Below are 144,179 nucleotides of genomic sequence, written 5' to 3' on the forward strand. Positions count from 1 at the left end.
ATGGAGATTATATTGAATTTATTTATTAATTCAGGTATAACTGATATAATGTTGAGTCTTCTAAGAATATTATCTAAATTTTCATTTGGTTCAGTCTAGTTTTTCTGAATCTTTCAGGAGTAGTTTTAGTTGTTTTCACTTAGATTTTGCACATTTCAGGCGAAGATCATACCTAAGAATTGCATTGTTTGTTTTTGACAATTGGCAAGGGGTCTTCTTTTCCAGTATAACTTCTAACTGCTTTTTTATTAATTATAAGGACTAGTGATTATTGGATATTAAGATTAACAACTGCTTCTTTAGTAAATTTTGTTTCAGAGATTTTCCAGATAAATACTTGCATTATCTGCAAATGGAAATTGTTTAACTTTTTAAATTCTTATAGGTATAATTGATTTGTTGCTCAATTGAATGACTATCAGCAATGACACAGTGCTCAACAACTGGAGGTTTTAGTCACTCCTGTCTTATTTCTGACTTTCTTATTTAAGAATCAAATGATTGATTCTCCATTAAGTAAAGAGATCTATATATCTATAAATCTATACTTCTGTGATATATATGGAAATATATATAAATATAATATAAATTACATAATGTAAAATATATAATTTTACATATGTGTGTATATATGTGTGTACATATGTGTGTATACATATACATATATATGTGTATATATTTATATATAAAATTCCTATTCTATTAGGTAATTTTTAACGTGAATGATATTGATTGAGTGTTGAGTGTTGCTAAATGCTTTTTCTGCACCAGTGGAGATGATCATATTATTTTTCTCCTTAGTTTTATTATACTGATAGAGCATATTAATGGATTTCCTAAACTTTCATTTCTGAATAACCCCATTTAGTCAAAGTGTATTGTTTAAATGGACAACTGGATGTTATTTACTACTACTTTAAGATTTCTTTACACCAATTTTCACAAGGAGATTCATCTGTTATCTCTCTCTCTCCTCCCAACTCTCCGTTATATAACTTGTTACTGCATATAGCCATTATATAATACTGTCTCTCTCTGAAGACCATCATGTGGTCTGAATTTCATAGGTAATTGCATATTTAGTACCAGTCCTTATTTCAATGTCCCCCTAATCATTGGAGTCGTCTAAATCTTATTTTCCAGTAATTTTCTAAGGGAGAGCTTATGTAATAATATGCTCTGACTTTTGGGATTCACAAAATATTTTGTCTGGAAACTTTGTACATGAAGATTAATTCATCTGGATTCAACATCCTTGGTTCAGATTTCTTTCTTTGACTATCTTAAATATTTTACCTAATTGTATCTTCAAATAAATCAGCATTGTTGAAATTGACATGAACTTTTTTTTTAAAATTTTTTATTTTTTATAAACATATATTTTTATCCCCAGGGGTACAGATCTGTGAATCACCAGGTTTACACACTTCACAGCACTCACCAAATCACATACCCTCCCCAATGTCCATAATCCCACCCCCTTCTCCCAAACCCCCTCCCCCCAGCAATCCTCAGTTTGTTTTGTGAGATTAAGAGTCACTTATGGTTTGTCTCCCTCCCAATCCCATCTTGTTTCATTGATTCTTCTTCTACCCACTTAAGCCCCCATGTTGCATCACCACTTCCTCATATCAGGGAGATCATATGATAGTTGTCTTTCTCTGCTTGACTTATTTCGCTAAGCATGATACGCTCTAGTTCCATCCATGTTGTTGCAAATGGCAAGATTTCATTTCTTTTGATGGCTGCATAGTATTCCATTGTGTATATATACCACACCTTCTTTATCCATTCATCTGTTGATGGACATCTAGGTTCTTTCCATAGTTTGGCTATTGTGGACATTGCTGCTATAAACATTCGGGTGCATGTGCCTCTTTGGATCACTACATTTGTATCTTTAGGGTAAATACCCAATAGTGCAATTGCTGGGTCATAGGGCAGTTCTATTTTCAACATTTTGAGGAACCTCCATGCTGTTTTCCAGAGTGGCTGCACCAGCTTGCATTCCCACCAACAGTGTAGGAGGGTTCCCCTTTCTCCGCATCCTCGCCAGCATCTGTCATTTCCTGACTTGTTGATTTTAGCCATTCTGACTGGTGTGAGGTGATATCTCATTGTGACATGAACTTTTTCCTCCTGTCAAAGGATATTTTTTTTTCAAGTTCAGTGATTTAGAACATGTTATTGTGTTATCCATTCTGGGTTGATTTTCTTCTGTGTAATTTTATGACCTATATTTTAAAATCTTCTTGTTTTTGCTCATTTTATTTTAGAACATTTTATTAAGTTATTTTAATTAGAAGATTTGTTGTTTTTGTTTTTGTTCCATTGCTTGGGGTTCTTATTTCAGGAAAGCTGTTATAAGCTTGTTGGATCTTCTTTTCCTATCTTCTATATTTATCATTTTTCTTGAATTCTTTTTATCCATTTCCCTTTTTATTAATTTATTGACTGTCTCTCTTTTTCATTTGCTATTTCTCCAAAAGCATTAAATGTTGCTCTTTTGTTCTTTCCAATTCAATGTTGTTTCTGAAATAATTTTTCTTGTTACAATTTTTTTCAGATCTTTATTTTCTTGAAACATATATTAGAGTTTTTATTATTCTGATATAAGATGTTCTTTCATAGATTCAATTTTTAAAATTTCCTTTAACATGTTTTAGAAGATTAGGTTACTGTTTTATGTGTTCATTGGAAATTGTTTTTTGGTTTGCTTATAGTGATGCTATTCTAGTCCTTATTCTCTTCTTTTCATATATTAAATTTACTTAGGACTGGACACAGTCTTTTTTTTATTGCCCATTTTTAAGTCAAATAAGTTTTCTTTGCTGTTCAAGAGAGGAATGAGCCAGAATAACTTTTCCAGCTGCATTGGTCTAGCACTCCCCTTCTATTGTGTTTTTAAAGAAGTTTTAAAAATATCTTCATATCTACTACTTCCTTTTGCTCATTTTAATCTAGACTTTCTCTTTTTGTCCAATTGTTACTGGCCTTCTCAATTTGGATTTTATTTCCCTAAATTTGTTTGTTTTGTTTTGTTTTTCCCCACTAAGGAACTTCGTTTTTTTTTATTTCAAGCCTGCAGAACCCTTTCCCTCCTGGTTACATCTACTGTTCTCAGATTGGCTGCGTTCTTTCCAATGAGGACCTGATAGAGACTTCGGGATTCTCTGTTTTTAGAGCCCCATTTCTTTCCTCAATTTCATTTTTCATGGATATCGATATTATGTGGACCATGTAACAACGAGTGATTTTGCTCACTCACATAATTGCCTGATTTTATTCTAGATGTCATCTGTGGGATTTGTTGTTCTTGTGGTTTTGGTGGTCATTGTGTTTGTTTGTTTGTTTGTTTGTTTGATTTTGTTATCCTAAATGCCTTTTCTTTTTTTCCTGGTTTTATATAGCAGGAGTTTGAAAAACACACCACAATGTACTCCTAGACTCTACCTTCAAATTTTTACCTATAGGCTTTTTGAATAACACTAACCCTTGTGTGGGGGCCCCTTTATTTGATGTTTATTGCAAGCAGTAGAACATGGGACAAAGTGAGGACAGAGTGAATGAGGAGGGAGGCAGCTTGTTGAAGTAGCATTGTAAAGAGCCAGGGAAAAAAAGATGCAAATATTGTGTTGGTGGTGGGCAGTCACAAAAGCTAAAAGAAGGGTAAGAACTGAGGTCTTGGGGTTTTGTTGCATTTTTTTTTTTTCAAGTAGCCAAAGACAGTTTGAAAATAAAGTGGTAGTAAGATTAAATTGTGTGGTTCATTTCTAACGCATTCTGCACAGTCCTTAGACCATTTTCAACATTGTTTATCTGCTTTTGTTTGAGTTGTTAGGAAGAATTTTTACAGGAGACTTTAGTGCCACATGGCAACCACTGCACTGACCTTGCTAAAGAAAGATGGCTCCTTGTGTGTAAGCTGGGTAAGGAAAATCTTTCTTTAAAAAAAAAAAAAAAAAATCTTTTTAAATCTAGGATTCAGAAGTATTAAAACATCTTCAAGAGAAAAACAGATGAATTATTTCATCAGGACTCTCCCTTCCATTAACCCTGGCATAGGAAAGGTCTAAATACTTTTCTCCAAAAAAGTTACTTTGTAATGATCTCCAATTCTTCATCTTTCTTACTACGGATAATTGTGCATTACTGCCCTCTGCTGCATTAACTTGGACCTCTCCTCGTCTTTGTAGACTGATAATAACTGTGTAGGATCATTATTTTATTTTATTTTTTTTTGTTAAGTCCATTTCTAACAGTTGATAGGAATTCATCTCTTGTCAGAGAATATGCATCCCTGATATGTATAGATTTACCTAGAGGCATTACTTAGAGTGGTTTCCTTAGAGGCATTTTCATATTAAATGACCATGGAAAAAGAAAAGCAGATGACCACGTCTACTATATTCAGAAACTGCTTTGCAAATGAGTGGCAGATAGTATACAAATTAACTTATAATTAACAGTCTTAGACTGTATCTACTCTTGACTAAAGAGAATGAAATATGGCAGATTTTAATAGGCATAACTTCTGATCAGAACTTACAAGTGTGGGCTTTTTAAATGAACCACCTTGTGGAATTATGCAAACATGTAGAGGGAAAATCAGACCATTCTTTGAATTTGAAATAGTACTTAGGAGGTTAGAATTTTATCTTGGCTTTTCATGTTAGAAAGGGCCCCAGTGCCAGCTCTGGTGTTAAGTGGAGGAAAGAAATATATTCAGTATTGTAGAACAAAAGGATAGTTTTCAAAATTTGAATAATTGTATTAAATGTTAAGATCATATAGATATAGAATACATTTTGATACCTAAAAGGCCCATTGATAAGAGACTTGAGAATTTCATTTTCTTATTAATTGCAATAGAACACTGGCATTGGAGAACAAGGCTAACCCAATTTTAGAACATAGAAACAGTTGTTATGTTCTCCATCTTATTTGATCTTAGATATATACAAATCTGCACATATATTCTTGACACTGACAACAAAAATAGCATTTTATGGATTTCAGAAAGAACAACAACAAAACCGGAACTAAATCTGAGCTTATTCTCAGATTTCTTGATAATTTAAAAACTAAGTGGTCAAAGTGCACATATATTAAAATATGATTTCAAGAGCAGTTTCAATGAAATTAGATATTCCCTTTGCTTCCACATATTTAGCACTGCCTTGAATTAATTAAAGGTACTGTGATTCCAACTGGCTATTAATTTACTGAGTAAATGGAACAAATCAAATTAAATAAATGGACAAATTAAGTTAGTAACAGAACAACTTGCTGATTGCTAGATCATTCTATTTTTGATTGCCACTTCCTTTTTCTTTGATCTACAATGATTTCATTTTCGTATCATATACTCCTGTATTTTATTGTTTCCATCTTTCATTAACAAAGTGCTGTTTTTAAATGTAACAATGACCTTATCTTCTTGGCAAATAGCTTGTATTCTTTGTTTTCTTTATCAGGGCCCCAGTGGGATCTTTGACAATCATATTCAAACCCAGTCAGCTGGGTTCATATTCAGCCATAATTCACACACAGAAGCACGGTGAGGAACTCAATATCATTAACACAGGCCAGAGGTAAAATGTAATAGGACAAATTTAAATAACATTTTTAAATGGACGTATGACACATCTCCCACATTAAGTTTAGGAACTTTGGTAGAGTTCCAGAAATTTTACTCCTTCCCCAAATGTCCAAATGTTTTAATATGCACTATGTTTATAAATCCATCTGTTAGGGGCTGAATTATGTTCTGCCCACAAATTCGTATGTTGAAACCCTAACCCCCAGTACCTCAGAATGTGATTGCATTTGGAGATAAGGTCTTTAAAAAGGTGATTAGGTTAAAATGAGGTTTTTAGGGTAGGCCCTAATGCAATATGACTTGTGTCCTTTTAAGAAGAGAAAATTTGGCCAAATACAGAAAGGGACAACCATGTGAGGACACAGGGCAATGGTGGTCATCTGCAAGCCCAGAAGAGTGGCCTGAGAAGAAACCAAACCTACCAAAACTTTGATCTTGGACTTCATGCTTCCAGAACGATGAGAAAATAAATTTCTGTTGTTTTAGCCACCCAGTTTGTGGTATTTTGTTATAGTAGCAGACTAAGAACAAATTAAGACACCATCTTTAGAGCAGAGAGCCTTTTCTGGTTCTTGTTAAATGAACACCCAGTTTCCATGAGGCTTTACTACATTGGACAAAGATGTAATATACGTACCCATCTACTTCTATTCTTGATGTTATTTGTAGTCATGTACCAAGTTAAGCTCCTACAGAGGAATCAGTGTTAAGTTCTGTTGCAGTGATGGAATTTTTTCCTTTTTCAGGTGTGCTCCACATTGTTGCCATAACTGGGCATTACATCTAAAATGAGAGCCAGTTACTCTTTGTTCAGTATTGTTTTAATATTGGACACTGTTTTAAAGGCATGAACTAAAGGACCCAAATAAGAGATAACACATGTAGGGTGCCTGGGTGGCTTAGTGGGTTAAACCTCTGCCTTTGGTTCAGGTCCTGATCTCAGGGTCCTGGGATTGAGCTCTACATTGGGCTCAATCCCGGGACCCTGGAGGGGGGAGCCTGCTTCCCTTCCTCTCTCTCTGCCTGCCTCTCTGACTACTTTTGATCTCTGTCAAATAAATAAATAAAAATCTTTATTTTTTAAAAAAAAGAGCTAATACATGCAATGCATGTAGAGTACTTCACAAGCTGGCACATAGTAAGCATTTAATATATTGTGCTTATTATTGTTGTTTTATTACTTCTATATATTCCAAGCCAGATACCTATAAAATTCCTTAAGGTAGCTGTAGTTTAATATCTTAACTTTTCATACCTTGGATTGTTTGTGGGCATTGCAGCCTATTCCTACAGTATAAAAAAGTAGGATCTACTGGAAATTGATCATCAAAAATAAACTAAACACAATTTACATTCCCTGTTATCAAGCCCTAGTTATGCTTCAAACACAGATTTTTAAATTACCACTTGGGAACCTATTTTCTTATTTTTTGCAAATAGTTATCACATTATTTTTTAATCTATACCATAATTTATTTTCTAATCGAAGTTTTTCCTTGGTCATTAGTCATAGGTTCAGAAAACTGACAGGAAAAAACACACTGTACCATGACTGGATTAGCTACCCTGCCTTTCTATTTTTTAAGACTCTCTACTTCAAGTGACCAAATCATTTCTGACTGGATAAATTGCCAGATTTTCAATAGTTTCTCCATTTGAATAATGTTTGTTTTAGAAATAATCTGTAATAATAACAGGGTAGAAATCAATCCATCGTGTTGTTGGCAGGTTGAGGGCTCATAGAACATTTTGCCTAACTCACTGTGGCTTCTAAATCTTAGTAGTTAACAGTTGATTAAAACCAACCAATCAACCAATACATTCCTCCCCCAAATAGATACAACAATAGAAACAGATATTTAAAAAGTCACGCTTCTGGAGCCCTTTCTATTAAAAAAAAAAAATACAGCAGCTTTAACTTCTCTAGAACTCTTGAGACCTAAGAAGCAGAGTTTGGAAGCCCCTGGTCCAGATTATTGAGAAGTTGTTTGTTTTCTTGCTCACCAAGATGATATTTCTACAATGAACCTCTCTTAAGAGTTAAACATGTTTTCCTTTCACAGCCAAGTGTAGTAGTTTCCAAAGATGAATCTTGAAACAGCCTGCCAGAGTTCAGCAGTGGGAGTAAATGGACCACCAGGAAGGATTCGCAGTATCTAGAACAAGCAGAAATTTGCACACTGCAAAAGGAAAGGCTTCGTGTTCAACATTTGGAGAATGTTTCTAATTTCCATTTCACCAAAGGCCTCTCACATGCACAAGAACCAGTAGAGTTTAATCCACTTGAGTTTTTGACTATGATATTTGCTCACTTTTTATTAGCTGGGCTCAGCTGCTAGGGGGAATCTGTTCAATAATTCTCATTGGAGTGGCAGATAACATATTGAGAAGATGATTAATATGTTGAGGATCAAAACCCAAGCCATTAACTAAGGAATTATGTTTCTGGTTCACTGTGAAATCCCTTAAACCATCTCACTTGTATGTGTTTGTGTCAAGTATAGCTAGCACCTAAACTGTGAGTGATGCATTTTTTTTCTCATTAGCTGGTCTTGTTGTCCATGAAATCAAGGAAGAAAAGAGTTAGTAGCTGAAAATATGGCAGGGATCAAATAGGAAATGCAAATTTTCTATCTGGTATGGAAATGAGTCCTATCAAGAAACCCAAAAAATGTTCACAATACCAGTGCTAACTTACATTTACTGAAGGTTAATTAAAATGTAATTGACAGCAACATATGGTACTATTATTTTATAGGCAGAGTGAGAAATATGAAATTCTCATGTGATAAGATCCAAAGAGTTGAGCATTACTAGAATAGAGAACCAGGTGGCCTTGTTTACTACAGAGAGAGGAAACCCACATAATCATATTTTTCAAAATCTTGTAACATCCAACAAGAAGAAGGTCTGTCATGTCTATTCTGTGTGGACAAGATGATTTGGTGTTCTAAAGGAGCTACTAAAATATACTCTCCCTTCCCAAATTTGCCATAATACCATATTTCCGTTCTTATCAACCTAAAATGACCACACTAGTGTCATTTCTTTGGGTTCAACCACAAATGTAAGAATATTGTCTCTTTGTACATTCTAAAAGTGTACATGCAACTTATAAGGAAAGGAAAAACTCTGGGGGACATCTCTAATTTCTTTTATTTCCACAGTCACATGAATTCAATCTAATGCAGAAGTTCCTGATACCCTGTGAGAGACTGAGGTTGGCAGAATTCAGTAGCAGATGAGAACAGAGGAAGGCTCCTGAGAAGGGCAAGAGGCAGATTTCAGTGAGGCAAGGCCTTGAGAGTGGACCACAAGCCTCTCCATAGCCAAGGCCCTGACTTAGCACCTTTGCATCTTCAGGACCATAAACTTAATACATATGAAGTGAACGGATGAACAACTGCTAAACAGACTTATGTAGGAAGTGGTTACCAATTAAGGGAGAGAGAGAATGGCGTAGAAAACAAGAATAAAGGAATTATGTGTATGCCCTTAGCTCACCTTGAGGCTAAGTAGTCAGAAGGGAACCAGGACCCAGAAACAACTACTAAGATACTTGTGTTTTTTTTGATGGAACCAAGCTGACTGGAGGAGCAAAGAAGGAAAATATGGCCAAAGGAAAAAGTGTTCATAGAGGTACTTTCTTCTGAATAAGAAAACCCTATCCTTACTTCTGTACAGTGTTGCTTTTATATGTTTACTCCCTAATGATGTTATTGCAAAATGCATAAAAGTATGTTTTTCCAAGTACAATATAAAGTTTGTATCTTCATACTTATAAAAACATACATGAGAAAACACATGTGTGGTTATGACAATAATCCAAAGTATTATGTTTATTTACAGTTAGTTGATTTTGTGTATGCATATTTATCTACATGTAGGTTATGTGTGTCTGTTTCTGTTATACAGTTTTACAGAGAACATTTGGATCATGACTGCAATTAGTTTTTACCTCTTTTTCTGGTATAATCATGTATGTGGTAGCATTTGATTCCATAGTGTGATTTAATTTTACATATGGGGGAAAATATGTGCACATAAAAGTGAACTTTAATTTTCAACTCTGGTTTGTAAAAAATTGCTTTTGGAGCTTGTAAGGTGTTGGGTAAGCCTCTGAGATAATCTCTATCATGATACTCAGAGCTGAAGGCTTTTGTGAGAGTAAAGAAGCTGAGCTTGATATCATTTTTCTTTTCAGCAGAGCATTGACAAGAGTTAGGTATGACTATATGGGATCCTGCTTTGGTTGGAAGTAAGGAAAGAGGGAACTGATGGAAATAGGCAAAGTATTTTCAGATTTTATCTTGGTTCATTTGTTCCTTCTTTAGCTGATGGTGGATATTTACAACCTTCAAATGGGTGTAGAGTTGTCTTTTGAATTTTCCTTTTGCTCTAAAATACTCTTGAAAAGTTCCTAACCAATAGTCTTCTAACTTAATTTTCTCCTTTACTCAAATGTTTTCCAACTGGAATATCCCAGGAAAAGAAAATACCCTCTTTAAGGTGTAAACAGTGAATCACGAGTACTTATTAATAGAGTTTCCTTGCCTTCCACTAGTGCCTGGAATGGTTCCTTTGTCCTTACAAATCCACTCCTAGGGATATTTTTAAAAAGTGGGGGAAAAAATCAATGTGGAAATCTCTAACCTAAGAAAGCACAAAAGCAAGTCAAAGATAAGAAAAGATTCCAGAGGGTTCATTAAATTTTAATGCCCTTTTGCTTGTGGTGTTTAACATAAATAAATAAATAAATAAATTTGAAACTGAAGCATTCCAGGCCAGACAGACTTACAGATCAGGGCAGGGAATATGCAAAGTGGGTGCTGTCTGGGAGAACCCAGCCATAAATTCACACTTTAGAACTCAGCCCTTTTTTGGGGAAAAGAGTCACTATCGTTCTCACTTAGAGACAATATGTCCAATGTATTCTCCTGTACATGCTCATGTGCAACTGCGTCAGGTATGAAAACTGAGGAACCCGGCTCTGAAGATCAGGTCCATCAATAAGGCGGTTCAGGAGATCAGCTTCGTTCTCTAGCTGTTAGCTGCCAACTTGTGGCACTGTCTCAATTTCTCTGCGCACAGGCGTTAGATCATGAAAAGGATAAATGCAACAATTCCCCAACAACCCTTCCCGTTGCAGTAGAAACATTGGCGCTTAACCACCAAACCGCTCCAAACCCGAGCCCTGTGCTTGCCTGGGACAGCTTGTCTCCTGCCAGTGCTTCCACACCCCGGCGGGCCGCTGCCACTGGCGCCCCCAAGCGCTGCGCGCCAGCGCGTCCCAGTCCCTCTCTGCACCTCTTTCCACCTTCTCAGAGGCAAATCGGACCTGAGGAGCCTAGGGGGCTGGCAGGGAAGGCTTCCCGGGGAATTCTCAGAGGCTAAGAGGCAGGGAGCTGAGGAAGGCAGGACCTCCAAGGCTTCCTTGCCTCCCATCATTCCCGTTTGGGATTTCCTCTAGCGCAGTAAAGATGCCCGGTAAAGCTTTGAGACTGAAATCCTCCGACACTACTCAAGGCACCCCATTTCTCCCAACCCCGCGGAGACGTAAACGTACGCTGCGTCTGTGTGGTGGGGTCGTGAATTTGCGGGGTACAAAAGGTGGAGACTAGAAAATTCCAAACGTCTCCCGGGTGAGCGTAAGTACATCGTTCCCTTTTTTTCTAGTCCTCTTCTCCCCGGTGCCAAAGTCCCCGTCCACGTCAGTTGGGCACCCCCTGGCACAACATAGCGCAGCCTCACATACACACTGGGAGGCACAGACTAAAACCCAGCTTGGGCCCTTGCGCGTACAGACCGCATGCTCTGTACGCCCAGATGCTCACTTCTCCAAACCTTCCATGGGGCTTTTCTAGTGCTCCTCTAGGAGTCAAGTACCGGAGATGGGTTGGGAAACCTAAAGAAAGGCGCTGGCGGTTCCCAAGGGCGGTGGCAACCTGCCCCTCTCCACTTCCACTTTTGCCCTCCGTCTGTTTCCAAAGGTCTTTCCACCCGCCAGAGCTGTTGTCAGGAATTAGGAGGCCTCACGTTCCCCTGGGAATGAATCCCATTTTCTCAGTTGTTGTGGAGAGCAGAGGAGTGTGGGAGGGGGGCAAAAAGGAGAGGCAGGAGGGGGAGCCGCAGGGGGAAGCAGAGGAGTGGGGCGGGAACGTGGGGGGGGGGGTGGGTGGGTGAGAGAAACGTTTTCACTCTTTGTCACTCTTGAATTGGGGGCGGAGAAAAAAAAAAAACCCACTGTGGGAAGCTATAAAAAGCAAAGGGGGCGGCGGTGAGAGAGCAAACGGAGAGAGCGAGACCGCGCGGCGCGCACGACCGCTCCCAGGGCACTGCCGCGCCTCTGCCTGCGGTAGGCGGCCGGGTGTGAATCCGGGAGCGACACTTCGTCGAGACTGTGCCAGCGCGCGTGGGAGACCTCGGCTCTCCTCAGACCTCGACAGTCCGGTCTGGGGCGTTCTTGCCCCCCCCCCCCCCAATAGCGCCCGCTATTATTGTGTTCTGCAAAGGTTGAGACTAAAGGGTCGGGAAGGAAAAGAGGAGAGAAAAGCAACTGAGGCCGAAGGAACTGGTGTGGCCCTCCAGAGCCAATTAAGAGAACCGGACGGCGGAGATCCGGCGGGAACACCGTGGTGCGGGGCAAGGAGCGGCTGAAGCAGTGCGGTCTGTGGGGCTGGGTCTTCTTGCACCTCGGGTCACGCCTCCTTGGCGAGAAGGCGCCTCGCCTTTGATTGCTTCCAGTTCCTGCAGAACTTCCTGCCCTGGTGGAGAAGCGGGTCTTGCTTGGGTCGCTCTCGCTCCTGGTCAGAGGCGTGAGACTGAATTCACACAGTGCTGGGCCCCCGAAGCCGAGTGGGGTCGGGGGAACAGAGCCTGCGAGCCCCCGCACCCCGAGTGAGGGGCCCCGGTGTTGGGGTCCTCTTTTCCCTTGCACCCGCACCACTCCGGGCTCTGTGCCTCCCCGGGGACCCCTCGCCGGGAAATGGCCGCGCTGATGCGGGGCAAGGACTCGTCCCGCTGTCTGCTCCTACTGGCCGCGGTGCTGATGGTGGAGAGCTCACAGCTCGGCAGCTCGCGGGCCAAACTCAACTCCATCAAGTCCTCTCTGGGCGGGGAGACGCCTGCCCAGGCCGCCAATCGATCAGCGGGCACATACCAAGGACTGGCTTTCGGCGGCAGTAAGAAGGGCAAAAACCTGGGGCAGGTAGGAAAACACTCCAAATACACTCTACAGCCAACAGCGGTAGGCACCAGCGCTCTGGAGCGTGTAGTTTGCCTTTGCACCCCTCAACCTTTCGAGTGCGCCCCCCACGTGTGGGCGCGCACCACAGCTGGGGAGGGGTTCCCAGAAGCAGATCTTCGTGGGTGCGGGTGGCTAGTGACTGCTGGTGCTGGGGGGGGGGGGCGTGGAGCGGGCGGGTTGGGGTTCTCCCACCTCTGTTTGGGGACTTGGGCAGGTACAAGATCCAGATCCAGTGTGTACCGGTGGGGAATGGTCCTTCTCCAAATGATCACGGCAATGCTGACGATAATGTTAATAGCAAGTTAACACACAGCAAAGATTCTGTGTCAGGCACCATTCTAAGCGCTTACCTTTATTTAATTTTCCCGACCCTATGAGCTAGTCGCTGTTACTTTCCCCCTTCTGCCAATGAAAAAAAAAAATTGAGTTAAGGAGTGATTAAGAGATTTACCCAAAGCGCACAAGCTAATGCTAAGTCGCAGAATGGGCTTCCAATCCGAACAGTCAGGGGCCAAATCTTGGTCTCTCAACCGTTACATTTCACAATCTAGAGGGGGAATTTACCCCCTTTCAGGTTCTGTTCCCCTCCCAACCACTTTCTTCCTTCAAAGAAGTGAGGTCACAGGCAGAAAACTTGAATAGACTCTCCATCTCTCACTTCTTTCTCTAGCCTCATAAATCATTCAGGTGGGAGCTATCTGACGAAGGGACAGTGATAGCATCTTAACGCGGGCGACCCGGGTGCCTGCGATATAGCAAGGTGGACCCCGGATGCATTTTTGCAAAAGGGAGTCTCTCTGTCACACAGACAGATACATTGACAGTCGCTTGCAAAATGTTACACAAACATATACACACCGTATAACGAGCGTGCACCCTCCGCACTGCTGTGGTCGGAGCGCAATGGCCAAGAGTGGAGGGCCTTGTGGGCACTGGGAACCAGGACAGCTCCCCCTTTCTGCTCCTTTTGTAGGAAGCCAAAAGTGAAAGCTCCTTTGCCAAACAGCATTCACCCCTCTCAGCACAACTGTCAACCCTTGAAGTGGCTCATTGCCCCAGGGAGCCCCGGTTTCTCTGTTTTATCAGAGGAGCTTGCTGCAGCCCCCATACGAGCTCTCGGTGTCCGCCATTGCCCCTGCCTCTATCGCAGACGGCAGGTGAGGGATGAGAGCAAGGGCCAGTTCTGGATGGACAGGGAGGGAAAAGTTGCCCAGCGCTTGGTCCCCTACTGCCCTCTCACGGGGACAATTTTGCTAGTTTTGCAGTTCCAGAATGCTTTGAAATGGTTTTGAAATTCTTTGGCTTAGGCTTTGAAATGGCAACCATTTCAGCTATCTTTTCAAAGAAATACAAAGTCTACAATCACAAGATTTTTTTTTAAGACCTTAAGGGAAATAAACTATATATACACATACTTACTACAAGCATACATATCCTTTGCACATTTTCACACATGTGCACCTACCTCCACATTCATGTGACCATTTTCATTCCCTTTTACTCTTCCCTCCTAAACACCCTGATACTTTCGATAGTGATGGACATAACGTTCTCTTAGATATCTATTGTCATGAGATGAGGCAAAGGTTGGAAAGAAAGGATGCTGTCAATCCAAATCATAAGCCTTTTCTCCAATGCTACTACTGACTTCAAATTTCATCTTATCAGTTGTTGAAGAGAGCTAGGTGTTTATTTAGTTCAGCCAAGGACAGAGGGATGGACCTATTGAGGTTCCTTTCGATTCTCATCCATGTACATTTGTGAGATTCTACAAAAGGCTTTCTGCTTCTGTCACCACTGGGCCCCAACACTTGATGTTCCTGAATCAAATTATCAGTTATGTCAAAACTGTCATTATCCGTGGGGTTACATGGACTAAACTGAAGATTGCCGCCCACAATCTAGCTTATGCCTTATGTTTTGATATGTCTCTTTTGCTCTCTCCAAATATCTGCTCCTTAAAGAGGTTGCAACTCTATTTGCATGTCTTCAGATGGAAAAATTTATTTGTTTTACAAATGAGTTTAGTCTTCTCTTCCTTCCTTCCTTCCTTTCTTTCTCTTTCTCTCTTTCTTTCCATCTTTCAAGTTAAAATTCTTGTATACTCTCCATAACCTAGCAGTTCCGTGGAATATATATCATTATATTTCCTTAATTATATATCCTTGAGATTTGATGGCGGGTTTGTGAGAAAATGGTAATTTATGAGAGATAGTGGTAACATAAAACACTGAATTGAATCGAAGTAAAATAGATGGAAAATAGGATTATCTTTTGTTATTTTCTGGCTTCTGGAGTGCTTAGTGGGTGATCTATAATATATATTATTATGAAAAAACAAACAGAAAAAAAAATCTATCTTCTTTGAAGTAGAAAGAGGAATTTTTTGAATATTTATGTGTCTCTTTACTTTCTTTATTCTACTAGCTATGTGGTTTCTGAGATTCTTAGGACTCTAATTTTCAAGTAATGGAATGGAAGTTAGTCTATTCAAACAGGAAGATGCCACATCCTTTTTTGGAGAAAAAACAAAACAAAACAAAACCTAGAATTGAATTGTAGCTGAGCTGAATTTTTATCCATCAGAAATAGAAAAATATGATAGATTGAGAAGATCGGAAATAAAGTATCAGCTGATCAAACTAGCTAATTATGTAGTGTCATCCTGAGGCCTGATCATTTAATTTTTCTCCTCCTCTCCATCCTTGATTACTGATGCTGAAATATATGTGTTTCAGAGATACAGGATACAGGAACAGGAAACTGTAGGATGCAAATTCAAGGAGGCACTTTAGAAACTTAGTCTTTGGTTTTCTTTTCCTTAAGTGAAAATTGAATAATTATCTATTTTTTCTGACTTACTTTCAGAATAGATCATTAAAATAAAGATTTTATTGTGATTGCAGAATAAATTATTGAAGGGATTTAATAATTCATTAATCTACAAAAGTGAAAATGAGACAAAATGGGCCCCAATGTTTTCTTGATTCAGTGTAGTCTGTTTTCATATGAAGTAAACATTCTAAGGAATATAGGATATAGGCATTAGGAATTAGGAATATTGAATATAGAATATATAGAATATATTCCTATATAGAATATAGGAATTCAATTTGTTCAGGAGGCAAGGTGGATTATTTGTAAGTCACTCCTGGAAAAGATGGCTTTGAATTTCAAGAAAGATTTAGAGAGCCTAGAAAGGCAATGGATTGCTCTCCAGAGGTGTTACAGTTCTCATTTTTAGGTTTGCTTTCAAAGACAGTTTTAAGTTATAATGGAAAATGACATAGAAAATTGAATATGACAGTATTCAGGTGATTGATACAGAAAGAGCAAAAATGATTTTGCTGAATTATTCACACATATGTTTTAATTTGACTTTCTTTTTCAGCTATTGCTTACAGGTTTTAAAGGATAGTGTATATATGTATAGGTATATGGGATAAATTAAGTTGTGGACTGTAACTAATGTATATACACGTCAATATATTTCAGTTTTTAAAGAGATTATTGAAAATGATCTAAATTAAAAAGAATTTTAAATAAAACCTTCAATATATGGATACATGAATTCTGAATAAGTACACTGTTGCTCAACATCACCCCTGGAGTTTGAGGTAATCAAATTTTATCGGCCACCGTTAAGAACAAATTAAAAAGCAAGCCATTTAAAAACTCAGTTTATCTTTGCAGTTCACTTTCTTATTTTTTGGTAAGTGGAAATACCTTTTGGATTTGTGTTTGAAAGTACTTTTTTAGTCTTCTTTACTTCTTGCTTTGCCTTTTTCAGATAAGCATATTACTTTGAATGTAATGCTATAGGATTTTAAAATATTTTTAAAAGTTTTGAATAGAACAGTGGAAAATAATTGTTTTAAATGTAAATAAAGCTTTCTGGCATGTGTCTCTAAAAAGAAACTGAAAACTGCTTTGAAAAAAATTTAGATTCCATGATTTTCTCATATAACTTGGACATTTGGATAGGTTTGGATGAAGTTGTGTTGTGAAAAAAGAATGCTTGAAATGCATCGGAACAGAAGCTTGAGAGAGTCTGTTACAAAGCACTAATATTTGTGTATTGCCTTTTCTTTAATAAAAGTGCCACATCTACTTGTATGCGTAAACACTTATGAAATCAACTGTATGTAAACTAGATAGTCTATTTTCTGTAGGTGATCACTTCGCTTTTGAAATTATCCGTGACTTTTTTTTTTTAAACCCCAGCCCAACTTTCTCCTGTTAGAGAGTAAATATACACGATTTCCTCTGGACATCAACTGACGCTAAGTATAATCGGGAATGCAAATCATTTTCAAAATTTAAAGTTTCCAAAATAGAAAGATTTTGAAACAATCCACAGCAAGATTCCTCTTCCTTCACTGTGAATAATAGAGAAATATTGATCGTTGGTATAAGTGGAAGGTGACCCCGTGAATAGCAAGAAAAGTATTTTAACGATAGTCTTTGAGCATCCATCATTTTATTTTTGTGCTAGAGGAGAGAGAGCAAGGGACCAGTTTACTTAAACTCACTCCAGCTGTGACTTTGACCCTACCAGAATCTTCTTTAGTACTCCCCGCTAAAGCAAACTCCTCCCAAGATGTTTCAGATCTTATAGTTTTTAAAGTAGATAAAACAATGTAATAGAAAGGGAATTGATATATTCTGTTCTAAGGGAATATTGCCACTTCCTCTTCTTTTCCCTGCACAACCAATTTGAGTAGATATTAAAATAACCTGTTAAATTACAGAGGTCTTTTATAATACTCAATGTATTTACATTTTAGACTCACTCTTTTCTGGCTATTCATACTTTGATATTGATGTAACATCAAAATGAATTATAATCTTATTTCTACCTGTGATTCCCTGGTAGTCTAGTTACTTGTACTCATCCGTAAAGGAGATAAAACTGCTCCTAGTTTTTTGGCAGGATGCAAAAGGAAACAAAATTAATAATAGCTAATGGATTGATTTTTGCATTGTGTAGGATTGCTTTAAGATAGCACAGAAAGATTAAATAGGAAATGAATAATGAAAATTTAGTATTATCATGTAAGGTAAGCAGAGGTTAATTTTCTCTTCTTCCTCTGTCCAGTCTTGCCAGGAACTAGAGAACAGCAACATATTTTTCTCTAATTATTGTCTTTTTTTTTTTTTTTTTTTCAGGACAAATAAGTCATTCTCCCAAATGAAGAGGTCAACTAATATAAAATACGGGAGATTTTTTTGATAGGAACATCTGTCCACAGGAAGAAAAGTCACCACCCAAATATTTTAAGTAGTAGTTTCCCAACGAGTCTCTCATGCTAGCGACTTTGGGTCACTGCCCACTTCTTTGGGTTCAAACCAATGACTTGAATGGTACCAGCCTCTAATCAAATGTCCTTAGGGAGAGCTCATCTCATAAATCCTTATAAACTGAATCAGAGAAAACTTTAAGGCAGAGGGATTTCAATAGCATATCTAATATGATGTATTTTTTTAAAATTTTTTATTTTTTATAAACATATGTTTTTATCCCCAGGGGTACAGGTCTGTGAATCACCAGGTTTAAATGATATATTTTAACTCAATTAATTAGCTTATGTAGGCACTAAAAAATAGAATTATTATTTTGATACTGATTCCACAACCACTGAATCTGTATAACAGATTATATTTATGAGATCTTAATACTAGTCTAGATTTATCTATGTGCTCCAAATAATAAATGTAGAAATGAAATCAGAAAAAAAACATAAAAGTAGTAAGTTTTTAAAAGCCCATTACTTCTCTCACCTCCACAAATAAAAGGGACAAATGTGCATCAGATATCCTTTTAAATATATTACAGTGCTAAATTAATTGATTCCATATATATATTATAATTTGGTATAGAGAATAGTTACATATTTCATAATCAAAATGAATTTTAACTATCCCACCCTGTCTAAAACAAACAAATATATAAAATCAATGTTTGGTGAGTGCTGTGAAGTGTGTAAACCTGGTGATTCACAGACCTGTACCCCTGGGGATAAAAATATATGTTTATAAAAAATAAAAAATTAAAATTTAAAAAAAAATCAATGAGTGAATAAGTACAGTAAGTGGCAAAACAAGCCAAAGCATCACAATTAGTAGGACTGATTTCTTAAAATGGTAGATCTATCCAAACATTTCCTAAAAGATGTTAATTCTCCATGTTATGCTTTATCATTCCAAATAAGAAGGTTCTTTTTTCTAGGAACTGAAGGAAGTGAGTGAGCATTGCTCCAGATGTTTCATTTTAATTAACTCTTTTGAACCTCTTAACAGCCCTTCAAAGAGCAAGTCCTATTATCATCCTTATTTTAAAAATAATGAAATATTTTATAAAGGATAAAACAATGATTTTCCTGAGGCACAGAGAGGTTAAGCAGTTTGTTTAAGCCACACAGCATTAAAAAGAGAAAGACAAAACACACTCCCCAGTATCCATCTTCCTGCATCTGAGTGCCACCTGGTACCCACTGACAACAGGTAGAGGCCCTCTCAGGGACTTCTCTGAGTTGGTTTGGCTGGCATCACTCATAGTCTGCTCAGATAGGGAAAAATTATCTAGGTTGAGAGCCTACTATTGCTGTGGCATCTTTCTTACTTTTGACTCCTCCTAGCTGCCTTTCAGAGAGTGAGAGGACCTGTAGCAGCACCACAGCACTGTTGTTTCCAAATAGGTTCTAACTTTTGACCCACTGACCAATTTAATGTGTTTGAAAAAGGCACTTCGCAATGAATTTTGGAACACTGAAAAGAAATAAAATGGAAAAAAAAAAGAAAAAGAAAAAGGCACTTCAATCTCTGGTTCTTTTTTTAATATGTAAAGTAGGATCCAATAACAATAGCAACCATAAAAGTAATAAAACTTATGTGACTGAGCCAGAGGGAGAGGAAAGTACACTTATTTACTGTGCTAATGTCATTATTACTACTACCATTACAGAAATAGGTAAGCCAAGGGCTCAGGCACGAAAGAGAAAGTGGCTGTACAGTCTTCCCTGCCCTCCCAACAAATTGGGCAGGGCTAGCTAAATAAATGCATGTGATGTCATAAGGGAAACAAATGAACTCAATTACACCAAGGCCTGGAATTTAAAATAAAACAAGACAAAATAAATAAACACAAAAGTATGTTATCACGTTTCGTGTATCAAATGTGAACATAGGGATGGCGAGTCAGTGCTGTCTATTACGAAGTAAGCAAAATAGCATGTAATTGAGTAATTGGTGAAATTACACAGAAGCCAGGGTACAGCAGACATTAAAATACAATCGCAGTAAGTGAAGGTCCTAACCGGCATGGCAATATTTAACCACAGGAACCAAAATAATTGAACAACATGTTAGAGTCTGCTGCCAACAGCATTAATTTGATATTCTCCGAAGTAAGATAGCCTCTGCAAAGGCAGGTTTCTTGACACTTTCTGCACAGTCTGGAGCCCAGAGAGCTTGCTGAGAATTTGGAAGGTTTACAAGCCTCTTTGAGTGTCGGCTGTCCTACCAGGAGGATTCAGAAATTTGGAGCTCATTATTCCCATTCCATTCCTTTCACTTTCTTTGTTTTATTTGAGCTATTTCTTTCATGATGCACGTCATTTGGAAATAACTTCACAATGTTAAATGAAGAGTGAAAGTCATCTCATTGAAGTATGTGATCAATTTCTTTTAATGTATCTGGAATGAGCTGTTTGCCAGTAGGTGTTTCTATTTGATAATGAGCTAGAAGACTACATTCAAATGGGAGGATGGGTGGGGGAATTGTCATTTAAAACTAACTGAAATGACAGCTCACATTCAAATAATGCTCATTCTAGCTTCACTTCATCTTAACCCTTTGAAACTTGGCTCAGCAGGCATTGGGTTAATTCATGTCTGGAAATCCAAGGTCTTCTTTCCAAAAATCATCCTCTGTACTCTGTAGTCTTTCCTTCATACTTTATTTATCCCCTTACTTCTGTGGCTACATAGTTCCATGTTCCTTTTTGGGTTGTTCCTCTTTCTCTCTCTTTCTTTTTCCTTCCTTCTTTTCTTTCTCTCTCCTTCCTTTCTTTCTCCTTCCTTCCTTCCTTCTTTCACTGATCCCTCCTCAAACTTCTGCCCATAAATGTGGACATTTCCTCAAGTCCCTTCCTTAGTTCTCTTCTTTTTCTGCTCCACTCTCTGTCGTTGGCTGATACGATTTCCTTCTTTGGAGCCATCTGTCACATAGGCAGAAATCTACCCTTCGTTGGAACTCCTGAGCCCCCTTACCTGCTCACCAGTTTGGGAAGTCTTTCCAGAAAGAAACAAAAATATTAAAAAAAAATACATTTTATGTCTAACTTTGAATTGTCAGGAGTCAGACAACCAAGTCTTCATGATTTCTCAGACTATCAATAAAACCTGGTAAAAAGTACCCTAGGTTAGTCTAATGAAGGCCATAAGAATCAAGTCTCATTGCCCAAATTCTTCTCATGCCCTGGTAGGTTCATCACTCACTGGTGATGAATGAAAGCTGTGTAGATTCCCATGAACCCCCTACATATTTGAGTGCTTGGGATTTAAATAGCCTCCACACTTTTTCTCTATGATAGACCTGTTTGTTAAAACAACTCATGTCTGATTAGAATGTGCACAAATCTAGAATTTATACTTATTAAACATTACATATTATACTATGTACATGCACATTTTAAACAATATATAATGTTTATTTTTGTAGCTTGAACTACTGACCACAGAGTATTTTTATGCTATTTGCTATTTTAGAAATAATTGTTAATTTTCAGTGTGGGAAAACCTCCTTAACATTTACTTTCAATCTGACTGACTTAAACGTGTTTCGATAACCATGTAAGAGGATTCTTCAAATGTACTTATTCATTATTATTGAAGATGGAGAACTTTTTATGGAAAGAACCAAGAGAAGCTTTATCATAAAGTATATCAAGACTTTGTACCACAGACTAAAGTGGGCATAGTTGAAGCTGACAGATACAGTAGAAATCACCTAGTTTAACTCATTTTGTGTATGCGGGAACCACACCAGAAGATGTTTCTTGATCTACCCCAATGTACTACAGTCAGTGCCTGTGACAAAAGAATTTCTCCTGGAACTTTGATTATTTGACTTCTAACACAAGTCTTCCAAATAATCAAAAACAATGTTCTCTGTTAAATCTGTAATAGCAAAGCTCTACAGAAGAATTAAATTCAGTTGTTTCAAAGCTAATGGGAGATAAATTATATAGAGAGCTCTTTTTCAGCTCTGAATTTTATATGTCAAAATGTATTGTCAAAGAATACAATGTCACGATGACAACTATGTCAGTAGGATTTAAACAAAATTAATGAAGGAGAGTGGCTTTGCATGTATTGTCCTTGCTCATTTTTTCAGTCATGATACTTAGTGACATGATTAGCAAAAAACCTGGCTGGAGAGAGTCTGTGCAGGAACAGCAGGAACACACAAAAGAAGGGGAGAAAATAATGGTGGGCTCTGGGAACACAGATTGCTTGACCTTTGTCCAAGCATCATCTAGGATAGAGGTCAATGGCTTTAAAATTTTTCTGACGGCAGTGCACAAAAAGAGACACACTTTATGTTGTGATCCAGCACACAAACACACACACACACACACACACACACACCTGAAACAAAAGCTTCGAACAAATATTCTTATGATGGATAATGCAGTGAGACATTTTTTAAATTTTAGCCCTTCTCTTCCGTTCTATGCTAGTCTTCTGTTCTCTTTTCTTCTCTCTCTCTTTCTCTCTAAAATGCTGGTCATGACTCATTGAAATGATTGATCAAAACCTGTGGTTTGAATACCTCTGCTTCATTTGATACTCACTCTGCAGAGAACTCAGGGTACTCTGCTTGGAGATCAGCAGTACTTTACCGTCAGCCCCAGTAAGGGGAGGTAGAAAGCAGAGCAGGTAGGTTTTCATGGACAGAAGTATGCAGTGTCTCAGACCTCTCCAACTTTCTCTTCTGCAACATTGTGTCAGCCTCTGTCACAATGGCCTATATGTGGGGGACCTCTCCACCTGAGACCTCCTTAACCTCTGCCTCTCTCTACTTCCAAGAATAGGTGACCAATAACAATGCTGCATGCTGTACTTGGATATTTCAGACATGTTTACTCAGAATCTGTTATCCTACATTAGTATTGTTCTTTTTGGGTGTTTGCCATGTGCACCATCATACTTTATTTCTGAGAAAATGCAGTTGAAGAAGCTTACAATGCCTCTGTGGGATAGAAGGTGCACCTCAAAGAGCATAGGATATAGATTCAGAAGACTTGCTTAGCTTATCTTTTTATATACTTGCCCTTGAAGAAATCATCTGATACTTTTAAACCTTAGTTATCTCATCAGTAAAATGTTAGTTCACAGTAATAATACTGTATTTTCCTTGGTTTTTGCAAAATATAAAATATTGCTTATTAATATCATTAGAGATTATTTTATAAAAAAACAAAATTAAAACCTTCCACTCTGAGTTTATGAAGGACAAACATGAATTAGTTAAAATCGACCCAAGAATGAGCTCATTGAATTGGATTTTGTGATTCTGGAGTCATAAATTCAGTTTGTGTCTTGATAGATTTTTTTTTTTGTAAGTAGGAAGTTAAAAGTGGAAGGGTTTTGTTTTTGTTGTTGTTGTTTCGTGTGTGTGTGTGTGTGTGTGTGTGTGTTTTCTATTTGTTTTCATTTTCTTGGATTTATTTAAAAACTTCAGTGCCAGCGGTAATACTTTCACCTTTCTGATTAAAACTTAGTTTTTGTTTCTGTTTTTGTTTTATTCTTGCATGCTATAAACTGCTCTCTTGTTTGCTGTTAGAATATCCTGTCCATGGGATACTTGGGTAGCTCAGTGGCTAAACCTCTGCTTTGGTTCAGGTCATGAACCAGGGTCCTAGAATCGAGCCCTGTATCCGGCTCTCTGCTCAAGGGGGAGCCTGGTTCCCCTCTCCCTCTGCCTGCCTCTCTGCCTACTTGTGATCTCTTTCTGTCTATCAAATAAATAAAATCTTAAAAAACAAACAAACAAACAAACAAAGAATATCCTGTCCATGATACTCAAGGAGAGCTCCATACCTTTATTTATTTTTTTTTCCCTATCATGTCAGAGATGTGTTACTAGTTATAGGTTCTACCTTGGAAAGGCTTGATAAGGGTCTTAAAAGTAGAAGTAAGAATATTTTTAAAGCTCTGAAATTAAACTTGAGGGTCATATTTTGGACACATTATAGGTTATGGGATTCAGAATGGATAAAGTTCAGGGAAATAGCCAACTGAGTCAAGTTGTATGGATGTGAATCACATGGACTGTGACAGAGGAAAGAACATTTTGTCAAAAATCTTCAAACAGGAAAGTGGGTATTTTCAGAACTGTTGGAAACATATTGTATTGCTAAGGAGGCATTTCCTAGTGAACAATGTAATAACTCTGATCATTCATAGTTACAAGTGTTGGAATCTCACCCAGCCATTTGTCTAAGCTAAAAATAGTCTAGGTTTCCGGATTTCTATCCCTGCTCTAAAGCAATTATTCTCTAATTTATAGGATTCTACTTCTTCCATAATATTGAACTCTTTTGCTGCTTTATTATCATCTAATATTCATTGTTTTGACTCAGACCATAACCATTTCCTGATGGACTATTACACTATTATAATAGTTTTGTACTTCTCTAAACTCTCCTCTATACTACTTCTAAGGTGAGCTTTTTTTTTTTTTTAAGATTTTATTTATTTATTTGACAGACAGAGATCACAAGTAGGCAGAGTGGCAGGCAGAGAGAGAGAGGTGGAAGGAGGCTCCCTGCTGAGCAGAGAGCCCCATGATGCGGGGCTCTCTTCCAGGACCCTGGGATCACGACCTGAGCCAAAGGCAGAGGCTTTAACCTACTGAGCCACCCAGGCGCCCCAGAAGTCCAAACTTCTTGACATCAATTACTTGTTTCTCTCTACTTTGTCCCTGAGGTCACATAATTGTTGAGTGGAAGAGCTGGGATTTATACTCAAGCAGTATTTCTTATGTCTGTCTGCGCAATCACTGTGTCATGCTGCCGCTTCATATAAATTGGAAGCCAAAGAAATCAGCTAGAGAATTTTTATTGGTACATTTCAGAATTCAGATGTGACTAAATTCTTTAGATCTGTCAACTTGCTAATTCCTTACTTACTTCTTAGGTGTATTAGAAGCTATAATTATAGTAAACAAACATTCATTTGACATAGATGCCATGTTGGGTCCTTGGAATAGGTAGCCATACAAACAAAAGCAGTCTTCTTGTGGAATCCAGTTGGAATTTTAAGATTGAAAGAGGTATCCAGAAATGATCGAGTTCATTCCTCTATTTCCAATACAGTGTGAAAGTTGGACAACTTGCTGTGTTTTCCTTTTTATAAAGATTTCTGAGAATGAACACTTACATTGCATTGCTTAGTTATCTGATTATCTTAACCTTAATCATGTTAAAAATGGGAACATCCTGAGTTCTGTTTTAAGTGAAGCATGAATAAAACAAACCTGGATATCAATTTCTATGTAAGATCCCTTCCTTACTAATGGAAAATGTAATCAAATAATTTTAGTCATTCTTCATAGATTATATTCTGTTTCCCTGATGAACAGTCAGGCTGACCTGGAAGAGTAAGACCATCTCTATAAACAGTGAAGAAAAAAGTCTGGTCATGCTGGACTTTATAGTGATAATGTAAAGAGGTGTGTCTGCTTTTTATTTTCTAAATATTTTGCAAGGAATTAAATTTAGATTTTTTATTCTTTGTAAATGCCTCACTATTCCCTGAGGAGGTCTGATCCTAATTTTATCACTTATAAAGTACTAAAGAAACATTAGTGGGAAGAGGCAGGCTTAGGAGGAATTAGAAGAATGGCAAGAAATAACAAAGTTGCACTAGTAGGAGGGTAGGAGTCTGGTGACCTAAAAATAGAATTGCAGAGAGGGTGAGTTCAGTAAAGTAGACAAGATATTACCTCAGGTAGGGAAGAGAGATGGAATGTGTGCTAAAATACATCATACGAAGAAACTTGTTAAAGATACAAGTTTATGATAGTTGTCTTTCTCTGCTTGACTTATTTCGCTAAAATGATGTCATAGATTTTTTTAAACAACCACACTGAAATATTATTTTTCCAAATTAGTCTCTGCAGAGAACTCATTCTTTTGATATTGCCACTTAGATTTTTCTGTTGGAACTAACTTCAGAAATAGTTTACATGTTTATTTTAAGTCATAACTTTATGACCACAAACAATGTTATTCATATTGATTAACATACCACATTTAAAATACTTGGCTCTGAGTGGCTTTATGTTATTTCCATAAACCAAAAACCCCACAGAAGGTAAGGATGTCAAAGAAATGTGGTGTAGTTTCTGAAAGCAATTCCAAAAAGTTTCAAAGACATTCTGAGTCATGGAATCAGTATTGTGGTTTCAATTGTAAACCCTTCAATGTTGATTGCTTTAAGGTGGAAAACCATCAATTGGGTTTATAGTCTTAAAATAAAATATATATATATATGTAATATTAACTTGTAATTTGGTCTTTTCTATTAGAAGAACCTGGTCAGAATTTATGTAATATGGTTACTATTTCTCATAGGATCATGGTGTTCAGGAAGCATTTAATGAGTGCAAGCTAGCAGTATGTTCCCCACCCAAAACCCACTCTTTTCCTGAAAGAAGAGGCAGAAACAAATCAAACCCAGGGCAATTCCCTAGAGTCTGTCTGGCGATACACATTACTTTATATGCCACTTAGTTAAATCATGTACACTGAAGTCAGAAAAACAAAGAGGTCTGTCAAAAGTTATTTTTTAATGCAAACATTCTATTAAAATTTCAGAGATAAACTGCTTAACTTCAGTGAAAATGTTCTTGCAACAATTCAAATTAATACAATGCTTCCAAAATGTTCTTTGGAAATCCTTATAAATTTCCTTGCTTGCTTATTTGCCCTGCTGCTATCTTCCCAACACTTTTCAGAGAAAAAATTTTCGTTTTAACAAGAAAAATCTTCTTGAACTTAGATTCCAGTGAGGTCCTGGACACACCGGCTGCAACACATTGTAACTGAATTTTAGTCTCTCTTGGTTCTTATTGTTAAAAGCACAAGTGACCGGCACTCAGGTCTTATGCCACTGACATCCCAGTGATTGATTACAAATTGAATTGGAGTGTGTGAAAAATAAAAGTTTTCAACACAAAATAGCAACTATATTTGATGTCTCGAGACTTAAAAAAATTAGGTTAGACTAAAACCCATAATTCTGGTTTTAATAAACGTCAGTAAAGAAGAATGTAGCCCAACCTCACTAGTAATTTTGTTGTTGTTGTTATTGTTGTTGTTTTTAACTCCACTTCTGGGAGAGTCGGAGACTAACTGGAGAGAATGTTCTGATTGTAAGGACCAAGATGTTCTGAATTTTCAAGGGCCATTTAAAATATCTTAGGGAATCAAGGCAGGGAGACCAAAGCAATGAACAAATTATTGGTTTTGGATGCATATTATCAGATTTAGAACTCTCGGGCTTAATGATGAGCTCATTGCAACCATCATAAGGGGATTTAGTATAAGGATTTGAAAGAGTGGTGATCTGCAGCTAAACAGCATAAAAGGAAGAGTATGATTCAGAGCTACTTATGACTCATTCACAAAATCAAGCAGGAAAAATAGGCTGACCTTTCAATCATCATCATTGCTTTTTCATGAATAATGCAGTCTGACATTAAGTGTAGTATCACTATACTTCTCCAGTGTACTCTCTTTTTTTTTAAATTTTTCTTTTCTTTTTTTTTTTTTTTAAACATATAACGTATTATTAGCCCCAGGGGTACAGGTCTGTGAATCACCACGTTACACACTTCACAGCACTCACCATATCTCTAGTGTACTCTTAACAAAATCCTCCAGCCAGCATTAGTGAAGTCAGATCGCTGAGCAATACATGATATCTTGCTTCTAGAAAATAGGGGCACTAATAGTTGTTGAGAACCTACTTCATGCCAAGAACTTCATATTATCTCACTTAATCTTCTCAATGCCTTATAAGCTTCTGTCATGAGCAGAGCTCTCAGTAAATGTTTGTGAAAGACAGGCAAGAAAAAGATGCCGGAAAAGTGAACAGTTACATTATGAGCAAGCTCAGCATATGCTGTCTGTGGTCCTGAGATGGTTTAGCTTAAAATTTAGAGTTATTTGGGGGCACCTGGGTGGCTCAGTGGGTTAAAGCCTTTACCTTCAGCTCAGGTAATGATTCCAGGGTCCTGGGATCAAGCCCCACATGAGGGTCCCTCATCAGCAGAGAGCCTGCTTCTCTCTCTCCCTCTGTCTTCCACTCTGCCTACTTGTGTTCTCTAAAAAAAAATTCAGAGTTATTTGATTACAGTTTTAATGTAGAATGGTTTTGCCTTGCTGAATTAGTAGGGAGAACACTAATTTTTTTTTTTTTTTTTGTAATGAATGACATTAAGATGGCTATCGGGTTATCAGGCCATTGTATACATGGTCAAAAAGTACATGAAAGATGCTCAACGTCATTAATCATCAGGGACGTGCAAATCCAAACCACAGGGAGATATCACCTTATACCTGTTAGGATAGTTATTATTTTTAAAAGGCAAGAAATAACAAGTATACATGAGAATGTAGAGAAAAGGGAACACTTATGCACTTTTGGTGGGAATGTAAATTGATGCAACCATTATGGAAAACAGTGTGGAGGTTCCTCAAAAAATTAAAAATTGAACTATCATATAATTCAGCAATTTCACTTCTGGTATTTATCCAAAGAAAACAAAAACACTAACTCAAGAAGGCATATGCACCTCTACGTTCGTGGCAGCATTATTTACAATAGCCAAGATATGGAAACAACCTAAGTGTCCACTGATGGATGAATGCATAAAGAAATTGTTTATAGAAATGGGTACTATATAAAATTCCACATAAAACAGAATATTATTCAGCCATAAATAGAACATTTGGACATAATGGAATATTATTCAGCCATAAAAAGAATAGAATCCTGTCATTTGTGACAACATGGATAGACCTCAAGGGCATTATGCTAAGTGAAATAAGTCAGAGAAATACAAATACTGTATGATGTCTCTTATACATGGAATCTAAAAAAGAAAGAAACCAGTAAACATACAAACAAACAAAAACCAAGCTTGTAGCTGTGGAGAACAGATTGGTGATTACTGGGAGGCAGGGTAGGAGAATTAAAAAAGAACTGGAGATACATAATCCAATCACTGAGGCTGGAAACTTTCACAACTCCATATGCAATTAGTTTAGCAAGTTTATCTGATTATTTTTTTATGTGCTTAATTTCTTATACAAGATATTTTTTAATTATGCAGAAACAGCTTAGCATGTTTTACTAAAACAGGCCTTACATGAACCAAGAAAGAAAAATGATCAGTGGCATGAAATCTAAATTGAAAATAATTTCTCAAGTCGGTCTAATTATTGGTTTAATTAAGATTATGAGTTGTTGATTCCTGTGCCTGAAAATTAAGGTGAATACTCTGATCTTGGTCAAATTAGAAGCTATCTAATGGGTTTTGTGAAATCTTTGTTATAGTTACTGCATTTTTAGGATGATACTGCAAATTTATTTGTCACTATGTTATATCTATTTTATATATTTTATAACTATATTTTGAAATCTAAGTTTCCTTTCCATTTTCCCACCAGTCTTAAGAAATAGTGAATGAGTTTATTTTCCCCATATTGAGATTTTATTTTGTTTTGTTTTTAGGAGCTTGACAACTTCATAGAACTGTGCCTGTAAACTCTAGAAACATTATCAAAGTGCTTATCTTCTCATCTCTGAAGAATAAACCCAAATTTCCATAATCTTTAAGAGGAGGAGATTATAAATATCTATTAAAGAAAAAAATAAACTTTTAAAATACCTGATCATTACTAATGGTTGGCAAATGGTAATAGATTGCTAAACAAGTATTTAATATAGATAGTTTGAGGGAAATCCAGTCCCCCAAATTGCAAAGAAGTGTTAATTTATACACTTTTAAATGTTAGATTTATTGGGATGGGGAAGCAAAGGCAATTAATACTAATTGTTTAATAGATTCTGGATTGTTCACACTGTTTTCTCTGTCCAGATATTCATTAACAATCAGAAAGTCAAGGTGTGGGCCAAATATCTTCTTATGTTTCAGAAAGACTCGGGAAGAGAGCTATTCCCTTGTTGGTCTGATTGTTGCAAACCCAGGGATAAGAACATAGAGCATTTTTGGAATGTGCACATGCTTAGCACCTGGAATTTTCTGAGATTTACAGTCATACTTCATCAGTCACCAGAATGAAAAGCCAAATGCCGATCTGAAGGAGAACTTCTGAGCAATTCTTCTGGAGCTAGCCATATACCTAACTTGTCATCCCTCAGACATAAGCCTTTAATCCCCTCTTCCTAAAATTGTTTATTTTAAAATGTGAGAAAGGCTAAGGATGTCATAGTCGAGCTGTGAGCTTCCTCTTTAAAGAATCCCATCCTTCAAACCCATCTTCGGCAAAGGAACTGGCATTTCATGTGCTGAGCAGATGGCGTCCTGCTGCACTGCCCAGCCCACATGTGCAGCTGGGCCTATCTGGCACACAGGTGTCGTGATTTGGACTTTCTTGAAATTCTGACACCACACTTTCCTCTAGGGAGCAGTACGACTTGGCTATGCTATTTTCTAGTGACAACAGATATACTGGCGTAACAGGACAAGCTCTGACTAAGATGATAACATAACCCTCTAACTCATATTTAGCTGGGGTCCAGGGCATGGGGTTTGTCCTAAGAGTTTGAGCCAACTTTTTGGTTTTGATTTCCTCTTTTATATTGTGTTTTGTCATTCATGCCTCCTCCCTTCACCTCTTCGAATTTTGGGTACTTCTCAGAAGGGTGGGAAAGTCCTGTGGAGGGGGCAATGCTGTTGTAATAAACAAACAAAGCTAAACATTCTACATCAAATGGGTGGCTTTCCTAATCACTGGCAAATATCAGGCAACCACATTCCAATGTTAAGTAATCTTCAGGGTTTAAAAATGAGAAAAGCCAGACAAATTCATTAAACTTTTCATAGCATTTGACAAAAACTACTGTGAAAGTAAAAGGCAATTTCAAAACTGTAAGCAACAAAGAAGAAATTTAGTTGATATTCCTTCTGCATAATCTCTTACATAGTTATTTCGGTCTCTCCAAAACTCTTTGTCAGTGCAGAGCCCAGATGTTTTGAAGTTTGTTTGCTTATTTGTTTTAAAGAAAGTATAATATTTAAGAACTTTCCCATTTCTTTCCATCTTAGTAACAGCTGCCCCTAACAACTGCTTATAATGAATATGGCTAGGTAGGAAAAACATTAGGGGAAATAACGAAGGAAGTTAGATGGTATCACATTTTCAAGCTTTAGATTGTGTTCTTGTGTTCTCTTTTACAAAATATAATTTTCAAAATTATTATGTCTTGTTTGTGAAAAGCTATTCATTTTTACTCAAGTGTGCCCTACATAATGAATTGGCTCTGCCTTTAGATAAGCAGACATAATTACTCACCTCAAGGAGGAACTACAATTTATTACACAGAAGTGATTTTATACCACTGTGTTAAGATAATTCAACCATTCCCATTGATAATATAATATGGAAGAAATATTCTGATTTCCAAGAAGTGAAGATTTATCCTATAAGAATGACTTGATATTGATTCTAGACTGCATTACAACGTAGATTATGAAATTCAGTATTTAGTGAAATAGATATACCAAAGAAATAACACAGTTTACTTAGGATAAATCATGACAAACTAGTTTTTTTATTTCTTGAACAAGGGAACTGGTTCGGTCTCAGTATGACATCTAATCCTTACCATTTACAGTCATTTCCTTCACAATTTTATGGCATTAAATACCAATATATGCCAATGACTCCCATATTTGTATCTCTAGGCAAAACCTCTCTTGAGCTTCAGAATAATATATCCAGATGCCAAGCTAATATTTCCATTAACACATATTTCATACTGACCATGTCAAAATCCCATATTTTCCTTTTTTTTTAATCTGTTGCACTTATGGATTCCTCATTTTAGTTGATGGTAAATTCATTTTTTTTTTTTTTCTAATGGCTCAACCAAAGGCCTGGATTCCTCTGTAATTTATCTCTTTCCCTCATTCATCAGGAAATCACCTTTGTATCTTCAAAATATATCCATAGATCAAACAGGCATCTCAACAAAGGTATGAGTTAATAGTAGCTCACAGGAAAGAGACTTAGGAATTTCAGTTTGGCTGAATAAGATACACATGGGGCAGAGCAGACCTTCCAAGAAAAATAACATCATACATACAAATGGGGGAAATATATTTAGTTTATATTCTAGGAGGTGTTTTATCTGTATAAATTCAAAACTTTAAAAAATTTGGAAATCAATTCAGTTATCAAGTCTGCTTTTGCCAGTACAGGAAAAATTACTGAAGTGGCATTCATTAGCCATACTCTATAAAAAACAACAACAACAACACTTTGTAAATCCTGTTCTTTGTTAGTAAGACAGGATTCTTCAATAATTTTTTTACAGTGACTAGATAACTAAAACCCATATATCATCTATATTTTCTTGACATTTTCCAAATTTTTTTGTTTGTTTGTTTTTCTCTACGTTATGATACTCATATAGTTAGCAGTAGACACTAAACACACAGGAGAATGATTTCTTGGATTGGCTATGATGTTCTCTAGCAGTCTTATACTGAGATGTGACTTAGTTTCTCAAACTCAGACTTTCAAATCACTTTGCTTTAATTTGACTCTCTGGGAGGACAAACCTTAAGTATTCTTTAGGGAAAGGAGAAATGATACCACACAAGAGGTGTTATGATATTGTTATCACACCATTTATCATAGTCCCAATTTTTATCATAAAAATCAAATTTTTCTCCTTTATTCTGTCATAATACCAATATGATTTATCTGTCATGTTGGTGCATAGACATTGGAGGGAAATTGTATTTCATTTCAGTAACTATAAGTATCCTCTTCTGTCTAAAATTTAGGTTATTCTGTAATCTCCTTTACAGGACTTAGTATCTGTGTCTCAAGAGAGATGAAAAATACAAAATTAACATTATGATATTGACAAATCAACCAATGAAACAGACACTAGAGGCTAGATATAGATTGGAACATCAACCACTAAGAGGTGGAGGGACCATTTAAAAACTATGCTGGGAAAATTGGGTATTTATATGGGAAAAACATGATATTGTAATACTATCTTACTTCATGTAAAAATCAATTCCAAATGGGTTAGTGTTTATAAATAAAAAGAAAAAATATATAAAATTTTTTAGAAGAAAATACAGTAAATATCTTCAAAGTAAGAAGAGATTTTTTTAAAAAAAGAAATGCACTAACCAAAAGGAATAAAAAAAAAAGAAAAATTTGACTGTATTAAAAGTAAGAACACTGGTCTACCCAGTAACACCATAAACAAAGTAGAAAACAGACCACTGGCTAGAAGGTGTCTAAGCATATGCAGCCAGCACAAATCTTATATGAGGAAGGAAGGAATGGTGTCTGGAATATTCAACAAATCCCTATAAATCAACAAAGGATTGAAAGAGAGGTAAACTATATTGGAAGTTAAATTAAAAAGAAAAGAAAAGAAAAGGAAGCTAAAAAATCAAATAAAAATAGGAAAAACACATGAACAGGCAATTGGCACAAGCGTAATAAAATGGCCAAGAAATATTTGACTAGACCTCAATCTTATTAATAACAAAGAGAATTCAAATTAAGATATTGACCTTCCATTTCATACATATTGGATGATCAAAAATTAAGACCTTAATAATACAAAATGTGCAGAAATACATACAGAACTTTATTACACGGTTCATGGGGAGTGTAATTACTACAACTACTTGGCAATATCTTGTAATTCTGAACATTCATACATGCTATGACTTAGCAACTCCACTCCTAAGAATATAACCCAGAAAAATGTTTTTTTTTTTTTAATGTGCACCGGAAGATACGTATAAAAAGGACGAAGCAGCATTGCTTATATTATTTAAAAAAAAGTCAATTATCCAGTTTTTCAACAAGAGAATGGATATATAAATCATGGTAGATTAATATTGTGGAGTGTTATAAAACTGTGAAAATAAATAAATGAACTATAGGTGAGAAGTGAGCATGAATGAAGCTTTGATATATAACAGTGACAGAAAAATCAATATAAATAATTTGAGAATAGTGCTCATTTTGGGGGGAGTCAGGTAATTGGTATATAGAAGCTATACTAAATAGAGGCGAGATATTGATATTGTTCTAGCTCTTGGGTTGAAAGATGGGTTCACAGTTGTGTTTGATAAATTACAAATACTTAAATATATTTTGCATGTGTCAAATATATTTTAAAATATTTAAAAATAAAAAAATAAAAAGTAATATAAAAGAAAAATGAGAATCTTAGTATAATTTAAGGATTTCTATTCTGGTGGGACATCTGCAGATGAAATTCAAGAGGGGGGTAGACATCTTTGAACATGTCCTCTGAAAAACATTGTCACTTTAAAAGTAACTTTTAGAGGTCATTTTTTGGCAACACTATGAAAAACAGTACTAGAGAAAGTTGTCTAAGAGTAGAACTTTGACCTTAGAGAATATAGATAAAGATTTTATGAATTTCTTTCTCAACTAATGATGAACCCCTTTCCCACTGTCATATCCCTACCTTCTGGAATATTCTCCTGATATATAAACCTGGATATCTCCCTGCTTACTCATTGTCTTTGAAAACATCAAGGTTTTGGATATTTTCCACCTAACCCAGAAAAGTAGAGACTTTTTTTTTTTAAAGAGAAGTACTTATCGCTTCAATAAACACCCCTTTCTGCTAAATGTATCTCTACCTTATTGCTTAACATCCTAGGATAGTGAATAGAGATGAAATTACTTATAATGAATGAGGAGAATAATGAATTTTAAAGTCTCAACACTGAAACTAACATAAATATTGGATGATGTTTATTTTAATCACCTTTACAAAAAGTTGTTGGTGAATGATTCTACTTGGAGTGTTATTAACTTACTTGTTCCTTGCGTACCTTGCTTGTAAAATAGGTTGTAATTCTTTTTTAAAAAATTTTATTATTTTTTCAATGTTCCAAGATTCATTGTTTATGCACCACACCAGTGTTCCATGCAATACGTGCCCTCCTTAATACCCATCACCGGGCTCACCCATTCCCCCACCCTCTCCCCTCCAAAACCCTCAGTTTGTTGCTCAGAGTCCAGTCTTGCATGTTTTATCTCTCCTTCCAATTTACCCCAATTCACTTTTCCTTTCCTTTACCTAATGTCCTCCATGTTACTCCTTATGTTCCATAAGTAAGTGAAATAATTGTTAAGCTGCAGTAAAACAGGTTAAAATCACTTTAAGGTCTGTGTAAACTTTCCCCTCAGCACTGTTATATGCATTGGTATGAGATCTTTCAGTGGTTTGGCTTTTGATGAATTCTGCATATTGGAAAGTGTAGTTTAAATAATTTTTGTTATTTATTTATTTATTTATTCATTCATTTTTTAAATATTTTATTTCTTTATTTGACAGACAGAAATCACAAATAGGCAGAGAGGCAGTCAGAGAGGAAGGGAAGCAGGCTCCCCGCTGAACAGAGAACTCAATTCGGGGCTCCCCTGGGATCATGACCTGAGCTGAAGACAGAGGCTTTAACCCACTAATCCACCCAGGTGCCCCAATTGTTGTTATTTAAATGGTAAGTTATATCTAGTTAGCAACTTTCTGTTTTAAAGATGATGGGGGTGCTATAACTGTTTTCTTTAAGAGCAAAATAGGAAGTAAAATAATTCTTCTATTTTATTGACATAAAAAAATTGCTTTATGCTAGTGGTTCTCCAAGTTTAGTCCATAAATTCCTGGGTATGTTCCAAGACCCTTCAAGAAATCTAGAGATCAAAACTTTTTTCATAATAACACTAAGATGTTATTTTCCTTTCTTCACTATGATGATAATTGTTATTGATGGTGCAAAAAAAAAAAATGGTGGGTAAAATTGCTGTTACTTTGGCATGAATCATGGTAGCAGCACCAAACTGTACTCGGTGCTATTATGTTCTGCATCAATAGGGTCATAATAAAATTATACACACATATGTATGTTTGTCCTTTCCCTTAAAAATGCCCTTGATGAAGCAGTGAAAATTAATTCGTTTTATTACATCTTGATCCTTGAAAAGCCATCTTTTAAATATTCTGTGTGATGAAATAGGAAGTATGCATAAAGTACTTTTGCTACTGAATGCCACAGTATGACTGTAATATATGAGTTGCAAGTTGAACTAGCTGCTTTTTTTTTTTTTGGAACGTCTTTTTTTTTACCTGAAAGAATGACTGAAAAATAAGCTGTGGTTATTCAGATTTAGCAAGTATTTGGCAAATACTTTCTTAAAAATGAGCAAAGTAAACCTGTTACTTCAAGAAAAATAGTTCATGACATTTGTTGCCATGATAACATTAGAGCTTTCAAGGTCTGCATAACTGTACTAACATTTTCTTTCTTTCTTTCTTTTCTTTTCTTTTTTTTTTTTTTTTTAAGATTTTACTTATTTATTTGACAGAGAGAGAGAGATCACAAGCAGGCAGAGAGGCAAGCAGAGAGGGGGAAGCAGGCTCCCTGCTGAGCAGAGAGCTCAATGTGGGGCTTTATCCCCGGACCCTGAGATCATTATCTGAGCTGAAGGGAGAGGGCTAACCCACTGAGCCACCCAGGCACCCTAACCAACATTTTCTAAGTGATCAATGGATAATGTTGCAAAAATCATAATGCAAAGTAGATCAAAGAGTTTTAATGTGTTAAAGTATGAAAGGTTCATTGACATAGCTTCAGATTCCATACTGCAACTAACCATTTTAGAAACTACCATCTGTCAAGTTCTGGTGTAGTAATCAAGGAAGAGTCACAATCATATGAAAAAGCTATTAAAATACTCCTCTTCTTTCAAACTACATATCTATGAGAAGCCAGGTCTTTTAAAATCTATTTCAACCAAAACAACATATCATAAGAAATTAGCTGCAGAAGCAGATAAGAGAATCCAGCTGTCTTCTACTCAGATGTTAGATTTTAAAAAATGTAAAATGATGCCATGCTTCTCACTATATTTTTCTTCTGTGTTTAAAAATAGTTATTTTTCATAAACTATATTATTTGTAAGTGAATTAATAAATATTTTAAAAAATTAACTTCTAATATGGTCATTATGGATAGATAGAACAAACATAAACAAAAGCTTTTTGAAAACCTCAATAGTTTTTAAGACACCAATAGGGTCCTGAAACTCAAAACTTTGAGAACAACTTCTGCAAATTCTCAGTCTTTCTTCTCCAGTGGTTAGCAGCAAAGTAAAGAGAAAATTTACAGGAGTATCAGAACTTAAAGGAGAACCAGGAAGGCAACTTGATCTATTCTCTTTAATTTAACATTCTAGTTTCTGAGACTTAATGCCTCTAGTTAGGTTGAATCCCACATTTATTCTCTTAAACAAAATTGATTTAAAAATTTCTATGGCATAAGTATTGTCCTAGAACTAGAGATACAGAAAAGAAAAACACAAACATCTGTGAACTCCTCTAAAAAGTATGTGTAAACTTCAATATCGGATTTAGCTTAAACTGATACAAGTGAAAGATTAAATTAAATATTTGATTTAGCTTAAATTAATAACACTGAAAGATTGTGTGAAAACATTGATGTATACTTGGTAGATTATTTCATGTTAAAAACTAGGAGTAGAAGTATTACTTATCATTTTTTTTTGCCCACCCACTCTTATGTTTTGCTATGTGTTAATAAAGAGTTAACCTATAGTTCTGAAGGAACTTCAGAACTTGTTAGACATTTTATAGTTTTAGGTTGATGGGGTTTTAACCAAGAATCATGGCTGTACTCTCTCAGAGCTCATACACACTGAGTATAGACATCATTTAGTTACCCCTTTCCTATCCTTGTAGGAAGACAGCCTACTTGTAGGGAAATCATTGAAATGGAAGGGAAAAACACACAGGTTTGTTTTGTTTTGTTTTGTTTGAGTGAAAAAAGCAGCTCATTTAAGTCTATAAAATGATGGTAAACTTCACAGATGGCAAAATGCTTTGGGATCCTTAGGGGAAAATAAATCCTTTTGAAGTATAAACTTGAGGAATTGAGGAACCATCACCTGGGGCCAAATTCTTATTCCCTGTAATTCGAGAAGAGTTCCCACAGAATTACAGAGATTTAGACTGGTTAGCAAGTACTCATTTAAAGAAAAATATCTGTTAGCCAAGGAGCCTACAACTGTTTTTTTGCATAACAAAATGCCTTATTCTACTTTGATACTGACTCAAGAATGTCCCTTCCAATACTATGTCAAAGTGAGGGCTTACATATTTTATTAAAATGACTTACTTAAAAAATATTGCTGTCTGTTTGCCCTCCCCCAGCTGCAAGTTCCCTGTTGAAGCATGATTTCATAAATTTATTCTGAAACAAAATTTTATTTTTCCTTTGCACTGTCCCTTCCAGCTGCAAACTGCTACCTGGCTTTTTGAGATAATTAATACATATGTTTAAAATAAAAAGAACTCTTCTTCACCCCTCTACTCTCCCAACTGCACATTTCTAGCCCTTTTGTGGTTGTTTTCAGCTTTTTATTTGTTGTAATATTTCATAAATACAGAACAAGTTCAGATTCTGCAGTACCTCTTTCTAAGCCCACATATTGTCCTGACTCTCTGTGGTTCTGAATCTTGCCAGTGAAGAGTAGAAGCCCAGGTTCTTCCTCAGCTGCAACATTACTTTTAAATTCCACTATTTTTTATTTAATTTTTTTGAGGTTTTCTGTCCTCAAAACATTACTAAATGAGCATTAGCCACGAAGGGCCCGTTATAATACCCTATTTTGAAATTATGGAGAAATTTTTGTTTGTGCTTGAAGACAATGGACATCCTAACTTTTGAACTAATCCTTTGGTACACAATTCATAATTCCTTCATATTAAAATGTAAATATATGAAAGCATTTCAGTTATTGAGAAGACACACTTGGTTCTACTTTGGTAACACTTGATGTGTATGTTTGTTTCACTTGTTAAATTTGCAAACAGATTCTTTATTGCTGGTCAGCTTATGAAAAGACATTATAAATAATCAGATGTTCTTGATCATAGAATAATGGATTGATATTTCTTTTATATAGTCTGGTTTTGATTGTATTTATTGGTCATCTTTTAAGTATCTTGAACATTTCTGCTTAGTAAAATATCTAGTCTAGGAAATCCTTCTATGTTATTATATAGTTGGCCATTGAAAAACACAGGTTTCAACTACATGGCTCCACTTATAGGTGGATTTTTTTTTTTTTCAGATATTATTTATTTGAGAGAGAGAGACAGTGAGAGAGAGCATGAGAGGGGAGAAGGTCTGAGGGAGAAGCAGACTCCCCATGGAGCCAGCGGCCCGATGCAGGACTCCAGGACCATGGTACCAGCTAAAGGCAGCCACCCAACCAACAGAGCCACCCAGGAGCCCTTATATGTGGATTTTTAATAATAAATACAGTAGGGGAACCTGGGTGGCTCAGTGAGTTAAGCCTCTGCCTTTGGCTCAGGTCATGATTCCAGAATTCTGGGCTCGAGCCCTGCATCGGGCTTCCTGCTTAGCGGAGAGGCTGTTTCTCCCTTTCCCTCTGCCTGCCTCTCTGCCTACTTGTGCTTTCATTCTCTCTCTCTCTCTAACTCTCTGTCAAATAAATAAATACAATCTTTAAAAAAATAAATGCAGTAAAGTACTGTAAATATATTTTCTATTCCTTATGCTTGTCTTACTAACATATTCTTTTCTGTAGCTTACTTTATCATAAGAGTACAGTTATAATACATATAATGTACAAAATATGTGTTAAATGACTATTATCTCAGTAAGGCTTCTGGTCAACAGTTAAGTTAGTTGTTAAGTAGTTATTAGCAGTTAAGTTTTGGAGGAGTCAAAAGTTATAGGTAGATTTCTGACTGTGCAGGTGTTGGCACCCCAACCTCCATGACGTTCAAGGGCCAATTGAACTATTATTTTTATTTGACTTATAATTTTCTCAGACTAGTAAGCCCTAAACACTTGGAAATAAATTGAAGCCTAATTAGACATTAAATAAATCATTCAAATACTGGAGAAGGTTCAGTCTGTGTGTGTGTGTGTGTGTGTGTGTGTGTGTGTATAAGGTATTGTGTGTATGAAACATTAAAGGAGCTTTGACTTTCTCCCTTTGTTTTTCCACTTTGTGGCTGGAGTGAGCTTTCCAAACTACAAATTTGATGGTGCCTCTCCCCTTTAAGATAAAGTTCTCATGGGACCCAGGTCTATGATTTACAGGAGCACTTATCTTTACCTAGTACATAGTGCTGCTTCTTTTTCCTATTCCATGTTTTAGTTGGATAATTAATTCAACCTGCCTGCCTTACTGAACTTCTTAAGACAAGACAATGTTGTTAAGTTCCAATAGCAGCCTGTATTTTTTCTTAACTATAACTGTTGCTCTTCTGAATATGTTGGGTCAATATTATTCTTAACTGCTCATTCCCATCTAGACCAAAAGATTCTATCTTTTCCACCCTTGTACATCCAGGGTCTAGCACAAGAACAGACACAAAGTGGATGTGTAGCAAATATTACTTGAATAATTGAGTACATGTTGAATTATAAATTCTTTGAAGTCCCTCTCAGTCATATGCAGCATGATTCTACATTGTTTTTTATGGAGTCCATTTCGTGTTTAATGGTGGTGATTAGAGAATAGTTATTTCCTTTTGACCCCGTTTTATCAGAGGCTGAAACATGGATAAGGACATAATTAGAGGAGTGCTTTGGAGTTGAATCAGAAAGGTGCAACCATAAAAGGAAAAGAACAAGAGATGATATGGGGGTCTAGTTTGGGAAGTTTCTCACTTTGAAACCTTCTGTTTCCAAGGAATTAACAAACCTGTATAGTGACATGCAGTTGCCTCCTGTTGTTTCCCTCAATTCTTAACAATACCAAGTATGCCCTTGTATGTCCACACTTGACACATGGCATGACTTCCATCCACTCACACACCAGTTCCTAAACTTCACTACATACTAGAATCAGCAGATGCCCAGGCTCCCCTTCAGACCAATTAAATCAAATCTGGTGTAAAATCCAAACATTCTTAGTTTTTAAACCTCTTCAATCAATTTCAATGTGCTGCCAATTTGAGATTCACTGCACTTGAAGATGACAATAGACGTGTTAATCTGGAATCATGGTAAACTCCATGAGCATGTTCAAGGAAAGGCATTGTTGGATTAGAAAACCACCTCTAGTGGTGAACTATAGCACCATCACATGAAGGTATTTGATTTCTTACAAAACATTTCTTTTTTGTTTTGGTATAATTTAAAATTATGTTTATTTTAAAATACTAATGGAACTGCAAATTAAATCAGTCTAAGTACATTTAGTAGTGCTGAAATAAATGACTACTTTGGCAAGGAAAGGCAATATATATGAAAAAATAATCTGCTTCCTTACTGCCACCTTCCTTAAATCCATGCTGAAAAAAACCCTCAAATTTTGGAGATTATATAAAGAGGAAATAGAATCTCCATTACTCTGGAGTCTGCTAACCCAGAGGGGATATTGAAGGTCCAATGCAGGAGCTTCAATTTAAGGACAAACTTAAAAATCCATGCAACTATCCTATTTTTAGAAATGAATTCAAGATTATTGCACTGGGGAAAAATCATTAACCTTAAAAAAGCAAAGTTATTCTGATAGTCATTGCTATAGGAAAGCACACCTATTTATTTTATCCATTAGCTCTGAACATATGAGTGAAGCTTTATTTTAAAGAATTTTTTTCACTTTACAACATTTAAAACACTGTCCCTTTGAAAAGTCTTTACAGTCTATCAATGTTTGATATATTTGTCCTGCTAACAGTCATTTCCCTTCAATTTCTCCTTTAAAATAATTACAATGAAGAAGGTTAAGATTTCATTTCAATTCACTCATAAAATACTGTACGTCTCAATCAAACTTCAGAACAATATTCTTGCCCAAAGGTTCTTATTTAACAGATACATGTTTCTTTGATTTTCATTTGGCTTTGCTTTGTACAAAAGCAGAGCACAAGGCAGAGATTGTCGTCTGCCCTTTCACTTCTCTCTCTGGGGTCAAACTGACAGGTACACAGTATGGGTGTGGGGGAGGGGATAAGCAGAGAGTAAAAAGAGAAGTGGAAACTACTTGTACCCAATTCAGCCATCAAATGAATTATATAGAATATAATACTTGACTAATACTGTACACTTAACATGATCTGGGAGTCACTAAAGATTTTAGCCAGATCCCGAAATTTGGCTCAGATAAACAAACCTTCTTGGTTACCAAGAAACTGTGGAAAGTATTCTTTTTCCCACAACCAGGTGCTGCTAAGCATGGAAAGAGGCTCTGAAACCAGGGATAACTTCCTGCTGGGGTTTAGTTAGGTATATTGAAAAATAGGCTGCTTTGAAATTACTGAGATGTTGAAATTTCTCCTTCTGAATCATGCAGTAACACACTACCCACATCACCGAAGTTATGTATTCAAAAATGATTATCACAGACCTGGGGATAAAAATATATGTATATAAAAAATATATGTTTATAAAAAATAAAAAATTAAAAAAAAATGATTATCATTAATAACAGAAGAAAACTGCTTGGTTTTTTTTTTCAAATCATTTTAATGGGAGCCCTTAAACCATTACCTTCTAGCCCTTTAATTTTTATTTCCGACATTTATCTTCTAGCTCAATAGGGACATTCTAGTTCTTTGATTACCGCCATAGCGATTTAGTTTTTATTTCCAACATTTTCTTAAGTGTTGGAATTGCTCTTTGAAGCCACACTGGGTTTTTTTGTTTGTTTGTTTGTTTGTTTGTTTTAAACACAGAGGAGTGCTATTTATTTTAAATTCCCATTGCCACTGTGACTCTAGTTTCTGTATCGTTGTGCTGTCTTAAAACAGCAGACTAAGGTCTGTGCTGAGGAGTTTCTTCAGGCATTCTAGTATGCTGCCAGATTTGGGAGTCACTGCTCTAGAAACAAAAGTGTTTCTTAAATGAGATGGAAAAAGTTCTTCTTGTAAGGAATCTACCTTAATCAGTGGAAGAAGACACTTCATAGAATTCCACCGATAATGTATGATCATTACTATAATTTGTTTAACAAGGAGCTATGCGTCCATTAGAAACTAAAACCAAAATTAAATAAAAACCTCTGCATTTTATCTCCCCACTTATAAAAATCTTTGAAAATACCCTCTGTCTATTTAATTGCAAGTTCAAAATAATAATGCAAATGGGATGCTTGGGGTGTACAGGCAAGTTAAGAGCAGATGCATACCAAATACTATATAAGGAAGAAAGAATGAAATGATAGAGCATCACCAAAATATCTAAACATATTTTGGGAGAACCATATTAGAGGCATTGAGATGGAAGAAACAGATTTTCTAGGTTTTTCTGCTGTTTCACATTTTTAAATTTTCTATTTATTATTTTTATTTTCTCCTACTGCCATAATAAATGACCACAAACTTAGTGGCTTAAATCAACGTATTAATTTTCTTACAGATCGGGAATTTTGGCATCGGTCTCGTTGGGCTAAAATCGAGGTGTCAATAGGGCTGAGTTCCTTTCTAAAGCTCTGGGGAGAATTCATTTCCTGGACTTTCCTGGTTTCTGTAGACTGCCCTTGTTCCTTGACTCCTGAGACCCCTTTCTTCCATCTTCAATGCCAGTAACAGAAGGTCTTCTTTTCATATTCCATCTCTCTGACCGTTCTTCCTTAGTAACAAACTTCTCCAAGTTTTATAGTCTTTCCAACTCTAGCCTGGAAAGCTCTTCCAGTTTTAAAGGCCTATGTGATTGGATTGGGCCTGCACAGATATTCTAGTATAATCTTCCCATCCCAGATTCCTTAATGTCTGCAAAGTTCCTTCTGTCATGTGAGGTAATGTATTCACAAATTCCAGGGATTAGGTTGTAGACACAGTTATGGGCCTTAATTCTGCTTACTACAGCAAGCATGATCTTTAGGCAGTAATTTGTATACCACATCTTCTATAATTTTGTTGAGTTATAAGAATTATAACAGGGATTTATATTACTTATAATATAATATAAATTAATTATGATGTATAATATAAATTATATTTATATTATATTATAATATTAAGAATTATAAGAATTACATAGGGAAGTAAATTTAAGAACTTTATTAGAAGTGTATTTTATCAACAGCAGATGACTTGTGGCTAGTGGTCAGATAGATGTTAATAGATTCTTAATTGGGGCTTTGGTCTAAATCACCCTTGAAAATTTCTTAGGATGACATTATTATGAATCCTAAGCTAGGTCTATCAATAATAATCTATATTAATAATCAATATCTAATCAGTAATAACCTATATAATAGATACTAATTATAACCTATTATATAGGTTATTACTTAACCTATATAATATATATTATATAGACCTAGCTTAGGATTCATAATATTAAAGATATATATGTTTTATATATATGTATATTTATACATTTTTATTTTACATATTTATTATATTTATTATATATTTATATTTATTATATAAAATATGTATAAATTATAAATATAAAATATGTATATACATATTTTATATTTATATACATATTTATATATGTATATTATATATACATATTTATATATGTATATATAATATATATACATATATTTATTAAATATATATATTTATTATATTTATATACATATTATATAATATACATATTTTATATTTATAATTTATATATATATGTGTGTGTGTGTGTGCTTTTCTTTCACTATTGGAATAGATCACCAGCACTGTGCTCTGCCTAAACACTAGGTAGTTAGTACATGAAAACTGTATGTTTCTAAACATTTGAATTACAGTGAAGTGAGACACTGTAATATTAAAACTCAGAGGCATGTTGGAACTGAGTGAGTAATTCAATAGCATATTCATATACCCAATCCTTTACTAACTCTGATCATAGGTCTGGAGTGCTGGACTTAATTTAAATTTTTCTCTCTCTTGCATTCTATTTTATAGATTCTTGCTCTCTCTCAATACACACAGTAATTATATAACTCATATATAAATATGAGTTATATTGAACCATGTTGCTTCATCAACTTGAATTTTGACCATTGCTAATAAGGAAAAAGATAAGTAAAACAAATAGGAAGTATGAATTCCATCCCCATGAGTTTTTCCCCCATCCCATAGTTCAGTTTGGAATGCAAGACTTTTACAACTTCTAGAGCTATGTTTCTCAAATTATTATGTGCATACAAATTACCTGGGGATCTTATTAGAATACAGATCCTTATTCAGCAGATCTGGGATAGAGCCTAAAATTTTTTATTTCAACAAGATCCCAGGTGATGTGTTGATGATGGACCCAGTTTGAGATATATTAGTTGTACCTTGCTAATGATGTGTTGTTGCTACAGTAACCCAACTCTGTAGTAAAGGAAGCTGCAGGTACAGGCACTTGGTGTTTGTGCTTGGCTGAGGAACGAGAGGAGCAAAACTACCACCTATGGAATTATGACTGAATGCCTCTAAGTCAGAACCCCACCGAGGCAAAACTGTAGGGCAGTGTCACCAAGCCTTGTATAGCCCTTGGCTCAATGATAATGAAGGCTGATGGGATTGCTCGCTGAGATAAGATCAATCCCAAAGCCTCTCCAGTTGGTCAAGGGCACATGGGTGGTTTGGTGTCAGGGTGAGGGACTGAAGCATGAGCACTTCTGTTCAGAGTGGAATGATGGCAAATGATGCTTGAGCAGAATGAAGCCAGAGGAAAGTCTGGTGGAGGTCTAGAGCAAGTCTTATGCAGATCCCTCACCTGACCAAGATAAAGGGGAGAAAGACTGAGTCATCAAGCAGCTGGTTTCATTCAAAGTTTTCCTCAGGATAGCAGGTACCGTGGAGAACTCCCTATGAAAAGGAAGGCAGAGATCTACAACCAAGGACTGCTAAAATTGCCAAAAACCATGAGAAGCTATGGGAGAGGCAAGAAGCAAATTCTCCATTATCACCTTTGGAAGGAACCGACTCTGCTACCACCTTTAAGTAACAAGATTTTGGTGGACTTAAGCTATGAGGGATCTTACCTTCAATTCATCCATAATCCTATAGTAGATGTGTGAATTATATACTACTAATCATTTGTGGAATATGATAACTTATCTGACCTATACTAAGCATTTAATAGATGCTATCTAATTTAATCCTTATAATGGTGCCCAGAGATTGACATTATCTCATTTTAAAGAAAATGAAACAAAAGGTGAGAAAATCCAATGATTTGTCCAAGATCACACAATTTCTAAGTGGCACAGCTGAATTCAAATACATCTGTGCTCTTCTAGGATCTGGAATTTTAATCACTGTGCTATAGAAAACATTTCAACAGAGAGTCAACCCAGAACCCCAACTCTTTTGAGTATATTTGATATTTGAGTATTAGAATGAGATTGATTTTTAATCTTTATACCATTTTTAGGACATACCAGCTTCGCTGTTGGCTCAACATTTGTTCAATGACTAGTGGTTTTCCCTTCCTTTTTCTTTCTTTCTTCTTTTCTTCTTTTTCTTTTTGGCAGTAGAAATCATTGAGCCAGCAAAGCAGAAGCATGTGAAGCCCTCCAGCAGATAAACATTTTCCATTCACAGTTTGAAGGGAATAAAAAAGCCAAATAAAAGAACCCAAATGGCAAACACTGTAAAGCCATTCCTTCATAAAAATAAATTTTTGGTGAAGAAGTCTTTCATTTGGAAATTAGATCCAGCTTCTGCTTATGGAAAAAGCAAGTAAAAGGCAGGGAGAACCAGTACGTCTGCTAACTATATAGCCACACAGTGATACTTAGAGTTTCAGAATGTAAAAATGTAGACTTAAGAGATTTGAACAATTTATTTGCATATCTATGCACTGTGAAATCAGCCATTGCAAAGAAACAGTGTCCTGTAGCTAGTTCAGAATGATATAATTCAGGACAGATTTTTTTTTTTCTCTCTCCAACACATGGTTTTGAAATCGAAGATTTATTTTCTTTGAAGGAAGATGGAAAAGTCATTATGGACCAAGTGCAAAAAATTAAGCTCCGAGTAAGATTTTCATGGCACGTAACATTTCACTTCCTGCTTATCTTTGATTGGATGGGCATATTTCTTGTTAGCAAAGACCAGTAGGTTTTCTGGATCTGAGGTCTGTGGTAGTACAGTGACAGTAATAGAACGATAAGACTTTCTTATTCCAAAGGACAATGATTTTTGTCTGTTGTGAATTAGAAATTTTATTTTTCCTAATTATTCTAGAAATTGTCTTTATGTATTGTTATATACTTTACCTTATGGAAGACAAGTAGATTTTCATCCTTTAAGTTAAAAAAAAAAAAACATAGTTCATTCTTTTGTACACATAGGAATGACAAGGCACTGAATGGTGGCAAGCCATGTTCTCTGCCCTCTAGGACCCTAAAACCTGCAAATAGTCAGGGTTAAGAGAAATGGAAAAGAAAACGAACGCACTATTCTTTACCAAGCATAATACACCTGCCAGATTTTTGGCTAAAAGCTTTAGATATATTATTTAATCCTCACAGCAATCAGTACTAATTGATTTAAACGCCAGTTCATTGCCTCAAAAGGCAATTTCCTTAATTTAGTCTCGCAAATATAAATATCATCATGTAAGAGTTAAAATGTTTATTTAGAAGATTCTTGGAAGATGAAAGCCTTTAGGATTACTAAGATCTATCTATTAGTTTCCTAGGACTGCTGAACCAAAGTACCACAAACTGGGTGGCTTGTAACAATACATATTCCCTAGTATGTCTGGAGGGAAGAAGTCTGAAATCAAGGTGTTGGCAGAACCATGTTCCCTGCAAAGGCTCTAAGGACCTCTTAGCTTCTGACAGTTGTTGGCAATTCTTGGCATTCTTTAGTTTTGTAAGTACCTTTGCATGTTGTTCAGGTTTGGGGATGGAGAGTTAAAATGACCACTGGTCTCACTGAGGCTTTATGTTTCTAAGCTGAGAGTACGTTTTTATTTTTACTTCTTTGTTTGTTTTGTTTTTAGCAGAGCAAAGGGTCCTATCTATATGATACAGGACAAGTAAAGAGAAATCAATCCACAGAGCAGTCATACCTGGTTTTTCCTCACAGGAAGCTTCAAGTCTACCATCTTAGAACAGGTTGCAGTTGCTACAGGTCAGGTAGTTGGGGGACTAAGAGTAACTACTTACATCAACTCACAGATTTTATAGGTGGTGAGATCTAACCTTCCTAGTTGTGTCACCATGGACAGGAGACTTAATTCAAATTTCAATTTCAATCCATTTAAAGGGCGTGGCATCACTCCTGGTACATAATAGGCCATAGAAGTTTGTTCTCTTTGTCCTTTGGCTTCCATAGGTATGTTGTATCTCAAAGGGGTCACAATGCAGGATATCTGATACTGGAGGTCTCTCTTAGCATATAGAAAGAGGAAAGAGGTAAAATGAACTGCAATTGGCATATAATACAAATGAAAGATCCTGAATTGTTACCGAATAACAAATCAATGGGTGCGGGTTCAAGGAGCTTTTCTGCTCCTTGGGTTGAAGCTTCAGTTATGAGCAATGTTTTGGGTGCTAAAAGTGGTGGAATGTCCAGTGCTACACAACTGGTGGTGCAGATTTTACAAATATTGAAAAGCCCATAATCATTTGTCCAATGTTGTAAACAAAATTCTTTATTCTAATTGAAACAAGTGCTATATCTTTAACGAATTAAACAGAAACACTGTGATTTAATCTCTGGTCATTAGCATCAATCCAAACCTTTTAAACTGTAGTTTTGCAGTTTATAACACTAGCAAAGAAAAATCCATAATAAAAGCAAGTTTCCCATTCAAGTCGAAGACTATTCTTCTTAAAAGTAAGAATTTATGAAATCTCTAACAATGTAACTTTATTTATAAAACTGCACATTGTTTGAAGTATTTTAGGCTGTTGATCTTTAGATTTCTATTTTATCACCCCTTTACACACTTTCCTTTTCTCCAGTTACATATGCTCTTATCACTGCTTCATGTATTTCTTTTTACATTATGTATTCCATCATCACACTTATTCATTTTCTTGGTGATAAGGCTTCAAAACATTCCCCTTCCGTTCACAGGCACCATTTTTTCTACCATAATTATTCAAAGAGTTGAAACCTTACCAACTGAAAATGCTCCAGTTTATACTTAAATTTCCATGACATATCTGCCTATAGAATATTAAAGTTAAAAAAATACAAAAATACAAAAATTTGAACTTAGGTTTTTTACTTAGCTCTTTGTCTTTCATGCAGTCATATCCTTTCTAGCTAAAGGAATGAAGATGGAACCAGAAAAAGAAGTCCCCTTAAAAAAGATATATGGATATATATGTATGCTCATACCCACCTACATTCCACATGCTCCCACATGCATTTAAATACTTTTCATGAAGTAGGGTCCCATCAAAAGCATTCTTAAACCCTATAATCTGCAGTGACCCAGGTCTTGTGTGAGGTGATTCATATACTTCAGTGGTTATTCTTGTAGCAAATCTAGAAGGTAGGAATAAGGTTATCATCAAGAAAATAAAGTAATTTGCCTAACAACACAAAAACTAAGCACTGAAGTCCATATATTAATCCAAGACACTCTGATTCCAGAGAGTCCTTGTAGCTTCCTTGTAGCCAGTTCTGCCTTTTATTTTCCCTAGAGAAACTTGAAATGGTTGACTCTAAGGAGTTACTTTACTTGCATATTGGTTAAATCAATGATCTCCATTTTCAGTGCTTCATTTGTTCCTCTGAAAGTTTTTCACATAGTATTCAGGAAGATATTTTTACCAGTTGCAAAGTCACATGCTTATAATAGGATCAATGTATGTCACAACAAAATTACTTGGGATTTCATTGTCTCAAACATAAGCTTTTTAATATGGTCCTCAAAATGAATGACTAATGCTTTCTGTAATTTGCATAAATAAACTGATTTCTTTTTCTAAACAGGAAATAGGGTAATGTTTCTGATTAGCTATTATTATTCAATACGGCTCATCTTTTAAAATTAATTAAATAAAAGCAATCAATCAATTTTATTAACATGTAATGTTAATTATATATTTATTTATATAATTATATATTTAATATTTATATTAATATAATTATATATTTACAATTATATATTTAATTAACATATATAAATATATTATATATAATATATTATATTGTATATTTATATATAAATTATATATTTTATTAACATATAATGTTAGCCCCAGGGGTACAGGTCTGTGAATTGCCAGGTTTACACAATTCCTAGCACTCACCACAATACGGCTCAACTTAAGAAAAGTTGACAACAAATTTGTTGTTAGGAAGTAGTACAGATATTTTATAGAACTGTTCCTTTCATGGGAGAATCCATTGATTATTATTATCATAATTTAAAAAATTAAAATTCTATCATAGTTATTATCTTAAAATCATTACCATAATTTTAAAAATTATCGTAATTTCAAAATCATTACTCTTTTTTGACTAGAGCTACTGAATTAAATGAGATTTACTATAAACTGCTGCTGGCATCCACTCCAGAGATTGCTTTTGGAAGACACACTGACTGATTGTCCTTACTGAAGTAAAAAAAGGGATGAAAATATACCTTTATGCCCTTGCATACCCAAAGTAATTATAACAATTTGGCAGAAAAATATGGATATACTTTAGGTACTCTTCTTCCAGAAGGAATTTAAGCAAAATAACTTGTTTGGTGGCCAGATGGAGGGCCACCACATTGTGAGATTGAAACAGAATGGACTAGAAAAACCCAGTACATTCAAAATAGATTAGAAAATATGATTCATTTTATTTTGTGGGAAAACAGGATGTCTTGACAACTGAGAAGAAAAGAAAGCTTTCCCTGGCTTGGATATTTCACCATGCCAGTTGTTTGCATTTTCCTGCCTCACCTGTTTAAAAGTTCACAAAAATGGTGTTTCATATGCCGAAGGAGCTCCATAGCATTCTTGTTCTTGAACAGTCCTGACAGCCTTTAAGACTGTAATTCTAGAAACAGAAGCCTGGTATTAAGTATCTGCACATGTTCTCCATTATTTCCTCCAGAAGAAAACAATAGCTGGGTAAGATTATGCTCTAATGAAATCCATTTTCACTAAATAGGTACCTTTAGTCAGATGTAATTTGGTAAACCATAAAAAAAGAAAAAGAAGAAACTATTTAAAATGAGAAGGGGAAGTATAATGCTTATTAAAAAGTGTCGGAGTAACTGATTATGCATGCATGCATAATTGCATACCTGAATATTCATTTCAATACACCTGAGTCTTAGAGATGTTTTCAGAAGAAAAATTGGTGTTTAAGCTACCTGGACCTTTATCAAGGATGCTTTGGTTCGTTGACCTAATGAGGTCCCAACTTCCAAAAACTTTTTTTGAATGAAATTACAAGAAAGGTTTTTCATTGGCATGGTAAAGGAAAAAATTGAACTCTAAGGAAATTAATAAATACAACTCAAGTGTTTCTAGACAGCTCACTGGCCTCAGATAACCTTGTTGATACCCTCAATAATTTCCTATATTTCAGGAGGAATTGAATCTATTCACTTGAAATATTTCACTTGAAGGTCAAATAGAACTTATAAAGAGAAAGTCTGTTTGTTATTCTGGATCTTCAGACTCATGGCTGGTAAAAAAAAATCTGAAAACCATTTTACAGGATGAACAAATAATTGAAACTTTTTTAATATGGAACGAATGTTTAGCAATATTTTTAGTATTGCCATGGGATGATTGTTATTCATTCATTCATTCATTCATCACTCATTCAACCATTTATTTAACAAACATTTCTTTTTTTTTTTAAGATTTTATTTAATTACTTGACAAAGAGAGATCACAAGTAGGCAGAGAGGCAGACAGAGAGAGAGGAAGGGAAGCAGGGTCCCTGCTGAGCAGAGAGCCTAATGCAGGGCTCAATCCCAGGACCTTGGGATCATGACATGAGCTGAAGGCAGAGGCTTAACACACTGAGCCACCCAGGGGCCCCAAACAAACATTTCTTGAGAGCCTACTGTGTATTACGGCTGTGCTAGAGGCTGAGGAGATAGAGCTCTTGTGTTATAGCTAGTATGATGAGGATTGTTATTTTGTAACTGGAAGAAAGAACTGAGAATAATGGGGAGGCATTACAGAGATTCAAACTTGCATTTTGCACATTTCTAAAATCAGAGACTTTATAAAATAATAGACTATTTCAAGTTACAAAACTCTGTAGGCATGTTCTACAGGTAATTGTGTGCCAATTTATAGGGAATTGTTCATACATAGTTGGTGAAAACATCCATGCTTCCTCTCAACTCAATGATTTAGTTTTAAAATCACGTATAATTTATTATTAGTCAAATTAAAAGGACTTTTCAGAGTTAAACCTGGCCTACAGATAAGGCTAAACTAGGTGTCAAACACTCTTCAGAGAAGCAGGAAACAAACCTACCAGTTGTATTGCTGTCACACCTTTCTCAGAAAGGAGAGAGCCAACGTCCTGCAGCTGTTTTTCCCCATCCTGCTAGTTTTTAAACTAGCAAAAAAGTCACCAAGGGAACTATGAAAACCTGTCTCCAGCCCATGACCCAGTAATTTTGTGTGTGAGGTTAAACACCAGACGTTGCCCTTTCTTTGATGTTTGGAGTATGAAGGTAGTCATGGTCTCCAAGATCTGTCAGCTTTAACACCCACGTGATTCCATAGTTTATCTTAGAATTCTGGCCTCCAAAGAACTTCATTCAAAAACCTTTCTTCATAACATACTAAATTTATAATCTGCTGTCTGAAAGGCATTCAGTTACCTTTCCTGGAAATAGAATGAATGTGTATCAGAACACTTGAAATAAGAAATCTCTAAGTTTATACTTTCCCCCCTATATTTGCATATAATGTCTTTGTTAAATCAAAGCATAGGCTCTTTTTAGAATCTGACCTATAAATTATTGTAGATGGGGCCAGCTTTGTATCTGAACACTTGTTACTTATGAGATTATGTGACTTGAATATCCAGAATGACAAATATACTTTCTCTATACATTCTATTTGACTCTCAAGTGAAAGATTTCTATAGTAGACCTTTCTGGTTTTTAATGCATTCATTTAATTTTACGTAATGCTACCCCTGACCCCCTTTAAGATCTCTCAGTATCACAGAATTAAGTTTGGGACAGATATTCACACGGCTAAGTAAAAAATATGATTTTTTTTTAAATTTCTCATGGCAAAAGGGGACTTATAGGTACATAGAGTCTTATTCCTTGGTGGCCTTATTCTACACCTGAGAATGGTCTGTTTTCCCTACAACACTATGTAAGTTTATGAAAATTCTTATTGGCAAATTTATTTTTTAAAGGCTTCTTCAGCAAAAAGTAAGTAAGAGCAAAATACATTATTTCTCTGTATTTTATTTCATGGAAAAAAATAGAACAAACATCCACCAAGATGTTTATTTTAATATGTAAATGAAAAAAACAAGACAACAATAGGATGTTGGTGAAATTGCTGAGAGGAAGTTTAACTTTAACTTCATCTTATATAAAATAACTTCAACTTATATAAAATAGTTTAAGTAGGAAAAAGACTTTCTGGACTTTCAGAACTTCCATAGCTAAAGGAAAATGAAATAAAAAGATAAAAAATACTATGTATTTTAATTCCTAAATCAATAATTTTCAAGGACATTGTGTAGAAAATAAAATTAGGACTATAATCAATTTTAATAGAACATTTAATAATGTTAAATTCTTGAGAGCCTTTGTAGTACTTGCTGTAGGTTCAGGGGCACAGGACAGTCCTTGAAGGGGCACCAGGACTTCAAAGGGGAGCGGCTGGGGGCCAGATGGGGCCAGTGGTAGTCACGAGAGTGCTATTTTGGTAAGTTCCTTAGCAAGGTCTCCTTGTTTTTCCCTGGTTGCTCTCCTATTATTTACACAAAGAAAGCCATGATACTGAGTGATAAAAGGCAAGAAAAGAATTGGTCTCTAACCCTCAAATTATTTATCTGCAATAGTTAGATCACTCAGAACAACCTACTCTTTGAGTTATTTAACTGAGAATTATTAGGAGGTTTAATTGTGAACCTGCAGTAAGTATGGGATGTGTGTGTGTGTGTGTGTGTGTGTGTGTGTGTGTGTGTGTGTGATTGTTTTGAAAGACTCCTTTCTGGAAGGAAGAGGGATAGATGTGTCAAAATCCTGGACTGAAATTGTGTAAGTGGACTTTGAAAAATTATCTTCAGCAAATGTAAGCAAACTCTCAGATGCATTGGGGCCACTCTGGTGTTTGGAAATAGCCAGCAATGCATGGGCATTACATTGCCAGCTCTGAAAGCTTGGCTTTTGTCCTTAAGAGATCTCAGATGGGTTGGTAACAACCCAGAGATAAGGGAAGTTAAATGGCCCCACTTGGTGAGAAGAGAGGAAGTCATGTGGGAGCGTAATAGTGGAAAGGCTGCTAAATACAGTGTCTGCTGGCAGTTTCCATAAACCACAAAATGCTCTTTAAGTTCTTCAAACCAAATTTCCTCAACCACTAGATAAGGTTTCAATGCATGATATTATTATGCCGCAGGCTCCCCGCCCCCCACAAGTTAATATCTTTGTTTTGATTTTGGCTGGGGAAGTTCCTTTGTTGGTCAGCCACAACATTTCCATTAACTCACATAAATTCCCCATCTCACAAGGCCTGCCAGTTTTCTCCCTGCCCAAACAGGATAGATAACGTTAGCAGCATTGCGTGAAATATCTAAAATTAAAATTATTTTTCCCACAGCTTCCGACCACTGAATTGTACATAACTTCAGGATTATTCATTACCTTCATAATCAAAACAGTGGACTTGGGAATACTTTTTATTTTAACTAGGAACTAAACCTTTATGTATGATATAAAGGTTTGATATGAAGGTTTTGTTGATAGGGTTTTTTTTTTTTTTTTTGGTTTGTTTGTTTTTTGTTTTTGTTTTTTTTGTTGTTATTTTTTAAAAAAGGAATACCGGAGTTGCTCCTGAGATTCCTTTTTGATCCTGTGAAATCTAATGTGCACGTTCTGGCTGCCCAGAGGAAGCTAAATGGCTTCCCCATTTAGCTCCTAAAAGTTACCTCTCTGGCCGCAGAGGCCTAATCCAGCAGTCCAATTAGTCCACAATCCAAGTGGCTGACATATTTCCTAAATTGCTATTGGACGTGAGGCAAATTGGTCCTCGTGGATACTGTGGCAGTGACTACATGGGTAAACTTAGCTATTATTTCATAGTTGAAATAAACTAAAGAAATGAGTCTATTGTTTCTATCGAAGCAACTAGGAACTTAGGAACCTAGGAACTTCCATTTATTAAGAATTCAGCATGTATCAGGTATGGGGCAAATACCTCAAATGCATAATCTCTTGAGTTACTGACAATAAGCCAGAGAGATGAATATTATTTTTCAAATTTTATAGATTTATAGGCACAGCTCCTTTAAACAATTTGCCCAAGAGTATACTGTAACCAATAAAAGAGCCAAGATTTGAAACACCAAAGGCTGTGTTCTGAATCATTACTCTGTGCTATTTAATTGAACCCCAGTTAGCCAGGTTTTGGGAAGAATGGAAAATAATACACTTCATTTGCACTTGAACTGGTTTCAGATTCAAAGGTTCCCAAAGAGAGGTATATACAGGTTCTGTGCAGTATTTGTATGGGATCTTCATAGTTCCTGAAAAGATCCCCTTTCAATTTATATGCAATCCTGTTTTTTTCTCAGAGGGACAGGATCACTTGGTGAGGCCTCAGTTAGACATGTTTGTGACCATAATGATAGCAATAAGCCCTTAGAGTTTTCATCTTCTGTCAGGCACTGTTCTAATTACTCTCCATGTAATAGCTCATTCCAATCTTCACAACAAGCCTAGGAGGTAAATTCTCTGTTCTGGGGGCAGGATGTAGTGGGGGGCATTTTCCCATTCCCATATATGAATTAAGTGTGACCTACTATATTCTCTTTGTAATGATTCACATTTTACATCAGTCTAGTAAAGTCTCTGAGAAATTCTGCAGTAAAGAAACAGCTTTGTTTTAGCCAGCACATTCTGAATTTATTCTAATGTATGCTCCCATCTCCAGTAACACGTATTAACATCTCATACAGAACAGATTGAAGATCATGGTTCCAGATTTTCATAACAGCTGAATTCAGAAGCAAACCCCTGGGCAAATGTTTAATGGTTAGGAGGTGGGGAAGAGGCAGGAGGTGGGGAAGGATGTTATTCCATCAATTCTAGAGACCATAGTAAAGACCCTGGGCTCAGGTGACCAAAGTTGCATTTGACATGTCAATCAAAACGTTGTTTGCCAATGCCAAAATAAATTGATGAAAAGTTTGGCACTTCACCACAGCTGGGCACTTAACCCAAACCTTTAGCGTTTCTGCCACTTTTGAAGCAAATCTTTTATCGAATAATATGGTGATTCCAGGATTTAGGGCAGGCTGGCATCAGGTAGCTGCTGATAAAAGGATAGATTTGTTCAAGCAGCGGTAATGTTGTTACACTTACTGGTAAGAGTTCTTGGTCTTTCATTGTTAGTCATTTCATTTTATTTTGTTGTTGGTCATTTCAGGCTTGCTGCTTATCTCTGAGGAGAGGTTCCGCAAGTGACTTAGATTAAAAATCTGTTCACCTTTCTAGCTCCATGGGATCGCTTTAGGGTGTAGTATTAGGATGGAAACAAAAGGAATGTTGCAAGGTCCATGGAAACAATCGAGAGAGAATCCAAGTTGCAAAGTGAGTGAGGGAATTAACTGCCGCTGGAGTTCCGGGTTTGGGGCTGAGGAGAACGGTTGAATGATTATGAAGGTTTTGAACAGTTAAGAGCCTCAGTGATGAACTTTGGTGATGGGTGGGATTTGAAAAGTTACAGATGAGGAAAAATAATACTCTGGGATGTGTGTGTGTGTGTGTGTGTGTGTGTGTGTGTGTGCGCCTGTTAGAGGCCAGGCCAAAAAGAGACAGTATGGAACAGAAACACTGTGGCAAATTGAACCTGTGTTCCTGAAATTGCAATAACTTGATCCAATGCATGGAAGGGCTCACTTGAAACCAGCAAAGTAGGTTAAAATCAAGTTATGGTATTCTTTGCAGGCCAGGCCAAGAATTTGGAATTGGAATTTCTTCAGTAGTCAAGAGAACTCTTTAGGTTCTTGAGCAGTGGGGATGACTTAAAAAGCATCATCTTGGGAGGACTCCCCTAGTGGGGCTAGATGGGCTTATCTGGAAGGAAAGAGAGAAGGCAGAGGGCCATGCCGCTGGTACAAGCACCAGTGCACCATGATGAAGACATGGATTCCGACTGCAGAGGAATGGAATTAAAAGTAAAGGCTTCAAAGTTTTCTGGGTGTAACGGTGAAGGAGCCATAGGAGATGGAGGTGTACCAACCTGGGTGATTCTTACAATGGAGGCTGAAATAATTGACACTGAACCTCACTTTATGTGGCCCATCAATTTTTTCAAGATACTAAATAATTTTACTATTAATATAAATAAGTCCTTGTTCCGTACCCCAATAGTAACATTTCAATAATTGTTGAAATTCTTTTCACAAAGGAATTTTCCTAATCACTGCAAAAAAAAAAAAAAAAAAAAAAAAAGTGCTTTCTGATCATCTGTAAGGCTATATTGTTTTTCCCAAGTGGTAGCCACTTAGAAAAGAAAAAAAAAATGTAGATAGGCCCTTTTATTAAAGCATTGAGTGTATTTTCCACCTCTTTCTCATCCTTCAATAACCCGTTCAGTGCCCAAGGAGGTTGACCTGCAAGAAGTGCATCTGGAGTTCCTTGCCTCTGGTTACCAGTTGAGTTTGGCTATCAGAAGACACTACCAGCAGGGGACTGAATGATAGGAGGGGATTCAGCGGTATGTTGGAAACAGCTAATTTTGCCCATTTTCTCCCAACTCTGCTTTCAGCAGCATCCTGTTGTTATCTTGCAATCAGCCATGATAAGAGAATTTATACCATGGAAATGAGCACATGTTATAAATCAGGATTTTCATTTTTGGAAAATCAGTTTGCCAGCATACCACTAAGAGAGTGTGTATCCAGCTACTTATGCCTTTCATTCCCTCTGTTTCCTTGTCATCGAAGCTGGCTATGTACTTCAACCAAAGGTTGGATGGAGGGTGGATGGAGGGATGGAGGGGACTCTCTCCATACAACAACACTGTTCAAGGTCCTGTAGCCACTGCTTCCTCTTCAGGCTTAAAAGACATGATGTTTTCTTCCCTTGCTCACCTTAGACTTCTGCACCATCTCCTTTTTTTCTCAAAACGTGCACCATCCAATATGGTAGCTACTAGCTATATGTGGCTATCGATCAACTGATGGTGTGTGACTCTCATAATAGTGTATCTGATGAACTTTTTAATTTTATTTGGTTAAAATTAAATGAAACTTAAAATTTTAGAAACAGAAATAGTATAAGACATTTTTCCATTAAATACAACTTTATTGTTTTGGAAGGACTTCATTTTACTTGAGACATTATTTGAACTGAGATGAAATACACACCAGATTTCAAAGTCTTGATATGAAAAAAAAAAGAAGCACATCTAACTAAAGACTTCCTTACATTTATTTCATATTAAAATAATATTTTGGCTGTGTTGGGTTAAACTAAATACATTATTAAAAGTAATTTTACCTTTTTCTGTTCACTTTTTTAATGTGGTTACTAGAAAATTCTAAATAGTGATTGCCACTATTAGACTTTTCTTTTATAAACCTTGCCTACACTACTGTGAATAGCCTCTTTATACTCTTTTTTTTTTTTTTTTAAAGATCTATTTATTTATTTGACAGAGAGAGGGATCACAAGTAGGCAGAGAGGTAGATAGAGAGGAGGAAACAGGCTCTTCACCGAACAGAGAGACTGATGTGGGGCTCTATCCCAGGACCCTGAGATCATGACCCAAGCCGAAAGCAGAGGCTTAACCCACTGAGCCACCCAGGTGTCCCTTATATTCTTTTCAAATACACAGCTTAAACATACCATTAGCTTCTGACTGGTGGAACCCAACTGATACTACTACCACCACCACTACAACAACAACAACAAATCTGTTAATTTTAAATCTATTAAAAAATTAATTCATTTTTTCTTCTTTATGAGCTAAATTGCCACTCTCTTCGTTTTAATATAATTTTTTATTTTTTGTTAACATATATTGTATTATTAGCTCCAGGGGTTCAGGTCTGTGAATTGCCAGGTTTACACACTTCACAGCACTCACCACAGCACATACCCTCCCCAATGTCTATAACCCCACCCCCTTCTCCCAAATCCCCTCTCCCCAGCAACCCTCAGTTTGTTTTGTGAAATTAAGACTCTCTTATGGTTTGTCTCCCTCCTAATTCCATTTATTCCTTTCCTACCCCCCAAACCCCACAAGTTGCATCTCAACTTCTCATATCAGGGAGACCATATGATAATTATCTTTCTCTAATTGATTTATTTCTCTAAGTGTGAAACCCTCTAGTTCCATCCATGTAATTGCAAATGGCAAGATTTCATTTCTTTTGATGGCTGCATAGTATTCAGTTGTATATATATGCCACATCTTCTTTATCCATTCATCTGTTGATGGACATCTAGGTTCTTTTCATAGTTTGGCTATGGTACCACTCTCTTTTTTAAAAAGAAAAGAAATAGGCTTATTTTGGAGGAATGTATCTAGTGGGAACTATTAACTAGGTGACATTTAGCTTCTGATGTTTCCTAAACAATTTTTACAATGTGGTCTAGTGGAATAATCTTTGAAAATATTTCCCAGCTGGAAGGAAGTATTAATATTGTTAAGTAGCTATCATATGCCAGATAATTTTGGGGTAGACTGTCTAATTCAACTCTCTCAATAATCCTGATAGACAGGAATTTTGAGATACCCTCATTTTACAGACCAGGAAATTGAGGCATGGAGAATTTACTTGCTCAATGTCACAGAGCTGGTAAGCATGGAGGCCAAAATGAAGCCCAGATTTACTTGACTTTATACCCCAGGATCATTCTAACACAATAAGCAAAAAATATTCCTTACTCTAAGGCATCTTAAACAAAATTTAGAGAGGAGAGTTGTTCATTTTACTAGATATTGATTTTTAAGCTTTCCCTGCAATGTAGATACCCATAAGCCTCCTTTTCCCTCCTCAAACTCTCACACCACATTCTACTTCTTCCTTGGAACCAAGGGTAATCAATTTTGAACAGCTCTAGAAAAGACCATAGCTTACAATACTTCCATGAAAAGTTGCCTCTAGGGATGGCTTGTCACACCACTTGCAGGAAGATAGAGCCAGAGGTGGTGAAATAAATCAGACAATTTTGGGTGGACTGCATTGTGCTGAGCCCAGCCACTGTCTCACACCCCCCTACCCCACTCTTGATCCTTAATCAGAATCTTATGTGGACCCTTAGACAGTCTTGCTTCCCTTTAGTGACACTGGGAAAAGGTGAAATAGAGGCTCTGGAAATGGAAACTGTACTCAAGTCACAAAAGAGATGAAGGTCCTCGACTTGGGGCTGAAGATGTTAAAGTGCTGCCTCCCAGTCTTATTTCCAATCTATGTATAATTTGATCCCCCTGCATTGACTTAAATTTACAACTTCTTGGGAGTTTTAAAGTGATATTTACACACATGTTAGCAGTTGTTGCACTGGACTTCACATATCCTCTCTTATTAAATGGGTGTTAAATAGGGGCGCCTGGGTGGCTCAGTGGGTTAAGCTGCTGCCTTCGGCTCAGGTCATGATCTCAGGGTGCTGGGATTGAGTCCCACATCGGGCTTTCTGCTCAGCAGGGAGCCTGCTTCCCTCTCTCTCTCTCTCTCTCTGCCTGCTTCTCCATCTACTTGTGATTTCTCTCTGTCAAGTAAATAAATAAAATCTTTAAAAAAAGTGGGTGTGAAATAAAAATAATTTTTAAATGCAGGTAGGGACTGAACTTGGACCCACTTTAAGTCTGGAATTGTGCACAGCTTTGTGATATTATGCACTAAGAAGGAAATGATAGGAACCTAAAGGATCACTGAAAAGTTGGTCATCATTTTGTATTTCTTATTTAGAGTAAAGCATCCTTTGGCAGCATAATAAATGCTATCTGATTAAATATAGTGACACAAAGGATGCTTCCTTTTATATCCATTTTATTCTTTGGTCTAATCTAATATGACTGTGTGACCAACTAGATATCCAGTCATCTAAACTCTTCTGAAAGCGAAAACAGAGGGACTAAAAGCCGGTCTTGAAATCAGGCAGATGTCAATTCAGCTGTGTTACCTAAATGCTGCAGGATTTCCTTTGTCTCTTGATACCCCAATTTCCTTATCAGCATAAAGAGGGTAATGTCATATCAGTTAGATTTATTCAGATGTAAGTAACAGAAACCAACTCTTAAGTGACTTATGATAAATATTTTTTTGAAGGGAACTTACTGTATGTATATGAGGTAGCTGGAAGAACCCAAGGAAAGAATGAATTGGGTCTCAGAAGAGTATAAACTGATGGAGTGCCTGGGTTCTAGAAAATAAAGCTGGTGGGTGTTATTAGAGTACCTGGACCAGAATGAGAAAGCTTTGGTCAAATTCATCCTTTGGCCTTTCTACTCAAGCTGCAAATTCCCAGGAAGAATTTGTGGCCTGGTTGGGGTCCTGCATTCCTTCCCTTGGCCAAGGGAGGGCAGGAGAATGTAGGGAGCAATAACTAAGAGAGACTGAGTTCCTGTTATTTTTTATTTTTTAATATTTTATTTATTTATTTGAGAGAAGGTGAGTGAGAGCACAGAGAGGGGCAGAGGAAGATGCAGACTCCCTCCTGAGCAGGGAACCCAATTCATGGCTCAGTCCTAGGGCCCTGGGATCATGACCTGAACCAAAAGCAGCCACTTAACCGACTGAACCACTCAGAACTGACTGAGTTCTTAAATAAAATATCAGGGTGCTCTTATCAAGAAAAGGGACATGGGTATCGAAAAAATAAAAGAAATGAAATATTTTACAGACTCTTGGCATAGAATCATTATGCCATTGAAATGAGATCATTGGTACTGGTACACACAGTGACAGCAAGTTGTCAATAACGATGATTTAAAAAATTGTCATTAAGGAACAGTTCAGGGGCGCCTAGGTGGCTCAGTGGGTTGAGGCCTCTGCCTTCAACTCAGGTCATGATCCCAGGGTCCTGGGATTGAACCCCACATCGGGCTCTCTGCTCAGCAGGGAGTCTGCTTCCTCCTCTCTCTCTCTCTCTCTGCCTGCCTCTCCCCCTACTTGTGATCTCTGTCAAATAAATAAATAAAATCTTAAAAAAAAAAAAAGAAACAGTCATAATCCAGTATATTATTCTTTATTAGGAATGGTCATGTTCTCAAAGAGCATTATTTTACACACACACAACAGTCCCTTAAATTTTACTAGTGGGACATTGTAACAATTTACTATCTAACTTGATGGAGATACATGGAAAACAACGTAAGTAGCAATTATGTTAGCATGCAATTATTTAATTCAAAAATCTGCCTTTGCATTTCAAACACAATAAATCCCGCGCCATCTATTTTAGTTATGGTAAATCATAGTCGTATGTGGTAATGATTATGGCTAATTGTGGGATAAAGGATTTAATTTTAGAGTATGAATTAAATACACTCTTGTTGACATTTGTGCATGACAGTCTGGGAACAATAGGGAAGAGCTAACAGCTATGTGATATAAATTCCTCAATAGAGAGAATAATAAAGAACATTTAAGTCAATGATTCTGATTCTTAATGATGGTACTGATGATGCTGGAAGCTTGTACTCTCCATATTTAGAATACACCAGCTGCTTCAAATTAGAGAGACTGTAGACTCTTTTGACATGGGTTCATTGATGGGGTGTGTGTGTGTGTGTGTGTGTGAGTGTGTGACTAAGTCTCTCCAGTTATGTGCAAACAGAAAATCTAGAACACAGTTTCCTGATGTAGTTTATAGAGGAATATATTCTGTGGGACACTTTGCCATGCTAAGATTGCCAGTATGCATTGAAATTTGTAACTTTTTAAAGAACATTAAGAAAGAATCTAGTTACATATGGCTTAAAATTGCTTATGGACTTCATGACAACATGAAGAACTTAAAAGGAACCAACTCTTTGTCTCTCTCTCTCTCTTTTTTTTTTTTTTATTTAAACTTCTGCTTTCACTTCACAACAATGTCTTCTATTAAAACTAAACAATTAGCGCTGTCAAAGCAAGGCCTCAAACAATTAACATAAGACTCAAAGTTATTTCCCTCATCATAAATCTTCAGTAAAAGACAAATATGTATACAATATGAGGAGGAACAGAGTATGCCCTCTGCTGCCACAACACATACCCAGGAAAAGAAAGTCCTCTGCTGAGGGTAGGTATTTAGTGTGATGATACAGCTCCTGCAAAAACTTCTCAGGGAGCTCTGTAAATAAATATAGTTGAAAGAAACTTAAAATGCCATTTTATAACTGTACTGTGTGCAGTTCACTGTGGGTATTCAACTGACATCTAAGTCATGGCCCTTTCCATTCTGGAAAGATCTTAAAATTCACACAGTGCTGCTGGGCCACCATTGGGGGTGAGGTGGGGGAGACTTGGCAGACCGATCTAAGCTGTGTCGCATCAGAGACTCAGGTTGAATTTGTATGTATATTTGTATATGTGAGTGATATTTTTTTTCTTCCTTCTCCTCCTCCCTCCCTTTCTCTCTTCCCTTCTTTTTTTTTTTTTAATATTTTGTTTATTTATTTGGCAGACAGAGATCATAAGCAGGCAGAGAGGGAGGCAGAGAGAGAGGAGGAAGCAGGCTCCCCACTGAGCAGAGAGCCCGATGCGGGGCTTGATCCCAGGACCCTGAGATCATGACCTGAGCTGAAGACAGAAGCTTTAACCCACTGAGCCACCCAGGCACCCCTCTCTCTTCATTTCTTTTAAACATTTTTTTTTTGTCTGATAATTACAGATAATTATGCAGGTGTAGTAATTGGCATAGAGACATCTGGGGTGACTTTGCCAAGGTTCCCCCAGTGGTAACATCTTGCAAAAGCATAGTGCAGTATCACAGGTTTTGACATTTGTCAAGATACGAAACATTTCCCTTCTGCAGTTATCTGTCATGTGGCCTTTTAGAGTCATATATACTTCTCTCCCCTAAGTTTGTCACTTCAAGAATGTCCCATAAATGAATTCAGACACTATATAATATTTGGGGTTTAGCTTTTCTTACTCAACATAATTCTTTGGAGGTTCACAACAGGCAGTTGTGTGTATCCATAGTTTATTCTTTTTTTATTGCTGAGCAATATTTCATTGTATGGAATACCAGTTTGTTTAACCATCGACCTGTTGAAAGGCGGGTTTATTTCCTATTTTTGTCCATTAAGAATAAAACTGTTTAAGATACTTGCATCCCAATGTTTATAGCAGTGTTATTTCCAGTACACAAAAAGTGGAAACAAATTAGAACAAACACCAACATATAAATGGGTAAACAAAATGTTGTATATATGTGGCATGAAATATTATTCAGCCTTAAAAAGGAATGAAATTCTGATACATGCTGTATCATGGATGAAACTTAAAAACCACTGTTCTATGTGAAATGAGCCAGATATAATAGGACATATATACTTCTACTTATATGAGATATCTAAAATATGCAAATTCATAGAGAGAGAAAGGAGAGTAGAGGTTACCAGGAGCTGAAGGGGAGAGGAAAATGGAGGTTATTACTTAATGGGTATGGAGTTTCCATTTGGGATTATAAAGAAGTTCTGAAAATGTGTAGTGGTAATGGTTGCACAGTATTGCAAATATATTTACATGTCACTGAATTATGCACTTAAATATGATTAAAATGGTAAAATTTATGGTATGTATATTTGACTACAGTAATGAAAAGGGAATATATAAACACTTGGGCACAGGTTTGTGTATGAACAGAAGTCTTCATTTCTCTGGAATAAAAGCCCAGAATTATAATTCCTGGGTCATATGATAGTTGCATTTTTAATTTTTAAAGAAAATGCTAAACTGTTTTCCCAAGTACTGTGTCATTTTCATTCCCATCACCAATGTATGAACGATCTAGTTTTTCTGCATTCTCACCAACATCTGCTGCTGTTACTCAATTTTTTAAAATTTTAGTCATTCTGATAGGTGCATACTGATATCTCACTGTGGTTTTAATTTGCATTTTGCTGAGAACTAATGATTTTACATATATTTTCAGATGCATTTTGCCATCTGTATATCTTCTTAAGTGAAATACCCCTTCATGTCTTTTGTCTACTTTGTAATTGAATTGTCTTTTTACTGTTGGGTTTTGAGAGTTGTTTATATACTCTCTGTACTAGACCTTTGTTGCAGATGTAATTTGCACATTTTCTCCTACTTTGTCACCTGTTTTAATTTCATAGAACAAAAATTTTAAAATTTTGATGAAGTCCACTTAACTTTTTTTTCTTTCTGTGGATTATACTTTGGGGTCAAGTATAAGAACTCTTTGCCTAGTCCTAGATCTCAAAAATTTCTTCTTAGAAGAGAATTTTTTTTTTTCCTCAGAAGTTGTATAATATTATAATTAAATTTAAATCTGTGGTTCATTTTGAGTTAATTTTTTTTATAAGTGTGAGATTTTGATCAAAATTAATATTTTTTCCTCATGAATATTCAGTTGATCATGTACCACTTATTGAAAACACTATCCCGCCTGGGTGGCTCAGTGGATTAAGCCGCTGCCTTCTGCTCAGGTCATGATCTCAGGGTCCTGGGATCGAGTCCCGCATCGGGCTCTCTGCTTAGCGGGGAGCCTGCTTCCTCCTCTCTCTCTCTCTCTCTGCCTGCCTCTCTGTCTACTTGTGATCTCTGTCTGTCAAATAAATAAATAAAATCTTAAAAAAAAAAAGAAAACACTATCCCTACTCCATTGAACTTTTTAAATTACCTTAAAATGATCCTCTTTCCTTCCTCCGTCCCTTCCTTTTTCTCTTTTTTTTTTTGGCTACTGCTTTATGTAATCTACAGAATCTCATTGTGGCTGGTTTTTCTTTGTGTAAACGAAGGTTTCAGCACTTTGTGCTATGAAGTTTGATGCTCAACATGTCCACAGGAGTCACAAATTTACACCTTTCTTATGTTTATAAAACACCTACATTGGCATTTTCCTGGTCCAAAAATTACATACTTCGAGAGTTGTGTTAATTAATGAACAAAAGACAGATGGAAACAGGTAGAATATTTTAGTCCTCTCTTTGTTATAGTACCTATCCAGTGTCAGCAACACCAATTCCTCTGAGTTTATTCCTGTTCTGCTGTATTGGGAGGCCCTAGAAACTAGGAAATGGGACACAGGAGACTTTCCAGTCAACAAAAGTGGTGAGAACAGTAACTTAGGCAAACAGAGCCTAAGTTACTGTTTGCCTCTGTCCTTGCCTGTCTCCCTACCTGCACAAAGTAGGCAAGGTCTTTGCTTTCATGGAGGTCTTATTCTAATGAAAGAGGAAGAAATTAAGAACATAAATGAAATAATTACAGGTCAGAATCAATGCCATTTCATAAGGTTTTATCAGTTACACATGGGGATACTACAACTCTTTGAATATTTTTTGTGTAGAATGTAATATTAGAATTACAAAATGTGTATTAGAATGATAGCGTGTCAAATTTATTGACAATATTTTATTGATTTGCCCAATATTTATTGAGTATACCAAAGTTGTCCTAGTTGCTGATACAACCTTAGAGAAAAAAAAAATGCATGTTTTGATCCCTAAGAATCTATAATTTACCTGAAGAGATAAAAATAAACATAAAATATATAAATATCTTAAATAAGTGTTGTATGAAGAGAATGAACAGTAAAGGTTAAAAACAAAAAGAGCTCAGTGAAGAGGCAAGGTCCCTTTTGTTGGGAGTGAGTGTGGGAAGGCAATACTGAGCAACAAAGAGGGGCTTTGCAGCAAGCTTTAGAGTGGAGGCAGGATTTCAAATAGTTCAAGACTGCAAAAGAGATAAAGGACCGTGAGGATGATTGCCGTAAGAGAGGTTCAGTGTCCAGAGAAAACACAGAGCTTCTGTTTCAGGGATGACATACCACTTTTGACATTATAGTTTAAACAGTAGGAGATTTAAATATGAAGGGAATAAATGCACAGCAACACATTTTGAATGCTGTGGGAAGATCCCTGTTTGTACCTGGACCCTATACTCACTAGCTTCAAAAAGAATTCAGAGATTTAGGGTCTAAGTAGGATGGAATAATGTTTCCATTTGTGTAATTGTTTTTAAGATTTTAGACTGAATAATGGATATAATGTAATGGCTTACAAGAAAAAATATTTTCCCATTAAAGGTTAAAAATACTTGCTTGCATAATGTGTCAACTTGAAATGACAATAATTTTTTTTAAAGATTTTTATCTATTTATTTGACAGAGAGAGAGATCACAAGTAGGCAGAGAGGCAGGCAGAGAGAGGGAAGCAGGCTCCCTGCTGAGCAGAGAGCCCAATGCAGGGCTGGACCCCAGGACCCTGAGATCATGACTGGAACCAAAGGCAGAGGCTTAACCCACTGAGCCACCCAGGCGCCCCTGAAATAGCAATAATTTTATTGTTGCTCCAGTTCACTCTAAAAACAATTCAGACTGCTCCTTCATGAATCCATAGGGCAAAATCTTGCTTTACTCTGATTCAGTCTATTTTCCCGATATAGGCTGACTTCTGATAATAGCAGCATATTTAAGAATTGTTAGAGAGGAGAAGGGAGTTGAGGTAAATTGGAAGGGGAGGTGAATCATGAGACACTATGGACTCTGAAAAACAATCTGAGGGGTTTGTAGTGGCAGGGGGGGTGGGAGGTCGGGGTACCAGGTGGTGGGTATTATAGAGGGCACGGATTGCATGGAGCACTGGGTGTGGTCAAAAATAATGAATACTGTTTTTCTGAAAATAAATTAAAAAAAAAAAAGAAAGAAAGGAATTGTGAGTCCTGACCCATATTGAATCTTTGCTCAAGTCACTTGTCATCTTTGGGTGGGGAGATAATAATAACATTTACTTCATATTGTTGTCATAAGGATAGAATAATATCATTCATGTTTCTTTTTTTTTAAAGAAAATTGGTAGAGTGCTAACTTAATATTATTAGGTAATAAAGTTTAGGATGGCTTGGACTACCTCTCAACTATCTTTGCATTTCCCAAGTGCCTTCTGCACTACCTGGTATAGAGCACCTAGTTGTTTTGTTTTGTTTTGTTTTGTTTTGGTAGAATTACTGAAAATAGCAATAGTACCACAGTATATGTGTAAAGACATTTACACATAGAATCTTTTTAATAAGTTTGTTGATGAATAAATGTTCTATGAACTTATTTACAAAGAATTTAGCATGTAATTATCTTATTTAATCATAGAAAGCATCTATACTAGAAGACATATTACTTGTACCCTAAATTATTCCTTGTTATACTTCTGATATGATAAATAGTGTCATGCTGAATAAAAATCAAATTACATGTCTTCCATTTGTTTTACTTTGTGTGTAAGCAGACATTATACATGATATAATAGTTAGTATATAACATGCAGAAAAATTAAAAAGTTTAAGTTCCAAAGTTTCAAACCTAAACATTTAAACTTAAGTTTTGATACCAAACAGACAGGTATAAGGATATGTGCAAGTATATATATGTACATACAAATGTATCTTTGGTTATATATCTATATATGTAAGTATATAGATGTATAGACATTATAGGTATACAACCATTTAGTCTCAGTTGAAATTAGCAGTATTAGTGCCTCAGAATGTGTTGAGTTTCAAATCACATTAAAACAAAACAAACATGTAGCTCTACAACAATTGCCTTATTAAAATTAAAACCATTTCAGAGTTCTTACTGCATTCTAGATGGGAGGAGCTCTCTGTAATATAGACTGGTGTTCCAGATACCATAATATAGACAGCAAAATGAAATTTTATGTGTAAGTATGTGGATGAATAAGTTAAGACGTGATAATAAACTGAAGTAACTAGTTTTATGAATTCTCCACTTATGAATCTTTTTGATCATTTATATAAGTCTTATGTGGTTAAATATTAAGGTTTAACAAACAAATGTCTGGATACTGTGATGGATGAGAAAAGACAGAAGTGCATCTGTGCACAAGTGCAGTGAGTGTGAATGAGTTGGCAGTAAGGCTGGGAATAGCACAGCATTAGCTGAGTGTGTTACACACTTAGCAGAGCAGACCCTAAACATATGCAAGCCCTTATGGTTTTGGTCAGCAGCACTGTCCAACAGCCATGTGAGGCTCCTTCTAGGATAAGTCACAAGGATGTAATTTACCCTGGAGTGGCCTATTTATGGTACACAGGAGGATACCCTGCTGGTTGTTTTTTCTACAGTTATTAAATCTTAGAGAAGTTATAGTCCAAGATACTGTAAAACTTTGCACAAGGCAACAGGATACTTCCTACAGTCTTCCTGTCTTTGAAGAAAATGAGATTAAGTAGTCTGATCAGAACTTAAGGAATGAGAAAAATATGACTTTTTCAGCCAGCTGAAGTTGCCTTCAAATCCTGGCTCTTTAATTTTTTTGGCCAATGTTTTAGTTTTTTTGCACAATAGACAAAACAGTATATAACTTGCATGGTCATTTTGAGTACTAAGTGAGATAATGTTTACAAATATATAATACAATGCCTAACATCTACTACATGGTCATACTCCCTCATGGTCCAATACTGTATCTCCACTATATTTCCCATTATCCACAGGGAAATTAACCAAAGACTCTTATTTTTATTAAATCTAAAATTAAAGGGGTGCCTGTGTGGCTCAGTTGGTTAAGTGACTGCCTTCAGCTCAGGTCATGATCCCAGGGTTCTGGGATTGAGCCCCACATCCGGCTCCCTGCTCAGTGGGTAGCCGACTTCTCCCTCTCCCTCTGCTGCTCTGCCGGCTTGTGCTTTCTCACTCTCTCTGTCAAATAAATAAATAAAATTCTTAAAATAAATTCTAAAATTAAAAAATTTAAATCTTTTCTTATTGAAAATTGATGCTAATTTATTGAGAAGAATGTAATAGCTTCTCTTATATGTACCTATAAAAAATAAACTATTGTTCTGAGAACTTTATATATGTTATTTTAAAAGATTTATTTATATATTTGAGAAATAGAGAGAGAGAGCAAGTGGGGGGAGGGGAAGAGGGAGAGAATCTTCAAGCAGACTAACTGCTGCGTGTGGACCCCAACAGACCCTACTTCATAACCCATGAGACCATGACCTGAACAGAAACCAAGAGTTGGACACTTAAACAACTGAGCCATCCAGATGCCCCAGAGCTGTACTTGTGTTAAGATTTGAATACATGCCTTGATAAATAATCCATTCAGTAGATATTATTACAAGTATTTTGCAGAAGCTCATAATAATTATGAGGAAAAATGTACCATCTTACCAATATTGACTTTATAACAAGAAAGCTCCTTAAGAAGAAGACATGTCTTTGTTATTTGTATTTTTACAACACTTTGTTTTGCAATTCATAGGCAGTCAAGAAATATTGGATTTTTTTTTTTTTTTTCCTCTTGAAAACCTTCATTGCTAAATCTAGAGATGGCATTATGGAAACTCTGCTTCTCTGACCCAGGTATTAATGAAGAAGCTCTCGGTAGTAAAGACCTATTTAGGTAGTAAGTAAAAAAGCAATCATTTTGCTCTGTAATTTGTGAATAACTGATAAATTTTGCTTCTGTGAACTGGTTTGTTCAGTGATGTAAAGAAGGGGTAGAAAGGAAAGGGGAAGAACGCGAAAGAGAAAGGGAGAGGACACAATTCTTTAAACAGTCAGGTGTGAGAAACTCCCAGTGAATTATCCTTGAAGTGATCAGATTGCATTCAGGAGGTTGCACTGAAAAAGGTATATTAGCAAAAAAATTATGATAGCATTACCAGCCTGAGGCACTTATTTCTTTGTACCTATTAACTAGCATCACAAATGAATGGACGCTCCATTACAATGGATTTAGAGTACCAGGGAAAGTAGTCTCAGGTTGCTACAGCTGGATTTTTTTCAAGGGTGGAAAATAAAATAATGAGGATACCAACTGGGCCACCCACTGCAAATGTGGGTGACCAAATGAGCCAACAGAACCTCTAATGAGTATTTACTCCAAAGGACTTGCATGTAAACTACTTCCAGACTGATGTAGTGCCAAGCTTAAGGGATTAAGTCCTTCAATGGCTTTGTGGATCAGCAGCCACTGCATCTAGGAACAAAGGAGGGGTCTCCTTATTACACATATCAAGAATATTACTTTCAGACAAGAATAATGCAAAGTATGGATCAAAGAACACCATAAAATAGATGGAAGACAGTAGAAATAAGTAATAACAGCATCATCCATACTCTGGATTTAGGGTGATTTTATTTAGTTAAGGCATTATTTTTCAGAAGACTTTAAAGCATCGCTTTAACATTTATGTGGTCTGGCCTACATTATAGGTAGTTGTGTACATGTCTTTGGTTTTGATAAAGTTGGAGGCAGGAGTTTCTCTGCTTGTTTCATCAGTGTGCTGTTAATCTTCTGGTCTTTACCACCTCCAGCATTCAACAGAGTAGAGATGTAGTTTTTTAATGATCATTTTTGAAATAAATTGAATCATGCAGTTACTTTTGCTTTAATAATACAGAGAGGCTTAACATAACATGTTTTTCTCTTATGAGAAAGAAATCCGAGATACAAAGAAATTGGATATCCAGAGAGAATATCTCAATATCACTTAGAAAGTTAGTGGCTGGGTTTATCCTGACTCAGGGATCTTGCATATCTCAGACAAATCAAATCCCTCAGTGCAATGCAAATGACAGGGTACATATGGAAAATAACATTCTCAATATGTTTACCCAGAGAAAACACAAAGCAAGAAAATGTTTGCTCACTATGACAAAAGTCAGTGCTAGAATAGGTTCTAAGATGACCACCCAAACAAATGTTTACTTCTGTAAAGCAAAACAAAGCAAAGCAAAACAAAACTTAGTTTGGTATTTTAAAAGGTTGAAACCTAACAACAACAGCTATTTGATTCTTTTTTCTTCCTGTTTCTAAATAGTTGTGTTAACATTTAAAAACTTGACTTTTCTAGTTCTTCTCAAAGAAGTAGTCATTTGCATTTAGCAGCAAGATTTCCTAAGAAATGCTGTCAGATGAAAATTGTGGTCATGTTTTCTCCCTTTAGATACAAGTTAGTTATATGGGTATTAGGAGTTGACTCGAAATTTTGGAACAGCACTGTCTCGATTAAAGGTTTTCCCAACAATCGGCATCACCAGTTTTGCCACAATCTTAATATTCTATGGGTACAATAGGCCCCGTTCAGATACAGCAGGTGACAAACTAGTAATGACAAAATTAATACATGCTGATGATATTGATGATAATGGTAATAAGGATAAAAGCAACTGTTGAGTTGTTTTGTTGAGATTCTCACATATATCCTCTTGTTGGATCTTCAGAATGACAATGGCAAAGATAGAGAAGCATTATGCATTTCTAAATGGCCTACAGCTTCGTGCTTGCAGTTACAGACAGTCGGAACGTTTCCAAAATTTCTGTTTATTTATAGTCTTAACTGAGCAATTCCATAGGGTGCCAGAAAACGTTCTCATTTCTTTATGTCAATTGATTCATTTAATTCTCACTATAACCATGTGAAGTAGGTAGAAATAATGTCCCTATTTTATAAATGTGAAAAGTGAGGCTAGATTCACACCTCTGAAAATTGTAGAACTGGGATTCAAATCCAAGCACCTGGCTAAAGCACATTAACATTTGACCTAAACTCAAAAATATGTGTCCTGAGGAAAATAATCACAGTGGCTGGGTTTTCATAAAGTTCTATCGAACTCATAATATCTCTGAATCTGGATGATAAGCATCTCCCTCCCCTGTTCTGCAGCCAGCTCTGTCGTAGACACGGGACGTTCCCCAGGGCTTCTGTCCCTGGGGTCTGGTCCACCCAGCAGAGCTGACAGGAAGGTTTGAATGAGGGTGATGGAGGTTTCTGACCAAGTTGAACTCCTGATACCTTTCTGTGCTCTTGAGGAGTCTGTGTCTTTCCTTGTCAGCTCCTTTCCATTGACACCATGAATCATTCCAAGTTGGTTTTTTCCTCCCTGCATTCTTGAGTTGGGAGAGTGGTACAATCAATATTTCTCACACCTGAAACAAGCATTCAAAGTAAATGTCAAAAGCTTTCAGAGGTGGTATCCGCCAAGGACCAGAAAACAACAGAGACGGTGGAAGTATAAGACAGGGGAAACATTATTATTTTTTTTTCTTTTTTTTTTTTTTATCTATCTCCCCACCCTACCCCTTGACACACACACTGAAATGCTATACTTGGTACAAGTTATGTAATTAATTTTCAGAGGAAAAATTTTTAAATTCTGGAGTCAACATGGGACTGAATTTCTTGGGGTGAGGGCTAGGAAACACGGGAAGGGAGAGGTGAGGAAAAGGGGGCATGGGCACTACTGGTAGAATAGGTCCTAAGAGTGAGGAGCCCAGGAAAATAGTCCTAAAGAAGGAGAAGTGGGAGTACCTGGGATTACCTGGCTGTGTGGAGCAAGAGAGAGGGTACAGATCCCAAACTGGAGGTAAAAGTTTTAGCAGAGGCAAAGTGAGGGAAACCAGGACTGAATTCCAACCAGGACTGAATTCCAACCAGGACTGAATTCCAGCCAGGACTGAATTCCAAGCAATGATCATAAACCTGCTTCTTCGGGGCAATTGAAAAAAAAAAAAAATATATATATATATATATATATATATATATATATATATATATTTATTTATTTATATATATATATTTATTTTTATATATAAAATTTTTCTCCAAGAACCTAGCCCTGAACTTAATTCCAGAAAGAACCTGATATTTGTTTTAGGTCAAATGTTAAAATTTCTTCCTGAGTAGTTTTGTTTTGTTCTGGGAGTGTCTCTAAGCTGACCAAGTTACGCTTCTGTGAAATCCAAATTGGCAACAGGAGAAAGGGATGAAGAGTATGACCATATATCTTGAGGGAGTGTCTTTTTATCTTCTCTTCAGCGGGGGAGTCAATATATTAACTCCTTTCTTTTTAACCTGAAGGAACTACAACTAGAGCCAGCTCTTCCATTTTGTATAAATCTCAAGTGTGACCACAGCTCAGGAATCTTGCCAACACATTCAGAGCCAAACTGCCCAGAAAGCCATATGGAAAATGAAAAATAAATTACCTCATTATGCAGTCCATTTTATGCATTATGCATATCTATCTGTTGGGCACTCTGTGTTTCATAACAACTTGAGTTAACAGCAAATATATTTGCAATAATTTTAAGAATATAAATCATGAGGGCACCTGGGTGGTTCAGTGGGTTAAGCCTCTGCCTTTGGTTCAGGTCATGATCTCAGGGTCCTGGGATCAAGCCCCGCATTGGGCTCTCTGCTCATCAGGGAGCCTGCTTCCCCCTCTCTCTCTGCCTGCCTCTCTGCCTGCTTGTATCTCTCTGTCAAATAAATAAATAAAATCTTTTAAAAAATAATATAAATCATGGCCCCAGTATTCAGACCCTTACTGGTTATAACTTAGGTTATATATCCCTGGTTATAACTAGGTATAACGTAACTGGTTATACCAAGTTATCATAGCAACTTGATATGCAAGCAAGTTACTTAGCTATCCTGGCCTTATTAACACCATCTATAAAAATGATGACAGCAACCGAAATGAGACAAGCTCTGGAAAAAGCTGAGGAGCCACAACAGGGGTGGGGATTCTATTTAACCTAGATATCTTCAAATCTATACCACCTACTCTGTCTCACTCTCTATTATTTCCCTTTCACTCCTCTCCCATTCTTCCTTTCTTTCTTTCATTTATCAACTTTATTAAGTGTCAGGCATTGCGTTTCTGGTATTTAGCAAAACCCCCAGCAGGGAAGACAGATGTGTGCCCTAGGATTATGTCATCATTCTCCTCAAAACCCTTCTGTTACTTCCTGTTTCTTCTACATTAAACCAGTGTCTGAGTAAGTCTCATCTCATGGGTCACCACCTTGTTCTCATCCCCTGGGATACTTCATCCTTCTTTATGTCATGCAGTCTCGTGCCACAGGGACTTTACACAAACCATTTCCATTTTCTGGAACTAGCCTCAGCATGGCTTTCCCTTCAGCTAGTTAACTGCTAGGCACCCTTCAGATCTCAACTCAAAAATCACTTCTTTGGAAAAACTTTCACTGACCCTTCATCTAGATGAGGTTCTTTTGCTCTGTGCTTTTATAGCACTGTGCCCCCACTCACTCAGAGTACTTATCTAAGTTTAACATATTTATTAATCTCTACCCCACCAAACAGCAAGCTCTATAAGAAAACATCGTCTTCTTTCATCCTTGTGAAGCCAGCATCTCCCACAGTGCCTGATTTAGGATAAGCGCTCAATATTTATTAGTTGAATGAGTGAGTGAATGAATGTATGAATGAGTAGATCCTCCAACACACTTGACTGTCATCAATTCTTGTCCCTACCAGTTCTTGCAATGCTTTAACAAAAAAAAAGGCAGTATGCTTTTAAAATTTAAAAAAAAATTGTGGACTTCTGTACTACACAAACAGACTCTAATAATGAAAATAATTCTTTGAAGACAGTTCCTTATTGTGACCTTTCTTCTACTTGTAATCCATTATTAACTAGAAACCTATGGCTGAAAAGCCTGGTAGTTCTGAGACAGCCTCCAGAGAATTATGACTTGCAAGCTGTTCATTAACATGCATATTGTCTAAAGAAAGAAAGAACCCAGAGGCTTACAATATGCTCTTTCAAACATGACTATTTGTGAACAATGGTCAAGACATTTAATTTACTTCCTAACAGATGAGATTTAAATAAAAAACACAAGTACATTCTTGAGAAAATTAGAATGGGTGAAAATGTAGACGGGATGGAGAGTTAGCTACTATTGAGAAAACCCCAGGATATCAATGAGGTTGCATTCAGTTGCTGCACTTGTGAGTAAGGCTACGTACATTTTGGCCTATAATGCATATTCCCACATAAATTCCATTGTGTATGCAGAAAATGAATGGACTGCATGCTTCTTTAAGCTCAGAGTCTGATTCCAAAGTTTGGTTAACATTTGCTGTTTTTCTTTAGTGAAGGAATATTATGTCATAAAAGGCAACTTTTTCCTAGAGTTAGTATATTAGCTACTGCTTTTTGGTGGATTATTGTGTTAAATGACTGCTTGATCACTATCTCATAATTTCAATCACCTGAAATCACCTTATATTAATTAGCCATGTCTTATTACAAAGTTCTAAATCTAAGTTCATTTGAAACTATGTACTTAAAAGCCTTTATGTTTTCCCAAGTTATTTTTAAAGTAACTTATGTATCACTGGATTTTTCACTGGACTTCAAATGCAATCAAGGACTTCTCAGTGGTGTTAATATTCTTTGGAGAAAATTAAAAGAATGATATAAAGATCAAAAGTAAGCAAAATATCTTGCATGTATCAAATTTTATTTTTGGTGGGATATTTCAAATAGTTTTTATTGCTTTTTAATTGGGAAGACTTGCATAATTCTTGGCTTTGATGTTCTTGGGAAACCTATTCCTACCAAACTTAAAAATAACTCATTAGGTTCATAGAAAGATATGTTGCTATAGTTTTAACACAATGGTTGATATTAGCTATTTCAAAAAATACATATATATGTATATATACATACGTACGCATATATATGTATATATATGTAAGTATATATATAATCTGGATATTAACAAAACATGATATAGGTATATTTCTATTTTGTTTCTTTAAAACTGCTTTTTTGGCGGTATTTAAATGTCAAGAAATAAAATTCTATAACAAAGTAAAAAGGACAAAGGAATATAAGAAAAATATGGAAGAGAAAAAGCTTTCTTCTTTTAGCTTTAGTCTATCTTAAATCAAGTAGATTGAGTAGTAATAAACATAAGTCATTCAGGATTCTCCAAAGAAACAGAACTAACAGAAGATGTATTTATTTATCGATTTAGATATAGATACAGACATATAGACCTTGTATAGATTCTATATAGATCTATATTCTTATGTATGTATCTATATCTGTATCTATCTAGATATAAATATAAACATATAAATCTATATTAACCAGAAACCTATAAATGTCTATGTCTATATCTATGTACATTTTGAAAAAAATCAGCTGGCATCATTGTTGAACTAAGTCTGAAATCTATAGGCTGGAAACTCAGAGGTGATACTGCAGCCTTAAGGTAGAATTTTTTCTTCCCTGGGAAAACGTAGGCTTTGCACTTAAGGCCTTTTAACTCATTGGGTGAGGCCCACTCTCACTATTCTGGATAATTTTCTTAAAGACAGCTGATTGTAGGTGTTAATCCACATCTACAAAATGCTGCACAGCAACACCTAGGTAGATCAGTGCTTGATTATAAATTATAGCCTAACACAGATGATCCTCCTTCTGACATATCATCAGAATGTTAATAATAGCCTAACACTATGTCACCACACCTTCATCATTCACCTCCCTTCATCTCATCATGTAGGCATTTTATTATCTCCCAAGTGTGAGAACAATACAGCAAATATTTTGTGGAGGGGAACACATTAACATAATTGTTATTATAGTGTATTATAATTATTCTATTTTATTATTATTATTGTTAACTTCTTATTGTGCCTAATTTATAGGTGAAACCTTATCATAGTATATATGTATAAGAAAAACATAGTATATATAGGGTTCTGTACTATCCATGATTTCAGGCATCCACAGGGGGTCTTGGAATGCATCTACTGTAATTCATAGCTTGTTTCTTTGTATTTTCCTGAGCTGTATAGTAAATAATGGAAGGACAGAATTATGTGAGAAATTTTTTTCAATAGAAAAAGTTATATTTTGAATATCTATAAATTTGCATAAGGGGTTTACTGTTGTCTAATTTATAAATTATTGTAACTAAATTGTTCATGTCAGAAGCACAAGAAAGAGAAAACCCATGCTTACAAAGAAAGTCTGTGACTGTTAACTATTAGCAGACTTTCTTCTTTTCTTTTAGTACAAGCTGTTAGTGGTTGCAAATGTAAGAGTTCAAAATTTCTTTACAAGGTTAAAACATTTTAAAATTTATTGCTGTATGGTTGTTTGACTCTGTCGGAATTCTAGAACCACTTCATTAAGAAAATGTTAAACTCTTAGAAATTTTAATAGGATTAAAAATTAAGGAAAACTAATATGGTGTTAAAACACAGCTACTATAATTAAATATTAAATTTTTTCAACTCTAAAAATTTTGTAAAATAGACAACCCACAACATGTACCAATTTTTCAACAAAGTCAAAATGCTTTTTTTTTTCTGAAAGATTTAATGAGTTTGGGTTTATTGTTTTAGAACACATAGAAATTTAGTCAACTCAATTTTCTGGAGAAGGGGAAGTGAGATGACATGAGGACTCATAAGTAGTGTTGAGCTAAAATTAGTACTTAATATAAACATTCTCTTTTATCAAAATATTAGTTAAGCTTCTAACAAATAGATGAATTCTTTAAATGGAATTAACCTCTTCATATTCTTCATATTCTCTTCATATTCTGGTCAAAAGAGAAAAATTCATATGAAAAGAAGAAAAAATAAAATGCTTAGATTAAAAAAAAATGCTTAGATTCCACAAATTTGCATAATTATAATGAAAAATAAATGTACAGTGACCATAGTATTAAATCCTTTTCCTTATGTAGAGCAGGCCAATGACAACAGAATGAAGAAAACAGCAGGGAAGAAGAAAATAGGAAAAATACAAACCTACCCATTTCATTGTTCCTTTACAATTTAATTATTTATTATTGTTAAGATTCATAGGCAAGAGAATTTAATTATCTGTAAGCATTTTTTTCTAATTATAAATTATAACTGTTGTGAAGGAAAGTTTACACATCTTATAACAATGTGAATGTCAATATGAAACATTTTAAAATTTTAGGCAGTGTGACTTAAGGCTAGTTGGCCATTTATTTAATGAGACATGAATCACTGTTTAAAAAAACAAATTTATAATGGATATCTAGAATCCAAGTTCTTTCTGCACATAACTTGTTTTATCCTTTTGTTTAAAGGTGCACCCCCTCCAGTTCAGTTTTCATGCTAGTGAACAAATTGTTTCATAAATTGATGACATGTTGAGCAAACTCAGAAATCACATTTTTAAAAAATCACTTGAGCTTCATTGTATCTGAGCTTAATCAAATATCTACACACTTTAAGGTAGGAAAGACAAATTGGTTTTATAAGGGGCAAAAGAAATTGCTGAATGAATGAAGGAATAAGAGAAAGAAGAGTGACTTCCTGCCAACCATAACTTTTAAAATATATTTCATTTTTGCAAACTACTACTGCTATGGGTTTGCTCATTTTTTTAAAAAAAAATTTACCTTATTTTTTATTAGGTATATCCCTTATTAAATTTTTAAAATTCCCATTAAAATGTAACCATTCTGTTCTAGGAATGAAGTTACTTATGGGAACTTTTAATAAATTGTGGTCTAGGTCTCAATCTCTGCATCCTCTTAAGAGTCATTTGAAAAACTAGTGCTGTGAAGTGTGTAAACCTGGTGATTCACAGACCTGGGGATAAAAATATATGTATATAAAAAATATATGTTTATAAAAAATAAAAAATTAAAAAAAAAAAAAAAAAAAAAAAAAAACTAGGCATAAAGCATCAAGTAGACTTCCCAGATAGATGAAGAGATTTACATGAAAGGGAAAGGAGTAATTTCCTTGCATTGCATACTGCAAGCCAATCATTTCTTAATAGCATGGAAGACCAATTTTCTAAAGTCCCTGAGAAAGAAGAATGAGATCAATCAAGAACATAAACTTATGTGAGGCAATCGGGCACTCATAAAAACAGCTTAATGTGATGAATTTTTGTGATGTAGAGACTTGGAATATTTCATTCCTAATCCACCAGGAAAGCCCTTTTTTATGTTTGGAATATTTTCCCACACAGGCAAATAAAATCTTTTTTTTAGATGTTTTGTGATTTCAGAAAGTCAAATACAGTAATTGGGCATATATTTTTGGCTTTCCAAAATAATGTCTGCTTGATATGATCAACTATTAAGAAGGGAAATGGAAACATATATCTGCATCTAATGCCATTATTTTCCTCTTTATTTTTGTTTTAGAAATTTTATTTATTTATTTGATAAAAAGCATGGGTGGGATTGGGGGGAGGTGCAGAGGGAGAGGGAAAGAGACTCCCTGCTGAGCAGGGAGACCAATGTGGGGCTCGATCCCAGGACCCCAGGGCCATGACCTGAGCAGAAGGCAAATACTTAACCCACTGAGCCATCCAAGCGCCCAAATACTTTACCTTTCTGACTTTGGAAGGATAGGAGGAAAATATGGGTAAGGAAAGGGGACGTAAAAGCCACTCAGCCTTCAGTTTTCAGGCTTTTTCATCTCTGAAATTCTTAATAATAACCTTTCTGGCCATTTTGTTTAATTTAAGGAATGGTAAGAACATGAGGAAAACTGAATCTATTGGACAGGAGGACAGTTGGTTGAACTGGCTACCAAAAATTAGAAGCAGCATAAACCTGCCCAAGGCAGAATTTTTGCCGTTGGATTAATTAAAATTTTACCGTGGTGATGCAACATGGGGGCTTAAGTGGGTACGAGAAGAATAAATGAAACAAGATGGGATTGGGAGGGAGACAAACCATAAGTGACTCTTAATCTCACAAAACAAACTGAGGGTTGCTGGGGGGAGGGGGTTTGGGAGAAGGGGGTGGGATTATGGACATTGGGGAGGGTATGTGCTTTGGTGAGTGCTGTGAAGTGTGTAAACCTGGTGATTCACAGACCTGTACCCCTGGGGATAAAAATATATGTTTATAAAAAATAAAAAATTATATTAAATAGAAAAAAAAAATTTTACCAAGCTATAACCTTTAAAAATGATGCCAGGCTTGCATCCGTGAATTCAGATGTTCTTCAAAGTGCCTACCACATATATAGTCATTATAAGAGGACTTCATCTTTTTTAGTTTGTATGTGTGGTTTGGGTGAAGTATAGATGGGAGATTAAGAGTCAAAAGTATTACACTCATTTCTTGAATATACGTGCATATATTGTAAATTATAGGCAATGTGTAATGCAGTCATATTCTCATAGATCTTAGATTTGCATGTATTTTTGATTGATCCTTTAAAAAAGGATTGTGATTACTATTCATACTTGAGCTTGGGATAATTGTATTTTGTTAATAAAGCTCCCAACAAAGAAAAAAGTAAACCAATCCACTCCAAAGACCTTGTAGTACCATCTATATATAATCTATATATTTAATATACATTTTAATATACATTATCATGTTATCAATCATTTTTATCCTAGATCATAGTAACTGCATGAACAGTTTGCAATGCAGACAATTCTGAATAAATTCTCAGTTCTTTTACTTTGATAGAAGTGGTCAGCTACATTTTTCGAAGAGTTCTTGCTCCTTTTAAAAGTGCTAGAGAGGAGCATCTTAAAAAACATGGACTACAAAAAATATATATGGGGACTACATTCTCTTACTCTTTAAATTGTCTTCAGAAATCTTGTATTCAATAGCTTTTCACTGATTCTCTTCTATGCACCAGAACTGTATCATGAGGTTGCATATAGAGATGAGCTAAACCTTGCTTGCTTTCAGGGACACTTCCAAACAACCTCAGTGGAATGTGGAAATGCAATCAAGGGAACTGAGTTCAACTGGAGCAGGGGTAGGAGTTCTGTTTCTGGGGCTAGGTGCAAGAGGAGGACACGGAAGAGGGCTTCACAGAGGGGCAATATCCACTTAACTCTTCACTGAATTAAACATAACTTGTTTTGTAACTTAAACGTAGGATTTCTCTCTTTATCAGTGTTCTGTGTTAATAGCGGTGGTTTACCACCAAGAAATGTATTTCATTTAATCTCTTCGTATTTCTGATTTTGACAAATAAAATCGTTTTGGCATATCTAGGTTTATCTGCAGCTTCACCAAAAGTTTCCATGGTGCACCAGATAATTGTTCATGTTTACTAGAAGAAAAAAAGTAATAATTGACTTCTCCTTTGGTATTGTTAGGGGTGAAAAAGTGAATTGTGCTGATTTCATGGATGATGTATTATTTATATTGGGTGTGATTCCACAGAAGGGAGAACAATTATCCCATACACACACTCTGGTGCAGTGGTTCCTTTGCCTACCCTGTAAAAACTCCCCAAATTTCATGCTCTAACCTAATAAGTAGAGTCAGAGATTAACCTATTTTTAAAATGTATCCACCTTACATTTACTTTGAAAGAGTTTTAGCTATATGGATACTTTACTTTTTTTTTTTTTTTAAGATTTTATTTTTTTATTTGACACAGAGGGAGCACACATAAGCAGGGGGAGACGAAGAGGGAGAAAGAGATACTCCACAAGGAGCCAGATGCAGGACTCGATCCCAGGACCCCAGGATCATGACCTTAGCGGAAGGCAGACACTTAACTGACTGAGCCACCCAAGTGCCCAGATACTTTACCTTTCTGACTTTGGAAGGATAGAAGGAAAATATGGGTAAGGAAGGGGGGCATCAAAGCCACTCAACCTTTAGGATTTGGGAGGACATCAGTACAACATTGAAAGAGAAAATAAAACCCATTACATTCCCAGTAAGTTGTTATTTAAAAGGAGAATTAACATTAAGATCTGTAACACTCTGTCTTGTTCATTATTACTTGATTTACGAATAAAAAATTTTCTTTTGAGGAGACATGCAAAGTTGCCTCACTATGTGATTTCCCAGGGCTCTCCAGTTGAAGCAAATTAGTATTATTAATTATGAACCTGTGAGGTCATACTCCACAATGGGGAAACCCCTCAACATTGTTTGGAAATGTTTCCTTTCCAGTTTGTACAGACATGGCCTTCTATTTAACAATGATGGTGGTTTCTGGATACCATGAACTGCCAAAGACTTGCTTTTCTCTGTCACATAAAAATGGGCATTTCTCAAATTTGATTTAGGCTGTCTTTTGAAATAATGAAGTGGTATATTAGAGAATGTATTTCATCTTGATTAAATGCAATTGCAGTAGTCATCTCTTCTTCCTTTCCTATTTTTCTGTGATAAAAATAAACTTTTAGGCATTCTAAATGAAAAATATAAGAAAGTGATGATAGTATTATGTCAGGGATAATGAATCAACTGACAAAACAATTCTTCGAAACTTCAAAATCCTTATGCACAGCCCTAGCACTTTTAGATAATAGCTGAATTCCTAAGTCTGTCTGTGAAATTTTAGCTGACACAGTGGTGACTTTGGCTCCATATGGGGGAGGAGACAACTTTGCATCAGAGGTGATTTTTCTATTTTAGGGATTTTATGTAAATTGTTGAGAATACGAACAATTTTACATCATTTGCAATGTACTTTAAAGAACATGTTATCTCATTTGACCACTGAGTGGTGTAGCAAACAGAAACCTAGTTACTATTATACACACTGTGTATTTGTAGAAACTGCAGCTTGGCTGATAATTTGCAGGAGATATACTTAGACTCTAGCAGTGTCTTGGATTTTCTTCACCATACTGCACAGCAGGATTTTTATGCCATAAGAAAACTACATGTCTAGAGTTTATAGGTAAATTGACTAGGATCATAAAGTTAGTACAGATTTGAGGTCTAAAATACTTGATTTCATTACCTGAAAGTGATAGGGTTGTGTTACATTATCATAAATTCTATATCATATGATTCTGTGATTCTAGAATGTTAGAGGTGGCTCAAGTACTACCCTTCCTAGGGGGGGATTCTTGCTTATCTCTTTGCTGGGCTATATTGTGACTTAAATGTAGAATTTCTCTTTTTATGGAAGGAATTGTCTCATATGGACACAGAAAAGAAATTCAGTCGCCTCTGAGCATCTGAGGATATGGAAGGTGGGATGGGGTATTTAAAAACTTGACCTTTTCATCTCCTAAGTGCGACAACTCATCTGTAATCTTGAAAACCATTAAAATGTAATTGATCGTCTAACTGCTTATGGTTAAAGCCTTCCTTGCCTCCCCTTTTTCTTTGTTAAACACCGGTTACTTTGTTCTTTTCATGTAGAGCAGAATCACTGGGAAAGTATGAATAGGGCCCATACCAGAAGGATGTTCTAGCCCCCTCTTTAAGTTTGTGCTACAAATGTGTTTTTGTCTGTTTTATTTCCATAGAGAAAGGTGAAGCCCAGTCCCCCTTTGGAGTAGTGAATACAGTGATGGTGATGGCCAGCACTCAGTGCTGGTTGCCCTGGTAACAGCATCTCAAATCTTACACTAACATCTGGTGTTCTTAAGCCTAACAGCTGGTTGTCTACAGAAAAATTTGAATAAGGAGTTGAAACACAAATGGGAATACCACAAAATAAAAGTGGTTACCTAGGAGGAATACCAAGAAATAACTAAGCTGAAGCAGGAAATTAAATGCAACTTGTAAAAGACGGAGAGAAACATATCGGAGATTTTAGAAAATGGATAAGAGATAATGTTGTCTCCCCAAAATTAAATAAGATGAAGATTGTGAGTTAAGTTTTATATTCTTTTTATAAGCAAATTGACCAACATGTTGGGAAGATGAAAGACTTGATTAAATTTGGAGAATTTGGACTAATGGAAACAGACTATTTTTTTGGAGTCTCTGTGAATCCTAGCAGAAATGGTAACCATGATTATCAGTTCAGTTAAGCCCCTTGAGAACTCATTGTAAGGTAATGAGGAATACAAATAAGGTATACAAAGATTAGAAAATGCTCGAAAATTCCCCTAGAAGTGGTTGACCAATAACTTTTAACTTCTTATTTTTATTCATGAAATTAAATGTGGTATCATTATATTTGAAGGATTTGAGGTTCTTTTATTTTTGAGAAGATTGTGTGTACTTTATGGACTCACCGAGAACATACTGACATTGAAGTAGTGCCCATTTTAAGTCATATCCTTAATACAAATGAAGAGTTCTGGTATCATTACTCTTCATTTATAAGGGCACAGGATCTGATTGTTTACAAAAAGTTGTTAACAGAGTCATAATGATTGTTCTTCACCTTCATCTCTTAAGTTGGAAAATTCACTAAATTCCCAATTTCTTTGGTTAGATTTCTGCTATACGTACTCTCATACTAGGTGACATTCAGAATATTTAAAATAGAAATAGGTCCTTGTCTATAAGGGCATTGATCAAAGCCAAATAGAGGCTTTCTTGTGATTTAAGTTACAATTACAGAAAGTTAAATAAGACCACTGGACTAATCAAGGTGTAAAACTTGCAGTGAGTAGATTTAATAGGCAGAACCAGAAAAACAGAGCAGAAACAGAAAGGGAATTAGAGTTTTACTTGATACAGGGAAGAACAGTTTTGGAATTTGTTTCCAAAGTGGAATGGACAGCCCCTCGAGGTCATAATTTCCTCACTAGAGCCAAGGTTGAATGGCCACTTGTCAAAGATGCTGAGTAAAAGCTTCATAGTGAGTTAAATAATTGCTAAGCTCACATCCAAATCCAAGATTTAGTTTCCTTGTTTATTCAGTGCCACACCAAACATGTAGCTATTGCCAGACTTGCATTTTTGTTTAATGACATTTAGAAAAAAACAAGCAAATATTTGACCACATTATTTTCCATTTAATGCAAATATTTTCCCAAATGGTAGATATATCACCTATTTAAGAGCCAATATTTTTGGAGAATATTTTAAAACCCTAAAAATTTAAAGAATAATTAAATCCCTGACTTTCATCACCTAGAATTAGGATCTTTTTTAATGGTTTTTTTTCTATATTTGATTAAAAATAAAATGTTAGAGTTTAACATGTTTAACTTTATTGTTAAGAAATGCTCTGAACATGGAGCGCCTGGGTGGCTCAGTGTGTTAAGCCTCTGCCTTTGGTTCAGGTCATGATCTCAGGGTCCTGGGATCGAACCCTGCATCTGGCTCTCTGCTCAGCAGGGAACCTGCTTCCTCCTCTCTGCCTACCTCTCTGCCTACTTGTGATCTCTGTCTGTCAGATAAATAAATAAAATCTTAAAAAAAAAAAAAAAGAATGCTCTGAACACTGCTTCCCTTTCCTTCTCTCCCACTTTTATCTCATCTCATACTCTCTTAGTCACAGGTTTTTCCATTTTTCTGTTTTTCTTTTAAGCATTTTGAACCACTCCTTTTAAGTTTTTGGAGGATGCTTAAGGAGAAACGGGATTGTCATGAGGAAGAAATGGTATCGATTGAATATTAGTGAATGCAAATGTAAATTCGCAACACCCAGGGTGCCAGAAGAGATCCAGAATATGTTAGGCAGTGAATGGGAAATGTCTGGAGTCACAAGTCATTATGGTATAGAATGTCATGTGCACAAGAGAGCTGAAGCCGTAGACGTGGGCAGGGCTCTGTAGTGCAAGATCCTAAACAAACAGTTAAAGTCGGAGGCCAGGACTGTTTAGAATTACTGTGTTAGGTGAGAGGATGAACAGGACTCAGGCAAGACAAGGTGAAGAACCAGAGTGGTGTGTGACAGAATCTCGGGAGAAAATGATAGTTTGTAAAGGCAGATCTGGTCCAGAGAGAGTAGAGAACGTTGCCTTGAACTGAGCTGTTAGAAGGTGTGAGTATACCCAGGACTGATGAGTTTCTGCATGCTGGTAACATCAGATTTCAGATTAAATGATGATTCAAAAAACCAGAAAGAGGAGACTACAAGTGGAAAGCATTCTTCCAAGAAATCTGCCAATGAAAGAAAGAACGTTGTTAGAGATTCGTTTTTGTTTTTTTTTTTTTTTAAGATTTTATTTATTTATTTGACACACAGAGAGAGAAATTGCAAGTAGGCAGAGAGGCAGGCAGAGAGAGGGGGGGAAGCAGGCTCTCCGCTGAGCAGAGAGCCTGACGTGGGACTCGATCCCAGGACCCTGAGATCATGACCTGAGCTGAAGGCAGAGGCTTAACCCACTGAGCCACCCAGGCGCCCGAGATTCGTTTTTTAATAGATTTTTTTCTCAAGGGAAAGAAAATTTGCGAGTGGGTGGGAAGAAATAAAAATGACATGATCTCTTTTTAACAAAACTCTCACTAGTCAAACTCAGGAACACAATTTATTCTGGTGGGGGGAGCAAAGTTTTATAGGAGAAAGGAAAAGCAACTGGGAGAGGGAGAGTCTATGGGGCCTGAAAGAGACAGTGAGAAGAAGAAAAGGACCTCTTTAATGCTAGATGTAGAAAACTGTGTTTAGAAAATATATCCATTCCTTCATTTATTAAGCATCTATCCTATGCCAGATATACTCTTAGATCTTGGAGATGCAGTCATAAACAAAACAAATAAAAAATATCCCTGCCTTTATCATGCTTCTATTTCAGTGAGGGGAGAAATGATAAACAAGTAAACATTAAGGCTAGATAGCATGCCAGCAGGTGGGAAGTGCTATCGATAGGGGAAAATAAAGTGGTAAAGGAGGCAAGAGACCAGTAGAGTAGGGTGTCAGGAAGGCTTCAATAATAAGGTGATGTTTGAGCAAAGATTGAAGGTTGGGAAGGTGTCTGACATGTGGCTTCTGGGGAGAAGCCTTCCAGGCAAAGAAAAGAGCTAGTTCTGGGCCCCAAGTTGGAAGACGCCTGGTTGTGTGGGAATAATAGCAAGGAGACCAGTGTAGCTGCAGCAGGGTGAGCCAAGGTAGAGGTGAGAAGCAAGAAAGAAGCGCAGGGCAAGCTCATGTCAAACAGAATGAGCTTGGGCTGTTGTGCCCAATGAGATGCACAGCCCACAGACAGTGTTTCCCAGCGCTTGACAGGATCTAGCTCCCATTCCAACAAATCCACTAGGGCTGCTGTGTTGGAAATGAGGTGGGTAAAGGAATTCTGGCTTGGAGGACTAAGAGGGGAGGCTCAGAGCAGAGTGCAGCAGTGCAGATGGCGAGAAGGGGGTTGCGTTCTACAAACTCTTTGAAGATAGAGCTGCCTAGATTTGCTGATACATTTGAAGTTAGGAGTAAGAGACAGGAATCCAAGCTGGCTCCAAGGTTTTCAGCCTGACCACTGCGCTGTAGACTTGCCGCATACTGAGATGGGGAAGACTGCTGTGAAGAAATGGAGCAGCATTTGCAGCATTATTTGAAAATCTGGACAGTCATCCCTTCCTATGTGGATTTTCACAAAGCATATGTATCGACTGGGACTTCATTGACATTCCAATTTGGAATCCATTTGTCAAAGTTTTTGCAATCCAAGCCATGGTTTATGCTTTGCAGGATCCTCATGTGGCTGTTGTTGTTTGTAAAGCACTTAGCACAGAGAGCACTGTGTAGTAAATTCTCAGTAAATACCATCTATGATTAGAAGTTTTTTGTAATGCCAGGCTGTGTTAACAATGATGCTGTTATGCATTTATCAAATGTTCTATTTCGATATGTAGTTTTACTAGGTGCAAACAAACCATAAAAGGTGGTTTTATATTATTTCTGTAATGAAAAATAAAAGGAGATTAAAGACAAATTGCCCTGGGAAATGGGTAAGTTTTTTGTTAGTTGCAACAGCTAGGTTATTAAAAACAAAAAACAAAGAAAAAAATTTTTTAAGGTGATTTCCTTCATCCTGTAGATGGCAAACCAGGGGCGCACAGTGATATGTGCAAAGTCTATGTGCTAACCAATGACAGGACTTGAACCCAGATTTTAGTTTCCTGGCCCTCAGCTACTTGGACCACAATATTATCTCTTTTGTTTGAGCCAAAATACTATTTGTACAGATATTCTACGTGTACAATTGCTTATTATTCATCGGAGCTACAAAGGCGGCTTTCTCCCTCTCTCCCCCAATTGTTTGTACTGTTATTTGATGTACCGACAGAAAATGAATAGAAGTCGTAGCAGTGTGACCAGAGCTGTCATCTTTTCCCCCAAAGTTAAAAAGAGTCAAAATAGCCACCCACCCACAGAGCAGAGATCTAGAAATGTGTGGGTAATTCAAGTCACCTGGTACCATGGGCTCTGCAGGTGTTTGTAACACACACCCTTTACTAGTAAATGGTTTCCTGGTGTTTCATTTAGTCCCAGTGTCACTGCATAAAGAAGGAAATCTCAGACATCAAAGGAAGAAAGAAGATTAAAGGATCCCAGCACTTTAGAAACAAGACCTTGTCAGCTCTACCGTTTACTCTCCTGCAATGCTCCCCCTCGCCCAACCTCAAGCTAAATGATCAGGAGAGCGTTGCACAGATCTGGTAGGCAGATGTTGGAATACAAGTTGGCTGTATTACAAGTTGTCTTCTGTACACATGTACACACATGGGGGAGGGGCAGGCAAAGAAAGTGGTTTGGGGTTGATGCTAAAACTATGGCATCAACTCATGATGCAGAGACCCAGGAGAGGAGGGGGTGCTCAAATCGGGGCCCATAAAACCTTTCAGTGCAGTTAGACTATGATATTGGCATGAAACTTGACTTTTACAGGAATTAACCTATGCATAAAGCTCTGTCCACATGTCAAGAACATTGGGCGCTTATACAGCCCTGTATTTAGAAGTGCCTCAAGTCCTCCTAAAGGAAGCCCTCTTACTTTTGATACTGATTCACACCTTTGAAACTAATTACTTCAACAATGAACAACTACTCTATACCAGGCATGCTGTGTCTGACCCGCGATGGGAGATACCTCTCCTTCTGGCATTTTGGAAGCACAAACTTCACACAGTTTTCATAGTTTCTTGGGCATGCTGGAAGAGATAATATGCTTTGCTAATTAAGAAAAAGGACTGATTTTCTGCAAGCAATAAGATTCTAATCTACGTGGTCATTTTTAAGCTGACAGAGTGCTTTCAAGTACAGATTTTAATTTTGCTGTTCATCCAGCCTGTGAAGCAGAGAAAGAAGATACCTCTTATTAGCCTATTTTGTTTAAACATATAACATCCCTGTTTGAAATTAGCAAAATCTAAAATTAGAAAGTAGGACACTAGGCAACTCAGCGTAGCACAGCGTTCTGAAAGTGTGGGCTCTGGACAGGCAATATCAGCATCACTTGGGAACTTAGTAGAAATGAAAACTCAGCCCTTACCCCGGACTTCAGTGAATCAGAAACTCTGGGGTTGGAGTGCTACAATCTGTGGTCTAACATATCCTCCAGGCAATTCTGACGTAGGCTGAAGTTTGAGAACCACTTTTCTGGTAAGGAGCACAGCGTTAAAATGTCAGGGTTCTGTATCTGGATCAGGCGTTTACTCTCTGGAGGTCACTTAACAGCATCTGAGTAACCCCCCTCCCTTGTAAAGCAGAAGTTAGTGATGCCAAACCAAACTGCTTATTGGGTTTGGGGAGGAAGGGGTGTATTTTGAAGTGATGGAAATATTTTGGAACTAGATGGAGGTAGTGGTTGCCCAACACTGTGAATGTACTAAAGGGCACTGAATTATTCATCTAAAAATGGTGAACTTTATTATATGTGAATTTCACATCAGTAATTTTTTTTTTTAAGAACTGCCTACCCAACTCACCTCCCTTGTCGGATGAGAAAATGTGCTTGAAGGCTCCGTGCCAACCAGAAGGTGCTCTACAGATGTGAGTTTGTGGGAAGGCTATTCAGAGAGTAACTATTCTTAGCTACTTTTATTTTTCCTGAAAAACAGAGAGCCCTGTCGTTTCAATTAGACATTTAGCAAGGGTTGCCAAATAATGTGGCATTTTAAAGAAAACATTTTATCTTTATAATACTTCTCAAAGCAGCTGTCATGGGATGAATTTGGGGTGGGTGGAGGGAAACACCAGCTGAAACCCATGTAGCTGGTATCAAGAGATACAATTCTACAGCTCCAGGTTATACATAGAATTCTAGTTCTTCCAAAATCAAAACCAAACAATTAAGACACTCTAGGTACTTAGAAAATGTCCCCTCAGTCTGATACCGAGTCTTTCCTTTTGTCGTTTTTTTTCTAAGATAATGGGGTTCCTGTGTGCTCCCTGAAAAGATGGCCTGAGAATGTATTATTACCACCTGGGTGTGACCAGCTACATGAGCAATGGTTTGTGTCTGCCTTCTGTGATTCTCTCACGGGCAGGAACCACATCTTATGTATCTTTAACCGCCTAAGGTGCCTACATTAGCAGCCCGGTAGTAAATACTCAATGGATGGCAATGGCCGGGAATGGATGATTTCCTGTGAACTCCTGGGTTAATTTTCACTCTGGAGACTGGAACCTCAGAGCTGGAGCACTCATTCATTAATACAATGAATGCAGAGCCACCTCCACTTAGTAAATTGTGAATAGTCCAGTTCAGGGAAGCTCAGAAGTTTATTCACGCTCTCAGGGGGTCTTGGTAGCCTGATGCAGCCTTATCATAGGTTGCCTTTTCAGCCTCTCCAAGGTGAAGTTGGAAGCGGGAGGAGAGAATTTTGACTCCATGTTGTCAGGATGCTGTCTGTGCTCTCTGTGGAACCAAGGGATTTCAATGGTGCCTGGAGTTGGCTGCTCCGTGAAGATTAGATTTAGAGTTCTGCCTACTTTGGAGGAATTCTTAGTTTTTTTCCCTACTAGAAATTTCAAATGTCGACAAAAGTAGAGAGAATAGTATGAATGACTCTCCCCATGTGCTTATCCTATAGTCCAGTCATTTTAAACTCATGCATAATCTCACTTCATCCTCACTGTCCAACTCATCTCCACCTTCTGCAAGGCATTTAAAAATAAATCCTATATATTATATTATTTATCCACAAATATTTCAGTTGTTTCTTTAAAGGAACTTTAATTTTTTTTTAATTTACTTTAGAGAGAAAGAAAGTGGGGGTGGAGAGGGAGGGGTAGAAGGACAAGGAGAGATAGAATCCCAAGCAGACTCCCTGCTGAGTGTGGAGCCCAAAACAGGACTCGATTTCATGACCCTGAGATCGTTACCTGAGCCAAAATCAAGAGTCAGCCACTTAACTGACTGAGCCCCTCAGGTGCCCCAAGAGAAAAGAAATTTTTTTTAAAATAAGTGCAATACTATGATTAGAACTAAAAATTAACAACACTTCCTTATAATCATGAAATATCCAGTTAATAGAACTCTCAAGTGCTTACAATTTTGGAACTTATCAAGAGGTGATTACCATCAAAATTTGTGATTTGTAATGAAGAATGGTCTTCATTCATTTATAAAGGGACATACCGATCAAGTACCTAGGCAACTTGTGAAATCATTTGGGTGGAAAGCACATCTGCAAAATATTTGTAGTTTCCAGGAGCCTGTTATTTTTAGGGTCTCACAAAAATATGTGCAGTTTGTAGAGTAGCTCTAGCCACTGTGGCATCTGTTCGCAGGAGGAATGTTTTTGGCTGGTCAGACGATGGATTTAAGGTTCCACGGCTGGGCTGAGGTTATGTGGAGAGTTACTGAACTTTAGTGAGAAATGCGAAAAGCTCATCCTCACCACACCCAGGTTATGCACCCAAATTCCCAGACAATTTTTGTCTTATTTTCGGCAAAGTTTATCCTCAATGAAAACCATACAGCTCTATCACTGGAAACACATTTTTGCCTTTGATCGGGTATTGGTTGAGGACTCAGAAGTGAACTAGCCAGACAGCAGGACATAGATGTGCATTATTACCCCATCTCTGTACATCCAAACATGTTTATCTAACCGTGGAAAGATCGCCCTGCAGATAGTATCAGAACAGAACACATGAATGTAAAATAAAATTCTCCCTAGAGTTCTCCAAACATATGTTGGCAGTTGTGACAGAGAGAACTAATTTGTTAATACTTAAGGAGTTTGCTACTTTGAAGACAAATAGCTCTATGTATGATTATTGTTAAATATTGATATTAATTATTATTCTATAATCAGTAACTGGCTGATTACTCTTTTAACTGATTCATTCTGTGAAACTGTGTTTCAAAGAGCTGTAATTTCTTTTTGGAAGGTTTCCAGAAAGCAGAACTGGACTTTTTAGCAAATTTGCTGTTAGTTATTTATGTGTCTCTGTAAGGAAGGCATGTTAATGTTTCTTGGAATCATCATTTGCAAGTGGTAAACAGTTTTCAATGCACCATTTACAAAACCATAGCTCCAACCCTTGTTACGGTGGGTTGAGCAGTCTTACTTCAAGAGCTTATTCTTGACTTTTCCAGACCATCCTCTTTAAAATCCCAGGCAGAATTTGATCAGTGTGTATTAGACAGTGCTGTACTCAAGGAGAGGAGATGAAAAGCAGCACATGACCAGTCCTTATGCTTTTGATCTGCCCTCAGAAAGAGCCTGGCTAGTGCACTGGGTTTTGTAATAAAAATCACTTCATCCAATGTTAATGTGGAAACAACTTGACTTGCTTGTGTGAATGAAGTCCTGGTGATCTCATTTAAACCCAGGAAATGTTATAGTCAGCCCATAATCCATCCTGTCTGATACCTGCTGTGCCCAGGTGTGGCTGTGTCTTTCCTCTTTCTATGGAATAAGGGGATCCAATGACTCTATTCTCTAGACTGGGAAGCTAAAATGTACAGGAGTCAGACAGAGACTCAGCTTTGTAGAATACACAGTGACATCCCTGCCTAGACTCAAACCATGTAGAAAACATCTAATCTAGAAAATGTAACCTAGAAAGTAGAGTTTTTATTTCTTACCTCTTTGTCCAGGGAATAGGCCCATCTCATGGTTTTTCAAATACCAAATACGCACCTAGCTTAGGCTGAATAAAGGCCTTCATAAATTCCTTTTAGTTTTTAAACTTGGGAGTGGGTGTGAAAAGTGTACAGGTGTCTCTAAAATTCTAATGTGTGGGACACAATGAAGGGAGCTGGATGGGTTTGTATAAGAACTATAGACATGATTTGAAATGAATTTGGTTAAAGTCTAGAGGCATTGTCCATGATTTCTGGTAAAAATTGACATGCTCATGAGACTTAACTAATTTAACTTGGCTGGTGAGAACCTTGTTTCCTCAATTTGTTTAAGATCATAAACAAGTCAGAAATCCAATAAATACTTTGGTGGGGCATTCCATGAGGCACACACTTGGAAAAATTACTTTCGTTGTTGCTATAGTGCTGTGACTAAGGTGTATCAAGAGATGGAATCCACTTAGCATTCCACCTGTGTACTTCCAACATGTTGACAAGAAGCTGTCATGAGCTACTCTCTCACCTTCTTGCTTCTTTGCAATAATATGTCATTAAGGTGGGGTTCACTACGCAAACTATCAAATATGATCCACCAATGAGAAAAATAGTAAGAGCGAAAGGCAAAGAAAAGTTAGGAAGAAACATCTAGGATGGATTTTCACCAGCTTTATCTGATCCTCAGAAGTGCTGAGTTATAGTTTCCAAGCCACCAATAGACTTAAACAATTGCTTGAGGACAATTAGAAGCTGTGAGATCCAGTGCTGTGCTGTGAAGGACCAGTAGGTTAGCATGATCGTTCTGGCAGAGACCATTGACACCACTTAGAAATGAAAGAGCCTACTTTTCATTTTAGATAATTTACATGTGAAAAATATCATCTACAGGAATGTAATATAAAGAAGATATCTGATTGTACTTGAAAATGTGAGTCTGAGGCTTCACATAAAATAGAAAGCCAAGTCGCTGGCTGGAAAATTATTTATCAACCACCCTCCTTTCTTCTGAAACATATCTGATGTCCTTAGGGATACAGTGCTAGATGAGAAGTGGTTTATGTAGAATGCAGCTGATTTTTAAAAATCCATTTCAAAATATATACAAAAAAGTCACCATGTAATTTCCAAGTTTTTGTAGTTTTTGTTTGTTTTTTTTTTTTACCATCGTTTGGTGGATGCATACTTATATGAGCATTTTTGTCAATTCGTGGTACAAATTTCCAAACAGTTTTACAACAAAACCTCATTCATTAATTCATTACTAGGCAAAATGCAGAATGCTGTTATTCCAGGCACAGTGTGACCACTGAGGATACAGAGGTGAAAGATGATTTCTGTAATCAAAGAATATAAAGAAGGCAGAGGAAGAACAGAGCATAGTCTATATCATGGTATAGATAAGCATGAGGTGTTAACAGGGAGCAGATAAAATGAAACATCCAAATCAGCTGGACGTGAGGAGCCAGCCCAGGTTTTCCCAAAGTAAAGTTACTTAATAGAGTCTCTGAACAGTGAGCTGGTTTTATTTGGATGTGAAGTAAATGGAGGAAAGGTATTCTTGGCATAACAAAAGGAAATGTGTGCAAATGCCTAGTCCTCAGGCAGTATGGCTAACGGATGCGCAAGTAGCCCCATATAGCTGGCATGTGTAGTGCAAGTGCTGGGAAGGGAGATGGCGATCATATGTCATGGTAAGAACAGAAATGTCTTCTGTTCTTCTTTACTGTGACACAGCTGCCTCCTTCAGTTCAAACAAACAAACAAACAGGACAGATTTCAGATAGTATTCCAAACATAGTTCCGGAAACTTTTTAGCATTGTATGGGAGGGAAGACAAAATTTAAGAAAAGTATAGGATTACAGATCAGTCCTAGCAAAATTGTCTAAAAACTCTATTATCCATTGGGCTAGTGATTTCTATTCCATTTGTTCACCTAGACTTCTGACAATCCAATAGCCCTGGGGTTGTACTGAGGTGGTAGAGCTCTCCCCCAAGTCCTCGGGGCCAGGTGTGTTGCGGGAGTGGTCCTCCCTTTCCTAGTTGTGCTCCACTTCTCTTTCCCACCCTCCCTCCCCTGTCTCACATTTTAAAGCTCTGTATTTTCCACAGAGTATGGAATGTGAGCCAGACACAGAGGTGTTAAAAAGCGTCCAATGCCAGTACACCTGGGGATTCATAGTAATGAACATGGGCCAGCAAAGGAAGCAGCAGAGATACAGAGGAGCATACTCGTTGCACAGGCTAGAAGGACAGAGGGATGAAGGGGAAGGGACTTAAAACTGGAGACAGGATTTCATTTTTTTTTCCATCTAGTTACAAATCATCTGACCTCCCTTGCACTGTGGAGAATGTGCTGGTCACCACAGCAAAGCAGATGTATGGGATGTGGGTGGCGTGGGGGACCAACGTCTTCAATATGTTTTCTTTGGGATTACTAACACATTGAATATGTCATCACAAGATGTACCACATTTCTGAGGCTGAGATTTGAACACTAGGGTCACACAAACCAAAGAATCTGTCATCTGGCTTATAATTTCCTCCCTTTCCAATCCTGTAACAAACATTTAAATAGAATTTTTCAATAGAAGTAGATTATACACCAATGAGTGATGTCTTTATGCCACGCTGTTTGCTTGAATAAGTTCCTTTGTCCTTTTGTGCTGACCTTCTCTTCCTTCTTCCACACAATAAGAATTTAAATTAGTTCATGGGGGTGGAAGGCTGGTAAGTAAGAGCACGTGTGTATTGAGATATCGATTGTTTTTTGGAAAAGCATTTTATTTTAATAAACAACATGTGGTCACATAATTGCTATTATCAGACCCTAAAAATAAAAGTACTCTCCAAGCTGGGGCTTTTGAAGCCAATCATCTTGCAAATGTCTGAAATAAATGAGTAGCCTTAGCTATTGTAATTTCATCCATCAGGAAGTCAGGCAACTATTCTACCCAGATGCTTTAACCCTTCGGTTATGTTAGAGAACCTGAGACTGGTTCCAGCTCTCTCCAACACAGTTTGACCTGAACTTTGGAGCCCAGAAATGATGATATGAGTCTATTTCGTGTGTTCCTCTTGTGAATTTCTATGTGAGGCCTGTCCCATTAACTGAACATGCCATAAAACTCAAAATGAAACCTGGGCATGGGGTACAGATTCTTAACCTGTTTTATAGGCTATATAAATATTAGCTTGAGATAACTAGAGAAGGACTCAAGCTGGGAAATGGGAAAGAATTGGGATGGGAAAATAATGGATTAAATGACTTCCATTCCTTTCTTTTGGTAGCAGATAAGTTGGCTTATCCAAAGCTCAGGAGTTAAAGTCCTTCCCCCAGCTGCACATGTAACTTGTATTTAGTCCCTCCATATGTCACTAGTGTGTCATGTCCTAATGACTCCAGTCCAAGACACTTCACACATTTTCTTCCACATGGCAGAGACAGAAATAGATGAGTTATTTAGGCAGTGTTCTTGTTAAATTTGTGAACCACCTCTGCATTACTTTTTTCCCCTTTCTTTTTCAATAATTTCTTTTAAGATTTTATTCATTTATTTGTGAGTGAGAGAGAGCATGTGCAAGTGCATGGATTGGGGAGGGGGGCAAAGACAGAGGAAGAAGGAGAAGAAAACTTCAGCTGAGCTTGGAGTCTGATGCAGGGCAATCCCAGGACTCTGGAATCATGATCTGAGCTGAAGGCAGATACTTAACTGAGTCACCTGGGTATCCCACTTTTTTAATCAAAATATTTTTAGTCAAGATGATCTTTGTGTCTGTCATGATTTAGTAAAGCTCTTGCTCCAACCCTCTGGAGAACCACGTTGGGCCATGCTTCTTCTCAAGTCCTCGCTTCTCTTCCCAGCACACCTTGAGGGAAATGATGCGGCCTGCCTTCTTGTTCATGACTCTAAATTTGAATGGTAACATTTTATATTTTCAAGCAATATTTATACAGAGCTTAAAATAGTTCTTAATTAAGAACTGAGTGTTTTCACCACGAATGAATATTGATTATATTTTGTTGTCACTTTTCCATCTTCCCAACCATAAAAGAATGAGCTTTTCAATTTTATTAGCTTCTATCAACGGTTTCCTCAAAATCAGAATACAATGTGGCAAGTGGCCATTTGATTATTAGTCTAGCCTAATTCCTAGTGGAGATGGAAGAGAATTAAATGATATTGGAGAAGTATATAGTTTGATGTTCTATATTAAATGAATAGCTTTACTTCAATTAAGTAATTGAATATACTTCAATTAAGTAACTGTTGGAACAATGGATTGTTTATATATAATTTAAACATACTAAGAGTCTGATTCTGCTGATAAGGTGATGTCAATAAAACAAAACAGAAAATTTTTAATTAAGAAACTTCAGTCTGGATTCTTGATATTCTTGCACGAAATTTTGCCTCTAGGAAACCCAAGTTCTTCCAAACCTTCCTACTACAAAAACTATGAAACATAAATTAGCAAGGAATAAGAAACTTTACCCTGAATCTCATGAGATTAGTTCTTTTAAAAATTATAATTTTCATAGATAATATAGGCATCTAGTGCAAATTAGAAAATGTTTAAAGGACTTCACATGGAAACTAAAATTTTCCTCTTTTCTCAGTTCTCTGTCCTACCTTCCCATGGGTAAATTCTGCTATACATTTCTTGGGTTTTCTGAAGTAATACATTGGATAACTTTTGTACACACACAAAAAAAACCCATGTATGTGTGTGCATATATACACACGCACTCACACACTCATTAACCTATATCTTCACTGGATTTTTATTCTCATTTATAAACCATGATATTACAAGTGAAAAATGGCTCAAACTCATGTAACATCTAAAATTCCCAAGTGTTTACACTTGGGCTCAGAAATAGTTACTAACACAGACTATTCTGTAATTGTAAGGAAGGTCTTTCATAAACAACAATTTGAAAGTTTGTTAAGTTTTCATAACTGCCCGGGCATCAGTATTTGAATTTTGAATATGATTTTTCATGAGAAAGGGAATTTGATGCTCTACAAGAAATAGGAAATAAAAACACACATCATCTATTTATCATACTTGATATGGGGAGGAAAAGTACTTGTTTTGTAAAGACCCACAGGATACAAGATGCAAAGAAAACTGCAAAGCTGTGTATTGCCAACAAGACACAGGTGTATACCACATGAGGATACGAAACAATCCAGCCACAATGCGTGTGTTGACAGCTCTGAGGCTACACTGTGTTTCTCCCAAAGTGCACTGGTGTGTTTGTTATTTGTTACTTTATTTTTCCATATAGTTTCAGAAATTCTCAAGCCTACTCCTAAGCACAGTGGCTACGTAGTAGGAGTAAAGATGAAGCTGTCAGAAAATAGTTGTCAGTGAATCTCTTACTTAGATTCATGTGTCAGGGAACCAATTTTCCACTTAGACCATGTCTATCTGAAAGATAATATTGAGTCCATATCTCATATGGACCAGACATTTTCTGTATGAGATATATACAAGAGGCATCCTTAATCTTTGCAATAATTCTATAGAGCAGTGTTTCCCTATCTTACCTTATCTATGATCACCAGGACAGTATTTTATTAATAATACAGACTCCTGGATCATATCCAGTTCTACAAAATTAGATTCTCTGTGAGAAGAAGTCTGTGAGTAAATAGTTTTTAAAGAAACCCTGTGAGATTTTAAAGATTAGGTAAGTAGGGAAACGCTGTGGAAGGTAGGAATGATATCAGTCCTACTTAGGAGGAAACTGAGACTCTGTTAAGTAACTTAAAACAGTGAATAATTCAAACAGCAGTATGACTCCAAAATTCTTCCTACCACGCTACCTTTCTGAAGGTCATGAGGTCAGGAAAATGTGTAATGCTACACTGAAAATTTTATATCGTAGACATTCAAGCCTGGATTTTTAAAAAAACAAAACAAAACAAAAACAAAAACTTGAAATTGTGTGGCTTCTTCCTCTGCTTTGGTTAGAGCAATTATACTCCACCAATAGCCAAATTATAAAAGTTTTTATAATTATATGTGGAGGATAAAGGGATCCAAGAATTGCTGCAAAAACACTCCCAAGATGCTGCTTTTTGAACATGGAACAGAAGTATTTTTGTCCTGTCTATTCCAAATGAGGGGAAAATGGGTCAAAAACAAGGGGAAAAAAATCAGTCAAACTAGAAGGTGTTGATTTCTCTAGATGCTGAGACTGTGTGAAAAGGGTTGGCTTTGCCCATAGCCCCATGATCAATAGCAACAATGTACATGTTACAGATGAGAATGTGTTCTGTGTTCAAAGTAGAGAATTCCCAGGAATCTCCTTGCAGCTTAATGAGATACAGAGAACAAGGCAGAAAAACCCAATTTAGGGAGGACCTTGCCTTGATTTCATAGAATTATTGTTTCTTGGGATTTCAGTGAGGCTCTCTGAATACACTGGGGAAGTTAATGGACCACTGGCAGAGATCCATCTTTCCTAACTTATGATCCAGGCAGCATGAGCAGAATTCTCTCAGCTCTGGACTTCCATGTCAAAAACCAAATATATAACAACCCTAGCCCTAAAATGAATATGTGGAAAAGGTACTCAAAGGTTTTCCATGGTGTGCACAGCATGAATTGTTTTCAGGAAATCAATTTCCATATCCTTAACTCCCATGATTTTTTTTTTCTTAAAGTTGTCTGGGAATGTGCCTGTGTTTACAATAAGTCTTTTGCCATTTTATGTGGAAAGAAAGGCAAAATCGTCATGCATTCCAAATCTTGATATACTGCATTAACCAGCAGTATAAAACCTTTTATAGATGACAGACTAAAGTAAAATTTGCAATTTGGGTTTTAACAAAGATGTTCTTAAAGGTTGATTAGGATATCCTAAACACATCTTTCCTTGTCTTGTCATTAATTCTTTAAAAGTGAAGCTTTGTCCTGGCTGGAAAATTCTGGATACAGAGTTGTGATGACTTCTATATTTTAAGAGTTAACGAGACGTTTTCTAAAACCAATTTTTCTAAGAAAAATATCCATGGCTGTGTTGTGACTTTTAGTAGAATCAGTATGCATTCATCAATCAGGTAGGTAAAAGCTATTTTTTTAATCATGTCAAATTACTGTGAATTTCACTTATAAACATATTCATAAAACAAACTAAAATTATGCTGAAAAATTTTACATGTCAAATGTATGAGAGGATATATACTATTTTAGGGATGGTTCAGGGAAAATGTTTGTAGATCACAGAACTGGTTGTGTCTGGATTGCAGCTGGTATTCAATAAATAAATAAATAAATGTTCAATAAATAAATCCAATAAATAAACAATTATTGGATATTGAATGAATACCCAAACAACCGCCTTAATGAACCCATGGCACATATCTGGAACATCATGAACTATCTGAACTTCTCCCATCCAGTTTAATGAAGCTCAATCCTCCTGGCCTTATGTTCAGGAATCCTCCAGGATACACCCTTATCCCCTATAGGTAATTGTGAACAAAGAGAAAGATCCCATGGCACAGCCTTTGGCATGTAGTATACAACCACACATTAGCCAGATTGAGTTCTATGCCCCCACACCTCTGGAAGCTGCAGTCTTAAGGTTTGACTTTGAAATCACTACCTTAAAGGATAGCAAACCTTGCATATACATTGAAACAGAGAACTATCATATGGAACGTCAGAGCAAGAGAAGTTAATCTTTTCTTTAAGGACCTAGGGGAAGCCAGTCTGATGGCGTCAATTTCCCAATAATTGTCAACCTTCTGCTATGTTTTCTTTGAGACCCCAGACATGCTAGTCCTCAGCCCTTTGCTGCTACCTCCTATCCACTCGCCCCGAATGTTTTTCATTCTCACAGCTGGGTTGTCCCCCTGCAGGCTTTCTTCTGCCTGCCCAGCTGATGATGTTTTTCTGGCTCCAGAAAACTTCCGATTGTTACAAACAGTGCTTGCGGGGACAAAGGATTGTCCCGATTAAAACAATAACAACAAAACTAGGACGGTCTTGCAAGAATCCGGATGGGTGGCCAGCCCACATGAACACTATGTGATGTCTCTCTCTCTCTCTTTTTTTCTCCTCATCATTAAACAGGAACAAGGTCATTATTTTGAAAACTCAGGAGTTACACTAAGATTTTAGTTGTGACCAAAGTTTTGTGCTGTGACCAAAGTTTTGTTCAGTAGCTGGTGCTGCTGAGATCCCTAAAACAATTTTTTTCTGTGTCATTATTCTTAGGGGTCTGATTCTGTCATCATCACATCTGTATGTTTAAAGCAATGGGCAGCCCTGAAAAATTAGAATAAATTTCACCCCGAATCTTAATCTTAAATTAGCAGGTCTTTTTCTTCCTGCAGTTTTGAGAATAATTGAAAAAAAAAAATGGGGGGGGGGGCTCAATTAGTTCAAATAAGATGGAGTTACATTTCATTTTATTTCATTCTTTAGAATATTATTTAATTATCACTAATTGCATGATGGGCCTTTACTTGTAATTTTGATTACATTGAGTTTAAGGGGCACAAAACTGTTGTCGAGAAATGAAACGAGAAAATGTTGTTTACAGTATTTCCCGTGTTGTCCGCCAGTATTCTCTGTATCCAACAGCTGCACCAGGACATGTTGTTGGTATTTGGAGGCTTCTAGAGAGAGAAGTGGCCAAGTTTATTTTTCTCATCTCTGAATTTGGCACACAGGTCAGCACTGAAAACCCCTTATCTATGTGTGGTTCAGACTGTCACGATTTAGTTCTCTTCATCACCATACCTTGTAGGGAGGCCAGAAAGCCAGGGCAGGACCCTGAATCCCCACCTTCTCTGCTTCTGAGCACATAGTACTTATCTGCAGAAGTTACTTGTGCTCTCTTTATTTCATTGCTAGAAATTTAAATAATGATTCAACATTAGTACAGAGGAATGGATATAAAAAAAATCCTTTATACTAAAAAGAAATGCTCATGTTTGATGGACTTTATTTTTAAGCTGTGTCCAATGCATTCACTCTTTTTTTAGTTCATGTCTAACTAGTGTTGCTATTTACAGAAATCATTCTATTTTTAGCCTAGAAAAGGGGTTGGCAAAACTTCTTTGTTTTTTGGCCTGATCATGGACAGCTCTCATATATTCTTAATTCATGGCCCATCATCTGCTATTATTAGGTATCTCAAATGAACCCATCTCCTAAGTGTGACTGAGGCTAAGTCACGAATGATTTTTGCGTCAAGGCAAGTATTCTGGATGCTCATGCTGCCCAATGTCACCTTTCTTCAGACTGTTCATCTAGACAAGTCAATGGAGAACCATGCAAATTCACTATTAATAATTGCCATAGCAAGTAAAAAAATTGGTCTTCTTACTAATTTACACAAATAAGTAATAGGGAAGCATATTATTGCTTTCGTTAAATGGAAAGTTAGACTAAGATACTCAAATTCATTTTTTGTATGCCATAAAACCTTCATCAGATGGGAAAAGCAACAAGCTTTTGAGGCTAAAGTAAGCAGAAAATAAAGATTTTTCTATGGGAAAGTTTCTGAATGGCACTTTTATTAATGTGTATAATTGCCTTCAGTGGCCTATTAATGCCATGGTCTTCACTACTTCAGAATCATCCATAACTACTTTAACCACGTACTTCCTCTCCATTCTCTCTTTCTCTCTCTCTCCCTCCTTCCCAGGCTACCTCCCTCTTCTCTTGCCTGCTATGAAAGCATTTCCAGACATTTTAAGGGGAAAATGTGGGAAGAAACTAGCAAGGTGCAGAGAACTCATCCTTGAGACGAAAATGTCTTATTTAAAGCTCTTTATTAAAAAATAATGTATTGGGCTGAAAATATGAGAACTGCTATTAATGGTTTAGATCCATATTTTCCCATGTTCTGTGTTTTGTTGCTAATTGTTATGCCAAAGGAAGTTATATGGCTCAGTAGATCTGGTTTGGGAGACCACGATTTCAGAAGGTGAACGCTCCTGTCTTCTTTGCTTTCCCAAAGACCTGCTTCAATCAATTTGTCTTATCATTTACTTTATTCATATTTGAATGCTGTTTATTGGAGCAAGGAGTTTCATAAGCATACTAGATGCCATATAATATAAACTTGCATTTTGATTATTAAAATTTTATTTCAATAGTCAAAGAATTGCTCTCAATATTATGTCCTGGGATTGCATTTCAAGTGCAAGATCACATTAACGATAATCTTTTATCACATAAAATTCTGCATTTTTTTCTGCCTGTGTCATTTCTATTTAAATTGGCTTTAAATAAAACTACAAAAATATCATAATAACACTGTATTTCCTCTAACATATTTTATCTCTTAGACCAACTAAGCTTTCCTCGGAATTACTTGTGAGAATTTTACTGTGATCCCGTTCAAACAGAGGACATACATACATACATATGACTTTTTTGCAATATCATCTGCATCGAATATTTCCTTTTACAAAAAAAGATTTTATTTATTTATTTTAGAAAGAGAGAGAGAGAGAGAGAGAGAGTGGGAGGAGGGGCAGAGGAAGAGGGAGGGGCAGAGAATCTAAAGCAGACTCCATGCTGAGTGTGGAACAAATAGTGGGGCTCAATTTCATGACCCTAAGATCATGACCTGGGCCGAAACCAAGAGTCGGATGCTCAACCAACTGAGCCACTCAGGTGTGCCATGCATCAAATATTTTCCATTTCAAGCATTTCCCATTTCCCACAAACTGAGAATGGGACATTAATGATGTATCTTCTACAATTTTCTGCAAAATGAACTGCTATTTTTAGCAAACAATGTGTTTGCTACCTTATAGACTATTGTTTTTATTTTATTTTTTTTAAGGAATGGAATTAAGTATTATTCTGTATTCAGAATCCCTTGAAGATTTGTTGTTTATGTTGCAAATTGCTCATGATGTTTTAGGTAACACATGCGTATTTCCATTGAAAGAGCATGACCTATTTTTAAGGAAGCAAGAAAAAAAACTTGTAAGACATCAAATGTTTCTTGCAAAACAATTTGATGAAATAAATGTAAATGAATCAGAAACATGTGAATTGTATTTCACTTAAAATTAATGGGTTTAACTGTGAAGGGAGTAAAGTGCTTGGGGGAGAGTGTGGCAAGGCGGGAAGTGACATTTGTTTTGTTTTCATCAGTCTTGGAATCGTGAAAAATGGACCAATATTCTGAATTTAACCTCATTCAGATTCTCCATTAAGCCTAATGATGGAGATCCAGAATGGGACAATAATATGAAAATTCATTTTATAGCTTTATTTGGCTACAATTGTAATGTAGGCATCAAACATGACCACCATATAATCCTTCAAAAGCGCTTGCAACTCGAAATTTGTGATTTTCCTCTTGTAATCAAGCTGAAAGTGTATTTTCCTCTCCGTCGAATATGTAGTCTTCAACCTTACATATCAGCTTCACATTTATTTCCTCTGTTAAGCTGATGAAGATCTGATGGAAACAAAAAACATGGGGACACTGGATGTAGCCACACATAGTAGAAGGGTGGGAGGCAGGAGGAAGAGAGTTAAGAGAGGGAGAAAAAAAGGGAAAAGAAACAGACAATGCATGCAGGCCTAGGTCACCAGACCTCATTTCATAAGCAAAGCACTCAAATCCCTCTAATTATTTGAGAGTCACGAGAACTTTAGCCCATAGGTTTGCATTCATACCATTTAGGCAGGCTTAAAAACAACTACATAGCTTCTTTTTACTTTTTGTATTTTTCAATTAAAAACAAAATCCATTACTCTGAAAACAGGAAAGAACTACAAAAAGAAAAGAAAAACAACTTATAAATAAGTCTCCCTGTCAACATGCTTCAAAATATCAGGAAGTTTGATGTGTGGCATGGCAGTTCAATTTCTCAACTCCTTCTCTGCAGACAGGGGCATTTTGAGTGTCCTGAACACTTCCAAGAGGCAAGGAGTACATAAGTGGAGCATGTATTTTTATTTTGGGAGATCATCTAGGGTACTGTTTAAGTAGCCTCACTTGGTAAGAAATGGAGACACTGGGTCCTTTGTGTATAAATTGAAGGCGCTGTAGGCCCTAGGGCTCTTTTTGTATATAAAGAGCCTTCCTTTTCATTTCCTGAGAACACAATGCCATTGGAGTTGAGCATTTCCCTTACCACTCAGAACCCCACTGCTGCTCACCTCCTGCATTTGGAATAAGGATCCTGCTCCTTGATTTCTTTGTGCCAAATAGCTAGTTACCTCAAACAGTTCTAGAAGTGGTTCTCTGCCATGATCCTCATGGGTAGAATTTGTGGAGAGTCACTCTTAATGTATTTGTTCCCTAATGAGGCAGGAGATGTGTTTTAGCTTCTAGCACAGTCCTTTGTTGTTTTATTTAAACTTCTTCTCATCCAGTTTAGTAGAGGAAAAACGGAATAGTGAAGCTGTTTCACTTACACCATAAATCAGTGTCATTATTACAATTACAACTATTTCTGAGCCCCCAAAGTTACTCTTAAAAGCTCTACGGACTCACACAAAATATAAATCCCAGCTCCAAAGTTGTGTCTTCAAAAATACTGGAATGGCATCAACTCTTATCTTTGTCCCCACCAACAATCAATATTTATAGGGTCCTTGATGAAGGAAATGTCTCTATGTAGGATCTGTGCTCAAACATGATCTCAATGGCACATTTCCTTTGACGAGAAACATACTGTGATGTATTTCCCACCATGATTTCCTGCACGGACTTTTCATAAGTGTGACGGAATCTAATCTACTTTGTGTTTGATGTTGTTGTTGCATGTTCTGACAGGCCTACCCTTGTAGCAGTGATAAGGAATGTGAAATTGGGAGATATTGCCACAGTCCCCACCAAGGATCCTCGGCCTGCATGGTGTGTCGAAGGAAAAAGAAGCGCTGCCATAGAGATGGCATGTGTTGTCCCGGGACCCGCTGCAATAATGGTAAAGATCTAGTTCCGTGTCAACAGGCCTCTTTCTTTTTATGTAGGAGGCACGTCTAGCTAATTCAACTACCTTCTCCTTACCCAGACCCCTGAAATGCAAGGAGCCTTTCCAAATTGGCAGGGATTGGATCATGGTTTACATAGGTGTATAGTTACTTGGATTACCTCCCCAATTCTAGTTTTCCTGGGCTCTGATCTCTATTTCTACATTTTATATTCTATGGCAATCTAGGATTTGCCATGCTGAAGTGTTTTATGTGAGCATCTAAGTGAATACATGCAAGAAGAGCAAAGTACCTGCTGTGATTTAGCAATACGGTGGTGAGTCCTTCCAGGTCCATACCTTGACTCTTATATTCAGGGTGTCTTCTTTTAAAGGCCCCACCTTGCACCACACTCATAGTGAAGGAGTGAGTGGTTCCTCCAAACAGAGACACAGGAGTCTGTTCCTCAGCCTTTCCATAAACATGACTTCACCCAGTCTCAATGAATTTATAGGGAGAAAATTCAGCAATAATGGTGAAATGACATCATCATTTCATCAATGATTCAAGGACAACACAGGATAAAACCATTAAAAAATTACAGAAGGTGATCAGAAACATAAACATAGTCATATAAACCAAGATAATCAGACTTCTGGCTGTATACATGCTCCTGACCTCTGGGCAGAGTCCTATTGAAAGTACCTGGGACAGGTGAAGGGAAGAAGACCTCATGCCATTAGAGATGTTTATAATGTAGAATAAGGTTATATTTTTGATGAACAAAGGAAACGGAATCCTGCAGAGGGATATCTGGTCAGACATTTTAAAAGTACAAAACGTTAATATTAATTTAATACTAAGTTATTATTTTAAACACTTCACATGTATTCACAACTTAATGAAGTATTTTTATTCCTATTTTTGCCCACAGTCACTTGGTCTTGAGAGAGACGAGATTCAAATTAAGGAAGCCTGACTTAGGTTCAGAGATTTAATTCTATTTCATGTTATGTAATATGATTCAATATTATTTATGTAAATAAGAGAATAGCTGAATGAATAGAGGATAGATAGATGACAGGTAGATAGATAAATAGATAAGAGATAGCGTCATACCTCACATCAGCACAATGGCTGTATAAGCATCGGACTTATAGAATTGAATCAGTCTAATCACTTATTCGCTATCTCCAGGCATCTGCATCCCTGTCACTGAGAGCATCTTAACCCCTCACATCCCAGCTCTGGATGGCTCCCGACATAGAGATCGAAACCATGGTCATTACTCAAACCACGACTTGGGATGGCAAAATCTAGGAAGACCACACACTAAGATGTCACACATAAAAGGTAGGAAATCTGTAATTCTATGCTTACTTTTTCTTGTTTGAAGAGAAGTAGAATTAAAATATTGATAATTCATTGCATTGGTTTTAGAAAAACCAATTACAGCCAGTTACTTTGTTGGTAAGATTTTAACTGAATTTACTAGTTATTAATTTTTTAGGATGCTGGAGGTTTCTAAGAGCTGTGAAATTGTTAGGAAATATATATTATGAAAACTGCAGCACCCCTGATCAATCATGCCATTTTCTAAACAGTCCTCCCTTTAAATGTTTGCAGTCATATGATTACATTCCTAAGCTTTTGAATCTTTTTATCACCTTTACAGAAATTTTATTTCACTAAACAACCATGTAATACACTATTTATAGACCAACTTATCAAAAATAATTGGTTTCTAGTAGGATTATATGGTCATAAAATCTCCTTACTTGCATCAAAATATTTGAGAAGCCTAATCACTAACAGTAAAATTTGAAAGCATGAAATTATATACTAATAATAAAACATTGAAGGCATGAAATACATCTATCTTTAAAAGAGGCTTCTTTCAAGTATATTCTGTGGAATATCACTCCTTTAAGACATTCTGCAAATAAAAGTGTGCTGTGTTCAAGAGTTTTGTAATAATGCATCTCCCAGTTTGGGAACTTTATATAATTGGTATATTGAGGGCTCTGAGAAACCCAGCAATGAGGAAAACTGGATAAGGTTTTTAAACACCGTGTGTCCCCATGCTTCTTGACCACAGAAACATTTCCCCACATTTTTATGTTCTGCAGAGCTAGTGTGCTATAGAATACCTGACCTATTAGCCATATCTGGAATAGTAATGTTGACATGAATAGTGCTAAAAAAGATTGACAGCTCCTCTGCAATTATCCCTTGTCTATGCTCCCTAAAGACCTATGTCTTTACCTCGTCTCCTATTTCTGTTTCACCAAATTCACATGCATTTGTCACTACACGAGTATCCTTCCTTATTCCAATAGATGGCTATGTCACAGTACAGTTTCAAATTTACTAATAATTTTATATAGTTTTATGTGTAATTTTCTGATGGCAACTAGGAAGAACTCTTATGACAATGGCTAGTGGGTCGTGTCCATTTCCCACAGTGGGACTGGTTCCTTCTGGGATGACAGATAATCCTTTAGACCAGGGTTGACACATTATGGCCTGTGTGCCAAGTCTGTCCTACTGCCTGTTTTTGTAAAACAATGTTTTGCTGGAATGCAGACTTGCTGATTCATGTAGGCATTACTTATGTCTGCTTTTGTGACAGCAGAATTGAGAAATGACAGATCATATGGCCTAAAAAGCCTAAATATATACAATCTGGCAAAAATACAGAGAAGTTTATTGATCCCTTCTTTATATAGGTGACACATCAACCCAGCTGTGATGTGTGTTTGCTCTTTGCTGACTTGGCCATTTTTTCTGAATTAAATATCCAGATTTGTTCTTCCACATGTTTAAATGATGGATTCTTGGTTGACTCTGGAGCTGCTTGCCCTTTCTCTACTCTTCTCTGACTCACAACTTTTTAGAGACTGAACGGTACTAGACCCCCTGTCCGGAGGGCCTTTGGGATTCCAGTCCCAGCTAGCGATTCCTGGCCCCAGATGCTGACATGACCTTCACCTTTGGAGCCTCCATTCTGAATGTGGTAGTGGCTTCCTGCTCTGTTGCTTTACCATCCTCTGGTCCTTCTTAGCCCTGCGACCACCTGCATGCCTACTCTCTGCATTAAACATCTTCCGTCTTAAGTTTCTGTTCTCCTGGCTAGACACTGATGCAGGCTTTTAGGCGTCACTGAGAATTTCAGCATTCTCCTTGAAACAGTTTATTTACACCTTCCAAGAAGGTATCACATTAATTTCCTTGAAAGTAGTTCTCTTTATTTATTTTTCATTCACCTCATAAACAAAAATGATAGGAGAAATATCTAAGAGCAGACCATGCCAAAGTAAAGAGAAGACGAAGCACAGTCCTAGCTCTTCATGAAACTTGATATTCAGACGGCAACTAATCAAAATAGACAATAATGGATTGACATGATTAGAGGGAGAGTCAAGTGATAGAAATCCGAGACTTTCCATCATAAATGATAACTTCATGGAAGACAGTACAAGTAAAAGTATTGTATGTACCTCTGATTGCAAAGTAGGATTTTTTCCTAGTGTCATAATAATATCTTTTGGTCACCATCTCTGCAGGGCATGAAGGAGACCCCTGCCTGCGATCATCAGACTGCATCGAAGGGTTTTGCTGCGCTCGCCACTTCTGGACCAAAATCTGCAAACCAGTGCTCCATCAGGGGGAAGTCTGTACCAAACAGCGCAAGAAGGGCTCTCATGGGCTGGAAATTTTCCAGCGGTGTGACTGTGCAAAGGGCCTGTCCTGTAAAGTATGGAAAGATGCCACATATTCTTCCAAAGCCAGACTCCACGTGTGTCAGAAAATATGATCACCTCTGAGGAAAATCATCCCTAGCAGACTGTGAATCTGTGTATTTAATGCATTATAGCATGGTGGAAAATAGGATTTGGATCTCAGAAGAATGGCTCAAATAAGGAAAGTGATAAGAATATAGAGATCACAGAGAGAGAAAAAAGATAAGAGAATAAGCAGATAAGAAAGGGGTAACAAATGTAGTACAACTGATGCATTTCCATGATGCAACTTGTTTATGTAAATAATGTACACGTTTGTGAAAATGCTATTACTGAAAAAAAAAAGCACATATTGAAAATTACTGACGAATACCATATGACTTTCCAAGAGTTTAGGTTGTGCTGGAGGATCAGTTTCCTTCAGATTGGTGATTGCCTATAGAAATAACCTAAAAGCCATATTTCTAATTCAAAGTTATAGTTTAACAAAATAGTCCCTTGGCATACAATAGGCTCTAACATGAACAGTGTTGTTAAATAGGAAATGAAAGCTTGGAACATAGATAATTTGCAACACAGAATCACCTTTTGGTTTGGAATGCTACTTCTATGGCTCAGTGAAAGGCCTTGGTAGACAAGAAAAAAGGCAGTCAGTATTTTCCAAATAATCTCAAAATAATTGCAAGGCTTTTTTGAATGCCTTTAGGAAAAACCAAATTTATTTTGCTTTCAACTGTTTATTTACATTTTTCAAAAGTTGTTTTTCACTGGTAATTCCCAAGAACCAGTATAAGACAAAACAGTCCATTCACATTCTAAAGGAATGGCATTGTACATTTTCTTGATTGTATGTGATTCCAACCTTGAGTATATTTTATTTTCCAAAGTATCCCAATTAATTGTGAATAGTAAAGAATTGAATTTCACAGATTGAAAAAAAATTTAAGATGTCCAAGATACAGAATTAACACTAACAGATTGTTATTTTTTGAAGCTTTGGCATTCCGTGTGTTTGATAGAATTAGATTGGTAAACCCATTTATTCTTTACACATGTAGTACAGTCAGGAAAAGCTGAAAGCAGAAACTGATCTACATTTGTGCTGCACTAAAGGACACAAAGAAAATGGATAAAACTTGGTCAAGTGCCCAGGTTTTGGCAACATGTCAATCATGTATCTGAAGCACAAACTGACTATTCATAATGGAATCCCAAGGCTGCACAGCCTAAATGGAAGTTTTCCATGGGATGTGCTACCACAATATTTACTATGCAGATGAGTTCTGTGTAGGTCACTAGTTGACCTCAAAATATTTATTTTATATTTTTTGAGGTCCTAAAGTAGTATGAGGAAGTCTCATGAAATAGACTCCCAGGGCAGGTAGTATCTTAAGGTTCTATTGTCCTCCATCAACTTCTAACTTGCCAATGGCATCATCTGAAATTTCTGTACCAATCTCTCTCTTTAATATCTGGGTTTTTCTTTTTTTGTTTTTGTTTTTGTTTTTTGCCAAACATACCATTTCTGTTTTCTGCAGCCATTGAAAGTAAAGACTATAAATGGAATAACTTGTAAAATCTACATATTGCTAACCTGTAGAAACCACAGTTCCAAATTTTTTGAAACAATTTTATTACCTTTTCTTAGTTTGCTCAGTTCTAAATATCTATATCTAGAGCATAAAGCAAAAAGTTATCTTATAGTTATTACTTTTGACCTTTTCTTTTATAGACTGCAAGTCACTCCTTAATTTTCTCTTACTTAAACCCCTTCTGCAGTTTCAAATTCAAGTTTTCCCAGTAGAGATTAAATCTGAGCCTGCATGTCTATTAAGAATTTCAGCTTCCCATACACATTTACAAGGGTGATTAAGATTCACATTTTTCCACATGTCTGCTGAAACAAAAATTATAAGCTAATCTATCCAAGAACCAAAGTCTATGCAAACAGGTTTCTATAAGCTAGGCAACATGAAAATGGAACATTTCAGTTAAACATTTCCTATATAGCAATCACATTTACAATCTGTTTTTTGCATTAGTTCCCTATGTACATCCCAAAATTATTATTTGAAGTAATTTATTTACAGGAAATGTTAATGAGATGTATTTTCTTATAGAGATATTTCTTACAGAAAGCTTTGTAGCAGAATATATTTGCGGCTATTGACTTTGTAATTTAGGTAAAATGTATAATAAGATAAAATATATTAAATTTTTCTCCTTCAAAAATGGAATTCAAATTTCCTTGTGGTTTGCTTTTGAGAAAAACTTTCACAAAATCATAGATTCTCAGAGTTCAAATGGATAATCTGATTTGACAGTTGGGGTAGGAATCCTTTGGATGACATCACCATGAGATGACCCAAGACAGTTTATTATCACTAAAGGCAGTTTATTCATGGCAGGACAGATATAATTGCTAGAAAGGTACTATTTCATTAAACTAAAATATTCTGGGCTGTGCTTTCTACCCATTTATTCCTACTTTGTGTTCTGGAACATCATGGAACAAGGACTCTCCACAAACTTCTTCAAAACACTTGAAGCCACCTAGCTTATTTCCTATAATCTTCTAGCCTGATTAAAATCTCCCCAGAGATGCCAAGATGCTTAGCATATTGGTTCATTCCCCAATGGCACAATGAAGCCGTAGAATATCATTACTTCTACAGGGATACAGACTGAGTTACCTGGTCCTAAGTAAACTCACAGCTACTACCTGGCAAAGTCTTTCCTCTGCTTCCTAAATACAGAGATGTCAGGAGTCTTTGATAAACAAAACTGACCAATTTTGAGACTGGGAGTGGTTGTAGAAGGCCATGTTGTATTAGAGATGTTAATGGGCTGGAAATGTGGGAAATAAACGTTCTGTGACAGTGGGATGGATTAAGTGTAGCTATGGCAGCATAATGAAGCTCAAACAGTCCCATAGCTGGAGGTCAGAGTTGAAGATACCTCAAGTATTGCTGAAATAACTTCCACATTATTCTAATTAGGCACTTAAATAGTTATTCTTAAATAGTTATTCATTTCCTCAAATTGAGAACATTTGTATTTCCTAGCTACAGTGTATTTTTAGCCTATAACAGTCATATGGGTAATATTTTTCTTTTCCACTGAGCTCAGGGAGATGCTCTGAAAACTTACAAATTGTCTTGACTTCCTTTTAGCCAAGAAACACAATGCCTTATCACAACCCTAGGATTTGAGGGGGAAACAATCAATTACACTTTTCTCCACCCCCCAAATTCGGGACATTTGAGGAAAAAAAGTTAAGAAAGAAAGGCAGATGACGGATTTCCCTGGGCTGATAAAATTATCAGAGAGTATGGTGTGTAGCATAAGCCAGAGGATACTAGAAAGGGCCAGGTTCCAGAGCAAGATACTAGAAAGTTGCCTATTCTCAGACAACACCGGACAATATCATTTCTATCTGTGGGAGCTGCCCTGTTAAAACTTACTGCACGGATGGGCAGAACAGAGTGACACACTTTCTTTTGGCAATTTATACCAAAGAAGGGTGGGGGAAGAAGAGAACTATGCATTTCTCCTTTAAGAATTTCATTTGAAATGCTGTAAAACTGGATAATTCACAGCACATGAAAGGAGTGAGTGAAGGCTAGAGACAAAGATTATTATACACTCCACATTCAGCTAATGTTAAGAACTAGAAAAGAAAAAAACTCTCCCCCACATCATTCCCCAGATCTTTATATTTTCAACACATTGTACATAGCCATTTGTCCATGGTGAACATACCACCATAGATCAGCTACCTACTAAAGCAACACCTGATGAGGTCATTCCCCCACTGCTGGTTACTTCTTTATGGATACTCTTAGGACCAGAAGTGGAAAGTTTATATTTTTATCCCCAGGAGATGGCAAGATGGATGAAGAAAATTCATTAATTCAATTGACTCCAAGACCACACTATACTCAGGGTTGGAAAATAACCCTTCTTTCTTTTTAGCATCTCAGATTATGCCCATCATATTATCCAATCTATCAGTGGTTCTGCAATGAGATTGAATGACATATTGGGTATCTGATAATAAAATGTGTAAAAAGTACTGCAATCATAAAATTCCAACAACTCAAAGACTTTTGAATATAAATCCTGTACCATTAAAAAATACCTAGGAGAAATTAATGTATGAAATTTAAATCCTCTTGAATGCTAATGTCAAAATAAGTTGAAGTCCAGAGAATTTAGTCTATATTTGTTATCTTTCTCTTTAGAATAAGGAGTCCAAAGAAACTGAAATTCAAAATCTTCAAGTTAATGGTTAAAGTTTTTCTTCCTCAACGTGATGTATTCTGCTCTGGCTTAGCCAGAGGGTTTATTAATGACAGTGTAGAGTAGGACTCTTTTAGCAGCTATGGCCAGGACAGTATCTCACTGGAATGAGAGACCTGAATTTTTAAAAATGTTTTATTTACTTATTTATGTGAGAGAGAGGGAGAGAGAAGAGTGCTAGCATGAGTTGGGGGACAGGCAAGAGAAGAAAAAGACTTCTCCCTGAGCACTGAACACACCTCGACTAGATTCCAGTCCCCTGAGATCATGACCTGAATCAGGAGTCAACTGACTAAGCCATCTCCACTGAGAGAATTAATTTTTAATATTGTGCAACCAATTTTTGGATACATATAATTAAGTCAAAGATGTCACCACATTGAGAAAATAAGGTAATCTCTAGCTCTTAGAACAGATATACCAGGCAATACACTGTTAACAAATCTATGACAAGGTGTTGTCAAAAACCATAGCAAAGGTGTTGGAATCTGAGTGAAAGAAGATAGAAACAAAGAAAAACAACAAGAACAAAAAAACTCTTTGTTATTGCTTTGTTCCTCAAGAAATTAAAAATAGAACTTCCCTATGACCCTGCCATTGCACTCCTGGGTATTTACCCCAAAGATACAGATGTAGTGAAAAGAAAGGCCATCTGTACCCCAATGTTTATACCAGCAATGGCCACGGTCGCCAAACTGTGGAAAGAACCAAGATGCCCTTCAACGGACGAATGGATAAGGAAGATGTGGTCCATATACACTATGGAGTATTATGCCTCCATCAGAAAGGATGAATACCCAACTTTTGTAGCAACATGGACGGGACTGGAAGAGATGATGCTGAGTGAAATAAGTCAAGCAGAGAGAGTCAATTATCATATGGTTTCACTTATTTGTGGAGCATAACAAATAACATGGAGGATCTGGGGAGTTGGAGAGGAGAGAGGAGTTGGGGGAAATTGGAGGGGGAGGTGAACCATGAGAGACTATGGACTCTGAAAAACAATCTGAGGGTTTTGAAGGGGCAGGGGGTAGGAGGTCGGGGTACCAGGTGGTGGGTATTATAGAGGGCACAGATTGCATGGGTCACTGGGTGTGGTGCAAAAATAATGAATACTGTTATGCTGAAAATAAAAAATAAATTAAATAAAATATCAACTAATAAAATAAAAAATTGTCAACTAATCCAAATCAGTTCTGGAATCCAGGACCTATGTACTTAAACTTACTTGGGAAAAACATCCACCAAGATATAAGATATAGCACTATATTTTACCATAAGGTAGGCTGACAGGAGACTCCATCTGTGTATTTCATCTACTTTTAGAGAGTGAGTGGTATTTGAGGCATTATTGCCTTCATGTAAAACTGGTCAAATTAGAAACTCACCATTAGGTATTAGATTCATTGAGGCTTCTTTGTTTACCCACCTAACTTATTCAAAGAATCACCAGTGCTTGAGAATATGTTTGGTCTGGTGGTATGGCCTCCATAATATCTTGTAAGTTGATCTTTTTTAGGGGTGTGCCATAGTGACAGCTCCCACTACTTCACGCATTACTTATTTCCTCATCCCTGCATTTATTCAAGCTGTAAAAGCAAATCAACACATTCTTGAAATAAAACTGCTATCGATGCTCCTGAAAATTATTTTAACAAATGGTGCACCGAGGCACAGAAGACACTCCCAACTTACATTTCTTCAATCAACCCATACTCAACAAGAATGCCTTCTATGTGCCTGGCAGATTTGTAGGCATGGTGGATAGAAGGAGAAAACCAAAACAAAAAAGTTCATCCTTTCATTGTTTTTACATTTCAGTTATTTTTTAGGGCAATGCCTGGGAGAGAGAAAATAAATAAAAATTATATAAATTCTATAAGAGACAGAAGATGAGCCCTATGAAGAAAATTGAAGCAGGGTAAAGAAACAGATTCTGTGGTTAGGGGAGATCTCTTAGAGAAGACAAATTTGAGTAGGAAATTGAGTAAAGTGAGGGGTTGGGAATGGGAATATCTGGAAATTTAGCAGCACAGGAAGGAGGACATGAGCAAACATCTGACACTGGGAAGAAGTTGAGTAGAAGACTTGGATGGGGTGGGTAAAGGGGGAGAGAGAGAAGATGAGGTCAGAGGAAGTGTTGGGTCAGATTGTGTAGAACCTTATTGATCTTTACAACTACTTTTATTTTGAAAGAGAAATGGAGGTAGTGAGGGATTTTGAGCAGAGGAGTAGCATGGACTAACAGGTTTTCAAAGGTTCACAGAGGCCACTGTGTAGAGGAAAGAAGACAGCATCCAGGCAAGAGCCACTGGTGGCTTAGATTTGTGAGGTAAGTTGGAGGTCATGAGAGACAGTTCTTTTAGGGTATGTTGGAGGTAGAACTAGCTGGATTTGCCAGTGGACTGGATGCAGGTTTTGTGAACAGCAGAGCCTCTCTAGCTTAGCCCGAGGATGAAGATCATTGTGAAATTGTTAAGAAAAGAAAAAAAAAAGGTGAAAGAGCTCTTTCCAGTACAGCACCTTTGTATTTAGTATCTAAAGGAAGAATTGTCCTCATAGAATGTTGACAACTCTTTAGAAAATTGCCCTTTGCAAATTTCTCACCAGCCATCTTGAGAGCTTGAGAAATAAATTATATAAAGGAGAAACTGAATCAACAAAAAGAGAGAAGTTGTTGAATGCACTAAGAAAAGCAGTTGCAGACAAACAGAAGAATGAGAGGGTGGTAGGAAGACATAGAAAAGAGAATAAATAGGGACCAGAGCATGGAGAATGGGCCGAGACTTTTAAAATCGAATGTAGGAGAGAGATGCATCAAGTGGAATGCTAGAAATCCTGAAAGGTGCTAATAAGAAACTTCAATTTGATACAGATGTCAAACAGTGTCAAGGAAAACTTACCGGAAGAGAATGGCTGACTCACAGCAGTAGGTTTAGAAAATTATTTAAGCAAAGGGTGTAGCGCAGGCTACACTCCCATTGACTTTGAGCCAATGAGTTGCAGTAGAGGGCAATTTGTCAAAGGAAGTCATAGTTCTCTTTGAGTTTTAAGTAATTGTATAGTGTAGAACCTGGGAATTCAAAAGAAAAAACAATATGCAAGTAATTGAAGTAGTTTCATGAGAAATACACTTGCCATCATACCTCTCACACATACGTCATGAATACCGCAATGCAGAACCTTTTAAAATTTCCTGGGGGTCAACATTTCTTATAGATGCCATGGACTTGTTTTATTTGCTCCACAACTTCCCACTTCACTGCACCTGCTACACCAGTCATCATTCTGTGTTTAATGGCCAGTCAGCCTCCAGGGGCTAGTAACAGATGGAGAACATCAGATCAACTAATGCATATAAAATACTCAAAGTCCCACTTAAGCTTTTCAGGCAGACCATGAAATTGAGATAATTTTATCCTCCATTTCTTTTCCTACCTTATCACTCCTTACCTCTGAGCTCTTGTCTGCTGCAATGACCATTTATTCTTTCTCTGATTGTATGCCGTACTTAAAGCTTATTATAGAACAGGAAAACCAAGCAATGTCTATGGAAATCTCACAGTAACCTTCAAGCTATTTAACACACATCCACATCTTATAACTTTCCAAGATGCAAATATAGTGATGCTACCTTTTACAATGCCTGAGAGGAATACAGAGCAAAACTCATTTTTACATGTATCAAGGGACCTTGAATTCTCCATGGAGAGTATACTCCCTACTATACCATTTGGCTTCAGTTTGGGACTGTTAAAAATCATTCTTAGCTATGGAGAAATGTGAGGAGGCTGCCACAACTTTCCTTAATATAAAAACAATAAATAGGGGCGCCTGGGTGGCTCAGTGGGTTAAGCCGCTGCCTTTGGCTCAGGTCATGATCTCAGGGTCCTGGGATTGAGTCCCACATTGGGCTCTCCGCTCAGCAGGGAGCCTGCTTCCTCCTCTCTCTCTGCCTGCCTCTCTGTCTACCTGTGATCTCTCTCTGTCAAATAAATAAATAAAATCTTTAAAAAAAAACAATAAATATAACTTAAAGGTGGTTGGGATTTCTTTCTTTGATGTGTGTAAAGTTGCTCAAAAACAGTGTGAGGGCTTCAGAACAGAATAGCTATCTATTATTTAACAGGGAAAAACAATCTCAAGAAAAACCTGCTAGTGTTAAGAGTGGGATAGACTGAAAAGGTTGACCATCTGGGAGGAGAGGCAGAGGCGACTCAAGGAAACATTCAGAGAGTAGGGGAATGTGAACTTTCTTTGAAGAAACTTTTGTTTTGGTAGGCTTGAAATAAATCAAAGGAAACATTTCTTTATTTTATTTTATTTTTTGATTTAAATTCAATTAGCCTACATCCTTAGTTTCAGATGTAGAGTTCAATAATTCATCAGTTGTATATAACACCCAGTGCTCATCCCATCTCGTCCTTCTTCAGCCCATCACCCCATCACCCCATCTCCCCAATAACTTTCCCTCCAGCAACCCTGTATGTTTCCTACAGTTAAGAATCTCTCACAGTTTGTCTCCCTCTCTGATTTCTTTCAATTCAGTTTTCCCTCCCTTCCTGTATGATCCTCTGTGTTGTTTCTTATATTCCACATAGGAGTGAAACCATATGACAATTGTCTTTCTCTGATTGACTTATTTTGTTTAGCATAATACCCTTCAGTTCCATCCATGTCAATGTAAATGATAAGATTTCATCCTTTCTGATGGCTGAGAAGCATTTAAAGAGAAGGATTCATTGCGTGAAAACTGGCTGTTAGGGATGGGAACTTCACAGAAAAGCCAATGACTTAGGGACGATCCAAATGGAGTATTATGATAGTTCAACATCCCTCTTTTTTTCCTCAGGTCATCTACCAAGAACCCAGCTCTTATTTCATCATAATTGGCAAAGAATGTTCATATGGACTCTCCCATAGGATATAGACAATAGTCATGGTAATAATTGGCATTTTTTACATTGCCTCAGAATGCCATTCTGTGTGATACTTTTTTCCTTATAATATGCTTGTAACTCTTGTCTCTCTTGAATGTTTACTATGGACCAGGTACTGGCTTAGCAGTGCCTCCAGTTCATCTCATGTCATTCTTCAGAGCAACCCCTTTACAGCCAAGAGGGCTAGAGTCAGGATTTGAGATCCTGACTCTCTGAGGAAGGAGTCTGTACTCTTATGATTAGCATATGCTGGCTCCATTGGAAATAACCAACCCTCTTATGATTATGGGGATTCTGTGGTTCGCCTACTGACACAGCGCTCATGAGCATCAGAACTGAGGGTAGGCTAGCTTTTGTAAACATTTCTTCACTCTAAGACATACTGAGTACATCCTAAAGCCATTCTCCTGTTTCCCTGAAAAGAGTAGTTGGTGCTGGAATTAGGGCTAACAATATATCACTGTCTCCCCAACAGATACTTCTCACTGATTTCTTCCCAGGGAACAAACTTGCCCAGTTAGTATTTTGGACATTGCTAACAAGAAGAATATATATATATGTATATCATCTATCTATCTATCTATCTATCTAACAGTTTATAAAGTTTACAAATAAATACTGTATCAGAGTGAGGTAAAAAAAAGACTTTGTATAATGACCATAATTTGCTGTTTAAAAAAGAAAGCCACAAGGGCACCTGGTGACTCAGTCAGTTAAGCATCTGACCCTTGATTTTGGCTCAGGTCGTGATCTCAGGGTCGTGAGTTCCAGTCCTATCTTGGGCTCTATGCTCAATAGGGAGTTGGCTTGAAGATTCTTTCCCTCTGTCCTTCCCTATGTATTCTTTCTCTCTTTCAAATAAATAAATAAATACATTTAACCCCCCCAACACACACAACTTTTAGTTTGTAAATGGTTTCCATAAAAATGTCCTAAGTTAGAAAGATGTTTGTTGCTTATTAGAATGATATAATTACTAAATTGTAATATATTTTAAATCACTTTAAAAACAAATGATACCTGATGAATGGTTTTCTTTTGTCCTCTTGTGTCCGAGGAGATTGACTGATATCAACTGCATGAGGAAGTCTCCCTAAATCTGTAACTCCTTGCTGAGTTTGGCTAAGGAAGACACTTGGAGAGGATCTGATAGTGAGAATACAGGGCTTTTGGCTCTTCCCCTGATATGGCATAGTCTGATAGTGGCTGTATTCTTTCACCAAATGCCATAGATGGGGATGAGCACCTTTCTCTGACTCCTCTCCAGGTTTCATGGATGACTCCTTCCTGCATTGAAATTCTAACTCCTATTGAACCTAGCCCTGAGTACATCAACGTCCCTTGTTGCTTTTCCCTAACACTGCCTACACCATTATAAATTCACCCTCATCAATCTCTCCTCAATGATCTATCTCTGTCTGCCATCTGTTTCCTGTCAGGACCCTCACTTGATACCACCTAGGTATAATCTGCTTTTCCTTTTCGCTCTTCTCCTTCACAGTCTTTGAAAGTCGAGATGTAACATCATAAAGATGGTAAATTATTAGGGCGCCTGGGTGGCTCAGTGGGTTAAAGCCTCTGCCTTCAGCTCAGGTCATGATCCCAGGGTCCTGGGATGGAGCCCGCATCAGGCTCTCTGCTCAGCAGGGAGCCTGCTTCTCTCTCTCTTTCTCTGCCTGCTTCTCTGCCTACTTGTGATCTCTGTCTGTCAAATAAATAAATAAAATCTTTAAAAAAAAAAAAAAAGATGGTAAATTATCAAGTCCAGGCCTTCGTCCAGCTTTCATATATGTTTAGTGCTGTCTACTAAACACTTGAATTTAGTGTGATGGCTTGTATCCTAATTTTAGGCGAATTTGTACTATTTGCTAACATTGAGAAAATGGAAAGTTCTTACATGAAAATCTGGATTTCTAAATTCTCCTGAAGGGCAAAACAAAACAAAATAAAATACCAGGAAATAAAGGAAAATGCTGGGCCTGCATTTCTGGCATCAGTGATTGCCTAGAGCTAAGTGGAGCTAGAGTTCTCAGACCTCTAGCTCTTTTTGGTTCCCACCTCTCTCTTGTGTTTTGAGCATCCATTGCTATATGTATAGATATATGGTATATGTATAGATATATTGCAGTTGGGCTTTTCTTCTTGTATTTTTAGGAAAAAGAGAAATGTCACATGTTCCTCTGCTACAAATACCTCATCTCCCATTACATTATACTATGTCTCCCAGAATAGCCTCTATATCCAACGTGATCTGGACTCTGCTTACCTTCTTGACCAGTCTCCTATCTTTCTCCTTTCTGTCACTCTACTTTAGATGAGATTATTTTCTTTCTGTTCCTTGAGCTCACCAAGGCTGTTCCCATCAAAGTCACCCTTTCTTCAGTCCTTTTGTATATAGTATATATTTTGTATATAGTTCCCATATATACCCCCCACCAGCACTGGATTCAAAGAGATCCATCAAATGCTATCTCTTCAAAAAGATCTTCTCTTTAGAACGTGAAGGTCTCCATTTTGAGAGGATCTAGCACATATGCCCACAACTCTAGTATCTTATTCTTTCTTCTGGATCCTCTACCTACTTTTTTTTTTTTTTTTAATTCTCCAGTACCACTACCCTTCAGGTGACTCCACCGGTGAATCCATAAATTGTAGTTGCAAGTGAACTAATATCACTTGACCTCTCCATGGTTCAGACTGTGAATGCTGCTTCAGCCCTGAGATTAAGAGGTAGAAGACTTATTGTGCAGTATTAAAACTGGATGGTGTTATTTTAATTAGAGTAATGGGGGTTCTTAATCAGGAAAACTGCACTAACAAAGCCAGATATGTCATCATGACCATTTGAACAAATTGCAAAGTCATTACTTTAGAATATCCTTGAAATTTTTGTGTAGAAATATCTGTTTCCATTAACATGTATTTGTGAGGCTTTCTCCAAAATTTATTTCCTAAGCTTTTATTTATTTATTTTTAACTCTTTCAATGAAGTGACAAAACCACAAATACCTTAAAGGGCAGATAAACATGCTTCATTTGGGGGTGTAGGTGTGTATGTGCGTGTATTTCTGTGTGCCTAAGGTGTGTTTTTGTCAAAAATAAATAAAAGACAAATCCTCCCTTTGGAGCCGTTAACCGCAAAAGATTCCTAGGAGAAAAGTGAAATTTAATTTGGGAGGGATGAATGGAAAAATCTGGTCCCATAAGTAGTGCAATATACTTAGCTCCATTCCACTCATTTTAATAACTCACGCCCACTCTTTATCCTTTTCACTCGTCTGTGTTTTAGCACTTCTATGTATATCTCTAGAGACCCCAGCATTCTTTCCATGTTTCTGACACTTGTGCTTATACGTATTGGGGCTGATCCTCTCCCCTCCATTAGATTTTAAATTTATTGTGCATCAAGAACTTTATAGCTCCCTACTTCACTTAGTAGCCCCACAGCTGAAGTCTTACCTCTTTCATGAACTCTCCCTTAGACCCTTCTGACCCCTGGTGATCCTAGCCTTCTCCGAAATCATATTGCATTTTTCATTGCATCACATCCCACAGCACTTTTTGTAATAACATGTACTGAGCACTTGTTATACAACACATACTTTTCTCTGTGCTTTGTATGCATTACTGAATTTAATTCTCATAATAACCTTATGCATCAGGTACTATTCTTTATGGCAATCCAATGGACCAGATGAAGGTATTTGGACCAGCAATACAACCAGTAAATTCTATAACCACCAAGATTTCTGCATTTAGAAAATTCTTTTTAACCATTCTTTTTGATCATGTTACCCTATCTCCCACATATATAATGCTTATCCATTTATGAATTATGTCCTATACATTAGTTGAGTCCCAGCCAAGTGTCATACTGTATTCAAACAACTCCTGCAGTACCCAGGTCTGTCTTACAGAAGGTACTCAATAAATACACCTTAGTGAATTCAGAAACTGTATTTTTAACTAAGTGGTCTTCCTGAGAGGCTCTATGTCAGCTTACCTATCTGCATGAAGCCAAGTTTTTAAAATCTATGAGACTTTAACATTCCTGTGTTGACTTTATCAGAATATTTGAAGGAAATGGATGTATGTTATATGATAAAGGTTATCATTTTTAAGAACTAAGGAAGAAAAAGTAAGCCTGCAAAACCTCCCATGCATTAGTGTGACAAGAAACAATATTCTGCTGTGGACTGAGTTCGAGTATAACTAGAAATACTTCAACTTAATTTATGCTGTGGGGGAAAGAGAGCTGACAAGACACAGAGCGGGGAGAAAAGAACGGCTATTCATTAAGCTTCTCTTTGTCTTATCACCCAAATTAACCTTAAAACTATATATTAAAACAATTTAAAGAAGTCAATCATGGGAAACCACTCTGAGTTTCTTTCTCTATCTTTGTACAGAACTCCTTAGACCCCCATGATATCAATAAGACAGACTTCAGGGTGTCCAAAAATATTACAAAATTCTTTGTAAAATGTTGTGTGTCTGTTATGTGTGGTTGAGAAGGCTCACGGTGTTTATCAGTTCTTTAAAGGAGCTTTGAGGGGCGCCTGGGTGGCTCAGTGGGTTAAGGCCTCTGACTTCGGCTCAGGTCATGATCTCAGGGTCCTGGAATCGAGTCCCACATCGGGCTCTCTGCTCAGAAGGGAGCCTACTTCTCCTTCTCTCTCTGCCTTCCTCTCTGCCTACTTGTGATCTCTGTCTGTCAAATACATAAATAAATAAATAAATAAATTAAAAAAAAAATAAAGGAGCTTTGAACAGTAAGATCTACTGCTCTCCTGATGACTATAATATATCCTACATCACCTGAAAGTTGTTCATTGGTACATAATCAAGAAGAATAAATAATATCAACCTTCTATGAAAGAAAGTTTCAGGTTTTAATATACGGAAAGTGGAAACAAAGAATCCTGTTTGTATTTTAGAACAGCAGTTCTCGGGACACTTTCATACTCTGAACAATGAAAGAGGACCCTCCAAATGCTTTTGCTTATGTGAGCTGTATCTATCCATACCTAACGATGTTAGGAAGTAAAGCCTTTTTTTTTTTTTTTTTTTAAGCACACACAAGCACGCATTCCCTTAACCTTCAGAGCAATGGAGCCATCAGAGTCATGGTCATGCAATCTCTGGAAAACTCTACCGTGCAATCCTGAGAGAACAAAGTTGAAAAAGCAAATGATGTTTTTGTCTTATTATTAAAATAGTCTCACTTCACAGCTCCCTGAGGGTCTAAAGGATCCTCAGGTAAACTCAGCATTATTGTGAGAACTACTGCTCTAGAGAAACTAAAATCTTACAAGTGGTACCATTTTCCCACTTCCTTTTGGCTTTTTGGAAAGATGAGATCCATATATATCAGCTTCAGGAAACATGGGAACTTTTATGAAAGTGTTAATGCTGTCCTCACTCTAATGTCATCCCTTATTTCCTTTTTGCCTTACTTTTATCAGACATCTTTTATCAATTCATCTTACTTCACTGTGTACATTTTCACAAATGCCCTCAAGTCCTTTTGGAACAGCATAGTATCTAAACAAACAAATACACACAGAAAAGCACTAACTCACCATAAAAGACTGAAATGGGGACAGTAGTTTTTTAAAGTAATTGATTCTGAAATTACTAAGTTCAGTGTGATGACACTAGGAAACCTGTAACTTTTACCAAGTTAAAAAAAAAATCATGGAATGGAATAATTTAAATCTTGAAGGGGCTCTAATGTTTTAGTCAAATCTCATCTTTTTTTATGGGGGGAGAAAGTGAAGTAATGTTTTTGCTTCCATTTCCATAACTTAAATATGGATTTTAAAAAGTCCTTCATTCCTTGAATATAGACACTTCCTTGATAGAAATACAAAGTAATGTATTTTTGTTGTTAACTATTATGAATATTTGATAATTCTCTTATGCAAATGGACTGTGATGCCATCTATCTCATGAGTGTTCAACATTTAATGGCTAATGTTCAATATGGCCAAGAGATGGAGTTCCTGAGTGGGGTCAGGTGCAACAGAAGCAACTAGGATCTGTGTCTGTGTATTGTTCATCACTGGCAACAAAACATTGTATCTTTCGCGTGCAACTGGTGGCTCTCTCTTCCTGCCAGTAGCCCATTGTTAAAGATAAATGTTTGAAAACAGGAGATTTCTCCCATGAAACCATAAATCTGTGTTTGTGGTATTGTCTAATCTCTGTTGTGGGAACGGATCTGACATCGCCATCTGAAAATTATGACTTCTTTCAACTCAAAAACCAGGATGCAGATGACGATGAAGAAAAATTTCCTCTCTATCCAGGCAAATGTCACAATTGTGTATAATTCTGTTACCCATGTTGAGAGGCAAATGGACTTAGGGTTTACTATCCTTTAATTAGATTTATCTTCCAGGAGATGTCATGGTTTATGTGCTCACTAAAACAACTGAACTGAGCCTTTACTTCCTCTCTAGCTAATCCTGGGCTGGAGAATGCAAATGTCATCACTGTAATATTACAAGTCATGGAAACAACCCAGAAAAGAGGATTTTCATCCAAGGGTTCAAATCAAGTCCATATTTCCAGGTCCCCAATCACTTCCCTATGTACTTTCATCAAACATTTCCAGTGTGCATCACACCTTCCTGGAACTATCCCTTAAATTCCACTTGTCAGAGTGATATGATGCAAAAGTTGTGCTTTATGGAAGGAACACAACCTGCCACCTACTTACCGTGTGTCCTTCCTTCTATCCTTGCCTTAGGAAATAATATTGCTTTAGTTATCCTCCCCCCCCATTTTTTTTTTTTCTTTTTTAACATCTGAGCATATGTTGGAAGCAATGACATCATGTACTAACATTCCTCTCTCAAAGAGCACACAACCCCTTTCAGGCCAGATGCTTGGAGCAAACATTAAACATGCATCCTACCACTTCCCCAAGCATGAGTAACCATCTAGACATCATCACAGAGAAGCTCACATGGAGGTTACTCCATGCAACATCTAATGGTGTAGGTAGGAATAGAATCCAGAAGTCCCAACTCCCTGTGAAGTGTTCTGCCTGGAAAACACCAGGCCTGTTTCTTCAGGTAAGAAAGCATACTCTGGGAATAGGCCAAAGTTTTGGCTAAGGTACTTCCCCAGCCCTGAGTGAGCATCCTTCCAGATACTGTCACAGTGGTTCTTAGGTGGGTGGGTATGACCTTTGCTGAGCAACTATTTCTATTGGCACAGAGACAATCCTTCTCCATGTTTGATAGTAATGTGGAGGCAATTTTCTTGCTTCAAAAAAGAGAGGTCAAAGACTGGAAAAGTGCTGCACTGTCTGGAAAATCTCAAACACATTCCTTGATCTGTAAGACAAATCTAAACAGTCAAACAAACAAAAAACCCATTGTGAACCTCTATAAACATCAGGCAAAAAATACATATTCACTTTTCTTGTGAATTGACACATTTTTGTTGCTGTAGGTTGATTTCGGTATTTTGGGCAGCTACTTTAGGTGGTAGTACTGTTAAAAATGGGATATTCTGAGTTTATTCAGACCTTAAAATCTGAAAGCATTAGTACATTTTCCCCCATTATGTCTTCTCTATTCCTTTCAATTCACCAGCAGGGTTTAGCTCAGCAACACTGGGGGGTGGGAGTGGGGGTGGGGGAATGACATTCATTTAAAAGGAAAACACAAGTTGTTTTCTATTTGTATTTCCAACACAAAATAGAGGTTCTCAGTAAGTACTTATGAAAATTGCTATCAAAACCCTTGCCTGTTAAAGATGCTCATTATCTATGCTGAATTTATGGAGGAGAGGATACATTTTTTAGGGAGAATGAGGTAGTTTGTGGGATACTGAATAATAATTTGACAATATTTTGCAGCAAAAATACTTCGAGATATATTATTACTCATGCAGGCATAGATGACTTATATTGAATTTAATTTGTACTTGAATTTGATTTTACATTCTCACCCTGCATAATTATTCTCTATTGGCACTTCTCTAATTAGCCAAGGCAACAAAGTCACAGTTTCTATTTAGGTTTTGGTGTTTCAGAAAGGCAAGACCTTTAGTTATCCTACAGGGGGATTCAGAAATTTTTATGTATAAGCTTGAAGCATGAGACTCAGATTTTAAAGTTACTTTTTAGTTTTATTTGTAAATTTTTTCTATAAACTAGCTTCTCCAAAATGGGCTTAAAATTTCTCAACTTAAATAATTATAACCATATAAAGATAAGCAGATATTGTCAACCAATGCCCTGAAATCCTATTATATACAGCGATATACAAAAGTCCATTAAGAAGTGATAAATACAAGTTAATTACTGGAATGAAAGGAAGGGATTGGAGGGAGAGAAAAAAATCAAAATAATTTTTAACTTAGTAACTTTTCACCTGACTCACATTGGTTGGAATCCAATATTGACCAGAGGGGATAGGAATCCATTCTGATGATGTGATGGTAAAAAGTTGTGAGTTAATGAGTCTGGTGGTCTTGGCACTATTCCCAGAGAACTATAGTTCCCAGTATGTAACTAATGGACAGCTTTGGTCCAACTGGCAGTCTTTGTTGTGTCAAAAAGACTCAGGGCTATTGGGACACATCTTTCCCTTCGTACTGACAGGCTTCATCTCTGAATGAGTGGAAGGAACTCTGGTGGTCACCTCTGGAGAAGTAGTGGCCAAGACCCTATTCTCAGTCTGACCTGTGATTCCAGGGCACTTGGGTTTGGAAGGAGTGCTTCCCAAAACCTAATGCTGTCTTTGGGGAACATAAAGAAACATAAAATTTATCACTTGGAAAGATGGAATGATTTCATGTGCAGCCTTCATATCAGAGTCCTCGAGGAGAAGTGATGAATAAGCTGAGAAATTTTATTCAGCAGAACTATTCCCTTGGGTAGGAGAAAGAGTGAACCACGGTCATCTTTATTAGAAATTGTGCACCTGAAGACTCCCAGACAGAGTGAGAGAACATGTACAACCCCATTGTAAAACACTTTTTAAAAATCTTTAGGATGCATTAGTGCGTTAATACACAGGGGTTTAGCTCTGATTGCCTGATATGGAAATCCCAGCTGCTCATCTTTAAAAGTGAACACTTTACATTATAAAGTGATTTGGTGGTTTTTTTTTTTTTTTTTTTTTTTTGCACTGGTTTTTTTCTTTGTTTTAATTTGTAGTATTCATTTATAGAGTCCTCATGTGGTCTCTATGGTTTCTAAAATTACTAAAGAGGGGGAAAAAATCCTCTTCCCAAATTCATTGTAAGTGACTTGGGGGTGGTGGTGAATGATCCTTCTCCATGAATCAAGCTCCAAAAATAAAGGAAAAGAAATGCAAGGTCAGTTATGGTGAAGTGATTCTAGTCTCTATAATTGTACCATTCCATTGGAGTTCCAATCCAAATGGATTATCTATGAGAAAATGATGCAAAGTTCAGAAATTTCTTGGAGGGGTTCAATCCCAGTGTGAGAAGAGTGCAGGCAGTCAGAAAAAAATATTACAAAAGCAATTCTATCATAGAGAGGAAAAAGAGCTCCTAGACGATATTCATACACAAAAACATTACACACTAAGCAAGAGAGTACAAGATGACAATCCAGTCAGCTTCTCCAATTTGTATTTTTTTTAAAAGATTTTATTTATTTATTTGACAGAGAGAGAGATCACAAGTAGATGGAGAGTCAGGCAGAGAGAGAGAGAGAAGCAGGCTCCCACTGAGCAAAGAGCCCGATGCCGGGCTCCATCCCAGGACACTGAGATCATGACCTGAGCCGAAGGCAGCGGCTTAATCCACTGAGCCACCCAGGCGCCCCTCCAATTTGTATTTTATTTGGTCTGTTGGTAAAACATTTGGCACTCTTTTGTATGCCCTCTTATTGAAATTTTCTCTTTTCTTGATTTCGATATTAATTTCCTGTGCAGATTCCTACTCTGTTATCTTTCTGCTTGAAAACCTTGATGTTTTTTTTGGGAATCTAGATCCTCTTTCCTTCATATTTTACAGACTCTCCCAGGAAATCTTGTCCTATTCTTTGGTTTCAGATTCTGTCCTCTTGACAGTAACTCCTGATTGATCAGGGCTCATTCAGAGACTAGTGACAGAAATTCGAATAAAACCAATTGAATTTCCAAAAAAAAGGTTATTTATTGACCAAAATAACCGAAAAGCCTAGGCATAGCTACTGTAAATGTGTTCAGTGTATCTATTCACTTAGAAAGCTTTTATTGAAGATCTACTATAAGCCAAGTAGAATTTAAGGAGCAGGGATAGAAAAGTGAACAGATAGACAGCAATCTCTGACACAGTGTGGTTAACAATATAGTAATTTGAAAAGCATCCAAAATATATTGTATGTTAGATGCTAGTAAATGCTAAGGAGAAAAATAAGGCATGGAGGGAGACAGGAAGGGCTAGGATAGAGTAAGGCTACTATTTTCAGTAGTTGGTCAGGGCAAAATCTCACTGAGAAAGTAACATTTGAGTCAAGATCTTCTGAAGGAGCTAAAGGAGTGAGCCATGTGAAGCAGGAGAAAGAGCATCCTAGGCAGAGTGAATGGCAAATGCAAATACTCAGAGTAAGTCTAGAGGTTGTGAGACCTTTCAGGGAGTAACAGGATAGCCACAGAAAAGGGAGTGATGAAGACAGTCAGAGGTAGAGACGTAACTAGTGGGCAGACCATGTAGCATCTTTGGACCTTTGTGAAGATTTTAGCCCTTTAATTTGAATGAAATCTGACTTGTGTTTTGAAGAGATGAGCATGATGATCTGACTTATGTTTTAACAAAATTATTCTGGTAGTTAATATAAAGGAAGCAAAGTTGGAATCAGGAAGACCAGTTGATGAATGTATCACCCCAAAACTCTGGGCTCAAAACCATAAGTATTAATTATCACTTATTCATCTTTAGGTGGGGTCTCCACTGAGCCTACCCACTCATCTGTGGTTAGCTGCTGGATAGCTTAGTTGATCTTGGCATCCCACATTTTGGAAGGTTGGCTGACTGTTGGCTGGCCTTTGGCTGTTGGTTGACCTTTGATGGTCTCAGCTGGGATGTCTGACCTCCCCTCTTCATGTTGTTTTATTCTCCACCAGGCTGACCTGGGCTTGTTCATGTGGTGGTGGCAGGGTTTCAGAGACAGAGCATGAGTGTGCGAAACCTGTGAAAGCTAGCCATGGACCTATCAGTCACCTCTGCTACATTCTCTTGGCCAAAACAAGTCAAAGGCCAGTCAGAAAATAATTCTATGAGTTTATGGAAAAAGTAGTAAAATCATGTTGCAGAGGGTAGCCTGGGAGGCCAACGATCCACAAGAGCATATTTTTAAAAATACGTAATTTGATCCTCTACATTTTGAAGGTAGAGCCAAGACAACTTGCTGAAAAACTAAAGGTAGCATCTGAGAGAAAGGGGAGTTGAGATTGACACAACGGTTTCTGAACTGAACAATCCAGAATGATGGAATTACTATTAACCTGGAAGGAGAAGGTTGCAGGAGGAGAAATCACTTGTCCTTTCTATCAAGATTCTATTTTTAAGCTCTGATTTCTTCTATAGGTAGACTTTCCCAAATCTGGGAAAAAATTCTTCACCAGGAGCTTCAGATATATATCTCTTTCTGGAATAGCAGTTAAGTAGAAAATGAAACGTTCTTTGTCCATAGTTTTATTAGAAGTTCTGAACTGACTTTTGTTGGATCAGTTAAGGCCTTCAGCCATTCCACAACAGTCATTATAATTATTCAGGTATGGTTCACATGTTCACCCTCAGAACCTGTAAATGCTATTAGTCTTTTTGAATAACATAGATGACTAGTGGAGTGGTGGTGATTTCTCAGAGAAATGAGATTCCATTGCTGGGGAGAATGGATGCCAAAACAGCACTTGTTCATCACAAACACAAAGCCTCTATCTACTACCAAGATCTCTTTTTATGCCCTTTATCTTTAAGATAATATAACTTGGATATTCCACAGGACCTCCAGCTTGATTTAAAGAAAGCTGTACTCATTATCTTTCTACCTCCTTTGCAAACACCCGATGATCTCTTATGTTTCTTACCACAGTGAATGGCACCACCATCCCTCTGTTTGCCCAAGCAAGAAACCATCATTCACTGCTATTTCCCCCTATATTCAGTGAATCACAAAATCTCATAAATTCTCTACCTATTAGTTATCTGTTAGAATAGTTGTTAGTTTGAGGCCATCATTCACAGGATTATTGCCTGGCTGATTATGGTATTTATTTTCATTCTTAGTTAATCTGTCCTTTATTCTAATTTACTTCTTCATGTACAGCGCAATATTTCCACAATAAAATACAGTTATATGACTTCCTTGACTTATGTCCTCTAATCAGTCCCTATTCTCTTAGAAAAATACAGCTTGAAAGTTGCCTGTTTACCTCTTGTTTCTTGTTTTGTTACTTTTTGCCACCCAGACTGTGTTCTAAGCATAGTAAACATTTTTACTTCCTTAAGAAAGGTGCCATTTCCCTTTTATCTTGGGCTACTGAACATTCTGTTTCTTTTCCCTGGAATATATATATCTCAAGATAGATCACATTTCTCCTAGGAAGTATTTTTGACCCTTCCTTCTACTGGTCTAGGATGCTACTTTACCTCGATATCTTCCCTGTAATAACACTTTTACATTGCATTTTATTCACTATTTATTTACTTGTAATTAGTCATTAGGTTTCAAATTTCAGGAGTAGTGATCATATTTGTCTTGGTCACTGTTTTCTCCATCAATAACTCATTCATACTAGTTAGTTAAGGCTTCATTTGGACCTATGAATAGAGCCCTGACAAAGCTTTTTGTAAAGAAAATTTTAATCATCACATAATAGGAATAAGCTTCACAAAAGTTTTTTTGTGGTGGTGGTAGTTTCAGTGGCCCTTTTAGTATTAAAGTCTCATAAAGACTAACCTGAAACACTGAAGAAAAAGAAGAGAGAATGAGAAAAGTGTTATGACAGTGTAAGCCAATTTTTCAAAAAAATTAAGATGGTAAGTTCCCATTTCATTTGTTAGTGTTCAGTGGAGGTAGCAGAAAAACAGTGAGTGTTATAGAAAATTCATTATAATGAGACAAGATGGGATCAGGAGGGAGACAAACTGTAAGAGACTTTTAATCTCACAAAACAAACTGACGGTTGTAGGGGGCGGGGGTAGGGGGGTAGGGAGAGGGTGGTTGGATTATGGACATTGGAGAAGGTATGTGCTATGGTGAGTGCTGTGATGTGTAAACCTGGCAATTCACAGACCTGTACCCCTGGGGCTAATAATACATTATATGTTAATAAAAATTTTTAGAAAATTTTTTAAATTAAAAAAAAAGAAAATTCATTATAATTATCATATTTAGTTGGTTGTGGGAGGAGTTGGAAAATGAAGTTCTGGAACATAGACCAGGTACTCTAGAAGCCAGGTGTACCCAGCTGCTCACACTAGTCCAGGCAAGGGGGGAATTTATGGCAAAGCCTATGGGAAGCTCTTCTTTTGGTGTAGCTCCTCTTCTACGGAATCCCAGCCAAGTGCCTGGTAGTGGTCCTGAGGCCACTGCTGGTCAGCAGGACTTGATGTAGAGAAGATCTGAACATACAGCAGAGGACAGTGAGGATAAACCAGTTCTGAGGGGCATCCCTAAGTCTGCCCCCACAAAGACATCTGAGTGCAAAGAGATCTGCTTCATCTCTTATTTATTTCTAGATTTTATTCAAATGTTTAACCTGGATCCATGCAGAGAGGACATTCTGGAAAATATATTTCCCAGCTTAACAAATGTGACCAGCATCAACTACTGAATGCTGGAGGCTTTGTTTAGATGCCAGAGACACTTGTGGATTTATTTTCCCACCCAATCTGAATCTGGCAAAAAGCAGAGACTTAGACATTTAGTTGCCCTGTAGAGCAGGGTGACCCTGACTCAGACTTCACACTGAGCAGCTGGAGTGAAAAAGAATGGGTGAAAATGCCAGAAAGCCTAAGTATGAATGGCAAATAATCTCAAAAATCAAATAAATTCATGGCATATGGGAAAAAGAATGAGATCTAGTCTTAATTATAATGGTTTTAAAAATAGAAAACTTGCTGCCAAGAAATAAAGTACAAAAATGTTTAGACTGGGTTTCAATTATAGTTGGAAAATGTAATGAGTTAGAAACCTTGTATTTGTCTTATGGACTTGAGAAGCAAATCTAACCTCCAATAGAATGTGTCATATGAGTCAGTAAATTTTAATATTAGGCGTCTGTTGTTCACGTTGAGGATGTGTGTTATAACACTGAATTCTCTGTGGCCACCTGCCTTCTTGAGCCTTATGTCTGACTTCTAGTAACATCTCCATTTCTTCCCCCACAAACTACCTCCCCTAATCTCAGAGTTTTTTGCCAAAGGTTTTTGGGGAAATATTTGACCTCAGAATACTCTCTACAAAGATCATGCCTTCATCAGTGATGCAAGCTTTCAAATTATTAACTAGAAGGTCTAAAATGCCAGCCTCAAGCACTTGTATTCAGATGCTGCCCCTAGGGTCCTAGCCTTCCAAATCCCAAATAATGTCGAACAAGATGGCTAAGAGGTTCACCAAACCAGCAACAAAAATATCTCATCAAATATGACTTTTACTGCCCCTCTTTAAAGCTATACAAAGCCAGTTTCCAGCAATTTTAGCACAGCTATTGTGTCCTGTCTGTCAGTAAAGCTTTACATGTTTATTGAGGTAGTCTCAGAACCCACTAACAGGTAAACAGTAAACTTTAAATGTTATTCCCATAATGGGATGAAATCTAGATTCTCCAAAATCACATTCCTTTTGCTAGATAGAACTTCATATAAACTACCTTTAAGAGCTATCTATCAAGTAGATTCAAAGAAAGGCCATGGGTTTTGAGAGCCAGTGTGGGAAGTTGTTTAAAGCTTCATGTGGGTCATTCCCACAACTGTTTCCCTACATCTCACCCCTGGATAGCCTCCTTCTTTTTCCTTACTCTATTCTTGCAAATCAGCGTGCTTTATTGCTGTCATTTAATTCCCTTCCAGGGCCTGTCTGACCATTTCTGTCTTTGTCTTAGTTAAGAGTTTCTTCGTGGGCATATAGGAGCATAGGAGTCAGAGTAGAAGATTTGGTGGAAAAAGAACCTTCCCTACCACAGATCATTACTCATCTTCTGACTCATCTGCAAGGCTGGAGGCTTAGAACTGTCTATTTTAATTACAATTAGTTTTTAATAGAACTAAAACAACTGTGTTGAGAAATGTCATTGGCACGTGACATTTCAGTTAAGTGTGTGGAAGAGGGGTGATGACCTTAATATGTGATGCGGAGATTAAAAAAACTCATGATCTACAGCTCTTAAAATTCGTTTAAAGATACAACAAAATAAATTAACAAGCTAACAAGCAATGTCTATGGAAAATTGTATAGTTAATTCAAATTAAATATTTTAGGGGGTTAAATTCTGGAAGCTATTTCCAGGCTTTCAATTTTCTTGAATGTTAAGAAAAACAAGAATTGTCCATTGTCAACAAACAAACAAACAAAAAGTAAGAAAATTTAAACTTTATGAGACTCCTAACTTTATCATTTTAAAAATCATAATTCTTTACCTTTAAAGTGGTTTATTAATTTGTTATTTGATACAGATATGATTATATTAAGAGAGAATTTGGCAACTTTAGCTGAGCTGACACTAACCAAAAGAAAATTTAAGATCGAAGTAGCTCCGGAACAAAGAAAACATCATTCCCTGGAATTCATTTTTTCCCAGGAAGCCAATTGCCATCTTTGGTCGAGTTTCAATGTCAGAAACTGATTTAACGAGAGGATAAAGAGCATAGGATATTAATATATATGCAATGAGAAGCATGAATTCAGATTTCAAAGACAGAATTAATGCAGATATTTTTGGAAAAAGCAATCTCAAAACTTTCTGCTAAATTAAAGAAATAAACCAACATCCCAAGAAGTCATCAAACAAAGTGAAACTCACTGTGTAATTGCCTGGACAACTGAAACAGAAAACTCAACTATCTCCTTGAACGTATTCCGTTGAAATACTTTAACACTTTCTGAACTAAAATAAAGGGGAAAAAATGTTGCTGTGTAATCCAGTGCCCAGTTCTATTTAGAGGCTACATTAAGTAACGCTGATACTATTTTATGAGTTAATCATAACACATGAGCTTAACTTTAGAGCTCTGGAAAATTAGACCCTACTTTTCATGGGACACTAAACGTTCGTCCAGCAGAGGGCAATGGTGCTTGTGTACAGTTCAGCTCTGCACAGGGACAGGGGAGGAATGCCTAGGAAGGAAAAGTGTGGTTCAGTGAACATGCAAAGGACAATGCAGTTAAATTTCACTGTAAAATCTTCATGTTTTGGGGGGCGCCTGGGTGGATCAGTCATTAAGTGTCTGCTCATTAAGTGTCTGCCTTCAGCTCAGGCCATGATCTCAGGGTCCTGAGATCAGCCACATGTCAGGCTCTCTGCTCAGGGGGATGTCTACTTCTCCCTCCCCCTCTGCCACCTCACCTGCTTGTGTTCTCTCTCTTCCTCTTAAATAAATAAATAAGATCTTTAAAAAAAAAAAAAAGTCACCAAGGTTTTGCTACTGATGAGAAATAAGGCATTTCAATTCTTCAAGGTTTATTGAGATGTTGGTAGAAAGATCCCAGAAGGGGGCGGGGGGGGGGGGCGGTGATCAGCTTTGAAATGCTTTATCTCAAATTACAGAATCCACCGACTTAACAGTGGTAGGAATTGTGCAGCTTTCTCTCTTTTAACCTTTTTAACTCTGTTTTTACTTTTTTCACTTAACAATTTAAAAAATTGTTTTTGACATACTGTTGTATGCAATATTAAAAATAGTGGTAGCTAATATTTATTGGGTATTTATAATTTTGTTAGGTACTGTCTTAAAGTCTGGATGTCTGTCTACTGTCTACTGACAGTCTATTGGCTGAATGTTTATGTCCTCGCAAAATTCATATGGGAAGTGTGATGGTATTAGGAGATGAGGCTTTTAGGTGGTGACCAGGATTAAGTGAAATCATGAGGGTAGAGCCCTCTAATGAGACTAGAGCCATATAAGAGTCACAAGAGAGCTTGTTTCCTCTCCCTGCTCTCTGCATTGAGGAGCTGGCTACAAGGAGAGCTAGTAGTCTGAGACCCTAAAAAAGGCCCTCACCAGAACCCTACCATGCTAGCGATCTGATCTCAGACTTTCAGCCTCCAAACTGTGAGAAATACATTTGTTGTTATAACAGACCAAATGGACTAAGATACAATATTAACTCATAATCTTCTCAGTAACTCTGTTGTGTATGTATTCTTACTTCCTTTTTAAATGTGGACAAACGGAGGTTAAGTGACTTTTGTTCATCTATCCTCAAGTTCCTCACTGGTGGATCGTATTTAAGAGCATTTACTCTACCACATTCTACTTACATATTTTTGTACCGCAGAGGCATAAATTGTCTCCATCTCTCCACTGTGCCAGGCTCTACTGCAGTAAGCCCACTCAAATTTTCCACCTGTCCGAAACTATGAAACATCCATTCTCCTGTGATTTCTTGGTCTACGATATGCCAATATTTCATTTCACAAAAGAACTGCCAACTGTGTTCTAAAACGGCTATCCCAGCTTACGGAGGGAATTCTTGTCTTCCTGATTTCTCACTCATTAATATTTTAACATGGGCTTTTCAAGTGTTTAATAATTTGCATTTTCGATCTCTGATAATGAGTTGTGTTCTTTCTCTAAAGAACATTTTAGCCGTCTGGATTTCCCAAGTACCATTCCAAAACAATGAATTCTATGTGATAAAATCCAGATTTCACCTTAGGGTTTCTCTTTTGAGATCTTATGCAAGAAGACTTCCCTAACTTGAATCACAAAGACACAAACTAATATTTTCTTCTTTTAGCCTATGGTCTTACCTTTTCCATTTAGGCTATAAACTACATGAAATCCACTTTTGTGTCTGGTGTGTAGTAGGGATTGAGCCATGTTTTTTCCTAGATGGTAAAGTTTTCCCAACATCATCTATTTCCTGTTGTACTGTAGTGAAAACTCATTGTCTAAGTTCTCACATGCATCTCTTTCCGAACTCTCACTAGAGTTCCATTGCCAGTGGCTGTGTCTGTTTTCTATTTTTATGCTAGTTTCATTATATTTTCAGTGTTGTGGCTTTATTACATTGCAGTTTTGTCAGGTGTATAAGGGTATAATTTACCAGTAGTGAAATTCATCCTCGTAAGTAGGGTTCTATGGTTTTTGACAAATACATGAATCAACGTAACTGCCACCACAGCCAAGACAGAGAAAATAACTTTCTCACTCCCCTACCCCAAATATCCTCGTAATTCCTATGAAGTCAATATATACTCCCAATGTGGACTCCGGCAACCACTGATCCATTTTGTGTCCCTCCATGATGCCTTTTCCAGAATGTCACATAAATGGAATCCTACATCATGTAGCCTTTTGAGAATAGCTTCTTACAGTTAGCATAAATCATTTGAGATCATCCAAGTTGTGCATATCAGTGGCTCACTCGTTTTCACTGCTGAGTAGCGTGCCATCCTTTGGATACCCCACACTTCATTTATGCATTCACTGGTTAAAAAATGTTTACGCCATTTTTCATTTTTGGTGCTCTTGAATAAACTATGATAAATATTCATATACAGGTTTTTGCATGAACAGGATTGCTGGGTTATATGTTTAAGTGAATAATAGCCTATGGAACTGTTTTCTAGAGCCCTGATAACGTACATCTTCAACAAGCACTATATGAAACTTCCAGGGGCTCTGTGTTGTCTCCAGCAACTGATACCAGTAGTTTTCTTTCTTTTTCTTTCTTTCTTTCTTTTTTAAATTTTTTATTTTTTATAAACATATATTTTTATCCCCAGGGGTACAGGTCTGTGAATCACCAGGTTTACACACTTCACAGCACTCACCAAAGCACATACCCTCCCCAATGTCCATAATCCCACCCCCTTCTCCCAAAACCCCTCCCCCCAGAGGGAGACAAACCATAAGTGACTCTTAATCTCTTTTTGGTGTTTCTTTATCTTTTTGTTCTTGGCTTTGGGTCTTTTCTTTGTTCTTGTCTTTCAGTGGGCAAATACTGGTACTGATTGTGATCTTAATTTACTTTTCCATTATGACTCATGTTATTGAGCATTTTCTCATGTGTTTCCTTGCTATCCTTGTATCTTCTTTGTGAAGACTGTTGAAACTATTTGCTTCTATTTTTTGTTGGGTTGTTTGTTTACTTACTGTTTTGAGAGTTATTCATACAGTCTGGACACAGGTGGGTTTTCAGATACATGTTCTACAAGAATTTTCAGTCAGTTGATAGCTTGACAGTTATTTTCCTTGTAAGGTTCCTAGAAAAGCAGAAATGTTTAATTTTGAAGAAGTCTGAAATATCAAATTTGGCTTTTATCAATAGTGCTTTTGGAGAGGTATGTGACAAATGTTTGCCTATCTCAAAGTCACAAAGATTTTTTTAATATTTTATAGTTTTGAGTTTTACAATGAGAACCACAGTCTATTTTAAATTAATTTGTGTATATGTTGTAAGGTATGGATCAAGACTTATTTTTCTGCATACAGAGAAATCTAAGTGTTCCAGTGCTATTGGTTGAAGAGACTGTCCTTGTTCATTAAATTTCCTCTGTACCTCTGAACAATTGAACATATGGTGGGTCTGTTTCTGGATTCTCTATTGTGTTCCACAGTTCTCTATGACTCTACATCTGCAGATACTACCCTGCCTTGATTAATGTAGTTTTCGAGTAAGTCTTGAAATCACATATTGTGTGTCCATTTCCCTCCTTTTTTCAAAATGTATTTGGATTTTCTAGCTGCTTTGCCTTTCTGCTTATATTTTAGAAAAAGTTTCAATTTATAAAATTTCTAGAATTTTTATTGGGATTACAATGACTGTAGAGATCACACGGGGGGAGAATTACCATTTGGCAACATTGTGTCTTGGGCTCTGTGGATGAGAAAGTTCTGGCACATTTAGTGTCTTTCTTATAGCAGAACCATGACTCTTCCTCAACCCTGAACTACTGACAGGAGCTTTCTTGCTTTCCAGACCAGCTTTCAGTTTTTCTTAGGAGTGTCCACTTGAAGTCTGTGCAGAAGAGCCTACAAATTCAAGCACACTCTGCTGTACCTGCAGCTTCCAACTTGCCCTTCATAGTAGCCCCAGGATCTTATACCTTCACACTTGCCCACATTTGGCCTTTAGCAATTTGTAGATTGTGAATTCTTCCTGCTGTTTGTATGGCAGTGCTATCTTTCTCATATGCTCAGACAGGGGTTAGGGCACCTGTCATTCTTTAGAGGAGGGGCAAATAGATCACCCTGCAATCCCAGCTCACTGAGGAGTTAAAAGACAATAATGATTTTGTAGATATTCTGGGGTTTTCTTATCAGAGTGGGAGTGAAGTTTTCTCCATCTTTCTGCATTCTGGGTGGAAGCTGGAAATTATTACTATGGCTTTATAATATGTCTTAATAGCTGTTAATAATTTTCCTTTCCTTGTTATTTGCATCTTCCATAAAAAATTTTGTTGAGATATTAATTGGTTATGCTGTGGAGTAGAACTTATGGGCAATTTGTAGATAATTGACATTTTCAAGGTAAAGTTTTGCATTCATAAACATGGTTCATATTTCCACGTATTTGGAAATATTTCAGTCCTTTAATATTTATTTTTTTACTTATATATTATATTTAAAAATTGTTTTAGTGAGGTGTAAGTCACCTAACGTAAAATTTCATGTTGAAACACACATTTCATTGATGATTGTACATCCACAGTGTAGTGTAAGGACCACCTCTATCAATTTTCAAGTATTTCTATCACCCAAAAACAAAACCTCGCACTCATCAAGCAGTCATTTTCTATTCTTGCCTGTCCCCAACTCTGAGCAACCACTAATCTGCTCCCATCTCTATGGATCTACTTATTCTGGATGTTTCATATAAACAGAATGCTACAGTATGTGATATTATGCTCTCACTTAGCATAATGTTTTCACAGTTCGTTTATGTCATAGCATATATAAGTACTTCATTCCTTTTTATGGCTGAATGATATTCTGTGGTGTGGATATACTACATTTTGTGTATCTACTCATCTGTTGATGGACATTTTCTCCCCACCTTTTGGCTATTATGCATAGCACTGCTATGAATAGTCACGTACAAGTATTTGAGTACCTGCTTTCAATTCTTTCACTTTCTATCTTGGAGAAATAGAATTGATGGGTCATATGGTAATTCTATATTTAACTGTTTGAGGAACTGTCAACATTTCTTACATAGCAGCTGTACCATTTTACATTCCCACTAGCAAGGTATGGTGAGTCCAACTTTTCCATATCTTCTCCAACACTTGTTATTTCTTATTTTCTTTCTTATAACCACCCTAGTGAAGGTGAACTGGTATCTCTTTGTGGCTTTTTGCATTTCCTTCATGACTAATTATTTTAAACATTTTAAAAATTTCACTTTTTTAAGATTTTTTAATGTTTTGCTCTGAAAACTTTTGTGTATTATTTTATAATTTTGTTATTTTTAATAAAAGTGATACACTTTTAAATATCTCTCATAAATGGAACACCATTTTTAAATTTCTTTTCTAGCTATTTATTGCTGATAATGTCATTGAGTTCCTAAGTTTAACTTTCATCCAGGTGAACTTTCTAATTATTATTAATGAATTATTTATTGAGTTATCTACATAGATTTTTTTTTTTTCCTCTTAGCTTATGATCTTCATACCCCTTTCCCTGTTTCTTAAATGCTTGGTGTTTTGGTCCATTTGGGCTGCCATTACAAAGTACCACAAACAGCGTGACTTATCAACAGCAGACATTTATTGCATATGGAGGGGGGAGGTCCAAAATCAGGGCACCAGAATGGTCAGATAAGGGTTCTCTTTTGGGTTGCAGAATTCTCACTGTGTCTTCACAGAACAGAAGGAAGCGAGGGAGCTCTCTGAGATCTCTTTCCTAAAGGCGTTAAATGTCATTCATGAAGGGTTCTGCCCTTATGACCTATTTCACTTCCCAAAGGTTCCCCTTACTAATACCATCACTACTACTAATACCACCACTAATACCACATTGGACATTCAGATTTCAAATTCGAATTTTTTTTGCAAACATTCAGATGGTAGCAGTTGGTGAGAATCTTTCATATTATGCTAAAAAGTAATTGTGATGATGGACATCAATATCATATTTCTGATCTTATGCACCTAAATTCATTTCTTCCTTTAGGAAAGTTTTCCAGGGCTCCTGGGTGGCTCAGTCAGTTAAGGGAAGTTTTCTGTAGCTTTAAATCTCTGTTGTAGCTGAGATTACTTTCCCCTTTCCTGGTGTATTTTTACTTTGCATCTTCCATTTTTATCTTAAATAAATTTTGCTAAAGTTTTGATCTTTTACCAATCTTTCATTTTGGTATTCTTATTCTCTATTTATTTAAATGATTTTTGACTTTAATTTTATTGTATTCTTCTTGTTTCATTGACCTTGTTCTGCTGCTCTTTTTTGAAATGAAATTAGCAATATTTCAATATTGCTTGCTTTATGACTAATTATAGTATAGTCTTTATGTAGTATAGTCTTTCCAAATTCTGCTTTAGCTGTGTATAATAAAATTCAGGGTATTTTCATTTTTGTTCAATTCTTACCATTTTATAGTTTCCCTAAAGATTTGTTAACTCAAAGATTTTTTTTTTCATAGTACATTACTTAGTTTTTTACAGACATTAGGGATTTTTTTAAAGTTCTTTTGAATTATTAATTTCTAATTTTATTGTTTTGTGATCAGAGAACACATACAGTATAATATTCATTCTTTTAAACATATCTAGGCTTCTATATGACATTGCCAAAATTTAATTTTTGATGGCTTCATGTTTAGTTATGCAACAAATATTTAATAAATACTCTGTGTCTGGCCTTTTTAATTAGTTAGGAAAAATTAGCAAACAAAGCAGACAAAATCTCTTTCTTCATGGAGTTTACATTCTAACAGGAAGAGAAAAATAATTAACAATAGCTAATAAATAAAAGACAGGAGAGAAATGTTATAGAAAAAAAAACAGTTTGGTAAAGTAGATTGGGAATAACAAGTGGGGTAGGATTTCAAGTTTATTTTCTTAAGATTTTATTTTTAAGTAAACTCCAGACCCAATGTAGGGCTCAAACTTACAGTCTGGAGGCCAAGAATCTTTTGTTCTATTAACTGAGCCAGGCAGGCACTCTGGATTTCAATTTTAAATAGAATAATCAAGGTTTGCTTCAATGAAAAAGATGACACTGAGTGGAAAATGAAAGGAAATGAGAGAACTAATCATTGGGATAACTGGAAAAATATCATTCCAGGGAGAAAGCCCATGTAATGTCCTGTGGTAGAAATGTACCCAGACTCTTCAAGGAATGTGTAGTAGTGGAGACCAAATGATAAGTCTTTTAGACCATTGTAAATACTTTAACTTTAATTCTGACAGAGTTAAAAGTCAACAGAAGTTTTGGGACACAGGAGTGATCTGATTCTCATATTAAGCACTGGCTATTTAGTGGGGTTAAGGATGGAAGGAAGGAGAAGATTTGGAGACTATAGCAATAATCAAGGTAATCAGTCAAGATGAATCGCATCATGGATATTGCAGTAAAAGTTGTGAAATGTAGTTGGATTGTGGACATACTTTTAAGGCAATGCAAACAGGATTTTCTGCTAAATCAGATGCAAAGTATGAGAGAAAAAAGAAATATAGGATGGGTAAGGTAGGTTTGGGAGTAATAATAAATTTCAACAAAATAAGTTTGAGATGTTGACTCATAAGCTAAATATACAGGTCAGAAGAAATGTGAGAGCTGGAGAAAAAATGAGGGAGATGGTTTTAAATAATGTATGAAAACTAAAGAACACACATTTTATTGGTGAAAGTGAAGTTCTCTCTATATATATATTCAATAGCTTTACTTATTACTTAAATCTTCTGTGTTTTTGCTTACATATGTGTTCATGATTAGTATATTTAATAGATAATATTATGTAATCTGAAACCACGGTGCCAGAGTTTTATTCTGGTTTTAATACTTTCTGCTTGTGAACAAGTTACTGAACCTCTCTGGGCCTCACTTTTCTCCTCTCTTAAATTTGGTTAATAAGAGTACCTGTAATGTTGGGTAGTTATGAGAATTAAATGTGTATGTGAAGTGGTTAGAACAGCCCGATATATGATAATCATTTTATATGTATTCTTTAGCATTAGTATCACTTGGATTATTACTATTTTACCATTACAGACT

General features: G+C 36.7%; 1 protein-coding gene across 1 annotated transcript; it reads left to right on the plus strand.

Annotated features, from left to right (window-relative positions):
- Positions 1-11,897: 11,897 nt before the first annotated feature.
- Positions 11,898-112,805, plus strand: DKK2 (dickkopf WNT signaling pathway inhibitor 2). Its single transcript, XM_059171470.1, has 4 exons — positions 11,898-12,809; positions 106,698-106,848; positions 108,032-108,187; positions 110,401-112,805. The coding sequence occupies exons 1-4, from the start codon at positions 12,588-12,590 to the stop codon at positions 110,649-110,651; spliced, it is 780 nt and encodes a 259-aa protein (XP_059027453.1). The 5' UTR covers positions 11,898-12,587; the 3' UTR covers positions 110,652-112,805.
- Positions 112,806-144,179: the final 31,374 nt, after the last annotated feature.

Source organism: Mustela lutreola, chromosome 1 (genome assembly GCF_030435805.1).
Source record: "Mustela lutreola isolate mMusLut2 chromosome 1, mMusLut2.pri, whole genome shotgun sequence".
Taxonomy (NCBI): Eukaryota; Metazoa; Chordata; class Mammalia; order Carnivora; family Mustelidae; genus Mustela; species Mustela lutreola.

What these genes read in the sequence shown, in the direction of transcription:
- DKK2 (XM_059171470.1), top strand. Translation starts at nt 12,588, where the DNA reads ATGGCCGCGCTGATGCGGGGCAAGGACTCGTCCCGCTGTCTGCTCCTA. An exon ending in AGGGCAAAAACCTGGGGCAG is followed by an intron (nt 12,810 to 106,697) that starts GTAGGAAAACAC and finishes ATGTTCTGACAG; the next exon opens with GCCTACCCTTGTAGCAGTGA. An exon ending in CGGGACCCGCTGCAATAATG is followed by an intron (nt 106,849 to 108,031) that starts GTAAAGATCTAG and finishes CGCTATCTCCAG; the next exon opens with GCATCTGCATCCCTGTCACT.